This window comes from Mytilus californianus, unplaced genomic scaffold (genome assembly GCF_021869535.1).
Source record: "Mytilus californianus isolate M0D057914Y unplaced genomic scaffold, xbMytCali1.0.p SCAF_2, whole genome shotgun sequence".
Classification (NCBI taxonomy): Eukaryota; Metazoa; Mollusca; class Bivalvia; order Mytilida; family Mytilidae; genus Mytilus; species Mytilus californianus.
Window position 1 is genome coordinate 124,160,394 of NW_026262668.1, and position 144,179 is coordinate 124,304,572.

A 144,179-nucleotide genomic window follows, 5' to 3' on the forward strand; every position below is an offset into this window, starting at 1 on the left:
AGCATACTGGGCATACATTGAAAATATAATCTTTGACATCGACATAAAAGAACCAGACCAGCAATGTTTCAACAAGCAACCCAAGAAGTTACATCCATACAAACCCCTCTGATAAAGCCAACATCCTAAACAAGCAATTTTAATCTGCTTTCAAATCAGAAATAAATACAGAAAAACCAACAAATAATAAAAACATCAACAAAGCTACAGGACCAGATACTATTGCTGGCAAAATACTGAAGGAAAACATCGAAATCAACTCAGATATACTTACTATGATTTTCAGCAAATCTCTAAAAACATGCAAAGTACCATCAGACAGGAATTATGCTAACGTTGCACCAGTATTTAAAAGTGGAGACAATCATCATCCTGGTAATTATAGATCAATATCACTTACCTGCATCTCATATAAGTTACTAGAACATATACTAGCTAGTAACATGATGAAACACCTTGAAATAAATTAAATACTATATGAATTGCAACACGGATTCAGAGTTAAAAGATCGTGCGAATCACAAGTAAAATCTCCTGTACACCAACTAGCTTTAGAATAATGATAAAAACATACAAACTGATCTAGTAATCATGGATTTTGCCAAAGCATTTGATAAAGTGCCACACACACGCTTACTTTACAAATTGAAACACTCAGGCAACTCAATGGATTAAATCATTCCTCTCCAACAGAACTCAAACAGTCCTTCTAGAAAATACAACATCTGAAATAATTCCAGTAACATCAGGCGTTCCTCAGGGCACTATACTAGGACAAATACTCTTTCTTATTTATAAAAACGACTTACCTGACTACCTACAAAACACAGCCAAATAAGACTCTTGCAGACGACATCATATTTACAAGCCTATAACCTGCCAAAACAATTGTATTAAGCTTCAAGAAGATATCGAAGCAGCTATAAATGATGGGAGGGAGACTGGCTCATGTCATTCCATCCGGATAAATGTAACATCCTTAGAGACTCAACAAAGAAAAAACAAATCCATTTTATTACAATATGCATGGTCATATCCTAGAACAAGTCCAATCACAAAATATCTAGGCATTACACTTTCTTACAAACATATACAACAATCAGCAGCAAAAGCAAATCAATCCTTATCATATATCAGACGAAGTCTAAAATTTAACTCAAAATGAGTAAAGAAAAGAGATTATCAAACTATACGGTAAGACCAAAATTAGATTATTGCTGCACAATATATATGAAAATGGTGGGGTAACAGAACCCAAGCGGCACCCCTATCAATTAAGTATTGAAGTCCCCCCCCCCTCCCAGGCACTCACTCATGAAGTCCTCCTTAAAACATTCTCTTACCTAAACTAAATGTGCCAATTGTTTTGATCTGAATTTGAAATAAAATATATATAAAAATTTTTAAAATATGTTAATACAAATTGTAAATTTCATAAATAAAAGAAAAATTGTAATTAAGTTTATAGCAACCTCACACAGGCATAAACAATATTATGGTTTTCCGTATCTAAAGAAGAAGGAGGCTTTGAATACGATGCCAAGCTAACAATAATTGTAATTTGAAATAAAGCTGCTACACATATTTTTTTTTATAAAAAAATTGAACAAATTTAGATTTTACACAACAGAAAGGCTATTTCTATGTTATTTCAAAGAATTAATTCAAATAATCATCCGTGAGAATATGAAATTTTAGTCGAAAGCTCCTTGAAGAGTAACGTTAACTGGTACCAAGGATTTGTATAGTGAATATATACAAATCCTTGCTGGTAGAACAGTGACAGACAAACTGTACGTAATCCGCATGTCACTATTTATCTTTAAACGTTAGTATCACCAGAGACATATAATACATATTATATGTCTCTGGTATCACTATTATACATGTTTACAAACATTCAACTAACTGTAATACCTGTGAGAATTATAATTATGTAGAAATTAGACTAACAACTGAAATGTTGCCAGTAAAACTTTTCAATTACCATTATACTTGACAATTTTTAAACCGTTTAAGAAATAATAATTTAAATAATGTTGTGTGAAAATAATAATTGGACATTGATGAATCCAGGATCTGAAAGGTTATATTGAACTTTATAACCAAAGTTTCATCTTATTTCTTTGCTTCTAATTTGTATAAAAACACTGAAAGGGCAGTAATTCATGTTAGTAAAACATTCTCTACCGGAAATGGCGGGAAATTATTCTGGGGTGAGAACATTGTTTACAAGAACGAAGACCCTCATGCACATGATGATGATGGTGTCTGTATCGTTTAAATGTGCTTTAATATTTAATGAAATTTTTCATATATATAACCAGAGACGTATATATGTCTCTGATATAACAAGTCTAAAAGGGTACATCACCAAAAAATAATAAAATCATGAACAAATGTTAGATATGATAGAGAAAGATGTTCATGTTTTATGTATGTGTATATAGAAGCGATGGACCAGCCTAAACGTGTACGATGGCTTATGTAAATATCTGTGATAGGTGTCACATACCCCAGAAGAGGTTTTTTATTATCTCTTTCTAAGCTTTAAAAGTTTTACCTTTTAAATCAACTGAAGATTTTTAAACGTATTTATAAGGGATTTTACGCCGATCTGGAGTATTGGTGGTTCTCCTGATATATGAGGGAGTTACAGAATAGGTAACAGGTAACAGGTATCATGATTTTATTATTTTTTGGTGATGTTGTACCCTTTTAGACTTGTTATATATTATTTTTTGTAGTGTACTGTATCATAATTATATGATCCATCGCCTGGTAATATTTATCGTTAGCTATTAGTCAGTCATTTAATATATATATTATATATATACAAGTCTAAATTGAAAACAATATTCAAGCCTATGATTGCGTTGGATAAAAACCGCAATTTTTATACGTGTACATGCAAAACAAATTCCTTGTTAGAGGGGTCTAAATACAGCACAAACAACATTTTCCAAAAGACCAAAAAAGTGAAAAAGTATATTTTAACAAAACGCATTTGACTAACAGGTCGAAAAACAAATGTTCTTAAACCGACTGCCATTGGCGATTGCCAAATAAACGGATCACCAGATGTAACAAAATAGATCTTATCATTAATTTATTACCAAACAGAAAACAATAAACTTGCGGAAAAGATGGTATACCGCAAACATGAGGTGCAAAAATTTGTACACCATATCAATTTAGGATAGACTCTTGAATTTTGAAAGAGTCAAAATAGGATGAATGGATCATATAAAATTGAAGGCAAATATAATACAAGCCCAAACGAAAAAATATAAACAAGTCTAAATATATATATATATATATACGCACATATTACAAGTTAAAAAAGGAATATAAACCTGAGACTTATACAAAGTTGAATATCTCAAAACAATATATTAGACAGTTATGTAAATTAAGAATTTCTAATCACAATTTACACATTGAAAAAGGCAGATATAATAATATGCCTTTGGATCAAAGAATATGTAAACATTGTATTGATAACAAAATTGAAGATGAGTTTCATTTTATATGTGAATGTAACCTCTATCAAGACGAGAGGAAAAAGTTTAATGATGACATTGTTAATATTATACCGTGTTTTTGTAATTTAGATAATTTTGATAAATTGATATTTAATGAACTGTTCGGAGACTGATGTTCTCAACAGATTTCTTTTATATATAGACAAATGTATTTTGATTAGAAATTCATCAGTGGGAATAATTGCATAATATTGAAGTGGTTGTTTTGTCTATTGTTTGTTATAAGTGTCACAATTGTTGTCTCTTTATGTTTTATTTTTGTTTTGTTTTTCTATGTTTTCATGTATTTCAGCGATGATCCTTTTGTACTGGATTTTATACTGAATAAAATTAGTTAGTTAGTTAGTTAGTTAGTTAGTTAGTTAGTTAGTTAGTTAGTTAGTTAGTTAGTTATATATATATAAACAAGTCTAAATTGAAAACAACGTTCAAACCTGTGATTGCGTTGGATAAAAACCGCAATTTTTATACTTGTGCATGCAAAACAAATTTCTTGGTAGAGGGGTCTAAATACAGCACAAACAACATTTTCTAAAAGACCAAACAAGTGAAAAAGTATACTAGTATTTAAACAAAATGCATTTCACTAATAGGTCGAACAACGGATGTTCTTAAACCCTGCTGACTGCCATTGGCGGTTGCCAACTAAACGGATCACAAGATGTAACAAAATGGATCTATATTATTAATTTAATACCAAACAGAAAACAATAAACTTGCGGAAAAGATGGTATATCGCAAACATGAGGTGCAAAAATTTGTACACTATATTAATACAATTAATGTCTCTTCAGTGATGTTAGGAATCGAAACGGTATTTGGAAGGCCATATAATTTACCTTAATTTAGGATAGACTCTTGAATTTTGAAGAGTCGAAATAGGATGAATGGATCATATAAACCCGAAGGCAAATATAATACAAGCCCAAATGAAAAAATATAAATAAGTCTAAATTGAAAACAATGTTCAATATATATTCTCTGTAACTATGTAATTTGTAGTTAATGAGAAATAAATTTCATTCATTCATTCATCTGTTCATTCATGATTTCAGGTTTATAAAGCAACATTGCTATGTAATTTATACATGAAAGACTATAAATCTTTTTGACAATAATTTCTCTTCTCAAACATCAGAAATATTTTTTTTCTCCTCAGTGTTTTCATTGGTTAGAAAACCCAAATCGTGATTAATCATGTAAAATATTAATACATAAACTTAACTGATAACAACATGTTACGTAACAGTTATTACTATGATTACAATTTAAAAAGCCTCCACAAAATTAAGGTAATGAACCAGCTGCCTCATGCATTTTCATAGGAAAATATGAAAGTAAACTATAATTCATTTTCATACAATCTGGGAATAGTATTTTCCCATGCAGTATTTGAATTGAATAAATGATAACATTAAAAAAAAAAAAATTTGTGGAATTTAAAACAAATAATTTTATTATAAAACTTCAACAAATTATGAAGTTGTGATTTCCAAAAAGTTTTTTTTTAAGGTAAATTTAAAATGGGGAAATTAAGTTCTTAAATGAAATATTATACTATCAACGAACTGGACAGAAAACAACTGTCATAAACATTAGACTATATCAACCAACTGGATAGAAAAACAACTGTCATAAACATAAGACAATATCAACCAACTGGATAGAAAACAAATGTCATAAACATTCGGCTATATCAACCAACTGGATAGAAAAACAACTGTCATAAACATTAGACTCTATCAACCAACTGGATAGAAAAACAACTGTCATAAACATTAGACTCTATCAAAACAACTGTCATAAACATTATCTAGACTATATCAACCAACTGGATAGAAAACAACTGTCATAAACATTAGACTCTATCAACCAACTGGATAGAAAACAACTGTCATAAACATTAGACTCTATCAACCAACTTAGAAGAAAACAACTGTCATAAACATTAGACTCTATCAACCAACTTAATAGAAAAACAACTGTCATAAACATTAGACTCTATCAACCAACTGGATAGAAAACAACTGTCATAAACATTAATCTCTATCAACCAACTGGATAGAAAACAACTGTCATAAACATTAGACTCTATCAACCAACTGTCATAAACATTAGACTCTATCAACCAACTTAGAAGAAAACAACTGTCATAAACATTAGACTCTATCAACCAACTTAATAGAAAACAACTGTCATAAACATTAGACTCTATCAACCAACTGGATAGAAAAACAACTGTCAAAAAACATTAGACTGTATCAACTTACTGGATAGAAAACAACTGTCATAAACATTAGGCTATATCAACCATTTGGATAGAAAACAACTGCCATAAACATTAGACTATATCAAACAACTGGATAGAAAAACGACTGTCATAAACATTAGACTATATAAACCAACTGGATAGAAAACAACTGTCATAAACATTAGACTATATCAACCAACTGGATAGAAAACAACTGTCATAAATATTAGACTATATCAACCAACTGGATAGAAAACAACTGTCATTAACATTAGACTCTATCAACCAACTGGATAGAAAACAACTGTCATAAACATAGGATTCTATCAACCAACTGGATAGAAAACAACTGTCATAAACATTAGACTATATCAACCAACTGGATAGAAAACAACTGTCATTAACATTAGACTCTATCAACCAACTGGATAGTAAACAACTGTCATAAACATAAGCCTATATCAACCATCTGGATAGAAAACAACTGTCATAAACATTAGACTATATCAACCAACTGGATAGAAAACAACTGTCATAAACATTAGACTATATCAACCAACTGGATAGAAAAACAACTGTCATAAACATAAGACTACACTCTAAAAATTGTGTTTAGAGCCTAAACACTTTCCTAAACACATTTATGAAACCGATTTTTGACATGTTTTAAATCTAAACATGTTTAATATTTAATGTGCTAACAGCCTAAATGTGTCAAGCTATACAGTGCTTAGACTGTAAACATGTTTAGCTGTAAAGCGTTTAGACTAGAAACATGTTTAGCTAAAAAGTGCTTAGACTGTAAACATGTTTAGCTGTAAAGCGTTTAGACTAGAAACATGTTTAGCTAAAAAGTGCTTAGACTGTAAACATGTTTAGCTGTAAACCGTTTAGACTAGAAACATGTTTAGCTAAAAAGTGCTTAGACTGTAAACATGTTTAGCTGTGAAGTGTTTTATCTGGAAACATGTTTAGCTGTGAAGTGTTTTGTCTGGAAACACGTTTAGCTGTGAAGTGTTTTGAATGTAAACATGTTTAGACCATAAAGGGTCGTGAAGAAACATGTTTCTCATTTTAGTGTGAGAAGCCGTTACTTCATTAGGCCCCAATTAAACTAATATTCCGGAAGACTAGACTGTAAAACGTATGATAGCTCTCAATAAAACAGGTTTTCATACCATCACAAAAAGGAGCCAATGCATCAAACTAAGAAACTGGAATTTCCATATCAAATTGAATGTGACCAATACCTTTTCAATCTCAATGAGTTTTTACTTTAATTCAATTCACGCCATTCGACTACTGCATTTTGTCTTCATTTCAAATATTCGTAAAATAGTCTAGAACTTTTTGAAATGAAATAATCATTATACTAAATCTAGCTTTAAAACACAATTACAACATATAAAACAAATGAATTTATGTTATCATTTATTTCCAGTTAATCATTGAACACAATCAAACATAAACTCATAAATTCATAACAAAGTACATGTTCATAATATTGACCAGTCCTACTTCTATTTGTACCCCATCCCTACAACAAAACAATTTGAAAATGTCCTGTTTTCATTTTACAAGCCAATCAGAGCTTCTCCTTTCTTAGTACCCAACTGCTGGTCACTGGCCTGAAATATAGAAAAAAATGATAAGCAACTAAGCAGAATTAATCAAAAAATATAAGTATACGAACTACAACACCAAAAAGTAAAAGCATGATTAAAGATCCAGATAACAACGTTAAGACCAATGTGGTATACAAGCATACATTTACTGATGAATCAATTGATATTTTTTAATATAAAACTTGTTTTCATGCTTAATATTATTTATTTGATCAAATATATATTGGTATTTTTAAAATCAAATACACTTCTGATTCTTACCTAGCAACATATTTGCTACTGTTCTTTATCTCCTCTTTTAGCATGTCAAGACAGATGATGATTTCCTATGCACTTCTCTCATCTAGAATAAAACAATACATATCAATAAAATTATAAGAATAGCACAACCGCTTCTAACTATTGAAATAAACAAGCATCTTAATATTTATTTTGAGGAAATGTTGATTGTGCATCTCGGAAGTGCTTACGAAAACAATGAACTCGATATGACGCTGGATTTGCGAATGATGCACCTCATTCTTATAAGACTCGGCAGATTCCGCTACCCTTCATGTTCCATTGTAATCTGCAGAGGAGTACCGAACGAAAATTATCCTCACAAACTCCTTTCCAAGAACATATATGAATTAAAAAATAAGTGCAAACTTGCATGATTGTAACTTGCTTAACATTAAACAACTCTTAACATCTTTAAACAAGATAGTTTGGACACTTAATGCTCTTACAAGCACTTGCTTCGTGAGATGATACCCCCTTTTTTCTCCTGCATTGACTATACGGTAGTGTACTTGTAAATAATGCTTATAACTGTCAATAATCATTTAAAATTGGCAGTACAAAATAAAAGACAGTATAATCATAACTCCTTACCTTTCTGAAACAGTCAAGTTACGGTCAGTTATGGTCAGAAGTAAACAGCGTGGCCTTTGACTTCGGGTTCTTTGTTTCTTCTTCCCGCTCAAAAATTAGCACGTGATATGAATGCCGTCTTTGGCCTAAATGTGTTGTAATTCTAAACGTGTTTAGGAAAGTGTCTAAATATTGAAAGTGTTTAGATTTTAAACACGTTTAGCTTCATATACTTGACGAAGTAGCTAAACATGTTTAGCACAGCAACATGTTTAATGCAAAGTGCTGAGAGCCAAAACATGTTTATTGCGAAGTGCTGAGAGCCAAAACATGTTTATTTTGTTATGTTTAGAAATTAAACACTTTCCTAAGCACATAAGTCTTGCAACACGTTTAAATTCTAAGCACAATTTTTACAGTGTATATCAAACAACTGGATAGAAAACAACTGTCATAAACATTAGACTCTATCAACCAACTGGATAGAAAACAACTGTCATAAACATTAGACTATATCAACCAACTGGATAGAAAACCACTGTTATAAACATTAGACTCTATCAACCAACTGGATAGAAAACAACTGTCATAAACATTAGACTATATCAACCAACTGAATAGAAAACAACTGTGATAAACATTAGACTCTATCAACCAACTTAATAGAAAAACAACTGTGATAAACATTAGACTCTATCAACCAGCTGGATAGAAAACAACTGTGATAAACATTAGACTATATCAACCAACTTGATAGAAAACAACTGTGATAAACATTAGACTATATCAACCAACTGGATAGAAAACAAATGTCATAAACATTAGACAATATCAACCAACTGGATAGAAAACAACTGTCATAAACATTAACCTCTATCAACCAACTGGATAGAAAACAACTGTCATTAACATTAGACAATATCAACCAACTGGATAGAAAACAACTGTCATAAACATTAGACAATATCAACCAACTGGTTAAAAACAACTGTCATAAACATTAGACAACATCAACCAACTGGATAGAAAACAACTGTCATAAACATTAGACAATATCAACCAACTGGATAGAAAACAACTGTCATAAACATAAGACTCTATCAACCAACTGGATAGAAAACAACTGTCATAAACATTAGACAATATCAACCAACTGGATAGAAAACAACTGTCATAAACATTAGACAATATCAACCAACTGGATAGAAAAACAACTGTCATAAACTTTAGACAATATCAACCAACTGGATAGAAAACAACTGTCATAAACATAAGACAATATCAACCAACTGGATAGAAAACAACTGTCATAAACATAAGACTCTATCAACCAACTGGATAGAAAACAACTGTCATAAACATAAGACTCTATCAACCAACTGGATAGAAAAAAACTGTCATTAACATTAGACATTATCAACCAACTGGATAGAAAACAACTGTCATAAACATTAGACTCTATCAACCAACTGGATAGAAAACAACTGTCATAAACATTAGACTCTATCAACCAACTGGATAGAAAACAAATGTCATAAACATTAGACATTATCAACCAACTGGATAGAAAACAACTGTCATAAACATTAGACTCTATCAACCAACTGGATAGAAAACAACTGTCATAAACATTAGACTCTATCAACCAACTGGATAGAAAACAACTGTCATAAACATTAGACTCTATCAACCAACTGGATAGAAAACAAATGTCATAAACATTAGACATTATCAACCAACTGGATAGAAAACAACTGTCATAAACAGACAATATCAACCAACTGGATAGATAACAACTGTTATATTCCTGACTTTCAGCAATTTCTAATTTTTTTCCTTTGATCCTACTGCCTAATATTAGATCATGGACAGGACTTTATACTCGACAATATTAGTCAATGACGTCACATATCAGTGCAGTAATGTCTCATGTTCATGTTCATTCGCGTCAGTTTACCAATGAAATGCATGTGACTTCATTCATACAACCAAACAACTATCGCATGTTTTGTACGCCTAAAAGTAGTTTTACTAATCAATTCATTTTAGTTCATGTTCTCAACCAAAAACACATGTTGTTAAAACAAATTGCCGATTTAAAGAATAATTGTTTGCATTTTATTTTTTGATATTGACTTCATCGGCTCGAAATTCACCTCGCCTTTGTTGGCTTGCTTGATATTCTTGCTGATAAATTCAGTATCAAAAACAAAATTGCCATTATTCTATATATCTCAGTCAGAATGGCTTAATAGACTATTTCAGAAATCACTTATTTTACTCTAAAAAATTATAATTTGAAGTCTAGCAGGTAGAACTGCTAAGCAGCAATGAGGCACAATGAAGAGTCGGTCAATGATAAGTAATTTAAATCCCTATTGATTTAAAGAAAATAATTGGTTTATATGAGTTTAGACATTATTAATGGTCTTTTTCTGTCTGACAGAAGATTATAATGCTGGAAATGCTTCCTGACAGAGGGTAGCAGACATCAAGTTACCTTATCATTTCTAAATTTACCAATAATCCCACTGTATATGACATAGGCAGACATCATGTAAACAAAGTGTTTTGGGTGAAGATTATAACTAGATTCCACATGTCACACAACACATAAATTGATAAACTGTCATTATACACTGTTTACAATTGTATAAGGTGCAGAAATCCAAGAATTGAAAATTAACAATGAGGGTTATGTGTCTGCTAATGTATTTACCATGTATTCCATATGCCTGCAAAGTTTTTATTTCACTTCGAAAGTTCCAAGTATTTTTAAACTGACATAAATTTCATTTTAAGATATATGAGGAGGTTATATGAAGCCCTTCGGAGATATATAAGTGGCAAGACCTCCCTTTATTTATCTACACTTATCACGTCTTCAGAGGGGTTCAAAGGAAATCTATGAGAGAAATTATACCTATACATAATTTTAACACAATTTTACACTTACAAATTGTACTTCTGAGAGGTCAAAATTACTAAGGCCCTCGAAGATGCAGACTAACCCTTTATAGGAAAACCGGTATGTATCCCCTGCTTGTGATCAGTGTAAAGATATTGACAAATATGATATATGTCTAGGTATACATATTTAAATGAACAAAGAGCATGGCTTGGGAGAGTTGTTTATTGAATGAATTAAATCTAAAGTTCTTCTTTTTAAATTAACAACATCCAAATTTTCTTTTAATGGTGTAAGAGGGGTTGGACAGGGGGTACCCTTCTCCCACCCCCTAACCCCTATCTCCCACTTCCCACTTTTAGAATCTTATTCTCTCACCCACCTATTTTTTGTATGCCTCTTAGTCATTGGAATATTTAACGTTGTTCTAATTTTTTATTTGTTTCACTAAGGTATGTAGTGAAGTACCTGTAATAGAGTTGACCATTTATGATAAATTTAATCATTTTCTCCTGATTTTGCTGTAGAGTAGACCAGACTTGTCCCTGTTTCAACAGTTTTATTCTAGTTACTTTATTATTCTAGACAAGACACACATAAGATTTAAATTTTATTTGAAACTTAAAACAGCTTTAAAACAGACCTAAATGTTAGCACATAGTGTCAATGCTCCTTTGGAAATATTTTTTAGGAGAAACTAGCTTCTGTATATCTCTGTTTGAAGTCACACAGGTTGACATTGATCACATTTTAATCTTCTGTCATACTGCATGAATGATAAGATAAAATGGCTTCTAGAATTTTTATAATGCCTTGTTTATTCCAGACCAATTTAGAGTTGATGATATAAAAAGAATGTTATTTTGATATGGAATTGATTGTATAATAAGTATTGATACTTTCTTACTAAAAGTATCAGGTTGATCTTCAATGAACATTCCATATACCGGTAATCATGTGATTTAGATCTTTGATGGTTTTTTCTGTTAAACGTTTCATAATTCTTATAAAGACATGGTATTTATAAAATTGAGAATGGAAATGGGGAATATGTCAAAGAGACAACAGCCGAAGGAAATTAGCATGCAAATATTTATAAAGTATCTTAGAGTTATTTCTCTTTTCAACAAATTTTTGAAGAAAAAAAATGTTTTGTCTGAATATAACTAACCTATTTTTTACATGAAAAACTTTTGGAGAAAAAGAAATATAATATTCATTACTGGTATGTTAATCATAAAGTTTAATGATGTTGGGAACTTCATGATTGAAGCTGGGGTGTGGTTGTTTACCTCTGTCAATCCTTCTGTCTTTAACACATTTTTATCACATTTTTCTCAGCAACTCTAAATTATAGTTTCTTGATATTTGTACCAAGCTTCATTTAGGTAAGCCATCACACATGACACATTTTCAGATCTGTCACTTATCTTCAATCTGTTTGCTGCATACATGTATGTTGTTTAACATTGATACCTTTATTTATTTTTTGTTGCATTTTTCAGATCATATTTTCTTGATATTTGATTTCAAGTTTGATATTGATAACCTTAACTGAGTACTAGAATAAGAATAAGAATAAGAATATTTATTATTCCAATCAAGGGCCCTTGATGGGCAGCATAACATGTACACATAAAACAATACATCATGATTAAGCAGATGTTTCCGCTGAGTACTTATATACTTTTTGTCATCTGATTCCACATAGTTTGGTACATGTATTTCCTTTCACTAGAGAGCAGGGATATAAAGTAGTGAGCAGTAGTGAATCAGTAGTTCACGCATTATTTGTGTCTTGACCTTATAAGAATATTGATAATTCAAATCAAACCCATAAACTACAAGGGCATGTTTGGACCTTTATGAAATACACAAGTACAATAGTAAATTTAAAAAACACAGTTGTATAAAATTGAACATTGAAATGAGATTTACCGTGACCCTGTCAAACTGAATGAAGTTTCTGTGACTTACACACAAAGAATGTAGCTACTGTTATAATAATAGTAATTGATATTGTGAATGAATTGCAGGTGTAAAGAAGGTCTGTGAGGTACAAAGGTTATTGTCAAATGGGGTGTTTTGACACACTGCTGGATATAGAGGAAACCATTGTAAAGTAAGTATTTTTAAATGTTCTGATACATTCATATAATAGCATATAAATATGCAGATATTGTATATATAAAAATCAAGGCTTAAATGTTTGTAATTTTTCATTGAAATATGCTGAATCAAAGTAAAGTTTTACTTAATAACTTTCTTAAAATGTATATAAAATTACCATTACCTTATTTTCATAAGCAAATACAGGGTATATGATTACAAAGTATAAATATTCAATGTTATCTTTAGATTAATCAAAAAGATCTAAGTTAATTGGTTAATTAAAGTATTAAATGAACTATCTACTCTAACCTTACATACAGACTCAGGTATAATTTACCTGAGCCAATCTATTTATAATCAGAATCTGCTAATAGATAATTAGTGATACATGAAGCATGTTATAATTCTATCTTAATCTTTGCAAAGATATTTAGTAAATACTTGATACAGAGTCTGTAGCTATCAGAATCTCATCAACTATCTTTCATACATAATCAGTAACTATCTGAATATTTTTAGGGGGGCTTGAAAATATCCAAATTCCAAAATGAATGAGAAAAAATGATTTTATACATCAGGTAAAAGAGATTCTATTTATTTTTCTTCCGGCAATAAGAACAACATGAAATACGTAATGATAAAGTAGAATTAAGGGAGTTGACCTCCAACTAATATATAATATCTTAGGAACCTTTAAGGTAAGGTCAAATCTGTAAAACAAGTTGAGTTTTTAAAGAATGCAAAGAAAAAATTGCTTCAAAATTTAATAAAAATCTGACGGTGTACTGTTACTATAAACTTTAAAAAAAATAACAGGTCATAGATTTTCAATGAGCAGAAGTTGTTGTTTATTCCTCAATTTTGAAAACAATTGTTGTTCCTTTTCCAATAGATATGGTTGATGAGTACTTTTAATGAATAAGTAGGCCTTCCTGTTTAACTAAAGTGATTTTTTAAGCCTCTACCAAGTGGAAACATGTATATATTTATACCCATGGACATCGGTCCATCCTTTAATTGGTTTAAGCCCACACCAAATGATTTGAAATTTGTAAGTGTTATTACAGGCCTTTTAACACTGATCTAGTACAAATTTGACTTGATTTATTGTTTTCCATTCCAGAGTTATGCTCCTCTATGAAGCTGAAAATAGGCAATTTTGTTTTTCCAGACAATTAAGTTAAAAAAGGTCTTCAGTAGACAAGATATAAAGGTATTTACAATTGTTAATGTTATCCATCTAATTCTCTCCTTCCCAGACTTCCATCATAGGCACTCCATTCTTAATTGACTAGGATTGTCAGTTTTCCAACCAAAGTTAGGTGGTTCACTCAAGGCACTCTGACTTCCTCCACCAATAATAACTGATCGCCACAAAATAACACAATAGTGCTGAAAGTGGTGTTAAAGGACACCAATCATTCAATCAATCCGTCATAGGTAAGAAAGCTAAGTATAACAGTGTGAATGTGAAAGGCTTAATGGTTACTCTTAAGTCAGCACTATAAAATTTATTAAGAATATTGATTTCTAATTGTAAACTAAGAGTGAGTAGCAGGTGATTGCCAGTTTTATCCCACGTTAATTCTTACATCTTGTAATGGTAAACATATAGTGACTACACCTAACAGCGATTCCATAAGACAGTAAATGGGAATGTATTGTCATCTGCAGGGACACACAATTAATATTGTAATTTGCCTTCATTACAGTAGGCTTACAATCAATATTTCCCAACAACTTAACAAAATAACATCAGCAATTTGTTAACAACTGTTACCTTATATGATTACATTCAATTTTCTGGTAAAGCTTCTCAAACTAATATATTTCATGCTATATTACCTCTCTGCACATTTCTATTTTTACCCTTGGGATACAAAGAAACAGTGTTAAAAGCTATTTGTGGAGAATTTTTGTGAGCATTTTTTTTAATGGAAATGTACTTTGATAAGGTCCTACCAATAGTGAAGTAAATATATAGACTTTTTAGCTTTCAAATTATTCACTGAAACTTTATAAAATGTTATAAACTAAACATTCTTTCAGGCTAAAATATTGATATTGAATAAAAGAATATGTGAGAAATGAGACAGCAACCCAACCGCACAAATAACCAAAAGACTCCTAGAGGTGAACATACAGTCATCAACAATAGACTTGAGTCTATACAATGTGTCAAAACAAGTTGTTAATAGATTCAACAGATCAAAAATCTGCCATCAATGCCTAATTCATTTAAAAACAAAATTCATATGATAAAACTCAATATAAAAATAAGGAGACAACTATCTACCAGAGTTAAAATGATGATAACGTGAGCAATTTTTGGTCACAATACGGTCTTCAACAATGAGAAAAACCCATACTGTATAATTGGCTATAAAAGGCCCTAACATGAAAAATATGAAACAATTTAAACTCAGGACCAAAATTTATATCAATACATTTTACAAATAACAAATATGACAGACATAAACCAACAACAACCACTGAATTACAGGCTCCTGACTTGGGACAGGCACATAAAGAATGTGGGGGTGGGGTTAAACATGTTGTTTGGAGCTCAACCCTCCCCTAACCTTGAACAGTGGTGTAATAGCACAACATAAGAACAAACTAAGAATCAGTTGCAATTAGCTTAACTCAATAGATTGGTATTATACAATGAAAAACAACTAACATAAAAACAATAGACATAAAGCACTCATATAAGAGTTCTCACATACTGAAAGCTTATTCAAAGTCAATTACAACTTATAAATAAATCATGTTATCCCAGATGAAGTATCAATCAGTAAACATCCAACTGATTTAGTGTAAAGATGTCATAAACAGTCTGAAAAAAGCATGACCTGTACAATGCCAAAATATAAGTTATAAACAGGATTAAGAATCATGAGTACTCGTAGCTGTACATATATAGCAATATCTAAGACAATCACAGTCAAGGTTCCTTACTAGGGACACAAGCATTTACGAAATGTGAAGTTAACTACCGGGTAGGTTTTTTTTTCACATAACCCTCCACCTGTTTTAATCTTAATTGATGAACATAGAGGAACAAAAATAAAACACAATTTAGAAAAAGCACAACTCCATGTGACAAAAAAAAAAACAGTTACAAGTAAAATAAAATTTCAGATACTTGTCTAAAAAACACAATCTTTTTACATAAATTAATACAAAAATGTTAAAATTTAATCAATAATTTAGTATGACATACTCAAAGTAATATTTGTTTCTTAAACATATCCCTTTTTTGTTAAAAATTGGATTTGATGGCAAGCCAACAGAGTTGATTTTATTATCTAATTTTTTGTTGGTAAATTATATTAGGCATATTAAGACAATCTTATACGAACTGCCAATCTTTAAATTGACATTGCTCACTAACAGTTTTCCTACTACCAGCATTTGTTTTTCTCTCAATAAACTACCACAGTAAAAGATAATTACACAGGATAATTATAACTTTTAATAACTAACATCATCTGAAATTTACTGTCCAATAATGGACGTCAATTTCACAGTCAGATAGATTTTTGATCCCTAGAATTAAGACTGACAGTTGAGATGGGTTTGGAGAAACTGTTGGCTATTGATCTATGTTAAGACATAGGAAACTTTAACATTAAGCTTTTCCCTGATTAATAATCAATAAGAGATAAAGGGGTGGTATTGTGATAACAAACTTATGTGGGTATTAATAGGACCACACATGGTGCATTGTATAAGGTGATTCTAGATGTAGATTACTTTTTAACAAATAAGGTAAAATTTATGATTTAAAATACAATATAGAGAATTTGAATTATTGATGCATGTTTGGTTTTGAAAATGATCAAAATATTTTTCACAAAAGATTTAAACTTGTGAATTTATTAAATAACAAGAATTTTGGTAATTTCAGAACAAAGGATACTTTACTGGTGAACTTCTGTTGCAAATTTGGAATAACCAAATAACTGTTACTGAAGAGGTATAGTATGTATTTAAATGTTTAAGCATTTTTAAAGTGTCTTTCAATCATTTTATAGCAAAGGTAATATAATGTGCTGAAAATTACAGTTTTCTGGATTCCTAAATGTAAAATGGGAATTTGGGTACCATAAAATCTTTCATTACTCTTTCTAGAGTGCCTGTAATAAATCAGGAAATATCGGTCATTTTCCATTTCTTTCAACAGTTGAAAAGTCAAGGTTGTATTTAATTTTTTTACTTTCTATTTTTGAAAATACTTTTGATTGTAGTATATTAATTATTTTAACAGTTTTGACAGGAAATTATCAATTCTTTTCATTTTCATATTCAAAGAAATTAATCATTTGAAATATTTTTTATGATGGTAAATGAATTTATATGCTCAGTGTGAATTTGTTAAATAATTTCTTTTAATCAAGGATTTGTATAGTACTATAAAAATCCTTGTTTTAATTAATAATATCTTTATATACTGTAAAAAATTAAATATATTTTGATACACTATTTTTTCCACACAAACCTTATTTAGTTATCTTTTAGGTCATGTCTTATCAGTTTCAAATAAACAATTAAGTATAAGATAAATATGGTAATTAATATGTTATAAAGTTGTTGAACAAGATATATCAAAGGAATGTTATCACACTGTTAACCCAAGAGTTATGAATTAATAGCTAATTATCTTTGTGAGGTTAATCTGCCCCAAGGGAACATGCTAAATTATAGACTGGCCAAGTCAGGAAATACATGTATTTAGTTTTAGGATTAGGAATCTGAGGTCACATGTGTTAAAAGATACAGGTATTCCGTAATTTTGGGAAAGTGTGCAGTTGAGAGCACCACTATACTTCAAAAAGGTAATGAGGTTATTTTTCTGTTTGCAAATATTCCAAATCAAAAATATCATTTTGCATGAGATAAATGAGTTGTCTTATTACATATATATATACAATAGTAAAAGAGTAGCATTGAACTACATGAAAAGGTTATACAAATAACAACATTATATATTACTATATAAGATTCAGGGGGGGAAAAATCTACCTAAATTAACAAAGTCAGGTTTGAAGGATACCTTGTGTATAGGACAGGAATGTGAAAGTTTATCGTGTTCTATATAACCAAAAGGTACATGTATTATTTACAAATGATATATTAAACAAGCCTCATGGTCAGGGTGTCATTGACAATAGTTAGACATATTGGTCAAATTAATCTAATGATGGTGACATATGTAGCATAGATAAGTAAATGATAATACGAAAGAGTTTGAATTATTAGGAGAGTATTAAATCCCCTGGTTGGCCATTTGTATGTTGGAGTTAGTGCAATTGGAATAGATACTTTTTGTGAATTTTAATAAATTCAGTAAGTTGTTTAATGAAGGAAAATACTAAGGTCAGGAGAAAAGCTTGGTTACGTCTAAACACTGCTCAGAACTTCCTGAAGGCACTCAGGGCTCTTTATAGTCATCGTATATGCACAAAGGACAAATGTATATATTCGTTGCAAGCTGTTTATTTGAGTGGTAGATTTTGAAAACAAACTTAAATAGATATTTATTATTTTTTTATAAAATAATAAGGGCACATGTCACTGATTATATGACTCCTCAGCTGTAAATTATCTAATCAACAAAATTAATTGGATTATCCTTATTACTTATGAATATGATGTTATTAGAACAGTGTTTTAATAGAATTGAAAAAAAATAGTAATAAAATAGTAATCTTTATTCTCATAAACCATAAGTTAAAATGGTTCAGAGATATACACATACATATAGCGATGAAAACAAACTTAATCATAATAACATCATACACACAAACATACACACAAGCATACAACAATTATCTGTAAATACCCACATACGCATATATCATTCTGTACAATATATGCAAAATGGGGGGTTATGTTATTGCCTAGAGAACAAATGATTTATCTATTTTGTGTATGAATCTACATAGTTTTTCTAATTTAAACTTATTTATACAACTCATAATTTCTTTGAGGTTTTTCTGTCAATTTCAAATGTTTTACATTCCAGAATGATATGATATTCATCTTCAATACAGTTATTATTACATTTCAAACATATTGTATTTTCCCCTTTTATTCCCGCGTCCTGTTTCTAAAGGTAGTTCATGATTTGTGGTTCTGAACTTAGATAATATAATTCATGAACTATCTTTATATATCTGCCCCATTTAAAGAAAACTTTAAATCTGCACTAGGTCTTCCCCTTGAAAATACCATGACTTTGGTAACATTAACATTTACCTTCAGTCTCCATATATTACAGTACTTTCTTAAATTTCTGTATTTTTTGTAAGTCTTCTTTTGATTCAGACATAAGGACCGTGTTGTCTGCATAGAGGACAAAAAGTTTCAGGTAAATGTTCAACTTATCTTCTAGTAAATCTGAAATCTTGTTTAGACCCTCAAGATTTTCCGTGTCTAAATTATCTTGCAAGTCATTCAAAAGGAGAGCAAACAGAAAAGGGGATAAATTCTCACCTTTCCTTACCCTAATATCACATGAGAAATAGTCTGATAAATTCTCACCTTTCCTTACCCTAATATCACATGAGAAATAGTCTGATAAATTCTCACCTTTCCTTACCCTAATATCACATGAGAAATAGTCTGATAAATTCTCACCTTTCCTTACCCTAATATCACATGAGAAATAGTCTGATAAATTCTCACCTTTCCTTACCCTAATATCACATGAGAAATAGTCTGATAAATTCTCACCTTTCCTTACCCTAATATCACATGAGAAATAGTCTGATAAATTCTCACCTTTCCTTACCCTAATATCACATGAGAAATAGTCTGATTTGTGATTATTATATTTAATACAAGACTTAATATCTATGTACATATTTAGAATGACATGATATATTATTCCTTTAATACCATCTAAAAGTAGTTTATACCAGAGAACCTCTCTCCAAACCTTGTCCAATGCCTTTTCAAAGTCTATAAATCCACAGAACAGTTGATTATTTCTAAATTTAAAAATTTTAAAAATTAGTTTAAAGTAAATAGACTATCAGTTGTCGAGTGCGATTTTCTGAATCCGAATTGATTTTCATTCGACAAGAGTGTTTCTTCAGAGAAATATATACGTCTGATTATTAAAAAAGGTGTGTAATTAAATGAACTTCTTAAAAATCAATTTAATTATGTGATTGACAGTTAGTGAAAGGTCATACAAGTTGCAAATTAGAGGAAACTTATTATTACATCGCGATGACCTTGAGGTCATCCCGATGTATTGCTATCGCCTAGATTGCCATTATGTAAATTAGTTTTGGGTTTGTAACCGATCTATAAACATGATAAATACGCGCACATAAACGAGTGCAAAATAACATTCCTTATCGTTTGATATAAATACATCTCTTCAATGAATACTGATAAAAATATTTTTGTTTACAACATAAATTAATAATATGAAAATGTTTTGTAGTTAGATATATATATATATAAGTAAAAAATCATTGATAATATCAATGCACACGTACCGAAAAATTGTGTTAAAGCATGCGGAAGAATATCTCAAAGAACGTTTTGTGAAAATACCGTCAAGGACCGGTAACTCTGTAATTGATTTTGCGGGAAAATATGAATGCCTACTCGTATCCAATCTTAGAAAAATCGAATATTTACAGAAAAGTGTCCACCATGCACTTGCATTGCATTATTTTTAGAATAGTAGAATAGAATGATATACAAATGGATTCAAATCATATATATATGTAACTGTTATTTTAATATAATATAAACAACAACTCAGTGTATACTGATTTGTATCACTACAATATAATAGTTATTACGGTGAAGTTGAATTTCCTGTCATTTATTCATCATCCACGCACGAACTTGTCTAGAAAAAAATATATCTCTGTACATTAACCTCAGTTTTAGGTAAAGAGATATGTTGTTTTTTTCTGAGACAAGTGCTTTTGACCATCCTCAAGAACTTGTGGTCATCCGATGTTCAGTACTTCAGTACTTTGATTCTCTTAAGTAATATGATTTTAAAGAACCAATTATTAAAAAAAGGTAAGAAAAAACTGTTTGCTAATTTGATGTTGTAAAATGTGACAGCTGAAATCTGAAATTGAAATAACCTTAACACTTTAACATGGCAATTGTTGAAAGTTATAATGTATAGTATTTGTCAAAACAGGTGAAATCTCTTGACACATTGAGTGTGATTTTTGTAATACACTGCCAATAACTTGACTCAAATTTGACTTTTTACCTGTTTATATCTATTCACCTGTGTAATTTAATTGACCTAGTACCCCTGACAGGTAATGTATCCAGCTGGGAGGGTTAACAAGCTTTAAAAGAAATCTTTAATCTCTAATACTGATTTATCTCATTATATAGAGATATGTCATTTGTAGACCAGATAGGATGGTCCTCTTTTCTTTGGTCAGTAAAAGAGGTGATGTATTCCTAATAATATTACAGGTCATTTAATGAGCAAAATACAGATTATGTATGCATAATTGACAAGCCATTGTAGACTTGACAATATTAAACTATGTAAAAATGGATTGAAAAAGGCAGTTTGATTCCTTGAAACATTGATGATATTTTCGGTAAGCAGACATAAAGTCAGGACAGAAAGGTTTTGATAGGACAAAAAGTCACAAATAATTTGTTTATAATTGTTTGAATATACAAGAGAAAGTTCTTGAAATAATTTCTTTTTATCACATATATTCCTTTTGTAAACTGTGAATTTCACAGTTTAGGAAATTGTTCATTAGCCTTGATAAATGAAGATTTATCAAAATTTTTATTATGCAAAGGATATAGTTCTTTGAATGTAGGGAAAAAGTCACAGGAAAAGTCGCAATTATGAGAACAACAAAATAGTAAATTTGTTATGTATATTTTTATGCCCCACCTATGGGCATTATGTTTTTCAGTCTGTGCGTCTGTTCGTCCATCCATTCGTCTGTCCCTCTTCAGGTTAAAGTTTTTGGTTAAGGTAGTTTTTGATGAAGTTGAAGTCCAATCAACTTGAAACTTAGTACACATGTTCCCTATGATATGACCTTTCTAATTTTAATGCCAAATTTATAGAGTTTTGACCCCAATTTCACGGTCCACTGAACATAGAAAATGATAGTGTGAGTGGGGCATCCGTGTACTTTGGACACATTCTTGTTTAATATATATTTTTAATAATGATGCTACTAGGTGAATATCCCAATAATAAGAACTCGCATTCTGATATCTGATACAGATATTAACTGTATGCAGATTTTCTTATATTGCAATGATAAATATCGCATTTTTTTTTATTCTTAAAAAATCGCAATAATTTCTGATTTTATAGTATATGAATTATATGTCCCTGATGTATGGAAAAAAGTCTCGAAGAAAATATATCATGTTTCAGAATAATGCAACATCTTTTAATGAGTAGGAAATTGAAGGAATGCACTTGCAAATCATGTGGTTTTGTATAAATCTGCTGGTTTTTGTAACACTGTCAAGTTTTTATAACAATTTTTTAAAGAAGACTGATAAAATAATCAAACAGCTTCAATTAAATATTTATATATATCCTGTCAATCAGCTTTCTGGACAGATTATTACATTACACCTTTAAAACCTTATTTCAATATTTCAAAACAAAATTTATATCAATTATTTACCAATGAAAGTTCCAAACATCTTTTAAGAAAGTGAAAAGAAATGATATTCTGTTAAACATTAAATTCAAACATTTTACTGTACAATAGTGTCCTATCAGATTTGTGACTCTTCAATAACTGAATTGTGACATTTTGTCCTGTGACTTTCTGTCTACATTCATAATTTCTATGCTTGAGTAGAAAATGTTTTTACTACCTGTTAAACTCAAATTGATCCCGACTTAAACTAGATTCCCCAACCTAAAAATAATACATTTCATAGTCATAGAAAATGATGTGTGCTTCAAGTTTGTGTCCTCAGCTCTGATTTTTATGCCCCCACCGTAGCAGAGGGGGCATTAAGTTTTACCCTTGACCGTCTGTACATCTGTCCATCTGTTCGTATGTACGTCCGTATGTCCCAAAGTTGGTTTCTGTTCTCTAGCTTTAGTTTGCATTAACCAAATGTTATGAAACTTATACAAAATGCTTATTACCACAAAACACAGATCAAGTTTGAATTTTGGTGGCGTCACTTTAACCGTTCTAGTGTTATGCCCCTTTAATAAAGGAAAAATTGCTGAATTTTTTGTTTCCGTTTTCTAACTTTAGTTTGTCTCAACCAAATGATATGAAACTTATACACAATGCTTATTACCACAAAATACAGATCAAGTTTGAATTTTGGTGGTGTCACTTTTACTGTTCTAGAGTTATGCACCTTTACAATGGAAAAATTGCTGGATTTATCGTTTCCGTTCTCTAACTTAAGTTTGCCTCAACCAAATGTTATGAAACTTATTACTTTTACCGTTCTTCAGTTATGTCCCTTTATAACTTTATATGATATGCAAGCGGGGGCATCATCTGTGTCCCATGTACACATTCCCCATTTATTCAATATAAATTAGAGTAAATGTGAGGTATAGGTCAAAGAGACAACAATAAAGAAAAACAAAAAGACACACTGACTGTATGACAGATTGCAAATGATTCAACACACAATTTAATCTTGGTTATTACATTGTATAATTTTTCCCTGCAGCAAAGGAGGGGTATACTGGTTTACCACTGTCCTACTGCCTGTCAGTACCCACAAGACAGAGATTCCTGAAATTTGGTAGATGAAGCTTCATTTGAGTATGCTATACCATATTATTTGTTTTCATATTCATCACTCATAAATTTTAAAAACCTATATATTCTTACACATGTAAATGGCCATGTATGAAATTTTGGTATCATTTGTGTCAGGGGCTCTAAATCAGAGCTTCCTGGAATTTTGTATCAAGCTCGATGTGAACATTTTATACTGTGTGGTACATTTTCACATCCTTTGCTCATCATCTTCCTTTAAAGTAAAGTGGTCAGTTCATATTAATGATCACTTAAGACACTAGGAAGAAAGTGCTTAAATAATTAAGTGGTTTCTCTATCACAGTAAATAGGAAATATATTGTTTCTAGGTATCATATGATCATGTAAATATATCACATATACATGTATGGAGTTTGCTAAGGCTAAGAAAGACCATTGTATTAGTTCCATACCGTAGAAATCAGAACTATGCCATGTGATTTAAGGTCCATGGCAAATAATATGCAAAATGTTTTTATCAATTCACTTATAATTTCACTATATCTGAAAATGAGTTTTCTAAAGAAGGATTATACAGTAAACTGATTTGACAGTAAACAAAAAAAAAATGATGAGGGAAAAAATGTTAATTGGCTAAATTTGAGTTGACATTTTATATATATATGAGATGAGTATACCAAGGATTTGTATAGTAAATACTATACAAATCCTTGAGTATACCATCTTAAAATTTCAAGCATAATAAAAGGAGGTATAAGTCAAATGCATACCCAGATTTGTATTAACCGGTACAAATCCACCACTTTTCTTCATATTGTTAGTGATAATTTTAACTCCTGACAAATACATTTTCATAGCTTCTGCTTTAACATTTTTTCTAGTTTTAAGGCTTTTTTAATGCTGTAAATATATATTTTACTAAAATAAATGACATTTTGCATTGATAAAAGAATAAAGGCAGTCAGCATTTTTCTGCTTCATCAAGTTTGATTTATTTTCAATGAGTTTCCCAAAACACTTGTAATTTGCCTGTGAAACAGTAATACTTGATCCATTCTGGTGAAAGAAATTTTGTTGGCTTCACTGGAGCACTGATTGAGTTATAAAAATGGAAAGAACATTTCTAGTCTGTTTCTTTACATATCATTCAGTGATTATGTTAGACAAGTAAGGAAAATATCCAATTTATTTCAAGGAAGATGCTACAAGAAAAATTGTGGCAATTACGTTACAGGACAAGTAACAAAAATAACAAATTCTTACAAAAAAATTGCTGTAAAAGAAAACTTGTTGTGTTGTAATTTGTAATTTAATGTCTAGTCTACAAAAATTAACCGGATACCGTCTGTTTGAGGTAATAATTCTAGGTTTACATAGTAAATACGTTGGTTTCTATATTTTACTGACGTATATATGTTCAGTAATTGCTTGTTTCCTAGACTTCTTTATTAGGTTTCTTCTACTTTTAAGGGCATATCACTGAACATTATTACTCATAACAAAATGTACTTATCTGTAATGTCAAGAAATCAAAAGTTAACAATCATGGTCAACTTTCTCAAAACAAATTGAAAAGAGTCATTAATAGTTTAAAAATAATTTGTAGTGTCAAATAATGACCTTGTGGGTATAGCTGTCTTGGCAACTAACTTTGTGAAATCTTTATTTCTTCTTTTTTTCGTAGTCATACAGTAACCTGTGGTTATTCATATCCGTGTCCTTTGGTATTTTGTGGATAGTAGTCCCATTGGCAATCTTAATATCTCCTAATTAACCACGCTAAAGGGGGGGGGGGGGGGGTCAAACCAAAGACTTTATATTTGGTATTTGCTGCTACTTCGTTTCACAATGAGGATTTAGGAGTAAAGACTGGTTGCCACTGAATCTGAACAATGTGACCAAGCAAGGTGACATGCCATCACGAGGACTGACTTGTAAACTAGCTCATTAAGAATCTGGCTCATTGTGTTCTAGTACAAGGTTCACATTCATTACAAATTAACCTTGTCCTCAGATGCTTTAAAACTAGGATTTGTCATTAAAAGATGAAAACCTGATAGGTTGCTAAGGTTATATTTTGTTTATTAAGCTAGGTTTGATTCTGTATTTTGATAATTGTCTCTATTCCCTGATCAATGCTTATATTTTTTTACTCTGAAAATATATTTATATTTTAAAAGGGTGTGGCTATAATGACCTTTTTTGGTCATAATTGGAAAACTTATACTAAATAAACAATATATTTCCAAAAAAATTCGGTAATTTGTTTACTGTGATGATTGTTACAAATGTCAGAAAAGAGGAGAGCTAGTCAAATTTAAAAATAGTAGGAAGATTTGAACAAAGGATTAAACATTGATCTGCTTATATCAAGAACAAATAGGAATGGAATTGTATTTTGGTTTTATGACTTAAATTTTGGTAAGCAGTATGTAATTTTTCATGCAAACTACACACTATATTTCTTTTGTGAAAACAGAAAAAAAGACCAGTAAGTGTTTTGTCAAATTTCTTATTTAAATAATAAATAAGCTCTTTCCTAGTTATGTGTAATACGGTATCTATATCAATAAATGTTTTATAAAATTAATATTCATCACAGTATAGGGCATATTTACAAGAAAATACATTTCATTTGGTATGAATAAAAACAGCTATCATGTGAACTAAAAAAGGGTGATCTTTTGTCACTGAAATGAATGAAAACTATATTGATTTTTAATTGATATTGGGTTTCTTGTATTATGAATTCATTATTTTTAAGAACTTTTAGAGACAAAAAAATTCTATCATTGATTATCAGTAAAGGTCAAGCCAGGTCAAGGGGATTAGGCAAATTATCACAAATTGATAAAACTTCAAAAATCACAGCAGGTTAGCATCAATCATTGTGTGTAGAGTACCTTGTAATCAGTTTCTATGGCAACTGCACTCTAAAGATTTTGGAATGATGCATACACACAAAGATTTGTGGGTATTTTTCCACAGTTAGGTAAACAGTTCATTAATCAAGTTAGTTTGGTTTCTTCCAGGGTCAATATTTGTTTGCAGATTTTTCACACAAATATTTATACACCCTTTATAGCAAAGGAAAACTGTTACTGTTACATTATTTTGTCAAAGAGAAGAAAAATAGATTTTTTTTTCACTACAGGAAATATTATTAGTTAATTCTGCCAATCTTCTAACAAAGAAGAGAAAGAGATTGATTGGTTCAAGTGTGAATTTTAACATCTGGATTAATCTTCATTTCTAGGATGATATAAACAGTTAATGGATTAAGATTTTCTTGAACAGAAGAAAATAAATCTAGTTACATGATCGAAAGTAAGTACTTTTATTCTTTATAAACAATTATAGAATCTTATCTGGTTATATACAAGAATTTAAAAAAAAAAAATGCAATTAGATAAAGGAATAATTATTTTTTTCTGTTAATAATAATGATAAACACTAGTTGGTCATTATAACTTGTGTAAATATTCATAAGATTAGAATACACATTTAAGGCATGTCTCTAAGTGACAATATTTAGAATAGTATCGAACTGAGGCAGGGGATATATTTGTACTTTTACTTTTGGTCATCAGCTATTTGGGCAGAAATTACTTACATGCCATATGATAAAGTTATTTAAACATGGAAAGAGAGTAACTATACCTGCCATGACATCAAAATTAGATAATTGAAATAAACACATGTGTTTATATGGGGAAACACAAGACTTATTGGTTGACATTAGTTTTAATGGACTTTAAGATAATTAGATTGTAGTGTCCTTTCTTAAAGTCTGGTTATAATCAACACATGTCAGTGTAATCTATAACAATGACTGTACAAATTTACCCTGTAGTCTAGATTTAACCTCCTTTTGTAGAATTGGTAATTCAGATAGCAGTCAATGGCTTAACAAGTCTATTTTGCTTGACAATAGGTAGAATTTTGTCACATAAAATTGATAAGTGCCAGAATTATCTGTTTAAGAATGATTTAGAGTGTCAAATAATGACACTGTTCATACATTGTAGCCATCTCTGGCAGCTGACTCTCTGAAATCTGTTTCATGGTAATTTCTGTTTATTGTGAATACATGACATATGTAGCTATAATATCTTATATGACTACACACTGGGGATCATTATCTGTTGACTTAATGCTCCATGATAACTTTTATGTTAGTTACAGATGCAGATCAAGGATTTTGAAAAAAAGGAGGGGGCTCCAAACTAGGAAACATTAGGAGAGGAACAAGTAAAAAAGTCCATGCATTAACCAAATATGTAGCTCCATAAAGGGGGTAGGTCCCTTTGACCCCCTCAATCTGTCTTTGGTCATTTAGTCTGTCAATCTGTTAATCCGGCCATTGTTCACAATATAATGCGAGCAACCTTTGTCCTACATATTAAAAAAGGTTCATTTGAGGTGTTTCTAAAGATACTTCAAATTAAGCCTTATATTCACTTATCTATTTTCTTATTTATTTGTGTGCATGTAATTTCCACAAAACAAAAAAATCCTGTGGTATATCTTTTTACAGATTTGCTGTAGCTTTTAACTTGTCAGAGATAAAGAACTAACATATACCGGTAAGCATGACTAGGTCCAAAATCCATTTTAATATATACAATTTTCCCCTTGTTTGCATGCCACGTTTTTATAATGCTTCACCCAGTGTTACCTTTAGTTTTGGTCAAAATGTGAAATGTATTCAAAGATATCTTCCTCCTCATGTGGAAAAAAAAAGCTTACTGTGCAATAATTTAGAGATTTTTTGTATATTTATGTTATGCGGTGCCGTATTGACTAAGGATTCTAGAGATAAACCATCTGGTTGAGTGATATTTTCTGACAAGACAAAGACACTAAGCATGCTAAGTACATAATTTTACCATACCTGCCCATTTTTTTTTCTCAGAAAAACTTCAGTTTTCAACACTTTTTTTGCAATGCCTGATTATATTCAAGCTGCCTTTGTCTGATATTAGGTTGCAGATAAAGTGTTCATTCATGTCATTCTACATCTGACAGAATTACTGACCTATGAATTAGAAAATTTCATGGGAAGTGTAGTTGCTCACTTCTCCTGTGAAGGATATTTATTTTAAAAGATAATAGAATGGTAACAGTCTGAGCCTCAAGGTTTTATCTGGGTTTGCTTTGATATTTCATAGGACAATGTCCTAAATGTATAACAAGTTGACCGCCACTGGAAAATAATGGCATGTGATAGCTGTATGGTCAGTAGAAAATTTAGCCTTTAATTATACTAATTACTTAATACTGCATGGATTCTATAACATTTTAGAGAGAATGGCTCTGTCAGTTAGTACCAATTACTAGTGAAGTTATTCTTTTCCAGAATGGGAAAAACTCGATCACCAATATTTCTTTACCCAAACTTCCCTTTTAGTGAAAATATTTAAAATGAAATGTAAATCGCATGTAATTCAAAGTGTAACCAAATACATAAGTTAAATCAGCCATGAAGAGAATGATTAATAGATCAACATTCTATCAGGAGAGATAAACTTCCTCCACCTTGAAATAAATAATTAGAGCAAAGGGGATCACACATGTAAGATAAGCAAGAAATCTAAATCATTTAGGGGGAACAGAAACTATTGTAACAGGACAGTTGTTTAATATATCAGATTGGAAGTAAACATTCACTGTTTAAATAAAAAAACAAAACAGTCAGTAAATGTGTAAGTCAGTATGAACACAAAAATTATATATATAGATAATGAATTCTTACAGAGAATTATATAACCTGGTAGGTACACTTATGTACTGCAAAATATACATGTCAATTCCAGATTTATCTTACTTAATGTGAAGATGGCAGTTTCTTGGTATGATGGTGCAATTAGATAAAAAATAAGAAGAAAAAAAAAGATAATTGCAAAAATAAAAAAGAAGTTGGGAAAATAATATACAATTAACATTGATGCTGTCCCATTTTTGCGCCTGTCCCAAGTCTGACAGTAACCTCTAGCCTTTGTTAGTCTTGTATATTTTTTAAAAATTGGCTGATTTATATATTTCGGAGTTTAGTGTGACGTCCATTTTCGCTGAACTAGTATACATTATTGTTTAGGGGCCAGCTGAAGCCTGCCTCCGGGTGCAGAATTTTCTCGCTGTATTGAAGACCCATTTGTGGCCTTGGGCTGTTTTCTGCTCTTTGGTTGGGTTGTTGTCTCTTCAACACATTTCCCGTTTCTATTCTCAATTTTACAATTAACAATGCATTGAAGTTGGTTGCAAAAATATAAATGAAGTATAGGCCTATATCATGTGGACATTCAGTACCATATTGTTTGATAATATGTTTGTCATGAGGTGGATGTGTACATATACTCACCACTTTGGTTCACTCTTTTGCCATACAGTTAACTTTGCAATGTTTGCTATGAAGGTTGCTTTATCTTGGTTCACTCCTCAAACAAACAGGTTATTTTTGCCACTCGTGTGAAGTTTTGATTGACTTGGTTCTGTCCTTTGACATACAGGTAAATTTGCCACTCATTGAAGGTTTGGTTAACATGGTTCTGTCCTTTGACATACTGGTAACTTTGTTGTTGTTCTGTCCTTTGCCTTAAAAGTTACTTTGCCACTAATGTTTGCTATGAAGGTTTTGGTATCTTAGTTCACTTTTTTGCCATACACAGGTAAAATTGCCACTCATGTAAACTGTAAAGTTTTGTTTATCTTGGTTTACACCATTGCCATACAGACTATGTTTTCCTCTCATGTGAAGGTTTGGGTGACTTGGTTCTTTTCTTTGACATACAGGTTATTTTTGCCACTCATGTTAAAGTTTGGCTGACTTGGTTCTGTCCTTTTACATACAGGTTGTTTTTACCTCTCATGTGAAGGTTTGGCTGACTTGGTTCTGTCCTTTGACATACACGTTATTTTTGCCACTCATGTGAAGGTTTGGTTGACTTGGTTCGGTCCTTTTACATACAAGTTATTTTTGCCACTCATGTGAAGGTTTGGTTGACTTTTTTCTGTCTTTTGCCTTACAACTTTGCAATGGTTGCTAGGAAGGTTTGAGTATCTTTGTTAATTCCTTTGCCTTACAATTAATTTTGTCACTCTTGTGAAGGTTTACTTGATTCTGTCCTATAGCATACCAATAACTTTGCAATGGTTGAGAGGAAGTTTTGAGTATCATGATTAATTCCTTTGACTTGCAGGTAACTTTGCTATTCTGTTCAGTTGCTATGAATGTTTGGGTGGTTTGGTTTACCCTTTTGCCTTAGAGGTAACTGCCATTCTTAATGTGAAGTTCTGGATACCTTGGCTCCCAACTTTACCATAACGGTAACTTTGCCACTCTTGTTGTGAAGTTCTGGCTACCTTGGCTCCCTCCTTTGCCATACCAGTAACTTTGCCCTCGTTCGTCTGAACGTCCGTCCGTATGTACATATGTCCGGAAATTGGTTTCCGTTCTCTTACTTTAGTTTGCCTCAACCAAATGTTATAAAACTTGTACACAATGTTTATTACTACAAAACACAGATCAAGTTTGAATTTGGGTGGCATCACGTTTACTGTTCTAGAGTTATTCTCCTTTTTAAATGGAAAAATTCTGCGACTCCGTTCTCTAACTTAAGTTTGCCTCAACCAAATGTTATGAAACTTATACACAATGGTTATTACCACAAAACTCAGATCAAGTTCAAATTTTGGTGGAGTCACTTTTACCGTTCTTGAGTTATGTCCTTTTATAACTTTATATGCAAGTGGGGGCATCATCTGTGTCCCATGGACACATTCATTCTCCATTTATTTGTTCTATTAAGAAGTTCAGTTGACAAAACATAGCATTTTAGCCAGTTCATATCCTGGAGTTGGAGAGGCCAGCCAGGTATATGTATATCATGGAGTCGGAAAGGCCAGCCAGGTAAATGTATATCATGGAGCTGGAAAGGACTATTGGCTTCATTTAAGTTGTGTAAACATCAATTACAGATATCTGTAATTAAATGAAACCAGGGGGACAAGACTTTGATGGTTTATATGCCAATTATGTTAGGTTCCTGTCACATTGAAAATGTTTTAATATAGGTCAGTGTAACAAAAATATACATTGATTTGAAGCAGATTTTGTGATTGCCCTGTCTGTAGGGAAGATGAATATTATTTTAGTTACTCAATCAACACCTTTAACCTAACCATCAATAAGTTACCATGGAAACTTATCTGTTTGATCTCTTATGTTAACATTGAAGTAAATAACAGAAACCATCATGTTTTTGATGGAAGCACCTTTACCCATGATAATGTTTACATGACTAAGTTTTCATTTATCATTGCTTATGATAAAGGAATTCATGGAGTACATATGATTCAGTATGATATGAAATAATTTGTTATAGTTAGTATGATGCAAGGGTGGAAAAGATATCACCTGAGGTTCACCGCTCAGGCACGTAGCCAGGATTTCTCATATGGATTATTTGGGGCTATGAAAACTTACATAGTCAAACTTCAATCTGAATCTTGACTTTAATAACAATATTTTAGGTTTTAAGGTGTTTCCATGTGAACCCCCATTCCCCCTGGCTACATGTGTAACAGCTGGTCCAATGGGAATCAAGATATCATGCTTAACTAAGGCAATATGATAGCTTTCAATAATTTAGGAGGAGCCTTTGATTGGGAGGGTCTTTCAGGAATTTGACTTAATTTAGGATAAAGCATGATACATGCAGAATATCAAATTACATTTAATGAAATCATGGTGTAACTGTCCACAACTTTTTGAAGTGAAACTCTCGTTTACTGTTTCTCCTCATCCAGGTTGCATGGTGACTATGAATCTGTGGATAGATATAATGAATATTTAGTTTATAACACGATTTGAATGCCTTTAGATGTAAAAGCTTCATATGTATCATTTTGATTCTTATTTATTTTGTATTATAGATACATATATTTCCATCTTATCTGCTGAATACATTATGACATATGGTGTGTATAGAGTGTAAGCTGAGCAGTAGATTTGAGAATGGATGTTAGGATTACTTTTGATGTCTAGTGGGACTAATTTAGAATGACTTTAAGTGTGTCTGTAAATTAAAGTTTATTACACTTCCTTACTTTGGACACTTAATCTGTTATTTATTTGTAAATTTATCTTTACAGAATCGTTTGAAGATGGCTACACAAGAAGATAGTATTTCATCTTAATTGTGTGAGTTTCAATGATAATTTGTCAGATGTTTGTTCTTTTGATACTAGAGTTATCTCCCATTCTAAAAAAATTAGGATATGTGGTATGAATGCCAATACAACAACTATCCACCAAAGATTATTACAAAAATAAGGAATTGTGGTATAAAAATGCCAATAATACAGCTACCCACAAACTACCAAAGATTTTTACATACATAAGGAAATGTGGTATAAATGGCAATAAGACAACTATCCACAAAAGATTATCATAAAAGTAAGGAGATGTGGTATGAATGCCAATACAACAGCTATCCACCAAAGATTTAAGGAGAAGGATGTAAGCAACTACAGGTCACTACAACATTCAACAGTGAGCTCATACAAGTCCCATAGGATAATGAATTGTCAAACAAATTATCACAAGAGGAAATTAAGACCTTTTAGGGCTTATTTTAAACCAAAAATCAATATCATGACAAAAGTTAACGAACATAAAAAAGAAGATTGAGATGTAATATGAGACCCCTCTCCTCATTCATGTGATTGAGATGTAATATGAGACCCCTCTCTCCTCATTCATGTGATTGAGATGTAATATGCTCTCCTCATTCATGTGATTGAGATGTAATATGAGACCCCTCTCTCCTCATTCATGTGATTGAGATGTAATATGAGACCCCTCTCCTCATTCATGTGATTGAGATGTAATATGAGACCCCTCTGTCCTCATTCATGTGATTGAGATGTAATATGAGACCCCTCTCTCCTCATTCATGTGATTGAGATGTAATATGAGACCCCTCTCTCCTCATTCATGTGATTGAGATGTAATATGAGACCCCTCTCTCCTCATTCATGTGATTGAGATGTAATATGAGACCCCTCTCCTCATTCATGTGATTGAGATGTAATAGGAGACCCCTCTCTCCTCATTCATGTGATTGAGATGTAATATGAGACCCCTCTCTCCTCATTCATGTGATTGAGATGTAATATGAGACCCCTCTCTCATTCATGTGATTGAGATGTAATATGAGACCCCTCTCCCCTCATTCATGTGATTGAGATGTAATATGAGACCCCTCTCTCCTCATTCATGTGATTGAGATGTAATATGAGACCCCTCTCCTCATTCATGTGATTGAGATGTAATATGAGACCCCTCTCTCCTCATTCATGTGATTGAGATGTAGTATGCTCTCCTCATTCATGTGATTGAGATCTAATATGAGACCCCTCTCTCCTCATTCATGTGATTGAGATGTAATATGAGACCCCTCTCCTCATTCATGTGATTTAGATGTAATATGAGACCCCTCTCTCCTCATTCATGTGATTGAGATGTAATATGAGACCCCTCTGTCCTCATTCATGTGATTGAGATGTAATATGAGACCCCTCTCTCCTCATTCATGTGATTGAGATGTAATATGAGACCCCTCTCTCCTCATTCATGTGATTGAGATGTAATATGAGACCCCTCTCTCCTCATTCATGTGATTGAGATGTAATATGAGACCCCTCTCTCCTCATTCATGTGATTGAGATGTAATATGAGACCCCTCTCTCCTCATTCATGTGATTGAGATGTAATATGAGACCCCTCTCCTCATTCATGTCTCCGTGAAGGAAATCTTTACCGTACGTTTTTCAAGTGTTAAGTAAACTTTTTGTTATAGTAGGCTACCATGATATAAATGCACTTTTGTATGATTATTATTTGATAAACATAATTAGTAATATTTTACTGTGACTGGCTACATGCACTTCCTGTTGATTGAATCTTTGAGAAGTTTATTTTTTACATAGACAACTTTCAAACCCAATATAAACATTGTGGCAACTCATATTAGACCTTGATAACATATAACATCACTTACAGAGGATGGTTGTTTAAGATACAATACCAGAAAGTATTTGTTGATGTTATTACCACCTTACCCACAAACATAAGATGTGAGTGAATAGGTCAGGTTTACTCATTGATTAACTCCATGACATTGTGGTTACCCACAAACATAAGATGTGAGTGAATAGGTCAGGTTTACTCATTGATTAACTCCATGACATTGTGGTTACCCACAAACATAAGATGTGAGTGAATAGGTCAGGTTTACTCATTGATTAACTCCATGACATTGTGGTTACCCACAAACATAAGATGTGAGTGAATAGGTCAGGTTTACTCATTGATTAACTCCATGACATTGTGGTTACCCACAAACATAAGATGTGAGTGAATAGGTCAGGTTTACTCATTGATTAACTCCATGACATTGTGGTTACCCACAAACTTAAGATGTGAGTGAATAGGTCCAGTTTACTCATTGATTAACTCAAGAACATTGTGGTTAAACCTATATTGCAGTATTATGAATTTTTGATATAAACATAAACTTGGTTCTTCATGGATCAGGAAATAATAAACTAAAAAACTTGGATATATATTGAAATATTAAGTCCAATAGAATCACTATCTATATTTTGATATGAAACAAATTATGGTGTTTAGAAATTTGACCAAAGTTTAAGTAGAATATAATTGAAAGTAAGACAAGTTATTTTTTTCTTTGATCCTTCTACCTTTTTGTTACAATTAATTAAAGATACATCAACACCACATTATTTGGCCTATGTCCAGTTGATCATGTATATGATAAGGAGATGACATGAGCAGATTACCCCCTGGCATCTGAAATGTACATCTGCCAGTCTTTGTCTTCAATATAAGAATAATATCTGGGGAAACTTTTAATGTGTACTTTATGTAATTTTGAAAGCTTAAGGGATTTCTAACTTGCTTAATTAGTTAGATTTCATCCATTTAAATTTCAGATCAGATTGATCACTGACCACAATACAACTTTTTAGGAAATATACATTATAAACTAGAGGATTAAAAGTACAACTTTTGTTAAATATACTTTGAATTAATGCAGAGTACTTCCAGCATTGACTTTGCATTTATCGTCACCAGTTATAGAAATATCATTTAGCTACAAACCCTATCCATCCACCATTCAGTACTTTCTTTTGGGAACAGTCTGCCTGGTCTGGTGCAATCCATTTTTCAAATTTTTAATGCAGGGAGTTTATCTGTTTATTATCTGGGAATAGTGTAATGCCTATATAATGTCACATATATTATTTTTGGAAGTTTTAAGTCATGCATTTGATCATTTGGGAATAAAATAATTCATGTGTTAATTTAAGGATGCTTTGAATCTGTATAATTTTGAATTAATTCTGTCTGTGATTTGGTCCTTTAAATTTACTGGAATCTGGTATTCTGTAAAAATAAGTGTTATTTTGTTTATTTGTTGAGGAGGCTATTTGCCTTATCTGCTTGACTGCTAACTTGTAAATTGGATTGGCCATTTCGTATTTTTAGTCCCGAAGATAAGCAATTATCAATAAATTGTATGTACATAAACTAGATATGTGTGGGTTGGATAAATGTTTTATGAAATATTCAAACGATTAACACAACATTTTAAATTTGCATTTAATCTGACTTTAAGTTTACATTTTTGGAACTTTTGATTTAAAATATGCTAGGATAATAACCTTGTTTTTTCAGTGTTATTTAAGGATTTGAAGTTTTATAAAAATGCAAAATTTTAGCCTATTTTGTCCCAAGTATTTTAAAATAAATGTAGGAAGTAAATCTTTTAACTATTGATGAGAAATTTGATCAGATGAATTTTGTTTATATAATTAGGGATAAATTGCCTTTTACATGAACAAATAAAACAATCAATAAGTTATAACAACTCCTAGCAGAATGACACCATATAAAGCAATAATTACTTTTTGGTTGGCATTTGGAAGGTGTGCTATGGAGGAAGTTTTACACTGAAAAAAATCATAAATAATACTGGCAAATTTCCTAGAAATCTAAAACAGTGTTCTAATTGCTATCTCCCTTGTTTAAAGTGCCAATCTGATTACTACTGACTTGGGGAAAATATTGAAATTCCATAAAGTCTGTGCTTGGTTGTACATAAAGATAAGTTTGTATCATGGAACTTAGCCAGGTATTGAACTTCATCAAAGTTTAATGTTGTGGGATTGTCCAACTTTTATCATGTAAATATTGTAAATTACTGGCAAAGTTCTAAAAAAGGTTCCAGCTGTTTGAAAAACTATTTCAACATGACAGTCACTACTACCTTTCATATCCAAATTTAACATCAAGCCAAAACCAAAACAAGCTCTGTGATGGTCTGTAGTAGTCTGTTTTGGTGGAAACTGACCTTGAAGTATGAGACTTTGCTGATTGTAGATGTCCAAAAAATGAACTGTAGATGTGTGATCTTTTAATGGACCTTGCATTGAATAATGAGACTTTAGCAATTGTAACAGTCTGAACAATGACCTGTTAATGTGTGGTCTTTTAATGGACCTTGCATTGAATAATGAGACTTTAGCAATTGTAACAGTCTGAACAATGACCTGTAGATGTGTGGTCTTTTAAATACCTTACATTGAATAATGAGACTTTAGCAATTGTAAAAGTCTGAACAATGACCTGTTAATGTGTGGTCTTTTAATGGACCTTACATTGAATAATGAGACTTCAGCAATTGTAACAGTCTGAACAATGACCTGTTAATGTGTGGTCTTTTAATGGACCTTACATTGAATAATGAGACTTTAGCAATTGTAACAGTCTGAACAATGACCTGTAGATGTGTGGTCTTTTAATGGACCTTACATTGAATAATGAGACTTTAGCAATTGAAACAGTCTGAACAATGATCTGTAGATGTGTGATCTTTTAATGGACCTTACATTGAATAATGAGACTTTAGCAATAATGTAAAAGTCTGAACAATGATCTGTAGATGTGTGATCTTTTAATGGACCTTACATTGAAGTATGAGACTGCCTATGGTAAAAGCCTGAACAGGACCCTGTAGATGTGCTATCTTTTGATGGACCTTACCTTAGAGTATAAGACTAAAGAATTTTTTTTAGTTGTTTAATGATTGTCAATGAGACAACTATCCATGAAGACCAAAATATGAGGATGTAAATGACCATAGCTCACTGTAAGGCATTCAAAATAATAAAAATCTGAACAGTATAATTTGTTGGCTGTGAAAGGCACCAACATGAACAAATTGTGAAACAGTTCCAAAGAGAAAACCAACAGCCTGATTTATGGGGAAAAAATTTAATGAAAAACATATACTGCAACATCAAAAGACAACCACTGAATTACAGACTCCTGTCAGGGGACAGGCACTTAAACAATATGTCAGGGCTTACTCTCTCCATAACCTGGGACAATGATGTAACAGCACAGAACAAACTGTGAAATTCACTAAGGCTCAAGTTACAGAATATAGAACTTGATGATTATGTAAGGAAAAATGAATTAGAACCAATAAAAATCTTTCTTGGACACATCTTTCTTAGAATATTTTTATATAGCACTAACTTCAGTTAGAATATTTTTATATAGCACTAACTTCAGCAGAAAAAATTATTTTCAGAAAGAACAAACAATTTGTAAATAACATGTTTTCACTGATGTTTGCAGGTACAATTATTCCATAAGAACACCAATGGTAGTTTTATAGCCAGCTCTAACATCAACAGGATACCAGTACAGGCATTCCAACATGGATCTGAAGTTATCTGATCTATACTTGTTTTCTTTGATGGTAATAATTAGTTGGACAGGAATTTTATCACAAAAGCGTAAGTGAGACAAACTTTCTGTGAATGTTTTACTTTTTAGTTTTTATGAGGTGAGATATATATCCAATTATCAATGCAAACAGACAAACTTAAAAAAAATATGATTGGTTTTGTGCCAAAATATAATTTGTGTTGTAACATATGACTATCTTGGTTCTAAATTAAGATTTGGCATTTACATGATATTATTTTCAGGTGTTTCATTATATAAATGTTAGGATTTTATTTTATTCTAGTATTACAGAAAGATTAGTGAAAAATCAGACATCAATTTTTATACGACCGCAAAAATATTTTGGGGTCATATAATGCTATCACGTCGTCGTCAGCGTTGTTGTCGTCCGAAGACATTTGGTTTTCAGACAATAACTTTAGTTTAAGTGTATGGATCTCTATGAAATTAAACAAAAGGTTCAATACCACAAAAGGAAGGTTGGGATTGTTTTTGGGGGTGATGGTCCCAACCGTTTAGGAAATTAGGGGGCCAAAAAGGTGCCCAAAACAAGCATTTTTCTAGTTTCAGGACAATAACTTGTGTATAAGTATTTTGATTGCTCTGAAATTGTACCACAAGGTTCAATACCACAAGTAGAAGGTTGGGATTCATGGGGTAATTGCCCAAACCATTCAGGAATTAGGGGCTAAAAAGGGTCTAAAACAAATATTTTTCTAGTTTTCAGACAATAACTTGTGTTTATGTGTACTGATGTCTCTTAAATTGTACCTTATTGTACGAAAAGAAAATTTCTTCAAACGTTATATTTTTTTGGGGTCACAATTTATTTTGCTAATTCTTTGTATATAGTCTGAAAACAGATTTACTAAGTATTGTGCAACAGCACAGTGTATTGCACAAAAGCAAGAAATCCTCAATTGAATATAAATTCAAATCATATAACCAATTTCAAGTTCTTTAACTACATTTATTTTGTGTTATATGTAAACTAGGCACAATGTCCACATTGTCTACAAAATTTGTTAACAAAATTCTAAACTGTAAAAAATATATAGTTACTAGCATTGTATACTTATATACATTGTATAAATAGTTCATGTAATAAACTTGAATTCAAATATAGAAAAATATTGTAACCCAACAACATAGTCATGTTAGTGAATTGTTTGAATATTTTTATTTGGGATGCAAAGGCCTTATAGAGGTATACTTTGTTCTAGTTCAATAATTAAAGCCAAATTAAAGCTGTTGTGAAGAAAAAATTAATTGAAGGGACAACTGCTTCATTTTTTGGTACAGCTGATAATTGACTTTTCATTGAGAGGGTCTCTGCCCTCCAGAATGTTGTACCCATTAATGTTTCACATCTGCAAGGTCTGCCTCCTTGTATATGATTGAAATATACAAGCCCTGTTGTTTGTTTATTACTTATGTAAATTATGACTGAGTATGGATCAAGTGTTAATGTTGTAGAAATATCTATCATCCTAAAGACAAGAAACTCAGCATCTGTTCTGAGGTAACTGTAAGGTAGATATTAGAGAGGATAGATAAGGGGGCAATAGGTTTTTATACGACCGCAAAAAAAAAATCTGATTTATATCAAATTTATAGGGGGAAAATTCAAAAGATGTATACTATAAACTCTACTATTTATACTTTAGAGTGACACAAAAAGGTCATGCACTTTCTATTTCTGTGGGTCAAGATATGCTTTAAATGTAAGTTAGAATGTTCCAGAAGAAATTTTATGTACATGTAAAGTGGGAGTTAAAATTAGGTGTGAAGCTAATTGGGTCACTTAAATGTATTTCCATGAAAATTGATATGATCCTACATTGTTTAGCATAAGAAAAATGAAACTTTATATATCAATCAGAAATAAGGTTAGTAAAAAGTATAGGAAAACATAATTCCTCTTTATCCAGAACCTAGCCTAGCTGGAAAGATTTAGAAAGTCTATAAATTTTAAGTAGGTTTTCTGGCAGAAAATCCATTTTTAGCCGGATTTTCAAAGGAAAAATCAGTTATTGATTTGGGGATGTATGGCAGGCGGGCAGCCGCCAAACAGTGTCCGTTCATTAACATGAAAATTGCTTTGACGAAATCTTTTCAAATTTAGATACATTGTTTCCTGTGACAAAATGAAGGTCAAGTTCAATTTTCACGATTTTAGCTTTTCTCGTTGTTGAGTTGTAGACCTTTCAGTAGCGAAAAGTGATATTTATTATATGATTTATTTTATTTTGAGTTATTTCCCTTTGAACAGAAATGGTGTAATTAATAAGTATATGGATAGATAGTCTATCAATGATTGTATCTGTTCAATTGATTTTAGTCAGGAGTTGTCAAAAATTTCTTTATAACTATTTTTTTTAAGTCATGTGTGTTTTGAAGGTAGATGTTACAGTTGTTATGTGGTATTTTATTTTTGTTGGGTGTATTGATGTTTAATTTTTACTTGATCCTGTTTGGGGGTCCAGTTTTGCAAATATCATTTTCATGCAGGAAAATCTGGTTTGCTGTCACTCTGACAGCCTCTTGTTAGTGATTGAAATGGTCCCTGATTTTATGGAAAAAGGCACACTTAGTTGTTTCCATGCAATTATGACTTGAGAACTCTTCAACCAATGCTTTCAAATTTTTTGAATATGTTGTTCCTTATGATAAAATCAAGGAGATTGTATGAGAAGGAGAGTGCACGAAAGAAGATAATTACACATAAAATGATACCGCCTTTTCGGTAAGTGGGTGTTAATTAGTTGAGATCGATTCGGTTGCAGAGGTAGACTTTGTCCTGATAACACATCTGAGTAAGAACGGAAACACCCGAAGTGTTATAAACCGACCAAGATATTACAAAATACGCCTGTGATCAATCATGGAAGTAATATCAAGTCAATATAATACTTCCATGGATAAATCGACTTACATGTACTTACGTGAAGTGGAGGTTTGGCCAGGGTCCCAGGCTATAACAAAATACACACCGGATCACCGGGTTTGTATCATAGATGTTTTGGGGTCGTAAAAACTTTGTCATTTCTTGGTCGTTTTCAACCGTAGTTAGACGATACACTTTAGAATTTTCCGTTAAAATGCTTTTGCACAGTATTAACACCTGTAAATTGAATTGTTACGATAATTACACCTGTATTTTAATAACCCAGTCATAGATTACAATCATGTGACAGTAGCAATTTTCTTAATCACACGGACTGTTCCCGGTAACAGCCTGGTACATTAGAGGGTCATATCAAGTTGGTGATAAACATGTCGGTATCTTTATATTTTCATCATTTTCATCTGATCGAATTGTTATCCTGGGGATTCTTATTTAATTTTATATCAAGTAGAGTGTGCACTCTCCTTCTCATACAACCTCCTTGATAAAATAAAGGTCAAGTTCAATATTGACAGTTTGATGCTTTTATTGTTCATAGGTTATATCCCTTGATTGTGAACAGATATATCATGTTATGGAGGGGTATTTGCTAAAAATACCAGTCAAGGGACAGTGAAATTTCCCAAGCCACTAGGCGAGGAAAATTTGGTCCCAAGACTGGTATTTTTCGCAAATACCCCTCCATAACATGATAGATCTGTTTAATTACACCGAATAGATTTTGATTGAAACTGTCTGTACATGTGAATGGAAATCGTAGTACCGCGGGAATTATACATGTACTTATATGTTAGTGCTGTCTTTTTGTAACGTCATGGTATATTTATGTGTAAACGTCATTGTTATTCGATTATTAAATCGTTCATTTGTATAGACATTTTTTTCCCCTCTTTATATGTATATTTCTGACAGTTTTCGGTTTAACTCAATCAATAGTGCTTAACCATGTTGGCTGGATAAAGTGAGAAAGGTTCCGAATAATTTTGGCGGGAACAGGCTCGCGAGGGTAAAAAAGGAATATCCAAAATGGCAAATACCACGGCAGAGAGGGGAATTTGAGGCAAATTCACCGGCAGTGGTGAAAAAACAGGCAAATTCGTTTGAAATGAGGAAAAAATGTTAGAATATGCGAAAAATACAGTGGCTAACAACCAATCAAAATCAGGCATTCTTTATAAGGTGTAATTAATTGGGAAATAACACTTTATTTTCCTTTCGATAACCATTTAACCAATGGTTTTTAATTTCATTTTTTTTTTTCATTTCATAATAAAGGTCAAGTTGGATATTGATGATTTTCACTTGTGCCAATTAGAGGTTATGGTCCTTGATTGAATGGAAAATGACTTGATGTCATTTTAGATTTTACGTGATAACTTGAGATGCTTGATCAGTCCTTTTCAAATTATATATGTAGTTTCACATGACAAAATGAGGTCATGATGACACTTATAAATGTAAGAATAACCTGGTTTGCTGTTATTTGAACAGCCTATTGTCGAGATCTGATTTATAAACTTATGTGTTTAGTGTGGAAAATACTTCAATAATTAAGTTCCTTTCAATCTAATGGGCAAAACAAATTTCATCAATTTGATTATTGTTCAGAGAAAATAATCCTTTTAACTTCAAAAGTGTAGTTTTCAATTGTTTTTCTGTATTGTATTTCCTGACCATTAATGTTTTTTACCCTTTGGGAATCCTCTTTTGTTTTATGTAGATCTGTTGCCAGACTCTGTTGACTAACAATAAATGATATATACTAGATAGAATCATTCTGAAAGAAAATGTGTGAAGATTCTTTTTTTATAAAATGTTCATCATCCCACAAATCAAGAGTTGAATTGTTGAACACTATAAAAAAAAAAAAAATATTTCTGATGTTATTACCAAACACAATGAGGATATGTAGTACCAAACATGTTGGGTAAAAAAGTAAACAATTGATTTTATATAGCCTGAAATGGTTGTTTACTTCAGATGGTACTGTATATTGACACAGAGTGAGTAAAAATCCTTTCACCCCCTTTCCAAATTAAAACCAGTAACAATACATTCTGATATATTAATCAAACTCTTCATATCTCATTTCATTAAGGTCAGTTTGTCAGCATTCATGCTGAATATTATAAAAAGAGATGATGTTTTTAGTGTTTATCTAGAAAAGTCCAGAAGTGTGTCTGGGTTTCCATATTTCAGTCTTTTTCTGTTCTGTTCTTTCTGTTTATAGATAAGCTTATCTTCTATGAATTTAGGGGCCTAGGTGGAGGAATGGTCTAATTAGTTCATCTACTGTATCACTATAACCTGTCAATACTGAGGTTATGAGTTGGAACCCCACACCTGGCAGTGCGTTGGATTGCCATTTTTCCTGCTGAAGATTTGTTGTTATCTCTAGCAACTCCAGCTTACTTCACCAATAAAAACTGGCTGCCACCATATAGTCAATAGTACAATGAATATATCAATCCTTGAATCTGATAGTTTGTTCTTTGGGTTTAAAGATAACTTGCCCTCCTTGAATCTGGGCTTAAAGATAGCCTACCTTCCTCGAGTCTGATATACCGTATAGCGGGTTATTTTCGCTTTATTTCGCGGATGGAACAAAATCGCCAAAATAAATTCCACAATTTAAAAGTGCACATGCAAAGGTATTGAGAAAAGTTTTGAATCCGCCAAAATAATAATCACCAAAATATTTCATTTACCTTATTCAATGAAAATCGCGAAATTTTACACCCGCGAAAATAACCCGCTATACGGTCTCTGTACTTTGGGCTTTTTTGTGGGGTCTATTTATGCATGCCTTCTTTGAGTCTGATAGTTCTTTTTTTTTGGGGGGGGGGGGGGGGGGGAGGGGGGAGAGTATGCTAGTTTGCCTTTAAGGGTCTGATAATTATGTTCATTGTGTAGTCCTCATTTTTAGCATACATGCATTCCTCACCAAATATTTTTAAAATGTTTTAACCTTTATCAAAATAGTAAAATGAATACCTTAATATTTATTTGAGTTGTAAACCATCATTTCCCAAACCAAGTATAGAGAAAGGTTACAGCTAGAATTCAGCTTTTCTTGGTAGGGAAAACACTTTGTATATGTATACACAATGGTTTAACTCTCAAGATATAAGCATTAATGGGACAGCACACCATGTTTTTTAAATTAAAATTTCATTGTGCAATATTCATTAAAAGCTTAAAAACGCTGTTGTATAAAGGGCCCTGCTGACTGCATCAACACTACTTTACTGATAAATCTTGCATTAAATGTTGCCAGATGTGCATGTAAAAGCCTTGATAAATGTCTTCTGTTAAATTCGTCACAGTTTGATTCTACAACCTATGTGTTTCATGATAAGAACAACTACTATCATACCTTGCATTTCTTAATGCAGATTTCTTCACTACTTTAACATATGCATTTGATTTTATGCAACAGTTGCACACACATGCATACTGTGTTATGAAAACAATTGATAGTAGAATTTTAATGAGATATGCACATTGGAGTGTTTGCCTAAATAATCCCTGTCTGGGACCTCCTAATGTGTTTATATCATAAGATGTTGAAGGTTTATTTATTTGTTTTGTTTCTCTTTGTTTGTTTATTGGTAGAGGTCAGGCAGCAATACAGTTGTTTGTGTTGTCTTGTGACCTAGAAATAACTAATGACAAAACAGAGAAATGTTATTACACAGGAAACATGAATTTGAGTTATTGGGTTGCTGTCTTATTGATGTATACCCCTTAAGATCTCAGTAATCAGATTGGTACTTCAGACAACATAGAATTAATCCAAGAGTCCTCCAAGTTCTTCAGAACCCTAGTCTAACTGATCAATCATGAGAGAGTCACCTTAATAATAATTTAACACATTTTTTGTAAAAGCATAATTTTTATAGTTAAAATCCCTAGTTGGTCAATTCCATATGTAATTGTTTTTGTAGGTAGATTGGATCTGTTGGGGATTGGAGATAGATATTCAATGAACATTCTTCATATAACTTAATTTTCTAAACGACTGAACCTGGAAAACTCATTTATAAAATGTGATTATACAACTTAATTAAATTTTGTATGAAAAAATCCTTTAAATTAAAAAATATTTCTCCAAATATCCATACTAATTTGGAAGCAAATTGAATTCCCATGGAAACCAAATTTATGACATTTTATTTTCTAAATCAAGAACAATGTAATTCTTCATTATGTGTGGCTTTTAATATAATTAAACTATATAATACCTGTTATTAAATGCTTTAATCAGTTTGATATAGGGTGATAATGAACTGTGAAATGCCAGCTTTTTTCTGCAGTTTATAGCAGACTATATATCATCCATGTTTTAGAAAATTGGTAAATAACAAAATTGATTTTTAAAAGCCTGTTCTCAAAAGATAAGTCAAAATTGATAGTATTTATTGGAAAACTTAGGTTGGATATTGCATGTTAGAGAACACTATACAATTTCTATTTACAATCTTTATTATTTTAGATTTGTTTGTTTTCTAAAGTAGGGAACACACAAAGACTAGTTTTTTTTGTAATTTTTAGGGTAAACACACTTTTTGAACTACAACATGTATAGTTTAACCAATTTGAACTGATTGTGTGCTTTTGTATAAATTGTCATAGAAATGAATCAGTTTTTATAAACATTTACAGATGAAAAGCATGAAAATGAAGGTAATTGTATGATCTGTGTGCAGCAGCTTTTATGTGGGCTGTTATATGTCTTATTTTTTAGCTTACTGTTGTCATTTGATAATTTGGTCTTCTTTATTGGGTAAAATGAACACAGGACTTATAGGAATAGATATTAGAACAACAATTGTTGTAACTTGTGTAAAATGGCTAAAAAGAAGGATTTCATTTTGTCAATTGATGATCAAAATGAAACTTTAACAATGATAACTTCTGGAATCTTTAGATAAACAGAAAGCAAACTTGGTACACAATTATCCTTGTCATTTCTACACATGGGGATGTTTGCCATTTCTATACATGGGGATGTTTGTCATTTCTACACATGGGGATGTTTGCCATTTCTACACATGGGGATGTTTGCCATTTCTACACATGGGGATGTTTGTCATTTCTACACATGGGGATGTTTGTCATTTCTACACATGGGGATGTTTGCCATTTCTACACATGGGGATGTTTGTCATTTCTACACATGGGGATGTTTGCCATTTCTACACATGGGGATGTTTGCCATTTCTACACATGGGGATGTTTGCCATTTCTACACATGGGGATGTTTGCCATTTCTATACATGGGGATGTTTGCCATTTCTATACATGGGGATGTTTGCCATTTCTATACATGGGGATGTTTGCCATTTCTACACATGGGGATGTTTGCCATTTCTACACATGGGGATGTTTGCCATTTCTACACATGGGGATGTTTGCCATTTCTACACATGGGGATGTTTGCCATTTCTATACATGGGGATGTTTGCCATTTCTATACATGGGGATGTTTGCCATTTCTACACATGGGGATGTTTGCAATTTCTGCATAAGGAGATGTTTGCCATTTCTATACATGGGGATGTTTGCCATTTCTAAACATGGGGATGTTTGCCATTTCTACACATGGGAATGTTTGCCATTTCTACACATGGGGATGTTTGCCATTTCTACACATGGGGATGTTTGCCATTTCTACACATGGGGATGTTTGCCATTTCTACACATGGGGATGTTTGCCATTTCTATACATGGGGATGTTTGCCATTTCTATACATGGGGATGTTTGCCATTTCTACACATGGGGATGTTTGCAATTTCTGCATAAGGAGATGTTTGCCATTTCTATACATGGGGATGTTTGCCATTTCTAAACATGGGTATGTTTGCCATTTCTACACATGGGAATGTTTGCAATTTCTACACAAGGAGATGTTTGCCATTTCTATACATGGGGATGTTTGCCATTTCTATACATGGGGATGTTTGCCATCTCTACATATGGGGATGTTTGCCATTTCTTCACATTGGGATGTTTGCCATTTCTACACATTGACATGTTTGCCATTTCTACACATGGGAATGTTTGCCATTTCTACACATGGGCATGTTTGTCATTTCTACACATGGGGATGATTGCCATTTCTTCATTTTGGGATGTTTGCCAATGCAGAATTTATTAATTGTAAACGGAGTGGAAAATAATTTGTCATTTATATGACCTCATTTTTGTTGCTGATATACTTTGGATAAGACAGCAAAGAGGAGACTTCTATTCTAACATCATCTGATATACTTTGGATAAGATAGCTAAGAGGAGTCTTCTATTCTAACATCATCTGATATACTTTGGATAAGACAGCTAAGAGGAGACTTCTATTCTAACATCATCTGATATACTTTGGATAAGACAGCTAAGAGGAGACTTCTATTCTAACATCATCTGATAAGCTTTGGATAAGACAGCAAAGAGGAGACTTCTATTCTAACATCATCTGACATACTTTGGATAAGACAGCTAAGAGGAGACTTCTATTCTAACATCATCTGATATGCTTTGGATAAGACAGCAAAGAGGAGACTTCTATTCTAACATCATCTGATATGCTTTGGATAAGACAGCAAAGAGGAGACTTCTATTCTAACATCATCTGATATGCTTTGGATAAGACAGCAAAGAGGAGACTTCTATTCTAACATCATCTGATATACTTTGGATAAGACAGCAAAGAGGAGACTTCTATTCTAACATCATCTGACATACTTTGGATAAGACAGCTAAGAGGAGACTTCTATTCTAACATCATCTGACATACTTTGGATAAGACAGCTAAGAGGAGACTTCTATTCTAACATCATCTGTTATGCTTTGGATAAGACAGCAAAGGGGAGACTTCTATTCTAACATCATATGATATACTTTGGATAAGACAGCTAAGAGGAGACTTCTATTCTAACATCATCTGATATACTTTGGATAAGACAGCTAAGAGGAGACTTCTATTCTAACATCATCTGATAAGCTTTGGATAAGACAGCAAAGAGGGGACTTCTATTCTAACATCATCTGGCATACTTTGGATAAGACAGCTAAGAGGAGACTTCTATTCTAACATCATCTGATATGCTTTGGATAAGACAGCAAAGAGGAGACTTCTATTCTAACATCATCTGATATGCTTTGGATAAGACAGCAAAGAGGAGACTTCTATTCTAACATCATCTGATATACTTTGGATAAGACAGCAAAGAGGAGACTTCTATTCTAACATCATCTGACATACTTTGGATAAGACAGCTAAGAGGAGACTTCTATTCTAACATCATCTGATATGCTTTGGATAAGACAGCAAAGAGGAGACTTCTATTCTAACATCATCTGATATGCTTTGGATAAGACAGCAAAGAGGAGACTTCTATTCTAACATCATCTGATATACTTTGGATAAGACAGCAAAGAGGAGACTTCTATTCTAACATCATCTGATATACTTTGGATAAGACAGCCAAGAGGAGACTTCTATTCTAACATCATCTGATATACTTTTGATAAGACAGCAAAGAGGAGACTTCTATTCTAACATCATCTGATATACTTTGGATAAGACAGCTAAGAGGAGACTTCTAACATCATATGCAGTTTGATATAAATATTAGTGCCATATAAATTTAGATATGTATATAATTAAGATATTTTAAAGATATGATTTCCAATACTTAAAACTCTCAATTGTAATCTTTTTGTGTATCCATGGAAACAGTTAATTTGCCTTAAAATGTTGCAAAATGAGAGTTTAATTTAGTCTTTAGGCATTAAACAAAAAGGTATTTCAATGTCTTTGAAACCTTCTCTAAAAGAATAAACATGTATATACATGCAGGTCAAATGAAAATCATATGCTGTTTATCTCATTTTCTCATTAATTGGAATCATTCTGTCAGGTATTTGTGAAAATTTGGTATGGTTTATTTAATTGTTGAATAAATTTAGCTATTATATATGCAAGATTTGGACATGGGGGCTGCAGTTTGAAATATTGCTATGGCGTGCTTCTTGTTGATTTTACTAAAAAAAAATTATTTGCAGTCAAAAAAGAGTGCATTATATTGCTTTAGTACGTCAGTTAACAATTTTGCAAGTGTACTTAAAAAGGAAATCCAGTTATCATTGCTTTATCAATCCGCTTTTTATACGACCGCAAAAATTAAAAATTTTTTGGTCGTATATTGGTATGACGTTGGCGTCGTCGTCGTCCGGCGTCGTCGTCGTCGTCGTCGTCGTCGTCTGGCGTCGTCCGAAGACACATTGGTTTTCGCACTCTAACTTTAGTTTAAGTGAATGGATCTCCATGAAATTTTACCATAAGGTTCAATACCACGAAAGGAAGGTTGGGATTGATTTTGGGGGTTATGGTACCAACAGTTAAGGAATTAGGGGCCAAAAAGGGGCCAAAAATAAGCATTTTTGTAACTTCCAGACAATAACTTGTGTGTAAGTGTATGGATCTCTCTGACATTGTACCACAAGGTTCCATATCACAAAGGAAAGGCTGTAATTGATTTTGGGGGTAATTGCCTCAAAATTTAAGGAATTAGGGGCCAAAAAAGGGGCAAAAAACAAGCATTTTTCTAGTTTCATGACAATAACTTGTGTGTAAGTGTTTGGATATTTCTGAAATTGTACTACAAGGTTCCATATCACAAAGGGAAAGCTGGAATTGAGTTTGGGGGTAATTCCCCGAAACGTTTAGGAATTGGGGGCCAAAAAGGGGCCAAAAATAAGCATTTTTCTAGTTTCCAGACAATAACTTGTGTTCAAGTGTATGGATCTCTCTGAAATTGTACTGCAAGGTACCATACCACAAAGGGAAGGCTGGGATTGAGTTTGGGGGTGATGAATCATAAGGGGGTTCAAAAAATTTGGGGGGGGGATTTTTTTTTTCTTTTTTTTTCTTTTTTTCCTTTTTTTTTTCTTTTAAAATTTTCCATTTTAAGTTGGTTATTTCTGATTAATATTTAAAAGCAAATAATAATGATATGGTAGGAGATACACACCAAACAGGATGTGTAAATTATTATCTAATAAGTATTGTGCAATAGCAAGAAATTTTCAATTGCACAGTATTGCACAATAGCAAGAAATCTTCAATTGCACAGTATTGCGCAATAGCAAGAAATCTTCAATTGCACAGTATTGTGCAATAGCAAGAAATATCCAATAGCACAATATTGCGCAATAGCAAGAAATTGTCAATTGTACAGTATTGCGCAATAGCAAGAAATATTCAATTGCACAGTATTGTGCAAAAGAAGATACTTCGTATAAATTGCTTATTTCTTGATCAATTTCAATGGGGTTTTATTCTTGAATTCTTGGGGTTCTTTAATATGCTGAATCTAACCGTGTATTAAGTTTTTGGATTTTGGGCCCCGTTTTTAAATTGGTCCACATTGAGGTCCAAAGGGTCCAAAATTTAACTTTGTTTGATTTCATCAAAAATTGAATTATTGGGGTTCTTTGATATGCTGAATCTAACCGTGTATTTAGATTCTTAATTTTTGGTTCCGTTTTCAAATTGGTCTACATTAAGGTCCAAAGGGTCCAAAATTAAACTTAGTTTGATTTTAACAAAAATTGAATTTTTAGGGTTCTTTGATATGCTGAATCTAAACATGTATTTAGATTTTTGATTATGGGCCCAGTTTTCAAGTTGGTCCAAATCGGGGTCCAAAATTAAACTTTGTTTGATTTCAACAAAAATTGAATATATGGGGTTCTTTGATATGCTGAATCTAACCATGTATTTAGATTTTTGATTTTTGGGCCCCGTTATCAACTTTGTCCACATTGAGGTCAAAAGGGTCCAAAATTTAACTTTGTTTGATTTCATCAAAAATTGAATTATTGGGGTTCTTTGATATGCCGAATCTAACCGTGTATTTAGATTCTTAATTTTTGGTTCTGTTTTCAAATTGGTCTACATTAAGGTCCAAAGGGTCCAAAATTAAACTTAGTTTGATTTTAACAAAAATTGAATTTTTAGGGTTCTTTGATATGCTGAATCTAAACATGTATTTAGATTTTTGATTATGGGCCCAGTTTTCAAGTTGGTCCAAATCGGGGTCCAAAATTAAACTTTGTTTGATTTCATCAAAAATTGAATTCTTGGGGTTCTTTGATATGCTGAATCTAACCATGTATTTAGATTTTGGATATTGGACCATAATAGGTGAATGTCCAATTTAAAATTTTTAAGTTCTTAGACCACATTCATTCTGTGTCAGAAACCTATGCTGTGTCAAATATTTAATCACAATCCAAATTCAGAGCTGTATCAAGCTTGAATGTTGTGTCCATACTTGCCCCAACTGTTCAGGGTTCGACCTCTGCGGTCGTATCAAGCTGCGCCCTGCGGAGCATTTTATTACATCTTTCATTTTTATCAGTATATTGATTTGATATTTCTTTTACCTTTGTTTCCTTTTGATGTTTTTACTCTTTGCATTTCTTGATTAAAATAGAAATGTTTAAATAAGGGAAGAATAGATAACTGCAGAGAATACAGATTATTCTATTGAATAATGCTGGATATCGTTGTTAGAAGTCAAAGAAATTTCTGATTACACAATTTCTAAGTAAAAGATATACTCTTGAATTAAAAAAAAAAAAGAAATGAAATATTGATTTTGAATGCTGCTTTATCCGTTAAGATAATTACATGTTTTATAAGATGAATGTATTTAGATGTTTATACAATCTATTACAGATTACAATACCACTCTGACATATAACTTTAAACATACAACAATCGATACATAAACATAAATGGAAAACAACAGTTAAACAAACAACACGTGCTCAGAACAGAATTACACAAAACATTTGATAAAAACAACAGTAAACAAACAACACTTGCTCAGAACAAAACAGAGCAACACAAAACATTTGATAAAAACAACAGTAAACAAGAAACACTTGATCAGACCAGAACAGAACAATAAAAAACATTAAACAAACAACACTTGCTCAGAAAAAAGAATAATGGAAAACATTTAAAAACAACAACAGTAAACAAACAACACTTGTTCAGACCAGAAAAAACAACAAAAACAATTCAAACAAAACAGTAAACAAACAACATTTACTCAGAACAGAACAACACTTGCTCGGAACTGAACAAAACAACAACAGTTAACATTCAGTACTTGGTCAGACCAACAAAAAACAGTTAAAAAACATCAAAGAACAGTAAACAAACAACAGTTGCTTAGAAATGTAATGCTGTATGATCTATATATCTGGTGTCATTTTTTCACAACCTTTAATTTTTATTTTATTTTTTTGGAAAAGTATATTATAACTACATTTTGACAAAACATGAAAAAAATCTGTTTTGTATACCCCTACACTTTTTTAAACAAGACTTTGTCAACCAAATAAGATACAAAAACAACTGTACAAACACACAAACAACACTTGCTCAGACTCCAACAAACAACATGAAAATAGAGGCAAAAAGTAAACAAACTATACTTTCATAGAACATACCAGATACAAAAACAGAAGTTGCTCAGACAAGAGTTGAACAAACAGCATACGACGTGCAGTGTCAACCTTTCAAAGAACACAATAGATACACAAACAGCACTTGCTCAGACCAGAGTTGAACAAACAGCATACAACATGCAGTGTGTAGTGTCAACCTTTCATAGAACACAACATATACACACACAGCACTTTGTCTACCTTTCATAGAACACAATAGATACACACACAGCACTTTGTCAACCTTTCATAGAACACAATAGATACACACACAGCACTTTGTCAACCTTTCATAGAACACAATAGATACACAAACAGCACTTGCTCAGATCAATGGTACACAAATAACATACAATCTGTAGTGTCAACCTTTCATAGAACACAATAGATGCTCAAACAGCACTTTTTCAACCTTTTATAGAACACAATAGATACACACACAGCACTTTGTCAACCTTTCATAGAACACAATAGATATACAAACAGCACTTGCTCAGATCATTGGTACACCATTAACATATAACGTGCAGTGTCAACCTTTCATAGAACACAACAGATACACACACAGCACTTTGTCAACCTTTCATAGAATACAACAGATACACACACAGCACTTTGTCAACCTTTCATCCCATATTAATAGAATTACAAGGGTCATCTTAACAAAAAACAGTGTCCTTATTTGTTTCTACTTGTTTAATTATGATGAACCTTCTATTGACCGTTAGTTATCATCATCCAGTAAAATTTGTTTGTACTTGTTTATATGCCAATGGCAGTCATATACTTTAAGACTAAAATGGTTGTTGGCCCATTCTTCTTTAAAAACACAAACCAAAAATTTGAAATCAGTGCTGAAATTTACACAAAAAAAGAATATTTACAAACATGATTGGTATGATAAATGATTTTATATTTCAGATTCATCACCAAGTTGGAAACCAAAATCCAGACCAGCTCAGCGTGATTCCATTGTAACCAAGAATGAAGGAAATGATGTTAAATTAACTTGTGGTGTGAATGGCAACCCTAAACCATCCATTATATGGTATAAAGATGGAAGAATCTTTGATGATAAGAAAAGATCAAAGGTATTATTTAGAGAAAAACAAAATTTTCAGATGAAACACATGTACATTTTTGTAGTTCAAGTCAAAACATTTAATAAAAAAGCTAATTCTTTTAGTGTGCTCAGCTAAAGCCAAATTAAAAAAATAAGCATGCATAGCAGCAGATGAAAATGAATTGTTAATCTGCACAAAATCTTTCTGCCCCACCCCCTAATTTTCTGTTGAAATTACAAATTTGAATGGGAATTGGAATGGATGTCATGTTTTACATAAATGTACCCTTTGGCTTGTTTTTGGGTCAATGCAAAAAGGCTGGTTGAGATTTTGGTTTACTGTTAAACTTTTTGGGAACTTTTTAGTAAGGTGATAGAAGAAACAAGGTACCAAACTTGCAAAAGCAAAATTTGAAGGTTAATTGAATTTTTAAACTGAATAATGGGGAAGATTTCTAGAACACTCCCATTTTCAGATCTCACCTCGTGAATAATTTAAGAAAAAAGTTCATAAATGGGTAATGCTTAAAGTTTCTAAAAGAGTGAAAGTATTTACATAACTGATACATTCACACTAACACAGCATTTAAAGTACAGAAGTTGTAGGTGTGTTGATTTGGTTTTAATATGTAATCATGTTTTTGGTGTGATACTCTGCTGTTTGGTGAGAACTGCTATCATGAACTGTCAGGAATAATTTATTCAATTAGTGTCATCATATACCATCAACATGAGGCTGTATCAACAGATTATGTTACATTTATATAAAAGCTTTTTTATATAAACATGTATTGAATCAACATATAAATATAAATAAGGTAGGGAAAAAAAACTCAAAAGAAGGTACCTAGTGCGTAAAATAGATAAAGACAAAACATGGATACTAAAGTGCTATATGAGCCAACTTGGTCAACTTGGTATATCAATGTAAAGGATAGACTAAACTGGACCACTGTTATGTTCACTTATTGCTACACTAACAACAGTTACAGCCTAAATCTCGCAGTCAGCTTTACTGCATGATTTGATAATTTCAGCGAGACTAGTGCATCATGTGATGTATTTACTTTGTATTATATATCAAGGAACATAAATGAAAAATAAGCACATTCCTATCTCTACTGAGTTCTCAAGGAAATAAAAGATACCGACTCAGTTGAATGTTCAAAAGATCTTAAAAAAAAAATCAGTGAATATTTGATTAACATAAAAAAATAAATTTTGTATTTATCATTCTAACGCTCAAAATTTTCAGTCAGACAAGTTTAGAATTTTTTTTTTTTACATCTACCTAGAATAAAATATAATGTCATATTTTTTATCTTGTTCATAGACCTGACCATTGTATACTTAATATATATAATTTGTCCAAGAATATACAAATATATATAAAAAAATATATTATACCAGAGACATATAATACAATATTATTGTATTATGTGTCCCTGATTATACTAGCAGAGACATATAATATTTTTATGCCCCTGCCGTAGCAGAGGGGGCATTAAGTTTTACCCTTGTCCGTCTGAACGTACGTACGTACGTACATCCCAAAATTGGTTTCCTTTCTCTAACTTTAGTTTGCCTCAACTAAATGTTATGAAACTTATACACAATGCTTAATACCACAAAACACAGATCAAATTTGAATATTGGTGGTCTCACTTTTACTGTTCTAGAGTTATGCCCCTTTACAAATGGAAAAATTGCTGAATTTTTCATTTCCGTTCTCTAACTTAAGTTTGCTTAAACTAAATTTTATGAAACTTATAAACAATGCTTATTACCACAAAACTCAGATCAAGTACAAATTTGGGTAGCGTCACTTTTACAGTTATTGAGTTATGTCCCTTTATAACGTTATATGCAAGGGGGGGCATCATCTGTGTCCCATGGACACATTCCCCATTATTTTTTATATGTCTCTGATACTAGTAGTATCCTTGTATTATCGGTTTTCATGCTATTAAGAACGCATTGTGACGTCACAATTTCCATTGAAAAAGCAAGCATAGTATGAATTCATATGACGTACAAAAACATATTATCTGACCATATGTCCATGTTTGAACACACCTGTATCATGTCTTAAAATATACATAAAATTTATACCACATAGAGATATGAATAGCTTGCCGTATGGATTTAATTAACAGATACTTATTTATTTTGCAGCATTGCATGCAATATTAATATTTGAGGTCAAGTTGTCAAAAGTTGCTGTCAATATGATTGTCAATTTTGTAGCGAATCGTTGGATTTGTAAGACTCTGCCAATTAATGCCAATGTGACAATGGTTCCAACCCGTTCCTTCGGAGTGGAGATTTAGATGGAATGGCGGACCAGTTTATGGATCGCCCACACTCTATTTTATAATGATTTCATATGTTAAAGATCTATTTCTTTTTATTCCCCCCAAAAAAGAAAGGACCTGCCTTACTGCTCAGCTAGGTTACCTAACTACCTATAGTTAATATTTATTGGAAATAAGAAATAAAACATTTTGGTATAGCAAGAATTCACTCATATGGCAGCATTCATGTTGCCAAGAATTTGTTGTAAATTTAAAAAACAATTCTGTATAACCAGATCTTAAAGGTTTTTATCTCGCCTATGAAGAGAGTTATAGGACAGACATAGGAATTGCAATCTGGAGGTGGTGAAATCTTAAACTATTTGTTAAGGCTTTATATTTCAGAAGGTGGAAGACCTGGATTCTTCATACCTTGCATGTAGGTGCTTAGTTAGGTAGTTTCAGTCTGTTATATGTCCTTTGTCTTTGACCTCTTTTCCATGGTTCAGCGACTGTTTGAAAAATACCTCTTGATTTTTTTGTCATGTGAAATACTCACTTATGAGTAAAAGGATAAACTATATTTGGATCCTTGCAAGGTCTACATGTCTGTCAGACAAGGTTCACCTGACATGGATCAGTGATCAAGGTTAAGTCCTATCTCAGATACCATAAGCATTAGGTCAACTATATTTGGTCTATGGAATGATTGTAAAGTGTACATGTCCAACAGGCAGGTTTCATTTGACCTTGACCTAATTTTCTTGGTTCATTGGTCAATATCTAGTTTTGGTGGTTTGGTCTGTTTCTCAGATACTATAAGCAATAGATCAGCTGTATTTGGTGTATGGTATAGTATAATATGATGTCTACTTGGGAGGTTTCATCTGACCATGACCTTTTTTCATGGTTCATTGGACAATGTTCAGTTTTTGTGGTTTGGTTAGTTTATCAATTACTATAAGCAGTAGGTCAACTATATTTTGTGTATGGAATGATTGTAAGGTGTTCAAGTCTGTCTAGCCTCTGACTGGACCTAACCTTAACCTCATTTACATGGATGTAAGGTTTATGTGATACTTGTAGTAAACCCTTCATATTACAGACTCCCAACATAAGTTCAATCACATTATGTAAAGCAAGTGAGACATCTCAGCATGTTCTTTATGAGAGGTCTTTCCCACTTGACTTAACTCATGCACTAACAGTAGCTGATTGATTGTTGCCTGATTAACACCCATTTGATAACAGATGCAGAATGTTGTCTTTATACAACTAAATGCTAGAATGATCAAACATTTGTTATTTTGCAATTTATGTGTTCAGATATATATTTTTTTATTCCTCTGCTCCAAAGGAGGAGTATACTATTTTACCTAGGTTTTGTCTGCCCTTCTGTCCATTTGTCTGTCCCATTGAATTAAGAGCGTCCTTCAAGATAAATGTGTGCTTCATTGGATTATTTGTACATAATATCATTTCCCAACAGGATCTATGTACATGACATCCACAATGGTGTAACATGTTCTTTGTAGTATTAGGAGTTTCTTGACAGGATATATTTCTTTCTTGTAGACAAAGCTGCACCGGTACTCGCTGATAATGAAAGATGCCCAGGTTGATGATAAGGGAGATTACCAATGTATAGTGACCAATGTCCATGGCAGTCTGAATTTTACATTCTATGTTACAGTAATAAGTAAGTACTTGTACAGTAAATGGTTCCACGTTTGTCATCAAATGTGAATAAGTTATTCAAACATTTACCAACCATTGTTTTGTACTATCACTCTAGAATCTATGATGGTCCCCAAGGGTTAGAAGTCATGGGTCATTGGATTAAACCAAAGACTTTCATCAATTAGTATTTGCTGCTCAATTGCTATTGATGCATAGGCAGGGGTTCAAATTGTTTCTGAAAATAATATTGACCATAACCTCTGTGACTATAAACACATTTAAGTCTTGATGAATTTAAAATATTTTAATTAACATTTGTATGTACTTAGTTTCCTTTTATTGTAAACATTTTGCATACATGCTATCAATGTTTCATGGACCCAGAAATAAGTGAGGAAAAAGTATAGAACTAATAAAAAATCTTAAATAATTTCATTTGATACATTATATAAACTGAACAATTGAGACTGTTTATTTCATTTGAAATTCCCAGTGTAAAGTGATACATGTAAGAGCATTCAATAACACAAGAAAAAAATAACACAAAATTATACTTTTTTGAATTCCATTGACACCTGTCTTTATCAGAATCTGAAAACCTGAAGGTATTAAGTGCTACTGCCATCCTCTTATTTTATTCAGAAACATAAATATGGAAAAAAAAACGTTCAACAGGTGAGAAGTGCTTCTGTAGCCACCCAACTGTAATTATATTGGCTTATTAGCTTTAGTTAAATTGTTTCTATTTTAAGAATTGACATGGCCTTTAGAAGTAGAAGAACCTCAGAATCAGACTGTTAATGAAGGTGAAGATGCTATATTTACTTGCCGACCTTTGAATGATCCTGAGGCCACAATTAAATGGGTGAAAAGGAATCAAACAGGATTACAGACAAGTATTGGTAAAACATCAGATGTAAGTTATCTTATAATATTAGCATAGCAGTATTAATTATAATGGCTAAAGGTAATATACAGTTGTGGATCAAAGATTGGAGGTAAGGAGGGACTCACAAATTCATAGAGCCTTTAGAAGGGTTTAGGGCTCAACATGTCCAGGTCATTGCTAGATTTAGGTGGTATGCACTATGTGCACATCACACCCCATTCCGCCAATCCTAATCCCCGTACATTCATTTTCAAGACAAGGAGTCTTTTGTAATCTTTAGATGGCAAATGACAGCAAATAATCAGTCTAATTCTTAGTGAAACAAGCAATGTTTAACCCCGCCACATTCTTTATGTGCCTGTCCCAAGTCAGGAGCCTGTAGTTCAGTGGTTGTCATTGGTTCATGTCTGTCATATTTGTCCATACAACTATGATACAACAACATGAGACAACTATCCAGCAAAGTTCAAATAAAGTGGATGTAAGCAATTATAGGCAACCATATGACCTTCAACAATGAAAAAAACCCATACTGTATAGTCGGCTATAAAAGGCCCCGATATGAAAAATATGAAACAATTCAATTGAAAAACTAACGGCCTAATTTATAACAAAACAATTCACGAAAAACAAATATGACAGACGTAAACCAATGACAACCACTGAACTACAGGCTCCTGACTTGGGACAGGCACATAAAGAATGTGGCAGAGTTAAACATGTTTAGATATAGTCTAAAAATCATTAGAGAAACAGATTCCACCACTATTACTCGTGTATTACAATATTTCTCCACTCTCAACAGTTAAATTTTAATTATTTAAAAAGCTCAGAAAGCCTTGCACTTTAAATATTAAAAATTAACTGTCTCGAGTGAAGAATTATCGTAACACCCTTGATGCAGTGGTGGAATCTATATTTACATGTTTGGATGTTAGGTTAGCTGTTAAAAAATTGTCCTTGGCTTATTTTCAGAAAAGGGCAATTAATTCATTTAGAAAGGAGCTGTAAAATGTATAGGCTGATTAATTTAATATATTATCAAATAAATATACCCTACTTGTATTTTACATATGGACGATTTGAAAATAAAACTGACACCTTCAATTTCAGATTTTAGAAAATAAAGAGATGTTAGTTCTACGCAGTGTTACAATGAAAGATGCTGGACATTATGTTTGTTTTGTTGGTAATTATTTTGGTTTGAAACAAGTAGATGTATGGTTGACAGTCATACCTACACCCACAACTACTACCACTACTTCTACTACAACGACTACTCCAACGACAACCACTACTACACCGACTACCACTACAACAACTCCTACCACAACCACTCCGTCAACTACAACACCAACTACAACAACTCCAACCACAACCACTACAACAACAACAACAATGAGAATACCCTTCTGGCCAGAACCAACACCAGACTGGGATGATGACTTTGATGATACACAGCGCAAAAAAGATAAGAAGAAAAAGAAAAAGAAAGATAAAAAGAAGAAAAATAAAAAAGATAGAAAGAAGAAGAAAAAGAATAAGAAGAAAAATAGAGAAGATACATCATATATGCAACCTGAAATTTATGGTAATTTGAAAGATAAACAAAAGTAGTAAATTCTTCTTCTCACATCTCTGGAATAAAAACATTATCAACATTTGTGGTAACTTCTCCAAAAGAAGAAGATAGTGATATAAGTAAATGTTTGAATAAAAAGAGATGTGTATAAATATAGACATGTAATCCAATACATGTATCAAAAAATACCAAATCACATCTATAGGTCAACTTTTGGTCTTCAACAATAGACAAGGTTCTGTATAATTTCTCAAGCTCTAAAATATTTGAAATACTTAAGGATGTACTTAGGTGAAATTAAAAAAATCTCAGATTTTAAATTCATACTTTAAGTCAGAAGAGCATTATTTAAGAAACAAAATAAGCTAAAAATATTAATATTGATAGGTTATGGAGCTCCTTTTCGAGATATTTGATTTTTAAAAAATCGCGGGAAAAGGCTGTCTCAGACTTTTACCTTATACTTGCATTGGTATTATTTGGGTCTCAAATCGAAAGAAAAGAAATCTCGAATCTGCATAAATTTTGGTAAATGACCTTTTATGAGCTATTGAAGTCTTATATGAAAAGAAAAATGGGTGTTATGGGGCAAAATATTTTACCCTGTATCTTGGGGAAAAAAACTAACATCTGACAAAAATTCCCAAACCTGACCTAAGTACATCCTTAATTGTGGTAATAGATATTATTACTTCAAGACACAGGCAGGTACACCAATTATAGGATAGGCTAAGTCACCAAGTTAAATGTTCAAAGAATTGAAATAAAAGACAAATTGTAATAACAGTGATTTTTTGTGAAATAAGGAAGTTATGGGTAGTAAAGCAGATAATGCACACATAATTTTAAAAATCAATGCCTCTGCATATGACTTCTGCAGATTATATTTTTGAAAAGTTTTAGCATAGTAGTCCTATGTCATAGTTCTGAATCCAGATGTAGCCCCCTGCTATGTTTCAATGAAAAAAAAGGTATATAGTTTCCATGTCATATGACTTTTCTCTCTTATAAAGTTTCTCATAAATCTGTGGGTTTTTTTGGGGATAGATAAGATATAAAGAAATTGTGATAATAATACAAAGTAAATACAAAATTAAAAAGGAGTTAGAGTTGTCTCCCAATATCAAGTTCAAACTGGTGGGACATTTTTATGAAAAAAACAAGTCAGTGAAGTTTATATTTCTTGTGATCAGGATAGTTAAAAATGTCAATAAATGCCCCCTAAGTCATGGTCCAGTGACTTTGAATTAATAAGCAATTTTAAATGTTAAGTTTTCTGCTTAAGTTAGCTTGATAGGATCTACTTGTGATAGATCAATGATATTTTGCATGAAGCCGCATTACTATCAGTACATATCAGTTTGACAACTATTTTGAGGCCCTGGCCCCTAGGACATGGTCTAGTGACTTTGAGTTTATAAGCAATTTTTAATGTTAAGTTTTCTGCTTAAGTTAGTTTGATATGAACTAATTGCGATAGATCAATGATATTTTCTAGAAAGTTGCATTACTATCAGTACATATCAGTTTGACGACCATTTTGAGTCCCTGCCCCCTAGGTCATGGTCCAGTGACTTTCAATCAAGTAACAATTTTCAATGTTAAGTTTTTATGATTAAGCTATTTTGATAGGAACTACTTACAATAGACAATATTTTCTATAAAGTTACATTGCTGTCTGTACATCTCAGTTTGTCAACCATTTCGAGGTCCTACCCACTAGTTGGTCCAGCGACTTTAAATTAGTTAGCAATGTTGCTGTCCATCAGATTGTCTTTTTCTGAATTTTATGCCAACAGGCGAGACATATCTCTGTGTCAACAGTTTATGTTTAGAATGTTTTATTTTTTTGTCCTATTAGTCCGTTCAATCTTTTGTTTAATCTGCATTTGTTAAAAGTTTTTGTATCAAAAACCAATTTTAAGAAAACCTCTACTGTCAGAATGTAAATGTTCCTCTTACTCAGAACTGCCTTTGTTGCCAGGTCAAACCAAAGACTTTAGAATAAGTATATGCTGCTTCTCCACTAAGCACATGGAATTTAGGATTAAGAGCAAATATAAAAAGAAGATGTGGTATGATTGCCAATGAGACAACTCTCAACTGCTCAGTCATCAGAAGGATGTATCAGGGGTGACATGTCTTCCTACTAATTGTTGCCTTGTGAACTAGCATGTTGAATACATTGTTCAGCATGTCAAATAAGTACAAAGCAGGGTTCATATTCATATCACATTAACATGTTTTCATCCTTAAATGCATGTACTAGCTGCCACTGGACGTTAAACTCCAATCCATCATCATCTTTTGACTCAGTTTGTGTTGGATTCAAAAGTTTTTGTTTTGGGGATAATGGGTCATATTGCAGAACATTGGCTTTGGTTTTCAACAAATGTTTCTTATAGCTTCTTCACCAGTAAGATTATTGTACTGAACAGTCATAAATTACACCAGAAGTAAAGTTGGTCTTCAATATTTGATTTGATTTAAACTTCTAACATCAAGGACAAGGACTTGGTCAATACTTCTAGTATTTAGACACTAGCAAGAGAACTTTACCTCTTTTGCTGTACTATAAAATTTGTATTATTAGTTTATTAACTTATTTAGATTTCACAATTTGATAAATTAATTGATTGGTTTAACTCTTCAAAACACCCCACATTGCCTATGATAGTTACTATCATACACTTTGATTTATACAGTTTGTTCCTATAGTAAACTAATGAAGAACTACAGCATAACTTAAACCAGCTTTGACAAAAATAGTGGCAGGACAATAATTCATTAAAAAATGTTGAAAAAAAAAATAATAACTAAAATAAATTCATCCCAATTTTATATTCTTAAAGGGGCATTAGCTACCAGATAAAAAAAATAAAATAATGAAATAGTGAAATATTAATTCGCGTTAAGCAGCCAGTTTGGTACAATTTTGTCAAAATAAGCTAAGGAACATTGCTGATGAATTATTCACTTGCAAGTGATTAATTTGACCTCATTGAATTCATATTCATGTGACCTTCTATTTCACGCCTGAGCTAGAGATACGCATAAATAAGACATGTTCAGCTTTTAAAAGGAAACTTGTCAACATTGAAAGTGAAACAGGTAAACCTTTTGGTTTACTGTTTAAATCCACAAAAACTCATTCTTATACAGGTAAAAACGATGATTAACATATTTGTTTAACCTATAATATGAAATCAAACAGACCTATTGCACGTGTTCGCTATCTATTTACATTTATATTTATGTTTATAACCGGTTATATGACTGACAGCAGTCTTCAGAGGTCACCACAATGGTTAATTAGATGGCGTCTAGACTAAATTACACACGAAATCCTGATACATATTATCGAGTCCATGCATTGTTAATTATTTTTTTTAGCATTTTTGAGTTGAATACTGTGGATTCATTTATTTTCGTGGGTACCAATTTTCGTGGATTAAGGAAAACTTACATATTCATGGATATTTAATTTTGTGGTTTTGCCGAAGTTTGCATACAAGCCGATGGACAATTTGTCATTCGTTGAACATTTAATTTCGTGGTTCACCTGTATCAACGAAATCCACGAAAATTGGTATCCAACGAATAATAATGAATCCACAGTATATGTTTTAGTATGTTATACATCAAATATAAGAATTTGAGTCAAATTCGTGAATATGAATTTGACAGCTAATGCCCCTTTAAATAAAAAATTGCAATAATGTGCAATAAATGTTTGTAATAAATGGAATTGAGAACAAACTATCAGACATGTATAATGTATATTCATATATATATATTTCTTATTATTTTAGATAAAAACTATGAGGACACGAAAACACAAAACCCAGACAATTGGTTTGGTAGGACAGGCCGTATAGATCCTGATGATCCATATGATCAAGGAATTGCCCCTGAACCCTTTAATCCAACGTCGGAAAATGATCAGATTATACCATATGGAGAAAACAATAAAGATGAAACAATCGATTACAGTGATGTGGATTTTACTGGCAAAACACAGGGTGAAAATACAAGTCAGAAAAAATCTGCTGAAAAGGATATAGATGTTTGGACTATATATATTATTGTAGGCTCAGTGGCAGGAGGGGTGCTGTTAATTGGAGTAGTGGCAATTGTTGTGGCATTATGTTGTAACAGATATGAGGATGATGGTTATAAACACACAAATGTTTGACTATAGGAGAGATTTCCATGGTAACAAACATTTAAAGAGGAATACTTGAGGAAATTTTGCCATGGAAATTGAAGACCTAAGGTTTAATAAACCTAATCATGTAGACATTGAAATACATTATAGCATTGTTGTTGTTGATAGTTAAAAGACACAAATATCAAGATGTACTTTAGATATTAAAAAAAGTGCAATAAATATTTCTATAGTATACTTAAAGACACTTGATGTGCAAGAAGTATACTTTTCTATTCGTTTGTATAAACTTTGAAGACACTAGATGTGCAAGAAGTTTACATTTATAGAAGTATATTTATTTATATAAATGTGTAAACTTTGTAAGACTATCTTCCTAACAAAGGTGCAGACCAATTTGACAATACACACATGACTATTATCAATTACATATATAGTATGTGTAATATAGTGTATTGTTACAAAGTTGTATAGTAACTGGGATTTTTATAGGCTATACAAAGAGGATGAGGACATATTAGAGTGATCCTAATTACATTGTATGATCCAATGTATCGCATAGAAGCAGGTAGATATATAATCCTGGTATATTTATATGCCTGTAGATTCTTGACACTGTAAGGAATCCCGTGTTTATGTGGGTTTAATTGATTGGTTTTATAAGAATACATGTCATATTTGTCTTAGCATTCGATATATAAAACAAGATGGTTACTGCAAGAGTAGAATACATTTGTTATGTAAATAAGAATAATAAACCACAACACCTGATTTAATGGTCACTTAAACTTTACATGTAGGCTGTGTTATTTGCTAGACCATCAAAATTGATCTAAAAATAAGTATATAACTATATGATTTACAGTACATTGTTATCATAGAAACTGACAATTACTAGAAAGCAAATGCATGAATGAAAAAATATGGACAGAATCCCAAAATGATATGGAAAGGTGTTAAACCTTGGTATAATTTCATTTTCAGTACCGGGGGTAATTGTTCATAGTTATCTAAATCAATCTTGCCTATTTGTTCTGAGTTAGGATATTAGTTTGATTATTTCAAACCAAAAGGATAGTGCTTTGTTTATTTTCAGTGAAGATGCACTGAAATATCTGGAATATAAAACACAATTTAATCATTTAGTAAATGAAAATCCATTACGGTCAAAGAATGCAGTGTTCACATTTTGCCCTGAATGATGTATTTTTTGTTTTTTAAAGGGAGATAATTAGACTTTTTTTTAAAGATTTTTTGGTCAGTTATTTGAGTCCATTGAAATTTTTTAAAACCACAATTACATTACATATTTTAATTGAGTTTTTGTTTTATGGAAGGGAAATATTAAAGAATTTTTATTCTCAGAAGTTATTTTAACACCTAACATGACATTATTTTCACTGTTATCATTCAAATCAGGGATTTTATAAAGAATAATAATACTCAACTGTTTATTGACTGTTTGTTGTAATTTTGTTTAATTATTTATGAGTGTTAATGTGTTTTGTGTTTTATATATGGTCATATATGAGCCAACAATATTCAGTATGTATGCTATGATTACTGGTTTCTTCGGTTTATATCAGGATTTTTTTTTAGAGAAAAAAAGATATGTCTTACAATTTTCACTTGTACTTTTTTAAAAACATTTTGAAACAGGATTGATATTTGTATCCACTTACATTATTACCAAAAACCTGAAGTTCACAGAAATATTCTATTGTGATATTAACATTGTTACATAGTGATAACATTGTTACATATTGTTAACATTGTTACATATTGATAACATTGTTACATATTGTTAACATTGTTACATATTGATAACATTGTTACATATTGATAACATTGTTACATATTGTTAACATTGTTACATATTGATAACATTGTATTTATATTTTGACAATCATTTGTTACATCATACATTGTACATTGTCTATCAGCATTCACTACATAACATTTAAGAAATCCTTTCTGTACACATACATACTTTTAAAAAAATATCAGTGAAATGTTTAACTTTTATCAACCAGTGATGGAATCGAACTACAGTAAAATTTTAGAAACGGCTTATCTTGGACATGCAGAGGTTCCTACATGGCTTGATTTAGGCAAAAATTATTTCATCTTTTTCTACAGATTTTAAAAATTATTTTATTGTCTCGATTAGGTTCTGGTTATATACCTAGTGAATGGTATTATTTTTTAAACTTATTTTACATAACAAAAAATACTGTACTTTTGGTACATGATTAGTAGAGAGCTCAGTTGTGCAAACTTTTAGGCAGTTACTGTAATACCAAAGAATTGTTCACTTAATAACACAACGGGTAATTTATTTTGAATAGCTTTGATATTTTATTTTCATCTACTTGTTTAAGATTTATTTGATATTGTAAAGATTGAAACAGTTGTTTTATAGTGTTTATAAGTATTTGCATGATTTGTTATGTATAAGTTATGTCTTGGCTAAATGGATTTGTTCAGCACTCCTGCAACTAAGAAATACTCATGAACTTTGTATATATTTTTGCCTCTGAAAATGTGGCATATATAAGTTTATCATTTACAGCTGACTAAGATTGTCTTCATCTTCATAATCTAATTGAAACTTTGTATCTTGTAATTAGATTAAGGAAATAACAGTATTGTATATAAAGATTTGTGGGCATCAATTGGTAATTTGATGGTTTCAAATTCAGTTTATTGGAGACATGTTAGCTGAGCCATTAAAGGGATATATGCAACCATCAAATAAGAAATTAATGCCTACAAATCTTGAGATACAGTGTTTTAGTTCTAATGCAACTTACAGAAAAAACACTGTTGAATCATACATTTTGAAACTCATTTACAAGATATTTGCCATTGCACAGATAATTTCAGATGGTCAGTCAAGGAATTGATCACTCCAAATAAACTTTAATTTGAAACAGCTGTCATTTACAAATTACCGTATAAAGACAGCAAATTGTTTTTTTTTGCTGTAAAACAAAATGAAAATATTTTGCAAGACATATTGGTTGATCATTGTACAGAATACCTCTTCTTGAAATTTAAATTATTGCTCAACGTTCTTCACACTTTCATTTAAGAGACACTACATTGAAGTTGCTTTTCAATAAATCAAGGCCCATTTTTTTCTGTTGGATATTGTTATCATTGTAACATGAAAAATCTTTTAAAAAAAATAATGTGTTGAGGAACCTCGACAATAATGAATTGTCTGTTAAACCTGGGGCAATGTAGACACAAATACAAACTGATCAAATCAGATATAAAAGATGTTTTCTACAGATAACAAAAATAACATCAGATATAATAGAGGTTTACTACAGATAACAAAAATAACATCAGATATAAAGGGTGTTTACTACAGATAACAAAAATAACATCAGCTATAAAAGATGTTTACTACAGATAACAAAAATAACATCAGATATAAAGGATGTTTACTACAGATAACAAAAATAACATCAGCTATAAAAGATGTTTACTACAGATAACAAAAATAACATCAGCTATAAAAGAGGTTTACTACAGATAACAAAAATAACATCAGATATAAAGGATGTTTACTACAGATAACAAAAATAACATCAGATATAAAGGATGTTTACTACAGATAACAAAAATAACATCAGATATAAAGGATGTTTACTACAGATAACAAAAATAACATCAGATATAAAGGATGTTTACTACAGATAACAAAAATAACATCAGATATAAAGGGTGTTTACTACAGATAACAAAAATAACATCAGATATAATAGAGGTTTACTACAGATAACAAAAATAACATCAGATATAAAAGATGTTTTCTACAGATAACAAAAATAACATCAGATATAAAAGATGTTTTCTACAGATAACAAAAATATCATCAGATATAATAGAGGTTTACTACAGATAACAAAAATAACATCAGATATAAAAGATGTTTTCTACAGATAACAAAAATAACATCAGATATAAAAGATGTTTTCTACAGATAACAAAAATAACATCAGATATAAAAGATGTTTTCTACAGATAACAAAAATATCATCAGATATAAAAGATGTTTACTACAGATAACAAAAATAACATATAAAAGATGTTTACTACAGATAACAAAAATAACATCAGCTATAAAGGATGTTTACTACAGATAACAAAAATAACATCAGCTATAAAGGATGTTTACTACAGATAACAAAAATAACATCAGCTATAAAAGATGTTTACTACAGATAACAAAAATAACATCAGATATAAAGGATGTTTACTACAGATAACAAAAATAGCATCAGATATAAAGGATGTTTACTACAGATATCAAAAATAACCTCAGATATAAAGGGTGTGTACTACAGATGACAAAAATAACAGTGTTTTCTTAAATTTAACATTTCTTGCAATGATAGTGTTTAAAATTTATTAATATAATAGATAAAATGAAGAAAGCATAATGCACTTATTTTGACAAATCATATAAATTTTTTTTATTAATCTTATTCATGGTTGAAAAAGTTTTTTTTTTGTTGTAAGAGAGAATGTGTTGAGACAAGTCGGCATTAAAATGATAAAACAGTTCAGCAACAAGGATTACAAAATATTTTGTTGTTTTTTTTCTTCAGATGATAAAAAGTGATGTACAGATAACTTTGCAAAATTTTTTAAAATACATTTCTAAAGGGTCTGAGGATTTAAAAAAATTGATATACAGGATATTTTTTATCCTTAATTTCACAAAAATTCTATGTAAAAAATGAAAAGCAATTATATATAAGAAACATGGTTTTAATAGCTATTATATTATTGATGGTGCATTTTTTCAGTGTTTCAATAATTGATATATCATTTATTTATGTTTAGTTCACAGTCCTTCATAATGGAGAATAGATTATGATAAATAAATTTCTTAGAAAATGTTTTATTTGTTTTTATACGACTGTTTACGGGAAGTATTATGGTATACCCTTGTCCGTCTGTCTGTCCATCCATCTGTTCGTTGTCAACACTTTGGACAATAACTCAAAAACACTTTCACAAATTTTCATGAAACTTTGGTGAATTGTTGATATCTATCGACATAAGCTCCCTTTTGATTTTCATAAATTTTAGATTTTATGTTTTCCCAGTTATGGGATTTTATTCATAAAATAATGGGTGATTTTCCAGTTCTCTGTCTATAACTCAAAAATGCCTTGAACAATTTTCATGAAACTTTGATGAATTGTTTATATATGTTGACATAAGTCCCCTTTCAATTTTTAAAATTTTCAGATTTTAGGTTTTTATACAACCGCAAAAATTTTTTTGCGTCAGATAATGCTATGATGTTGTCGTCGTCCGAAGACACTTTTGGTTTCCGGACAATAACTTTAGTTTAAGTGAATGGATCTCTATGAATTTTTACCAGAAGATTCAATACCACAAAAGGAAGGTTGGGATTGATTTTGGGGGTGATGGTACCAACAGATTAGGAATTAGGGGCCAAAAACAAGCATTTTTGTAGTTTCCAGACAATAATTTGTGTGCAAGTGTATGGATCTCTCTGAAATTGTACCACAAGGTTCCATGTCACAAAGGGAAGGCTGGGATTGAGTTTGGGGTTAATTGCCCCAAACGTTCAGGAATTAGGGGCAAAAAAGGGGGCAAAAACAAGTATTTTTCTAGTTTCCAGACAATAACTTGTGTTTAAGTGTATGGATCTCTCTAAAATTGTACTACAAGGTTCCATACCATAAAGGGAAGGCTGGGATTGAGTTTGGAGGTAATTACTTTAAAAGGGGGGTGGGGGGTTAAAAAAAGTTGGGGGGATTTTTTTATTCCAATTTTTTTTGGGGGGGGGGGGTTCTTTTTTTTTTCTTCAAAATTTTTGAAATCTTCAATTGCACAGTATTGCGCAATAGCAAGAAATCTTCAATTGCACAGTATTGCGCAATAGCACAGTATTGCACAATAGCACAGTATTGTGCAATATCACAGTATTGCGCAATAGCAAGAAATCTTCAATTGTACAGTATTGCACAATAGCACAGTATTGCGCAATAGCAAGAAATCTTCAATTGCACAGTATTGCGCAATAGCAAAAAATCTTCATTTGCACAGTATTGCGCAACAACACAGCAATAGCAAGAAATCTTCAATTGCACAGTATTGCGCAATAGCACAGTATTGCACAATAGCAAGAAATCTTCAATTGCACAGTATTGCACAATAGCAAGAAATCTTCAATTGCACAGTATTGCGCAATAGCACAGTATTGTACAATAGCACAGTATTGGGCAAAACCAAGAAATCTTCAATTGCACAGTATTGCACAATAGCACAGTATTGCGCAATAGCAAGAAATCTTCAATTGCACAGTATTGCGCAATAGCACAGTATTGTGCAATATCACAGTATTGCGCAATAGCAAGAAATCTTCAATTGTACAGTATTGCACAATAGCACAGTATTGCGCAATAGCAAGAAATCTTCAATTGCACAGTATTGCGGAATAGCAAAAAATCTTCATCTGCACAGTATTGCACAATAGCAAGAAATCTTCAATTGCACAGTTTTGCGCAATAGCAAGAAATCTTCAAATTGAAAACGAATACAAATGTTTTAACCAATTTAGATGGGATTAATTAAGCCTTTAATTTTTGGGGGTTCTAACCTTGTATAATTTTTTGGGATATTGGGCCCCATTTTTAAATTGGTCTACATTGAGGTCAAAAGGGTCCAAAATTAAACTTTGTTTGATTTCATCAAAAACTGAATTATTGCGGCTGTATGATATACTGAATCTTATTGTGCATTTAGATTTTTATTTTGGGCCCTGTTTTCAAATTAGTTCATATTAAGGTTTGAAGGGTTCAAAATTAAACTTTGTTTGATTTCAACTAAAATTAAATTATTGGTGTTTTTTTATATGCTGAATCTAACCATGTTGTTAGATTTTGGATATCAGACCATTCTAGGTAAATTAAATGTCCCATTTCAAATTTTTAAGATCTTTGACCACATTTATTTTGTGTCAGAAACCTATATTATGTCAAAAATTTGATCACAATCCAAATTCAGACAGTATCAAGCTTGAATATTGTGTCCAAACTTGCCCCAACTGTTCAGGGTTCGACCTCTGCGGTCGTATCAGGCTGTGCTCAGCGAAGAATTTTATTGAGAATTGGGACTTTATTCATAAAAAAGGGGTGATTTCCCAGTTTTCAGACAAGAACTTAAAAACACTTTGAGCAGTTTTCATGAAACTTTAGTTGCTTATTTATATAGCTTTTGAAATTAGCTCCCATTTGGTTTTTTTTTAATAAATTTCTGATATGATACTGCCGAGTTATAGAACTTTATTTGTGAAAAATCGTTGAAAACTCCATTTTTCACACTTTTGGGTTTATAGAATTTGTTCATCCAAAAATCGAGGCCACAAACTTAGTTAAACTTGAGGTAGCATTAACAGTGCCAAGTTATAGTATTCATGTTTTGTGTCAATGGGTAGTACTGTGTGTGCATGTTGTTTTTTTTTTTTTGGGGGGGGGGGGGGTCTATTTGAGCAGTGCTCACAGTATTTCTAGTTAATCATATAATAAAATTTAGAATGGAAATGGGGAATGTGTCAAAGAGACAACAACCCGACCAAAGAGCAGAAAACAGCCGAAGGCCACCAATGTGTCTTCAACACAGCGAGAAAATCCCGCACCCGGAGGCGGGCTTCAGCTGGCCCCTAAACAAAAATTCATTTTAAGCATAAAGACAGCTAAAAGGGCGACAGGCATATCAAGCGCTCATGGTGCAGCTCTTTATTATACTTATTGTCTGTCTGTGCAAGTTTTCAATTTTCGTTGAATGGTCTTTTGAAGATATGACCCTGGACAGTGAGGTTTAAGAGATAATACAAAAAAATTGTTAAGATATTTTCAATGTCTAGCATACCCTTTTCATTACAGATGGCCCAAAGAAGCTCCCCTTGTCCAATGGGCCATATGAGCTTTGCAATCATTTTTACACCAAAATTATCAGATGACTCCTTATAGGAGTTTTTGCCCTTAAATTATGTTGCTTTATTTATTTTTCGTATTTTTGTTATTGTCTTGAAAACTATAATACATATATAGGTAGAAACTGAAAAAAAGCAGAAAGGATCAGCAATAACGAAGATGCAAAAAAGGTTCAATATATGACCAATACATTTGTACCTACAGATGACTCCTTACAGGAGATATCAATGCTCTTTTAACAATGAGGAATTTTTTCTAACCTTTGAGTTTTTGCCTATTATGAAATATCTAAAAAAATTAAACATAAGTTAGAAACTGTAAACAGCAATATAATAGAAATGCATGATCTATAAAAATGCTAATACGATCAAAACAATTGGTGAACTCCGTGTAGGGTTTGTTGCTCTTAAATGAAGATTTTTCACTTATTTTCTAGTTTTTATACGACCTCAAAACATTTGTGGCTGTATAATGGTATGGCGATGTCGTTGTCGTGTGAAGTCATTTTGTTTCCAGACAATAACTTGAGTATAAGTGTATGGATCTCTGTAAAATTGATCCACAAGGTTCCATACCACAAAAGGAAGGTTGGGATTGATTTTGGGGGTTATTGCCGTATCCTCTTAGGAATTAGGGGTCAAAAAGGGGTAAAAAACAAGCAGTTTTTTAAACTTTGTTTTAATTGCTTATTTCTGACCAATTTCAATGGGGTTTGAATAATCTTGAAATATTGGATTTCTTTGATATGCTTAATCTTATTGTGTATTTAGAATTATGATTTTGGGCCTTGTTTTCAAGTGGGGCAAAATTAAACTTTGCTTGATTTCAATATTCTGATTCTAATAATGTATTTAGATTTTGGATTGTGGGTCCATTTTTATACGCTCGTTTACGGACGTATTATGGTATACCGCTATCCGTCCGTCCGTCGTCAACATGTCGGGCAATAACTCAAAAACGCTATAACCAATTTGCATGAAACTTTGGTGAATTGTTTATATCTATTGACGTGAGCTCCCTTTCGATTTTTATAAATTTTTGATATAACGTTTCCGAGTTATGGGGTTTTATTCATTAAAAAAGGGTGATTTTCCAGTTTTTGGACAATAACTCAAAAATGCCTTGAGCAGTTTTCATGGAACTTTGGTGAATTGTTTATATCTATTGACGTGAGCTCCCTTTCGATTTTTATAAATTTTGGATATTACGTTTCCGAGTTATGGGGTTTTATTCATTAAAAAAGGGGGATTTTCCAGTTTTTGGACAATAACTCAAAAATGCCTTGAGCAGTTTTCATGGAACTTTGGTGAATTGTTTATATCTATTGACGTGAGCTCCCTTTCGATTTTTATAAATTTTGGATATTACGTTTCCGAGTTATGGGGTTTTATTCATTAAAAAAGGGGGATTTTCCAGTTTTTGGACAATAACTCAAAAATGCTTTGAGCAGTATTCATGGAACTTTGGTGAATTGTTTATATCTATTGACATGAGCTCCCTTTCGATTTTTTTATAAATTTTAGATTTTACGTTTCTGAGTTATTGGGTTTTATTCATTAAAAAAGGGGGATTTTCCAGCTTTCAGACAATAACTCAAAAGTTCTTTTGAGCAGTTTTCATGAAACTTTGGTGACTGGTTTATATCTATTAAAATAACCTCCCTTTATTTTATTTTTTTTTATAAATTTCTGATATGACATTGAGGAGATATAGAACTTTATTCTTGTTAAAGCGACGGGCGTATCATGCGCTCATGGCGCAGCTCTTTATTCAAATTGGTCAACACCAGGGTTCAAAGGGTCCAAAATTAAACTTTTGTTTGATTTTAACAAAAATTAAATGGATCAGCAATTTCTCATTCAAATATATCAATCCACTTCAATAATTATTTAAAAATTTCCCACATATACAATTTCCTCCATAATGACATTTATGTTCAAAAGAAAATAACTCAAACCACAACACACAACCTTAATGTCACCTTTTGATATCACTTTTCAGAACAATTCTAACCACAAATTCACAAATCTATTTAAAAACACCCCATAAAGTTAGAATTACAATCCCATAAACCACAATTACCAATTCATGCCACAATTGTATCCCCATATTATCCTATTTTGCAAAAAAAAATAAAAAAGATCTTCAGTTCTTTTTAATATAATTCTATTATCATATTAACTCAGATATAATTTTATTCTGCATTTCATTTCCACTACATCATTCATTCCTAAAATTGCTAAATTATCAATATTAATTTCTAAATGCTAACAGTTTAATACTGTCAAGAAAAATGAATTTACTCCCCTTTCCCATATCCCAAAGTCACAATATGTTTAAAAACTTCACTCATTACCTGATGACAAATAAACCTCAACTATCATACACATCCATCTGTTGTACCCCACTTGTAGCAATATTCAAACACCAAAAAATTATTTATTAATTTGATAAAAGGTTTCCTACAGCTTAAACTAAATTCCTTCGTGGAGTATTTTAAAAACTTAGCTGATATTGTCCATTAATAGATAAATAATTTAAATGCTTGGTGTACTTGGATATGCTGAATCTTATCGTGTATTTAGATTTTGGATATTGGATCATGAAAGGTAAAAGTCCAAATTCATATTTTTCAATTCTTTGACTACGTTCATTATGTGTCAGAAACCTATGCTGTGTCAAATATTTAATCACAATCCAAATTGTCTCTTGTAATGAATTGCAGCAAATAAATTTGCAATTAAATTTTTCAAAGACCATTTGATTAGATAAGAAAACTTATTTATGAAAAGATTTTATTGTCTGTGAGTAGTATAGAGATTTGAAAAGTAATAATTATCTACCAAATTGAAAAGAAATGAAAACACTTCATTTGTCTAATACGTTCAAAGATTGTTTTACACTTCATTTTTTCATATGCTTTATTACAAAAAAAATAATAAAATATTTTTGTTAGTAAGGGGACTAGTTAAAAGGATCTCAAAATTAATTCTAGAAGTAGAGATGATACGGTATTTAACGGGTTTTGTGTAATTTGGGTCGACCTTGCTTAGTAGGGACCTTCAATTTTTCAAAAGAGACCCTTATTTCAATATTGCGGTGATGACTATAGCTTCATGTACGCCATTAGAATTTTCCAACTGGTAGTATCGTGACTACATTGCTAGGCCTTATATAGATATTAAATATATGAGTATTGGTATCTGACAAAGATGACATGACAATGAGTCAATTATATAAGGGATTCTTAGCTTAGATTTTTTCTTTGAGATTCCTACCATACGCATATTAGGGGAGGGTTGAGTACTAACAAACATGTTAAATCCCGCCACATTATATACGCGCCAGTCCCAAATTCAGGAGCCTGTAATTCAGTAGTTGCGGCTGGTCGCTGTCTATCATATTTGTTTTTCGTTTATTGTTTCGTACTTAAATCTTTGGTTTTCAGTTTGAATTGTTTTACAATTTGCCATGTCGTGGCTTGTTATAGCTTCCTATACGGTATAGGTTTGGCTTATTATTGAAGGACATACTTTGACCTATAATTACTTTAACACATCTACGTCATTTCAGACATTTGGTCCCTGGTTGACCGTTGTCTAATTAGCAATTACACCACATCTAATTTTTAACTTCAACGTTTGCTTTGAGTTATCCTTCTTTTATTGGTGAAGTTACATATATGATGTCCATGAAGAATGCCATCTTTTACAAAAACATTCTGTGGGTTTCAACTATATTATTCGTCTTCAATGGACACTGTAATAAAAGCACACATTTTAACATACCAACATAACCCCTTACCACAAGGCAGACTCTTTTCACCAACTTAAGATAAGTAAAGCCAACTCTGACAAATGTACGCAATGAAGTCAATTAAAACAAAAGGAGAACAGAGGAGTAGACAAAGTTAACTCTTAATTCAATTTTCAAAATAAACACATATGTTTGTATCAACACGCTTTAATTCTAACCGATATATAGCACGTTGGGTAAGCTTGTCCAGCGAAAGAATGTTCTGTGCTGTTGATTTTGTCATGAAAGGTGCTGGTGGGTCCTGATTCTGTGCTGAAAGATTTGTTTACATGGCATTCTATCAGAACGGCAATAAAAGAACCATTCTGTTGCTTATTTTTTGACAATGTAAAAATAAGGAGATCCAATGAGACAACTATCCACCAAAGTTCAAATGAATTGGATGTAAGCAATTATAGGCATCCGTACGGGTTTCAACAATGAGAAAAACCTATACCGTATAGTAAAAACAGGTTTTCCTTTTTTAGACGGCGATGTTCCTTTGGTTCCATCATACGGTGTTTATATATCCCAACTCGTTCGTTATACCCATGTGTGTAGTGATGTCATAGATTTTAACAAACGAAATCAATGCATCACTGGTAAATTATTAAGTCAGGGATTTCGTTACCATAAATTACTTAAAACTTTTACTAAATTCTTTCATAGATACAAAGATTTGATTAGTAAATTAGGCTGTACCTGTAGAAAACTTATTAAAAACGGTATTTCACATCCTAAATTTTACGGTAATATTGTACTAAAAGCTCGGAAATCACTATGTGATCCGTGACAACTCATCGAACCTTTGAACAAACTTATAAGTAAAAACTTATCTTATTAATATTGTAATAAGATCTTTGAATATTGTTTACATTGGCACAAATATCGATTTTGTCATCAACAAATTAAAACATAATTAAATTTGTATTCTTTTCGAATGTTTTTTTGGATGTATAAATACACATCAACGTTCATTTTCTATATAGAGATTGCTTTATCTATATATAACATTATACATATTTATTATAATGTTAAATCCAAACTATCCTACTTCCTATCGATACTTTTATTTTGGCATTGCACAAGTCATATCTTCTTTTTGGCTTTTAACTAGCTTTCAATAACTGCGAGTACTCTCAAATCGTACTTTCGTGTTAATTTGACCTGTTACACAATTTGTAATGCATTTTTGTTATTCAATGTTTACTTATTTTGTGTTATATCTCGTCTCACTATTTTTAATATGTACCTCCTTTGATAAGTATTTAGTATGACGATAAATTTTCACTGCTGTTCTCGTACTCTGAACAACAAATTTATTTATTTTGTAAAAAATATCTCCGTACTCTTAACAACAAAATTATTATATTTAAATTTACCTGTGTACATTTTTTTATTTAACGCCATTTTGTCCAAGGTTACAGTTGTCGTTTTGACATTGTGTCATTGTGTCATAGATCAAATTTATTCGTTCAGTGTATGTTTACTTGTTTTTGTTAATATGTCTTTTTGATTGAGTTAAGCCATTTCAATTGATATTTTATAGTGTTTCTTTCTATGTTGAAATGTTACACTACTATTTCAGGTTAGATGTTTCAGTGGTTGTCGTTTGTTGATGTGGTTCTTAAGTGTTTCTCGTTTCTCGTTTTTTTTTTATATAGATTAGACCGTTGGTTTTCCTGTTTGAATTGTTTTACACTAGTCATTTTGGGGCCCTTTATAGCTTGCTGTTCGGTGTGAGCCAAGGCTCCGTGTTGAAGGCCGTACTTTGACCTATAATTGGTTACTTTTTACATATTGTGACTTCGATGGAGAGTTGTCTCATTGGCACTCATACCACATCTTCTTTTTTCTATATACATACCTCGTGCAGTGTATTACAACAATTATGTATTTCAAAAGTAGAGCAAATTCGCAAAACAAAATTGTCCTGATACTGTGCTGGTGATGAGAAAAAATTCCGTGTTCTGTCACGTAGATATAAAAACCAAACAACACGAAAAAACAAACTAAAAAAAAAACAAGCAAAATACTCATTTATCTAGTTTAGATTAAGTTTAAGGGCTGCTAAGATGACTGCGGACATGTTGACGTGTAAAAGAACAGGAAACATTATAAATGAGGATATATGTACATGGAACAAATGCGTTTTATCTTCCAGTCTGTTATAGGGTATTATTATAGATTAGTATCAATAGTATTAGATTCAAAAAGGCCTTAATATGCCCCTTATTTTTAGAAATAATTTCATATAACGGATTTATTGATCAGTATCACCATGTATAGAAATTTTAGTGTTAAAATAACTGCTAGATAGGAAAAAGGTCTTTTGTTCTAAATCTACGTATCAGCGTTTGTTTACGGCGTCAAATCCACCAAACGCAATGAACACTGGCTAAATTGTTAAAACAGCAGATATGCAATAAAAGATATTTATTTAAAAAAAAAGAATTTTTATTGGTTTTCAAGACTGCAAGCATATTCGAATAGTATTTTTGTCTTAATAAAATAATAACATATTTGACTTCAATATCTAATATGTAGAATCCTGCGCTCTTTGTTTCCGGCTGTAATGTGATTGATATCCTTTCAAAACTTATTAACTTTCACGAAAATCTCTATTTTAACATATTTTGGGTGTAAATGTCAACGCTTTATAAGAAAAGTTCGACAAAAATCTTTACTTTTCCCTTTCTATCTATCTGTACAAAAATTGATACTTAATATTGGGAGACATACATGGCCCTTACAGTACATACGCCATTATTATGAAAATATGTCCTAAAATGAATTTATTATACATATATTACAATATTATACACTTAAATGCTGAAAATAAAATAAAGAATAAAAAAAAAAAAAACACATAAATTATGACATTATCGGCAGCTAGAACATATGCACGCAGTTTCGAATTTAAAAAGCTCCGAAGACTAAACACATATGATGTAGTTTCTTTAATGACAATCTAAATAAATCTACATTACTATGTTTCATTCACTGTCCTGACCTCGTAAACAAAGCATGATCCAAAGATATTCAAATCTTTTCACTTGAAATTCATGACGAAATTTGTTTGAAGATTATTACTTTTTAGTCTTTATTTTAGAGACTTCCGCTTTTGAAGAGAGAATCCTGCAATACTTGGTTCTACCTGGGTGCTACATCTGAAAAACTTCCTCATCTCAGAGTGAACTTCTTTGATCCTCCAGGCAAATATGAACGGGTTTATCAGAAAGTGTATCATGAGCCAGAGAGTGCCAAATGACCAAGCATCTTGTGGAATGTTTGCTTCTAACAGTTCAGCTACTAGAAGTGAGATGAAGGGTAGAAAGAAGACAATCTGGGCGACTATCAAATAGAAATTAGTGAACATCGCCCTTCTTTCCCATGGATTAAGTATGACTGTAGATACTTTCCTCCTTCTTTTGTCTGACACCACAGTATTATCTAAGTTAAGTCCGTCCTCAAACTGAATTGTCTTCCGAGAAGTGTAAGGTTTCCCCTGAATACCTGTTATCCGAAATGACGATCTACTTTGCATAACCTTATTTTTGGCAACATTCCAAAGAGAACTTTTTCGAGTGGCTACAAATGAGGGGTTGTGTATAGGATCTTTGGACGTCGATGGTATATCGGCATCCGACAATGTCTGGTGCTGTCTAGATACGGGAACTGGTACGTCAGGAACGGATTTCTTGGCCTTTTTCTGGGACAGAACTGAAGCCTTGTAGAAAATGTTCCACAAATTACTTGTCGTTTTTCCATAAAGAACTAAATTTGCTACTATCAACGATACATACAAGCAAATGATAGCCCATCCGTTAATGTCAATATTATCATTATGGTAGATAGTACCGACACTACATTCTTTAATTTTCTTGACCGGTGCTGTCGTGATAAAAACACAGATGTATGTCCATACCAGTCCCATCAAGATGACAATGGCTACATACTTTTTCTTTAGACTTAGCCTTGTAGAAACAAAATTAAAATTTTTCACCGTGACATACCTCTCTATTGAAATGAGAAGTAATAATGTCAATGAAAATCCAATGGAAACAAAATAGGCTATTAACTGTAGAGTACAAACAGGATAGTTGATATGGAGTGTATACTGTTTTGGAATATCCTCATCAATTGAGCTGTAGGTAATGCATATAACGGCAATACCATGTATCCCTTCACAAACGCCTAATAACAAAACCAGCAGGCTGTGGATCTTCTTAGAGAATGTCTTTATACCAATGGCTGAGAACAGTAGATTAAATAGAATTATTGTAGTACCAAAGATGTATGCTATAATTTTCTCGATTGCAATTGTCATCTGAAACGAAAGAAACAAAATACTAAATAAACTAGATAATTATGAGATCAGACGTATGGGCAAAATGTTGACCAGTGACCTTTATGTAGCTAAAACGTTACTGTAGCAATGACATGTCAATGATATATAACAATAGGTTTCTCAGACCACAAAAAAAGTCGCACAAACGTAAAATATAGACCATAATCCTAGCCCCAATGTTACTGAAAACTGTTATAGTCTTCAATGTGTCTATTATGATGAAATATTATTGACGAAGTTGCATGGAATAAAAACAGTAAGTTTCTGATAAATGTACCTAGATGAAAAATTAAAACAATTGTCCCTCAAATTTATGCAACATATTGCTGTACAGCATTGTACTATACAAAATGACGTGTTAAAGATACATGAGATAAGTAGCATCCTATAATAATTTCGTGGAAAATAAACCTATTTGAAATGTGACCTTAATTTTGATTTACAGGATTGTACCATACAGGAGGACTACAGGAGGACTGTAGTAACGTATTGTACCCCAGATTTCTCACACATGATCTTGATCAAATAGATGATTGTTTGTCAACTAGTGCTTGAAGCGTCACACATGTTTAATCTCCGTAATTTTTCGAAGCAAATCTGATATCTTAAATGATTTTTTAATTTTTATGTTTTGTTTTTAATTTCTATTTTAAGTAACACTTTAATTTTAGCTCGATTATTGTGAGACTATGGACAATTGCTTAAAGTCATACAGCCCAGGAACATTTAATCTACAATGTGTAAAAATTCGGTTAGGGAACGACCATTTAACTTCAAAGGGGGGGGTTATGGTTTTTTACTAAAAAAATATTCTGATCCCAAATTTGATGAAAAAAATATTCTGGTCAAGCAGATGACAAAAGAAATATTCTGAATCCAGATTTTCCCCATACCTTATAGTGTGTTACTTGAGTTATAGAAAAATGTGCTCGGTTGTATGGACAGACGGGCAATGTTATTATATAAAATTGAGAATGGAAATGGGAAATGTGTCAAAGAGACAACAACCCGACCATAGAGCAGACAACAGCCGAAGGCTACCAATGGGTCTTCAATGCAGCGAGAAACTCCCGCACCCGGAGGCGTCCTTCAGCTGGCCCCTAAACAAATATATATTACATCCGTTTTCGACGAGTGATCAAAACATCATCTTTTTTTAATTTCTGAAATTTCTGATTCCTTATTAAAAGTAAAAACAGATCTTAAGTTGAATTGCGAATATCTATTCCCTGAGAAATTAAACAACCATATCAAAAGAGGAAAAAGAAGTTGATGTCAGACAAAAGGCAATTATTACAGACTGAGTAGGTAGACCACTAATATACCCAAACTTTATGCAGAGAATGTATGCTTAATTAAATAATGTTTCTATTTTTTGTTCTTTTTTAATTTAATCTAAATTCAAATTGCAGTTGATCACATCTCGAGACAATTAGAAATGCTATTGACTAAAGGAATATGCCATCACCCCCTTCAAAGACTAAGAAACACAGAAAAGAAGTGCAAACCAAGGTGTTAAAGATAGTTATCTATCCCAACATAATTTATCACCTTTTGAACGTTCCATTGTCTGTTATTATTACCACCTATAGATGAGTGTTATCTCAAGAAGTACTTTATAATTAAAGGATTAAATTGAGAATATTTTCAATTAAAAAGTAGTTTATTTTAACAGAATCTCAAAGGAAGAACTTTACCATTATTATTTAAGATCCTACCTTGTTTGAATCAGCCTGTGGTGCTGTAACGCAAGCATTCGAATAGAACATCTGCTTTGAACATTTTAAGGATGGATTTAAACAGAGAAATTTAACACTTTGGATTCAAGTGATAATAAAGTGTAAAATGGTACATTTAGACATAATGATGACTTCATTGCAGGGTAAATCTAACTTAAAATGTGTATTTGATTTAGGTGATAATTCTTTCTTCGATTGAATGAATATGTGACCCTAATAGGCTTTAAATAAACTAAACACACAATAATTGTTATAGATTAAAACTGTTATATAAATGCGAGCCCCATTTAAAGTAAATGATCATATTTCGTATTCTCTTGATTTCACGTTAAAAAAATCATTTAGAACACAATTGAGACAAAAAGAGCTGCGATTTATGATGAAAAACAAATACTGGACTACTGGTATTTATTGAACCACATAATATTATATTATATTGTTTTCTGGGACAACGAATTTCACAAAAATCTATGGCGATTATGCTCACGAGGATCAAATAACGGAGGCTCCCAGTAGTGGGATCGATCAAGTGGTTGTAATTTACTGAGCCAGTCAACAGGGGTACCGATCAAGTGGTGGGAACTAATAGAGACATCTGCAGTGGTACCGACCATGAGGTAGTAACTAACTGAGGTTATCTGCAGTGGTTCCGACCATGAGGTAGTAACTAACTGAGGTTATCTGCAGTGGTTCCGACCATGAGGTAGTAACTAACCGAGGTTATCTGCAGTGGTACCGACCATGAGGTAGTAACTAACTGAGGTTATCTGCAGTGGTTCCGACCATGAGGTAGTAACTAACCGAGGTTATCTGCAGTGGTACCGACCATGAGGTAGTAACTAACTGAGGTTATCTGCAGTGGTTCCGACCATGAGGTAGTAACTAACCGAGGTTATCTGCAGTGGTACCTACCATGAGGTAGTAACTAACCGAGGTTATCTGCAGTGGTACCGACCATGAGGTAGTCACTAACCGAGGTTATCTGCAGGGTTACCGACCATGAGGTAGTAACTAACCGAGGTTATCTGCAGTGGTACCGACCATGAGGTAGTAACTAACTGAGGTTATCTGCAGTGGTACCGACCATGAGGTAGTAACTAAATGAGGTTATCTGCAGTGGTACCGACCATGAGGTAGTAACTAACCGAGGTTATCTGCAGTGGTACCGACCATGAGGTAGTAACTAACCGAGGCAATCAGTCGTGGTACCGACTATGAGGTAGTAACTAACCGAGGTTATCTGCAGTGGTACCGACCATGAGGTAGTAAGTAATTGAGGCAATTAACAGTGATATCGACCAATGGTAGTATCTAACGGAGGCAATATGAACGTTCAGCATGATTTCAATGTTCAAAATGATTCTGGAATTACCTTTATAAGGTACCTCGTCCAAAAAATTCAAAAGCATTAAACGTTTGTGATCATTTACCTAAAAATGTCAAAAGATCAACTGGTGTAAAGATGTATCCACCTTACATTTTTGTAGAATACATGACCTGAAAATTTGAAATAAAATGTTTCATTTTTTAACATTTCAATACATTAATATATAATAGTAGGTGGATTGTATTCTTGTCGGCACGCTGTAGAAAATTGAAGACACAATAACCAAGAACAATACAGATCTGATACATACATGATGGGCCAATAGAACTATAAAAAATCGAAGAAAGTCCGACAACACCTTGGTTAAAAGAAAATACAGAAAGAACAAACAACGTCAACAAAACAATGCACAGCCAACTACAGATCGAACAACAGGAACCCTGCCAAAACCGGAGGTCAGTGATATCAGGTGCTCCGGAAGGGTTACCATCTCCTACTTCACAAGTAACACCAGTGATGTTGCTCTCGGTAAAGAAAAAAAAAAATAGTCGCTTTTGATGATGTCACAATCGAGAAAAATAGGGCAGCATTATGGATACGGAATGCATGTTGGGCTTATTCGTGGTCCACTATGACTATATTAATTAACAGTCAAAAAAGAATCACAAAAAACTCCAACATATGGAATGATTGGTTCAATAACTTTTTTGACAGGAACAACCATTCTGAAAGGAAATACAAGCCCGGGAATATTGTTTAACTGTTAGATTATCATGATATATTGTGTCAATGTCTTGATCTCATGACATTTCTGGTGTTTTAACGATTATAATTGTAAAACGTTGTGTCAATGTATTGATCTCATGACATGTCTTGTGTTTTAACGATTCTAATGGTAAAATGTTGTGTCAATGTTTTGAACTCATGACATATCTGGTGTTTTAACGATTATAATTGTAAAATGTTGTGTCAATATAAAAATATGAAGATGTGGTATAATTGCCAATGAGACAACCACAGACCAAATGACATGCAAGTTAACAACTATAGGTCATCGTACGGCCTTTCAACAATCAGCAAAACCCTTACCGCATAGCCAGCTATAAAAGGCCCCGAAATGACAAATGTAAAACAATTCAAACAAGAAAACTAACGACCTGGAGTAGGTTTCACAAAAAAACTTACGACTAAGATTGATCGTAAGTCATAAACAATTACGATCAATCTTAGTCGTAAGTTATTTTTGTGAAGCCGATTCCTGATTTATGTAAAAACAAAGAACGAAATACAAATATGATATACAGCAACAAACGACAACCACTGTATAACAGGCTCCTGACTTGAAATAGGCACATAAAGAATGTTGCGCTGTATTGATCTCATGACATTTCTCGTTTAAAAAAAAAAATTATTATTGTATAAATGTAGCAACGATCCTCTTATGCCCTTGATTGATTAATAAAAAAAATATCTAAATACACTCCTTATGCAGGTTTTATTAGAATGTTGTAACATTAAAATGGACAAATCATATGGGAAATTGAAGTCAATTGTTTTGTCTTAAATTTAGTACTCACTCGACCCTCACGGTTAATTTCTAGATGTTATGTCAACATATAAAGCAGACCTATCTTTATCTGTGGTATCATTCATTTCAGGTTAAATGGAATAGATCGACGTAGCCGCAAAATGTAAATTGAAATATTCAGTAATAGGTCATCATAAGCATCTGTGAAACATGAATTTAAAGGATAATGCATGGTAGTTTATATGTTTTGTTTTCAGAGACCTCTGTCTGCATTCTGCACCTTTTACAAATGTTGAGAAGAAGAGGCTTAAATTTGGCTTGAATGCAAAAATTTTAAAGTATAAAAAAATATCGGAAAAAGGTCGCATTAATCACGAATGCTTTTCCATTTGATAGTGAGCTTTAAGTTCATTGCTGAATCTTTATTAACAGGCTGCTTTTATTGTTTGCAAAAATGACTTCAACCATTGATAGAGTAATATTAAGATTTTAAGTTGCTCATAAAAACAAATACATGCACGATTTTAGTGTTTTCTGTATGATAAAAAAAAAGATAAGAAGATGTGGTATGATTGCAAATGAGACAACATTCCACCAGAGACCAAATGACTTAGTTACATGTGGCAACTATAGGTCACCGTGCGGTCTTCAACAATGAACAAAACTCATACCGCATAGCAATCTTTAAATAGCCCTGACATGACCGAGGACATGACAAATGTGAAACTATCCAAACGGCATGATTTATGTAAATAAAAAAAGCAATAAACGAAAATTTAAAATAAAGATTATATACAGCAACAAATGACAACCACTAAACTTACAGGCTTCTGACTTGGTACAGGTACATATAGATAGAATGGGGCTTAGTGAAACAATGTTTGCGGGGCCAACCCTACACTAAGCTGGGACAGTGGTGTAACAGTGCAACATAAGAGAAAACTATAAAAATCATATAAGACCATTTTATGCAGAATTGGCAATGCTAACAGAACCTTAATTGTCTAGTAGACAAAAACTGGGTGAATCGATGGACTTACACAGTTGTTATTATGAATAAGATCTGACAACATAATTAGCATGCATCAAAATGGTTCATATCAGATTATAACGTCCAAATTAATGTGATGGTATGAGTCACATGACATAATTCTTCCTTGAATAACACTCAGGTGAAAAATGATACCGTGTTCTGTAGCAGAATAAAGAATTACAAGATAGTCTAGTGTTGTCAAACAGATTGAAAGTATTTCATGACAAATGAGACTTTACTTGTTTTTTAATACTTCAGCAATTGTATTCAAGGATATCAAATCAATAGAAAGATATGATATATGTGACTTACAGACATTAACATGACTTACAGATACGATATATATATCTTATTTAATAGTATTGATTTAAACAGTCCGTTAACTCGTCGAGTTGTATGAATTTGACAATATGAATTTAAAGCTGACCTGCTATGGATAGGAGTAAAATTTCTATAAAAGAGTTTCATGCAATGTATATGACAGAAATAAGCGCTAAATATAAAAATAAGGAGATGTGGAATGATTGCCAATGAGACAACTATCCACCAGGAGATGTGGTATGATTGCCAATGAGACAACTATCCACCAAAATTCAAATGAAATGGATGTAATTAAGCAATTATAGGCAACCGTACGGCCTGCAACAATGACAAAAACCCTTACCGTGTCGGCTATAAACGGTACCGACATGAAAAATATGAAACAATTCATTTGAGAAAACTAACTACCTAATTTATAACAAAACACTTTACGAAAAACAAATATGACAGAGACATGAACCAACGACAACCACCGAATAAAGAATTACAAGGTCGTCAATTCACACATATTCACACATAACAAAAATAAAACATGGCCCATGGTGTCATATATCACATAGTCGCTACAGTTGTAACAAAAACAGACTTTACACCATCATGTCATACATGTCACCATACTACACAGTAGCTATAGTTTTAACAAGAACGTGCTTGAGAGATTCATATCATCATTCATGTCGTGTATCACATTGTCGCAAAAGTTGTAACAAGAATAGACTTGACACCATCATGTCATACATGTCACCCAACGGTACACGGTAGCTATAGTTATAACAAGAACATGCTTGAGACACAGTTACAATACACTTTTATATTGATACATAATAGTTAACTCTAATTTATAATGTTATACATGAATATAGTTTTTGTAAAATAATATTGTAAGATAAATATGAAATATATGTCGAATTTGAGCTATTTTCAGACAATTATGACTTGTATGGGTCCGATGATCTGTTTTGAATTAGTCGTATTATTGTAAGAACCTAAAATTACACTCATAGACCTCTCATACTGTCAATCTCATAGACCTCTCATACTGTCAATCTCATAGAGCTCTCATGCTGTCAATCTCATAGAGCTCTCATACTGTCAATCTCATAGACCTCTCATACTGTCAATTTAACTAAAGATTTAAAGACTTTTGTTTTTAAATTGCCTCTATTGAGAAATAAATTCAAGGGGAAATTGGCCCTACCCCTTTGATTTTAAAGTCAAATCTACCTTTTATATATAAATACTCATGTACACGTTGGAATAGGCATAGGAAGACATATCCACCGAAGGGCGTCTGTTATACATTCTATGCACAGCTGATCGGACTGCAGCTTTTATTCAAATCATTACCCAGCGTTCAGACAGTGCCTTGCACCGTTTTTATTCATTGTCCAATTCGATGTCAACCCTCTGTGCCAACAAAACTTACCAAATTGATAAACTGTTAAATATGTTATCGTCCTAAATCAGATTCAAATATTTGAAACTGGACGTAAGAAATAACTGCAAGTTACTTTAATTTTCCACAGGGAGATTGAATTCGGTATGATTTATTTGCCGGTCAACAAATGTTGGGGTCACCGGATTTAACAGTACGTCCGTGATAAGATTTGTCTTGACATGCGCTGACACATGGTATGCTATGAATAAAAAAAATGAAAAAAAATACAGTTAGCTATAATTGAAAAGACTCCCATATTACAAAATGGGATACAATACAAAAAAAAATATTAGCAGCCTGATTGAAGCTTCATTTTCAAGTTTATGAACAAATCTACAACTTTCATCCAAAACAGAAAAGAAAGACTTCAGTCTAAATTATCAGCAAAAAATCTTGTAGATGTTTTATTTGAAAGTTCCCAATGATATTTAAAACAAAAATCATTGTGTTAAATTATTGTGTACGAATTCGCATTATTTGGGTTTCCTCCGGGTAAAATTGAACTTTGTTATTCTTACATATTGGAAAATTTGTCGACGTTATTAAATATTGTTATCAAACAAAGAGAGAGACAGTAGCTGATAAAAATGGTAAACACGGGCATGCAATGGACGTAATAAGAAATTAAATTACATCAGTTTGACATAACTCTGATGATAACTTTATTGTAAATAAAGCTGCACGTGAATAAAAAATTGACGATTTTGATAAATTTGGCCGTATATTTGTTAGACAATGTAAACACACCTGTCTAATGGTACTAAGAAACTGAGCAGTGCTATATACTTTTAAAGATTTCTTTTACAGCTCATCAGAGATTGTATTATATGTCTCTGAGCTCTTACTGTAATTTATTGACTAGTTGATGAAGTCCGGTACAGCAGTCCAACGACACCAACGATTACAGCAAGCCAACGACATCAACCACACAGCAACCCAACGACATAAAATCAAAAAGTCATATAACATACACAAGCAGTTATACAATATGTTCAGTTATAAATCGCCCAAGAATAAACACATCAAGAATGGTAATTGCTATCATAATCAAATACACATAATATTTAGATATAGAAACACACTGACCCTCTTTAAAAGAAGAAATCTATTTTATATAAACTGTTATGAAGATTGTTATAAAAGGTATTCAAATACGGGCGTCTCCTTTTCAAGATTAAAGGAAGTTGTTTATTGATATTTTATTATTCAACGGAATTCTATCAAATATAAGTATCAGACTGCTATAATAATTACGAAAATAAAGTCTAAAATTTCAAAATTACAGCTAAGTTTCTCATTTGATGTGTATGTAGAAGCGGTTTTCATGTGACATCAATGAACAAAACATGATATGACAGAGTGTAAAAGAACACTTAAACTCGTCTTATATAAGCTTTGTTAGATAATCAAAATTAAGAATATTAGAATAAAGCAAATCAAATCAAAGTACTGAAGTACTGAACATCGGATGACTGCAAGTTCTTGTGGATGGTCAAAAGCACTTGTCTCAGAAAAAAATCACATCTCTATACCTGAAACTGAGGTTAATGTACAGAGATATATTTTTTTCTGAGACAAGTTCGTGCGTGGATGATGAATAAATGACAGGAAATTCAACCTCACCGTAATAACTATTATATTATAGTGATACAAATCAGTATACTCTGGTTTGTTGTTATTAATTAATATAACAGTTACATGTATATATAATTTCATCCATTTGTATATCATTCTATTCTACTATTCTAATAATAGTGCAGTGCAAGTGCATGGTGGACACTCTTCTGTAAAAATTCGATTTTTCTAATAGATTGGATTTGAGTAGGCATTCATATTTTCCCTCAAAACCAATCTCCCATGCAGAGTTATCGGTCCTTGCTCTTAGAGAGAGCAAGGACCAATAACTCTGCATGGGAGATTGCCGCAAAAACGTTCTTGAGATATTCTTCCGCATGCGTTAACACAATTTTTCGGTACGTGTGCATAGATATTATCAATGATTTTTTACTTATATATATATTTCTAACGACAAAACATTTTCATATTATTAATTTATGTTCTAAACAAAAATATTTTGATCAGTATTCATTGAAGAAATGAATTTATAACAAGCGATCAGGAATGTTATTTTGCACTCGATAATGTCCGCGAAATTATCTGTTTATAGATCGATTACCAGTCAAACACGAAAGTTACGTAAGTGGAAATCTCGTCGGCAACAGTACATCGGAATGCCCTCACGGTCATCGCGATGTGAAAATCTTATTGTCTGCCATCACCAATATTAAATTGATATACTAAGCAACACTAGTGATTATGTCTAAGGCATACAAAAATCTAATAAAAAGATTTTAAAAAATCGACCTATATGAAACAACTCTGGTAAACTGTGACACACATATTCTATATGGATTCTAATTAATCATTAAACCGCCCTGGATCAGTTACTGTAGCTCTAAGCAGTATCAATAATTCAAGGAAATCATCAAAGGAAGCATGATCATCGTTTGTATTAACCAATTTTAGTTTTTTTTTTAAAGTGCACACGGTCAATTTTATTTATGTAGCAAGAAATCCCAACATTTTAATGTCAGCAAGTTCTTATATATCGTCGTTTGTCTGTCGACTTTTTGAAACTACAAATATATCATGCATATAGATTAATTTACAAGGTAATTTACAGCAAACTGAAAGGTCTGAATTTTTCGCACACCACCGATATTTTTGCCCTTTATAAAAAATGTGTTAAGGAGATTTAAACTACTGACCATAGGTTTTAATACATCGGTAGTTAAAACTCAACTTTCTTCCAAGTAAAACCTGAAAATATTCAACAGCTTCATTCATTAAGCAATAAATTGTGTGATGCAAGCAATTTCATTGTTATAATCTAACTAAGGGACACGTCTATTCATTAGTTGATTCATTGTCATAATCTAACAAAGGGATACGTCTATTCATTAGTTGATTCATTGTTATAATCTGACTAAGTAATACCGCTATTCATTGGTTGATTCATTGTTATAATCTAACTAAGGGATACGTCTATTCATCAGTTGATTTATTGTTCTAATATAACTAAGGGATACGTCTATTCATTATATGATTCATTGTTATAATCTAACTAAGGGATACGTCTATTCATTAGTTGATTTAGTGTAATAATCTAACTAAGGGATACGTCTATTCATTAGTTGATTCATTGTTATAATCTTACTAAGGGATAAGTCAATTCATTAGTTGATTCATTGATATAATCTAATTAAGGGATACGTCTATTCATTAGTTTTTTTATTGTTATTTGCTAACTAAGGGATACGTCTATTCATTAGTTGATTCATTGTTATCATCTAACTAGGGATACGTCTATTCATCAGTTGATTCATTGTTATCATTTAACTAAGGGATACGTCTATTCATCAGTTGATTCATTGTTATAATCTAACTAAGGGAGACGTCTATTCATCAGTTGATTCATTGTTATAATCTAACTAAGAGATACGTCTATTCATTAGTTGATTCATTGTTATAATCTAACTAAGAGATACGTCTATTCATTAGTTGATCCATTGTTATAATCTAACTAAGGGATACGTCTATTCATTATTTGATTCATTTTTATAATCTAACTAAGGGATACGTCTATTCATTAGTTGATTCATTGCTATCATCTAACCAAGGGATACGTCTATTCATTAGTTGATTCATTGTTATAATCTAACTAAGGGATACGGCTATTCACCAGTTGATTCATTGTTATAATCTAACTAAGGGATACGTCTATTCATACATTGATTCATTGTTATTTGCTTAACGACCTGTAGCAAACATTCATGCATATCCAAGCCACTTACAAATCGGACAATAAATAACAAAGAAAGTGGGTCGAACAGGATAGAAAGTTTGAATTGTTGGAATGCAACTGGAAAAATAGTGTATGACAGAGAGGAAACGAGAATTTGACACGGGAAACCATTAAGCAACAAAACAATGATGGAGGCTCAAAATTTGATAACTCCAATAAATCCAAACGCTTCCTCTTTCTGAATTTTGTTGTTGTAGGATACACTAGGTTTCATTCACTATTGCAGAAGCAAACTTTCTGTTTAAATGGGCTGTATGTTTAAATATGTTAATTTTGGTTAGATGTACAATATAGGATAATATATTTTCTCAATGAATCGTTTTGTTTTTAATGCTCTTCAATGATGAGTCTGATGTGAAACGATACGCGCATCTTGTATACACAATTTTAAGCCTTTTATCTTGGATGATTTTTTACCACTGGGTAAGTTCTTAATCACACATATTCTGAAATGTTTTAAAGAATTTAATATAGACTCTCAAAGACTAGTCATTTCTATCCTTATCCAAATACTTTAATGACACAAAACGCTTAGATATTAAAAGAACTACCGACGAGGTTTCTACTTTAGATAAACACATGGTCATTTTTCGAGTTGCAGTATTTAGATATCTCAATTATCTCCATTATATCTCTAGATAACAATTGCACAAGTATAAGCAAAACAATAATTTTACAATACAGTGTCAATGACACTCTCGCATTTATGAAAGCGAACAAAAAATACTGAATCTGCTGGTATGTAACAATGCATTAAGATCCTCTTTCAGAGTTGAGAGATATTCTCATAAAACTCTTATGTAGAACTGTTGAAAAGATAAGCATATATGAATGTATCTTTATTAAGTTTGAAAGAAGTTGTTCATTTATATTATGGTATTTTAATGAATTTTATCAACGAAAACTTTCATATTGTGATATTGTAAAGGGTCATTAGCTATACGAATTAAAAAAATTAAAATATGATTTCTTTTTGTTTCAAACATTTATAAAAGTGGAATATAGAAATACTATTTCCCTATTAGATGTCAGTTAAGTTAAATTTCGTCAAAATAAGATAAAAAAAAAACCATCACTGATGTATTGTTTGCTTAACAGTCAATAATTCAACTCATATGAATCTGTATGTCATAGAGTGAAACTTTGCACATTTATTTCTTATCTCAGATCGGTATTTAATTGCCCACATTAATTTACTATGGTCAAGCGTGTTAAGTATTTGTAGATTTATTGTTTTCATGAACTTTAGCAGACTGTCTGATTGACCGTTAAATTTAATGTATGATGCAGCTGTGTTTTAACTGTAATCATTTCTAATTAGTAGCCGTATAATTTATGGTTCTGTTTGTTTATATTCTGTCCCTATATTTGTGTGATCTTGAGGCGAAAGACGATTTAATGTGTGAGAAAGTCATGAAAGTAGGAAAGGCCTTTTCGATGATAAAAAGTAGGTGAATGTTGAGATGCGGGAGAGTTTAAGATAGTTAGTGTTAGAGAATGGATGTGTCTCTATATTGAACAATGTAATTAAATGAAAGTGTATATATATGAACTTGTACATAATAAATATGTATATATGAAAATTAGTTTTTAAAGCCAGTGCCTTAGAATAGCTCCGTGACATTATGGTGGCCAGCGACGGGATTTATTTTGGATTTTAATTAAACATTTTGGACTTTAACTTTCAACTCTGCAATATGCCACCCAAAGGACGATCAAGAAGAAATAGATCGGAAGATGATGAAATTGAAATACGGACAAACTTAAGTACATTTAAACCATCACCTACTAAAGACATTGTGAAACCAACTATATTTTATGGAAATCTGGACGAAGATATTGACAGTTGGCTGAAAAATTTTGATAGAATTGCAACTGCAAATGAATGGAGCCGTGAAAGAAAATCAAATACGCTTCCTGCATTTTTGAGAGACCGTGCAGCGGAATTCTACGAATCTCTAGAGGACGACAAAAAGGAAGATATAGCAACATTATGTGAATCTCTAAGGAAAAGATTTATGCCCAAGGAATTACAATCATTGTATTACAGTAACCTTTTTCAGGCAAGACAACGTGAAGGACAAAATGTTGAAGATTTCGCATCAGAAATTAATAAACTTGCAACACGTGCATATTCCGATATGAAAAGAGACCAGAAAGACGTTCTAATTAAAGAGCATTTTATTCAAGGACTCAAGCAGGATATTAAACGATTCGTCATGTTATCGAACCCTACAACATTTGAAGAAGCGTTCAGGTCAGCGAAAAGAGAGGAATGCAACAATACTTTGACAAATCGGGACAGACAAACAGTTGCAGCATGCGCAATAAGTACTAACAATTTGGAGGACGACATTAAAGATCTTTCTGAACAAATGAAAGTGTTGGCAACGCAGAGAGGAAGAGGTTGTTTTGGAAATCGTGAGAATAGATTTCAACTATCGAGAAGACAAGGAAGAGGACGAGGATATGGAAGTAGCAGAAACCTATGTGCATCAGACGGTAGGCCATTTGCAATTACTGTATTAAAGTTGGACACGTGGAGAGAAGTTGTGATAAGAAGAATTATAATTATGCGTCGAGAAACTAAAAGCTGCTGCCTTAACAGGAGGGAAGGTAGCAGAAAAAGGAAAGAATCCTCCTAAAGTATGTAGAAACAGAAAAATCAGAAATTCGTCTGTCGCGACGTCTGTTCTGAATGATGTGGAATTTAGTAATGAAAATGGAAATTTTGGAAGTTCGTCTGTCGCGACGTCTGTTCTGAATGATGTGGAAATTAGTACTGAAAATGGAAATTTCGGAAATTCGTCTATCGCGACGTCTGTTCTGAACGATGTGGTTGTTTACGATGTTGTAAAGGAAAATGTTATTTCCAGTGAATTAAATCCGAAGTTTTGTGTCGCCAAAATTAGAGGATTAGTAGATGAGAAAAGTGTCTTATTGTTAGTTGATACGGGATAAACAGTCAGTGCTTTGTTAATAGGAGGCATGTATCTAAAGTAAATAATGTATGTATCACTTCGGAGTCGGGTGATAAAATTTGATATCATTGGAAATTCAAATATAGAATTCAAGATTGGAAATAAGTGTGATTTTGTGTATAATGTTTATGTAGTAGATACTATTTTTTCTAATCAGTTTATTACAGGATTAGATATTCTGTGTGATTTTTCATGCAACGTAGATTTAGGAAATAATTTTATTGTGTTAATGAAAATGTTTTTATAGAAGAAGTTGTTTGTCGTCATGGGACGCCGAGACAGTTACTTTCAGACAACGGGAAAAACTTTCGATCAAACCTTGTGAAAGAAATTTGTAAATTAATGAACACGAAGAAGACATACACAACAGGATCATATGTGATAATTGATAAACTTTCAGATGTGAACTATAAGATTCAAATGTGTGATTCGAAAAAGTCTGAACAAACTGTACACGTTATTCGCATCAAACAGTTTGTTGATCCAGATGATAGGCCTATTATAGACGGAGAGGACATTGTTCCGAACATTAATCCAATTGAAAATAGTGACAATACAATGGTGAAAATTTTAGATACAATGCGATCACGAAATGAGTCTAAGAGATTAGAAAAACATTATTTTGTACAATATGAGAATGGTGAGACCCAGTGGGTAAAAGAGGATGCTATTAAAGATTTTGCCATTATAAATGACTTTCATATTTCAAATGAGAACAATGATTAGACTTTGAATTTGTTTAAATGTGTTATAAAAGAAAATTAAAAGAACGAAATTTATTAAAAAAAAAAAAAATATTGTGTATGTATATATATATCATGTATGAGTAAGCGTGTGTTTGTGTGTCGGGACGTCACAGTTAATTGGGGAGGTTTGTCATAGAGTGAAACTTTGCACATTTATTTCTTATCTCAGATCGGTATTTAATTGCCCACATTAATTTACTATGGTCAAGCGTGTTAAGTATTTGTAGATTTATTGTTTTCATGAACTTTAGCAGACTGTCTGATTGACCGTTAAATTTAATGTATGATGCAGCTGTGTTTTAACTGTAATCATTTCTAATTAGTAGCCGTATAATTTATGGTTCTGTTTGTTTATATTCTGTCCCTATACTTGTGTGATCTTGAGGCGAAAGACGATTTAATGTGTGAGAAAGTCATGAAAGTAGGAAAGGCCTTTTCGATGATAAAAAGTAGGTGAATGTTGAGATGCGGGAGAGTTTAAGATAGTTAGTGTTAGAGAATGGATGTGTCTCTATATTGAACAATGTAATTAAATGAAAGTGTATATATATGAACTTGTACATAATAAATATGTATATATGAAAATTAGTTTTTAAAGCCAGTGCCTTAGAATAGCTCCGTGACATGTATTTATGCAACCTTTATTCTGACCTTTAGTGAAGATGGTTGCAAATGTTCAGCATGTGATGGTCAGCATGTTCAAGAAAAGAATGCCAACAGTGAAAAGCGAACAAGACCAGGAATACCCATTTCGTTGACTGATCCAGCTCACATAAAATCATTCATATACCGATAAAACGATGATTTTTATTTATTTTTAAACTATAAGATGAAATAAAACAGACTTTAAAGAATCAAATTGCACGTGCTAGTTTGTCTATTTATATTTATATGCGTTAAAAAAATGAAAATTGGGTCAAATCGATGAACATGAGTTTAAACAGCTAATAGCACTTTAATATTATCTCTTTTGGAATTATGAACATTAAAATTGTTACCAAACCATTAACAGCAAAAGTTCTTGTTTAAAGTGTCAGTAATAGCGGTTTAAATGAGGCCATAAACAAAACATGTTATTACAGAGTATAAAGGCACAGTTTTAGTTTTAGTCTCCATACCATTGCACAGAAACTGAAGGAGCCACATGGACCACCCAACTGACAATGACTGATCTTAGATGCTGCCGTTTTTGCTATAATAATAGCACCTGTCGTGCTGCATGAAAAACCAAAACGCATTGACATAACTCTGATGATAACTTTATTGTAAATAAAGCTGCACGTGAATAAAAAATTGACGATTTTGATAAATTTGGCCGTATATTTGTTAGACAATGTAAACACACCTGTCTAATGGTACTTAGAAACTGAGCAGTGCTATATACTTTTAAAGATTTCTTTTACAGCTCATCAGAGATTGTATTATATGTCTCTGAGCTCTTACTGTAATTTATTGACTAGTTGATGAAGTCCGGTACAGCAGTCCAACGACACCAACGATTACAGCAAGCCAACGACATCAACCACACAGCAACCCAACGACATAAAATCAAAAAGTCATATAACATACACAAGCAGTTATACAATATGTTCAGTTATAAATCGCCCAAGAATAAACACATCAAGAATGGTAATTGCTATCATAATCAAATACACATAATATTTAGATATAGAAACACACTGACCCTCTTTAAAAGAAGAAATCTATTTTATATAAACTGTTATGAAGATTGTTATAAAAGGTATTCAAAAACGGGCGTCTCCTTTTCAAGATTAAAGGAAGTTGTTTATTGATATTTTATTATTCAACGGAATTCTATCAAATATAAGTATCAGACTGCTATAATAATTACGAAAATAAAGTCTAAAATTTCAAAATTACAGCTAAGTTTCTCATTTGATGTGTATGTAGAAGCGGTTTTCATGTGACATCAATGAACAAAACATGATATGACAGAGTGTAAAAGAACACTTAAACTCGTCTTATATAAGCTTTGTTAGATAATCAAAATTAAGAATATTAGAATAAAGCAAATCAAATCAAAGTACTGAAGTACTGAACATCGGATGACTGCAAGTTCTTGTGGATGGTCAAAAGCACTTGTCTCAGAAAAAAAATCACATCTCTATACCTGAAACTGAGGTTAATGTACAGAGATATATTTTTTTCTGAGACAAGTTCGTGCGTGGATGATGAATAAATGACAGGAAATTCAACCTCACCGTAATAACTATTATATTATAGTGATACAAATCAGTATACTCTGGTTTGTTGTTATTAATTAATATAACAGTTACATGTATATATAATTTCATCCATTTGTATATCATTCTATTCTACTATTCTAATAATAGTGCAGTGCAAGTGCATGGTGGACACTCTTCTGTAAAAATTCGATTTTTCTAATAGATTGGATTTGAGTAGGCATTCATATTTTCCCTCAAAACCAATCTCCCATGCAGAGTTATCGGTCCTTGCTCTTAGAGAGAGCAAGGACCAATAACTCTGCATGGGAGATTGCCGCAAAAACGTTCTTGAGATATTCTTCCGCATGCGTTAACACAATTTTTCGGTACGTGTGCATAGATATTATCAATGATTTTTTACTTATATATATATTTCTAACGACAAAACATTTTCATATTATTAATTTATGTTCTAAACAAAAATATTTTGATCAGTATTCATTGAAGAAATGAATTTATAACAAGCGATCAGGAATGTTATTTTGCACTCGATAATGTCCGCGAAATTATCTGTTTATAGATCGATTACCAGTCAAACACGAAAGTTACGTAAGTGGAAATCTCGTCGGCAACAGTACATCGGAATGCCCTCACGGTCATCGCGATGTGAAAATCTTATTGTCTGCCATCACCAATATTAAATTGATATACTAAGCAACACTAGTGATTATGTCTAAGGCATACAAAAATCTAATAAAAAGATTTTAAAAAATCGACCTATATGAAACAACTCTGGTAAACTGTGACACACATATTCTATATGGATTCTAATTAATCATTAAACCGCCCTGGATCAGTTACTGTAGCTCTAAGCAGTATCAATAATTCAAGGAAATCATCAAAGGAAGCATGATCATCGTTTGTATTAACCAATTTTAGTTTTTTTTTTAAAGTGCACACGGTCAATTTTATTTATGTAGCAAGAAATCCCAACATTTTAATGTCAGCAAGTTCTTATATATCGTCGTTTGTCTGTCGACTTTTTGAAACTACAAATATATCATGCATATAGATTAATTTACAAGGTAATTTACAGCAAACTGAAAGGTCTGAATTTTTCGCACACCACCGATATTTTTGCCCTTTATAAAAAATGTGTTAAGGAGATTTAAACTACTGACCATAGGTTTTAATACATCGGTAGTTAAAACTCAACTTTCTTCCAAGTAAAACCTGAAAATATTCAACAGCTTAATTCATTAAGCAATAAATTGTGTGATGCAAGCAATTTCATTGTTATAATCTAACTAAGGGACACGTCTATTCATTAGTTGATTCATTGTCATAATCTAACAAAGGGATACGTCTATTCATTAGTTGATTCATTGTTATAATCTGACTAAGTAATACCGCTATTCATTGGTTGATTCATTGTTATAATCTAACTAAGGGATACGTCTATTCATCAGTTGATTTATTGTTCTAATATAACTAAGGGATACGTCTATTCATTATATGATTCATTGTTATAATCTAACTAAGGGATACGTCTATTCATTAGTTGATTTAGTGTAATAATCTAACTAAGGGATACGTCTATTCATTAGTTGATTCGTTGTTATAATCTTACTAAGGGATAAGTCAATTCATTAGTTGATTCATTGATATAATCTAATTAAGGGATACGTCTATTCATTAGTTTTTTTATTGTTATTTGCTAACTAAGGGATACGTCTATTCATTAGTTGATTCATTGTTATCATCTAACTAGGGATACGTCTATTCATCAGTTGATTCATTGTTATCATTTAACTAAGGGATACGTCTATTCATCAGTTGATTCATTGTTATAATCTAATTAAGGGAGACGTCTATTCATCAGTTGATTCATTGTTATAATCTAACTAAGAGATACGTCTATTCATTAGTTGATTCATTGTTATAATCTAACTAAGAGATACGTCTATTCATTAGTTGATTCATTGTTATAATCTAACTAAGGGATACGTCTATTCATTATTTGATTCATTTTTATAATCTAACTAAGGGATACGTCTATTCATTAGTTGATTCATTGCTATCATCTAACCAAGGGATACGTCTATTCATTAGTTGATTCATTGTTATAATCTAACTAAGGGATACGGCTATTCACCAGTTGATTCATTGTTATAATCTAACTAAGGGATACGTCTATTCATACATTGATTCATTGTTATTTGCTTAACGACCTGTAGCAAACATTCATGCATATCCAAGCCACTTACAAATCGGACAATAAATAACAAAGAAAGTGGGTCGAACAGGATAGAAAGTTTGAATTGTTGGAATGCAACTGGAAAAATAGTGTATGACAGAGAGGAAACGAGAATTTGACACGGGAAACCATTAAGCAACAAAACAATGATGGAGGCTCAAAATTTGATAACTCCAATAAATCCAAACGCTTCCTCTTTCTGAATTTTGTTGTTGTAGGATACACTAGGTTTCATTCACTATTGCAGAAGCAAACTTTCTGTTTAAATGGGCTGTATGTTTAAATATGTTAATTTTGGTTAGATGTACAATATAGGATAATATATTTTCTCAATGAATCGTTTTGTTTTTAATGCTCTTCAATGATGAGTCTGATGTGAAACGATACGCGCATCTTGTATACACAATTTTAAGCCTTTTATCTTGGATGATTTTTTACCACTGGGTAAGTTCTTAATCACACATATTATGAAATGTTTTAAAGAATTTAATATAGACTCTCAAAGACTAGTCATTTCTATCCTTATCCAAATACTTTAATGACACAAAACGCTTAGATATTAAAAGAACTACCGACGAGGTTTCTACTTTAGATAAACACATGGTCATTTTTCGAGTTGCAGTATTTAGATATCTCAATTATCTCCATTATATCTCTAGATAACAATTGCACAAGTATAAGCAAAACAATAATTTTACAATACAGTGTCAATGACACTCTCGCATTTATGAAAGCGAACAAAAAATACTGAATCTGCTGGTATGTAACAATGCATTAAGATCCTCTTTCAGAGTTGAGAGATATTCTCATAAAACTCTTATGTAGAACTGTTGAAAAGATAAGCATATATGAATGTATCTTTATTAAGTTTGAAAGAAGTTGTTCATTTATATTATGGTATTTTAATGAATTTTATCAACGAAAACTTTCATATTGTGATATTGTAAAGGGTCATTAGCTATACGAATTAAAAAAATTAAAATATGATTTCTTTTTGTTTCAAACATTTATAAAAGTGGAATATAGAAATACTATTTCCCTATTAGATGTCAGTTAAGTTAAATTTCGTCAAAATAAGATAAAAAAAAACCATCACTGATGTATTGTTTGCTTAACAGTCAATAATTCAACTCATATGAATCTGTATTTATGCAACCTTTATTCTGACCTTTAGTGAAGATGGTTGCAAATGTTCAGCATGTGATGGTCAGCATGTTCAAGAAAAGAATGCCAACAGTGAAAAGCGAACAAGACCAGGAATACCCATTTCGTTGACTGATCCAGCTCACATAAAATCATTCATATACCGATAAAACGATGATTTTTATTTATTTTTAAACTATAAGATGAAATAAAACAGACTTTAAAGAATCAAATTGCACGTGCTAGTTTGTCTATTTATATTTATATGCGTTAAAAAAATGAAAATTGGGTCAAATCGATGAACATGAGTTTAAACAGCTAATAGCACTTTAATATTATCTCTTTTGGAATTATGAACATTAAAATTGTTACCAAACCATTAACAGCAAAAGTTCTTGTTTAAAGTGTCAGTAATAGCGGTTTAAATGAGGCCATAAACAAAACATGTTATTACAGAGTATAAAGGCACAGTTTTAGTTTTAGTCTCCATACCATTGCACAGAAACTGAAGGAGCCACATGGACCACCCAACTGACAATGACTGATCTTAGATGCTGCCGTTTTTGCTATAATAATAGCACCTGTCGTGCTGCATGAAAAACCAAAACGCATTGACATAACTCTGATGATAACTTTATTGTAAATAAAGCTGCACGTGAATAAAAAATTGACGATTTTGATAAATTTGGCCGTATATTTGTTAGACAATGTAAACACACCTGTCTAATGGTACTTAGAAACTGAGCAGTGCTATATACTTTTAAAGATTTCTTTTACAGCTCATCAGAGATTGTATTATATGTCTCTGAGCTCTTACTGTAATTTATTGACTAGTTGATGAAGTCCGGTACAGCAGTCCAACGACACCAACGATTACAGCAAGCCAACGACATCAACCACACAGCAACCCAACGACATAAAATCAAAAAGTCATATAACATACACAAGCAGTTATACAATATGTTCAGTTATAAATCGCCCAAGAATAAACACATCAAGAATGGTAATTGCTATCATAATCAAATACACATAATATTTAGATATAGAAACACACTGACCCTCTTTAAAAGAAGAAATCTATTTTATATAAACTGTTATGAAGATTGTTATAAAAGGTATTCAAATACGGGCGTCTCCTTTTCAAGATTAAAGGAAGTTGTTTATTGATATTTTATTATTCAACGGAATTCTATCAAATATAAGTATCAGACTGCTATAATAATTACGAAAATAAAGTCTAAAATTTCAAAATTACAGCTAAGTTTCTCATTTGATGTGTATGTAGAAGCGGTTTTCATGTGACATCAATGAACAAAACATGATATGACAGAGTGTAAAAGAACACTTAAACTCGTCTTATATAAGCTTTGTTAGATAATCAAAATTAAGAATATTAGAATAAAGCAAATCAAATCAAAGTACTGAAGTACTGAACATCGGATGACTGCAAGTTCTTGTGGATGGTCAAAAGCACTTGTCTCAGAAAAAAAATCACATCTCTATACCTGAAACTGAGGTTAATGTACAGAGATATATTTTTTTCTGAGACAAGTTCGTGCGTGGATGATGAATAAATGACAGGAAATTCAACCTCACCGTAATAACTATTATATTATAGTGATACAAATCAGTATACTCTGGTTTGTTGTTATTAATTAATATAACAGTTACATGTATATATAATTTCATCCATTTGTATATCATTCTATTCTACTATTCTAATAATAGTGCAGTGCAAGTGCATGGTGGACACTCTTCTGTAAAAATTCGATTTTTCTAATAGATTGGATTTGAGTAGGCATTCATATTTTCCCTCAAAACCAATCTCCCATGCAGAGTTATCGGTCCTTGCTCTTAGAGAGAGCAAGGACCAATAACTCTGCATGGGAGATTGCCGCAAAAACGTTCTTGAGATATTCTTCCGCATGCGTTAACACAATTTTTCGGTACGTGTGCATAGATATTATCAATGATTTTTTACTTATATATATATTTCTAACGACAAAACATTTTCATATTATTAATTTATGTTCTAAACAAAAATATTTTGATCAGTATTCATTGAAGAAATGAATTTATAACAAGCGATCAGGAATGTTATTTTGCACTCGATAATGTCCGCGAAATTATCTGTTTATAGATCGATTACCAGTCAAACACGAAAGTTACGTAAGTGGAAATCTCGTCGGCAACAGTACATCGGAATGCCCTCACGGTCATCGCGATGTGAAAATCTTATTGTCTGCCATCACCAATATTAAATTGATATACTAAGCAACACTAGTGATTATGTCTAAGGCATACAAAAATCTAATAAAAAGATTTTAAAAAATCGACCTATATGAAACAACTCTGGTAAACTGTGACACACATATTCTATATGGATTCTAATTAATCATTAAACCGCCCTGGATCAGTTACTGTAGCTCTAAGCAGTATCAATAATTCAAGGAAATCATCAAAGGAAGCATGATCATCGTTTGTATTAACCAATTTTAGTTTTTTTTTTAAAGTGCACACGGTCAATTTTATTTATGTAGCAAGAAATCCCAACATTTTAATGTCAGCAAGTTCTTATATATCGTCGTTTGTCTGTCGACTTTTTGAAACTACAAATATATCATGCATATAGATTAATTTACAAGGTAATTTACAGCAAACTGAAAGGTCTGAATTTTTCGCACACCACCGATATTTTTGCCCTTTATAAAAAATGTGTTAAGGAGATTTAAACTACTGACCATAGGTTTTAATACATCGGTAGTTAAAACTCAACTTTCTTCCAAGTAAAACCTGAAAATATTCAACAGCTTAATTCATTAAGCAATAAATTGTGTGATGCAAGCAATTTCATTGTTATAATCTAACTAAGGGACACGTCTATTCATTAGTTGATTCATTGTCATAATCTAACAAAGGGATACGTCTATTCATTAGTTGATTCATTGTTATAATCTGACTAAGTAATACCGCTATTCATTGGTTGATTCATTGTTATAATCTAACTAAGGGATACGTCTATTCATCAGTTGATTTATTGTTCTAATATAACTAAGGGATACGTCTATTCATTATATGATTCATTGTTATAATCTAACTAAGGGATACGTCTATTCATTAGTTGATTTAGTGTAATAATCTAACTAAGGGATACGTCTATTCATTAGTTGATTCGTTGTTATAATCTTACTAAGGGATAAGTCAATTCATTAGTTGATTCATTGATATAATCTAATTAAGGGATACGTCTATTCATTAGTTTTTTTATTGTTATTTGCTAACTAAGGGATACGTCTATTCATTAGTTGATTCATTGTTATCATCTAACTAGGGATACGTCTATTCATCAGTTGATTCATTGTTATCATTTAACTAAGGGATACGTCTATTCATCAGTTGATTCATTGTTATAATCTAATTAAGGGAGACGTCTATTCATCAGTTGATTCATTGTTATAATCTAACTAAGAGATACGTCTATTCATTAGTTGATTCATTGTTATAATCTAACTAAGAGATACGTCTATTCATTAGTTGATTCATTGTTATAATCTAACTAAGGGATACGTCTATTCATTATTTGATTCATTTTTATAATCTAACTAAGGGATACGTCTATTCATTAGTTGATTCATTGCTATCATCTAACCAAGGGATACGTCTATTCATTAGTTGATTCATTGTTATAATCTAACTAAGGGATACGGCTATTCACCAGTTGATTCATTGTTATAATCTAACTAAGGGATACGTCTATTCATACATTGATTCATTGTTATTTGCTTAACGACCTGTAGCAAACATTCATGCATATCCAAGCCACTTACAAATCGGACAATAAATAACAAAGAAAGTGGGTCGAACAGGATAGAAAGTTTGAATTGTTGGAATGCAACTGGAAAAATAGTGTATGACAGAGAGGAAACGAGAATTTGACACGGGAAACCATTAAGCAACAAAACAATGATGGAGGCTCAAAATTTGATAACTCCAATAAATCCAAACGCTTCCTCTTTCTGAATTTTGTTGTTGTAGGATACACTAGGTTTCATTCACTATTGCAGAAGCAAACTTTCTGTTTAAATGGGCTGTATGTTTAAATATGTTAATTTTGGTTAGATGTACAATATAGGATAATATATTTTCTCAATGAATCGTTTTGTTTTTAATGCTCTTCAATGATGAGTCTGATGTGAAACGATACGCGCATCTTGTATACACAATTTTAAGCCTTTTATCTTGGATGATTTTTTACCACTGGGTAAGTTCTTAATCACACATATTATGAAATGTTTTAAAGAATTTAATATAGACTCTCAAAGACTAGTCATTTCTATCCTTATCCAAATACTTTAATGACACAAAACGCTTAGATATTAAAAGAACTACCGACGAGGTTTCTACTTTAGATAAACACATGGTCATTTTTCGAGTTGCAGTATTTAGATATCTCAATTATCTCCATTATATCTCTAGATAACAATTGCACAAGTATAAGCAAAACAATAATTTTACAATACAGTGTCAATGACACTCTCGCATTTATGAAAGCGAACAAAAAATACTGAATCTGCTGGTATGTAACAATGCATTAAGATCCTCTTTCAGAGTTGAGAGATATTCTCATAAAACTCTTATGTAGAACTGTTGAAAAGATAAGCATATATGAATGTATCTTTATTAAGTTTGAAAGAAGTTGTTCATTTATATTATGGTATTTTAATGAATTTTATCAACGAAAACTTTCATATTGTGATATTGTAAAGGGTCATTAGCTATACGAATTAAAAAAATTAAAATATGATTTCTTTTTGTTTCAAACATTTATAAAAGTGGAATATAGAAATACTATTTCCCTATTAGATGTCAGTTAAGTTAAATTTCGTCAAAATAAGATAAAAAAAAACCATCACTGATGTATTGTTTGCTTAACAGTCAATAATTCAACTCATATGAATCTGTATTTATGCAACCTTTATTCTGACCTTTAGTGAAGATGGTTGCAAATGTTCAGCATGTGATGGTCAGCATGTTCAAGAAAAGAATGCCAACAGTGAAAAGCGAACAAGACCAGGAATACCCATTTCGTTGACTGATCCAGCTCACATAAAATCATTCATATACCGATAAAACGATGATTTTTATTTATTTTTAAACTATAAGATGAAATAAAACAGACTTTAAAGAATCAAATTGCACGTGCTAGTTTGTCTATTTATATTTATATGCGTTAAAAAAATGAAAATTGGGTCAAATCGATGAACATGAGTTTAAACAGCTAATAGCACTTTAATATTATCTCTTTTGGAATTATGAACATTAAAATTGTTACCAAACCATTAACAGCAAAAGTTCTTGTTTAAAGTGTCAGTAATAGCGGTTTAAATGAGGCCATAAACAAAACATGTTATTACAGAGTATAAAGGCACAGTTTTAGTTTTAGTCTCCATACCATTGCACAGAAACTGAAGGAGCCACATGGACCACCCAACTGACAATGACTGATCTTAGATGCTGCCGTTTTTGCTATAATAATAGCACCTGTCGTGCTGCATGAAAAACCAAAACGCATTGACATAACTCTGATGATAACTTTATTGTAAATAAAGCTGCACGTGAATAAAAAATTGACGATTTTGATAAATTTGGCCGTATATTTGTTAGACAATGTAAACACACCTGTCTAATGGTACTTAGAAACTGAGCAGTGCTATATACTTTTAAAGATTTCTTTTACAGCTCATCAGAGATTGTATTATATGTCTCTGAGCTCTTACTGTAATTTATTGACTAGTTGATGAAGTCCGGTACAGCAGTCCAACGACACCAACGATTACAGCAAGCCAACGACATCAACCACACAGCAACCCAACGACATAAAATCAAAAAGTCATATAACATACACAAGCAGTTATACAATATGTTCAGTTATAAATCGCCCAAGAATAAACACATCAAGAATGGTAATTGCTATCATAATCAAATACACATAATATTTAGATATAGAAACACACTGACCCTCTTTAAAAGAAGAAATCTATTTTATATAAACTGTTATGAAGATTGTTATAAAAGGTATTCAAATACGGGCGTCTCCTTTTCAAGATTAAAGGAAGTTGTTTATTGATATTTTATTATTCAACGGAATTCTATCAAATATAAGTATCAGACTGCTATAATAATTACGAAAATAAAGTCTAAAATTTCAAAATTACAGCTAAGTTTCTCATTTGATGTGTATGTAGAAGCGGTTTTCATGTGACATCAATGAACAAAACATGATATGACAGAGTGTAAAAGAACACTTAAACTCGTCTTATATAAGCTTTGTTAGATAATCAAAATTAAGAATATTAGAATAAAGCAAATCAAATCAAAGTACTGAAGTACTGAACATCGGATGACTGCAAGTTCTTGTGGATGGTCAAAAGCACTTGTCTCAGAAAAAAAATCACATCTCTATACCTGAAACTGAGGTTAATGTACAGAGATATATTTTTTTCTGAGACAAGTTCGTGCGTGGATGATGAATAAATGACAGGAAATTCAACCTCACCGTAATAACTATTATATTATAGTGATACAAATCAGTATACTCTGGTTTGTTGTTATTAATTAATATAACAGTTACATGTATATATAATTTCATCCATTTGTATATCATTCTATTCTACTATTCTAATAATAGTGCAGTGCAAGTGCATGGTGGACACTCTTCTGTAAAAATTCGATTTTTCTAATAGATTGGATTTGAGTAGGCATTCATATTTTCCCTCAAAACCAATCTCCCATGCAGAGTTATCGGTCCTTGCTCTTAGAGAGAGCAAGGACCAATAACTCTGCATGGGAGATTGCCGCAAAAACGTTCTTGAGATATTCTTCCGCATGCGTTAACACAATTTTTCGGTACGTGTGCATAGATATTATCAATGATTTTTTACTTATATATATATTTCTAACGACAAAACATTTTCATATTATTAATTTATGTTCTAAACAAAAATATTTTGATCAGTATTCATTGAAGAAATGAATTTATAACAAGCGATCAGGAATGTTATTTTGCACTCGATAATGTCCGCGAAATTATCTGTTTATAGATCGATTACCAGTCAAACACGAAAGTTACGTAAGTGGAAATCTCGTCGGCAACAGTACATCGGAATGCCCTCACGGTCATCGCGATGTGAAAATCTTATTGTCTGCCATCACCAATATTAAATTGATATACTAAGCAACACTAGTGATTATGTCTAAGGCATACAAAAATCTAATAAAAAGATTTTAAAAAATCGACCTATATGAAACAACTCTGGTAAACTGTGACACACATATTCTATATGGATTCTAATTAATCATTAAACCGCCCTGGATCAGTTACTGTAGCTCTAAGCAGTATCAATAATTCAAGGAAATCATCAAAGGAAGCATGATCATCGTTTGTATTAACCAATTTTAGTTTTTTTTTTAAAGTGCACACGGTCAATTTTATTTATGTAGCAAGAAATCCCAACATTTTAATGTCAGCAAGTTCTTATATATCGTCGTTTGTCTGTCGACTTTTTGAAACTACAAATATATCATGCATATAGATTAATTTACAAGGTAATTTACAGCAAACTGAAAGGTCTGAATTTTTCGCACACCACCGATATTTTTGCCCTTTATAAAAAATGTGTTAAGGAGATTTAAACTACTGACCATAGGTTTTAATACATCGGTAGTTAAAACTCAACTTTCTTCCAAGTAAAACCTGAAAATATTCAACAGCTTAATTCATTAAGCAATAAATTGTGTGATGCAAGCAATTTCATTGTTATAATCTAACTAAGTGACACGTCTATTCATTAGTTGATTCATTGTCATAATCTAACAAAGGGATACGTCTATTCATTAGTTGATTCATTGTTATAATCTGACTAAGTAATACCGCTATTCATTGGTTGATTCATTGTTATAATCTAACTAAGGGATACGTCTATTCATCAGTTGATTTATTGTTCTAATATAACTAAGGGATACGTCTATTCATTATATGATTCATTGTTATAATCTAACTAAGGGATACGTCTATTCATTAGTTGATTTAGTGTAATAATCTAACTAAGGGATACGTCTATTCATTAGTTGATTCGTTGTTATAATCTTACTAAGGGATAAGTCAATTCATTAGTTGATTCATTGATATAATCTAATTAAGGGATACGTCTATTCATTAGTTTTTTTATTGTTATTTGCTAACTAAGGGATACGTCTATTCATTAGTTGATTCATTGTTATCATCTAACTAGGGATACGTCTATTCATCAGTTGATTCATTGTTATCATTTAACTAAGGGATACGTCTATTCATCAGTTGATTCATTGTTATAATCTAATTAAGGGAGACGTCTATTCATCAGTTGATTCATTGTTATAATCTAACTAAGAGATACGTCTATTCATTAGTTGATTCATTGTTATAATCTAACTAAGAGATACGTCTATTCATTAGTTGATTCATTGTTATAATCTAACTAAGGGATACGTCTATTCATTATTTGATTCATTTTTATAATCTAACTAAGGGATACGTCTATTCATTAGTTGATTCATTGCTATCATCTAACCAAGGGATACGTCTATTCATTAGTTGATTCATTGTTATAATCTAACTAAGGGATACGGCTATTCACCAGTTGATTCATTGTTATAATCTAACTAAGGGATACGTCTATTCATACATTGATTCATTGTTATTTGCTTAACGACCTGTAGCAAACATTCATGCATATCCAAGCCACTTACAAATCGGACAATAAATAACAAAGAAAGTGGGTCGAACAGGATAGAAAGTTTGAATTGTTGGAATGCAACTGGAAAAATAGTGTATGACAGAGAGGAAACGAGAATTTGACACGTGAAACCATTAAGCAACAAAACAATGATGGAGGCTCAAAATTTGATAACTCCAATAAATCCAAACGCTTCCTCTTTCTGAATTTTGTTGTTGTAGGATACACTAGGTTTCATTCACTATTGCAGAAGCAAACTTTCTGTTTAAATGGGCTGTATGTTTAAATATGTTAATTTTGGTTAGATGTACAATATAGGATAATATATTTTCTCAATGAATCGTTTTGTTTTTAATGCTCTTCAATGATGAGTCTGATGTGAAACGATACGCGCATCTTGTATACACAATTTTAAGCCTTTTATCTTGGATGATTTTTTACCACTGGGTAAGTTCTTAATCACACATATTATGAAATGTTTTAAAGAATTTAATATAGACTCTCAAAGACTAGTCATTTCTATCCTTATCCAAATACTTTAATGACACAAAACGCTTAGATATTAAAAGAACTACCGACGAGGTTTCTACTTTAGATAAACACATGGTCATTTTTCGAGTTGCAGTATTTAGATATCTCAATTATCTCCATTATATCTCTAGATAACAATTGCACAAGTATAAGCAAAACAATAATTTTACAATACAGTGTCAATGACACTCTCGCATTTATGAAAGCGAACAAAAAATACTGAATCTGCTGGTATGTAACAATGCATTAAGATCCTCTTTCAGAGTTGAGAGATATTCTCATAAAACTCTTATGTAGAACTGTTGAAAAGATAAGCATATATGAATGTATCTTTATTAAGTTTGAAAGAAGTTGTTCATTTATATTATGGTATTTTAATGAATTTTATCAACGAAAACTTTCATATTGTGATATTGTAAAGGGTCATTAGCTATACGAATTAAAAAAATTAAAATATGATTTCTTTTTGTTTCAAACATTTATAAAAGTGGAATATAGAAATACTATTTCCCTATTAGATGTCAGTTAAGTTAAATTTCGTCAAAATAAGATAAAAAAAAACCATCACTGATGTATTGTTTGCTTAACAGTCAATAATTCAACTCATATGAATCTGTATTTATGCAACCTTTATTCTGACCTTTAGTGAAGATGGTTGCAAATGTTCAGCATGTGATGGTCAGCATGTTCAAGAAAAGAATGCCAACAGTGAAAAGCGAACAAGACCAGGAATACCCATTTCGTTGACTGATCCAGCTCACATAAAATCATTCATATACCGATAAAACGATGATTTTTATTTATTTTTAAACTATAAGATGAAATAAAACAGACTTTAAAGAATCAAATTGCACGTGCTAGTTTGTCTATTTATATTTATATGCGTTAAAAAAATGAAAATTGGGTCAAATCGATGAACATGAGTTTAAACAGCTAATAGCACTTTAATATTATCTCTTTTGGAATTATGAACATTAAAATTGTTACCAAACCATTAACAGCAAAAGTTCTTGTTTAAAGTGTCAGTAATAGCGGTTTAAATGAGGCCATAAACAAAACATGTTATTACAGAGTATAAAGGCACAGTTTTAGTTTTAGTCTCCATACCATTGCACAGAAACTGAAGGAGCCACATGGACCACCCAACTGACAATGACTGATCTTAGATGCTGCCGTTTTTGCTATAATAATAGCACCTGTCGTGCTGCATGAAAAACCAAAACGCATTGATCAGCTGTATTCAGATATCTATACTATTAAATTTGTAGGCCAAATTTTTTTAGCCGGTTTGTCTCCGAGCCGACGATCGTCTGCAGTATTATATAATAATAAATAGTTAATGTATGTAATGTACTTTATAACTTTATATCGTAATTGCTTTAATTAGCGTAGCTTAATTAATTAAACACCAAATAAAGTTCCGTAGCTGGTTCCTTACCGTCTACGTTTTGTAAGCAGGCGGAAATGGTTTTGTATTCAATTTTTCTTGAGGTACCAGTTTTGTATTACAACTCCAGGTCAAAACATGGAGGGAAATAAAATAGTCCATTTTCTGAATTTTTTTCTGTTTCATAAAAAGTTTATGCTGAATTGAACCATCTATGTAGATTTAAAAAAAATCTTGCATCTTTTTGGGGATATCAATCCAGGAAAGTGGAAGGATATCATGTTTACTGGAAGTGGTGCGGCCTTGTAAAAAGAGCAAACAGAAAGTAGAAAAAAGCAGTTTTGACTTCAGGGTTACACAACTTTTTATTCTTAGTGGCATGAACCACTTTTTTTTCGATTAAATCACAATTTCACATTAGTGCATACATGATATGAACATGAAAAAAAATTTCTATGTAGCATTTTTAATTTTTTTATTTTCAAAGATCAGCTGTTTCGCATGTAAGCCTATGGAGCAGTCAATTACAAGACTTCAACCTTGAATTTGTGACAACTCGACCCTCGGCCAACTCGCACAAATCAAACACTCTCACTAATTATAACAACTTGCAAAACTTTATCAAACTCGCACCACTAAAAAAAAAGAAATATAACAAACTCGAAGAAATGTATTTAATCATTGGATTGTTTTCTTCTTCTCTTAGTAAATTCATCCTTTCTCGGAGCACCCGTGTCACACAGAGACAGAACCCGCACCACTCGAAAAAAAATACTACAAACTCGCACCACTGAAGAAATGTTTTAAATCGTCAGAGAGTTCTAGATTGTCTTCTCTTAGTTATTTCCACCGTTCTTGGAGCACCCGTATCACACAGAGACATAACTTGACTCGCACCTTTCGAAAAAAATAATTACTATAGATAAACTAGCACCACTGAGAAATGTTTTAATCATCAGTGTTCTAGGTTGTCTTCTTCTTCTCTAAGTTATTTCCTCCGTTCTAGGAGCACCTGTGTAACACCGAGACAGAAGCTACTAATTGGACATTCAAACTCCTATGGAAGAATAACTGACAAACTATTCAAAACTATCAACGTAATGCATCAGTGCATAAAAACAGTTTGAGAAACACGAAACAAGCTTTGTATCACCATAAACATTTCAAGTAGTTTTCGAGCCAAGGCTCCGTGTTGAAGACCGTACTTTGACCTATAATAGTTTACTTTTATAAATTTTGACTTGGATGGAGAGTTGTCTCATTGGCACTCATACCACATCTTCTTATATCTATTCAAGCCGCGCTCGCGATGTTTTTTTTCTGGTTAATCATAAATGAGGACAATGCGTGCTTGTTGCTAATGATACAAATGGAAGATCCTTCGTGAACTGTAAAACAGTTATTCAATAGGGATATATCGAGTCGTGTTGACGTTCACACTTCAGGAAAATATGAACTTAAATAAACCATTAAAAACCCTTTACGAGTAGCTCCCATGCAAACAACATCAATATATCAAAGAAATCCCGAAAAAGAAGTTTGACATCTCTGGTTTAATGTATTCATGGAAAGATATATAGTCCATATGGTCAGAGACATATAAATAGTATATATGTCTCTGATATGGTCAATTTTATTTATTTAGAATAGATCCCCTAATTGCAAATTTAGATAGTGTTAAATATTGTCGTTGGTCTGTCGACTTCTTGAATAACATTAATTTTACTGCACCAGATTCACATTTGACAATAAATGTTTCTTCAGTCATGCACGAGGCCAAATATTTAAAGATTCAAAACGTATTAAAAAATCATTGAGATGATAAAACCAAAAAGTACCAAAGTAAATCCAAAGCAGGAGCCTTGTATGAGAGAGATATATATTTTGATTTAAAATAATTTCTAAAATTTTGTAACATCATATTGCCATAACACAATGTCCGTATTTCCATGCCAGTAACGACGCACTGGCTACTGGGCTGGTGATAACCTAGGAAAGTCAACCAGCAGAGAAACTGTATATCGTCTTTGTCCTGTTGACTTCTTGAAACTGCATATATGGCATGTATGAAGAATAAGATAACAAGGAACTATACGGTCTCAAATTTTCGAAATCAACCGAAATTTTTGCCTACTACATTAAAAAAAAATGTTATGATATTTTTAGACGACTGACATCAATTTTTGATACATCGGTAGTAAGAATTCAGCATTTCTTCCAAGGTAAACCTAAACCTTTTAAATAGACTAATACATTAAGCTAAAAAAGAGCTTCAATAGCAATTGTATGAAGCTAATAATTTCATTTTTATAATCTAACTAAGGGAAACGTCCATTCATTAGTTGATATATCGCTGTTTACTTAACGACCTGTAGGTTGCACATTGTAAATACAGCTGTTTCACAAACCACGGCTCTTTTGGGGGAGAAATAAAATATTCAGATATTTTGTTTTGTTTACCTACTGGTTCCCAGATATGATCTTTATGCTTCATCTCATAGAGACACAACTTGAGTATGTTACCAGTATAGATACACATGGATAGCGGCCAAATTGAATTCTGAGGAAGACCCAAAGTGAAGGGAGGATTAGTACAGAAGTTTTGTATAAGTTTAAACGCTTTGAAGTTCGAGACATATAAATGTTGAAAATATGCCGCTCAGCCCTATGTTTTGACCTTTGAAAAAAATAGTAGTGCATATAAACTTTCCATTCTGGGATATTATTTTTTACGAAACTTCAGAGTAAAAGTGCCACAGTTTTAGCCGTAAAAGGAGTTCCTATTTGAAATTGCGTTGTATATATTTACAGAAGTGCAACTTGTAGCAACATAGTGAAAGCAAGTAAAGAACACATCGGACAATATATCACAATTTAGTTCTGCTTAGTGGAGCGAACGGGAAAGAAAGACAAATGTAAACACTTGACTCTATTAACCAACGGAACGACTAGAAAAGAACTGTCATATTCTTGCTTTAGTACAGGATGAACAGAGGAGTCGACACGGGAGAACAATTAAACAACAAAACAAGGATGAAGTCCCGGAATGTTATACCTCCAACAAAACCAAACCGTCCCCCTTTCAACACGGTTGTTATTGATGGATGAGGTAGGTCTAATTCACTATTGCAGAAGCAAACCAGTTGTTAAACTGGACTGGATTTAATGTTTGAATATGTTAATTTTAATCAAATTTATATTATAAATAGGATAATAAATTTACTTAGCTAGATTTGATATGATTTGATGGATGTTTTGGTTTTCAATGCTCTTCAACTCCGTATTGATTGGTCTTTCAACTGATTTTTATCGAGAGCCACTGACGAGTCTTTTGAAAACGAAACGCGCATCCCCCGTACAAAATTGTAAGTCTGGTATCTTTTATTTTATTTGCACTTGGTAAGTTCTAATTCGTCCATAATTTTTTGAATGAATTTAACATATATATACTCTCAAAGACCCGCCATTGCTATCATTTTCAAATACCTTAATGAGACAAAACATTTAGATATTAAAAAAAAAAACACTACTGACGAAGTCCGTACTTGGGATAGATACATGACCATGTTGCTGGGTGGTGTTGTAGTTTTAGATATTTAAATCCTCAGCGTTATTTATACAATACTAGATAACAAGGATGACAAAAGGAATAAAAACGAACAATAACAATTAGTTCAGAAAAAACACTTTACTCTATGATATCAGTATAACAGATAACATCAACATAAGTATAACTCTAATTTACATTAAAAAGAAAGTGTTATGATGTTTTTAGACGACTGACCTACGTTTTTGATACACCGGTAATAATAAATTCAGCATCTCTTCCAAGTTAACTCAGGGGCCTCGGTGGCCGAGTGATCTAAGTAGTTACTACTGTAATCACTAGCCAGTCAACACTCAGGTTGTGAGTTCGAACCCCGCTCGTGCGGGTGCACTCGACTCCAATCTTAATTGACTAGGATTGTCAGTTTTCCTATCGAAGGTCGGTGGTTTTCTCCGAACGCTCCGACTTCCTCCACCAATAAAAACTGGCCGCCACGAAATAGCCCAAAAGCGGTGCTTAAAAGTGGCGTTAAAACACCAAAAATCAAATCAAATCAAATCCAAGTTAACTCTAAAAAAAAAAAATAAAAACGGATTAATACATTGATATATAAAAGGGCTAGTTAGTAAATATATGCAGTTAAGAATTTCATTGTTATAATTTAGCCGAGGGAAACGTGCATTCATCAGTTGATTTTTATTTCCTCAAAAACCTGTTGCAAATATTTCATCCATATCCAAGCCACGAACAAATCTTACAATAATTCACATAAGAAGTTCTTTTTAGTAAATTGAATGGGATAGAAAACTTAAAAATTTCATTATGCTTGTGGAAAAATAGTTAACAATAAGGAGGAACCGATAATTCGACACGAGAGAACATTTAAACAATAATGAAGGACAGGAATTTCATACTTCCAACCGTCAATCAAACGGTCGCCCTTTTCGCCACTATATTTACTGATATATGAAGTAGGTCTCATTCAATATTGCCTAGACAAACGCTCTGTTTAACTGGACTAGACTTCATGTTTAAATATGCTAATTTGAATTCAATTTACATTATGTATGTAAAAAGGTTAATAAATATACTTAGCCAGATTTGGCACAACTTGATTGATTGTTTGGTGTTCAATGCTCCGTCCACTTCGTATTGTTCAGCTTGATTAGACCACCGCTGATGAGTCTTATGTAAATGAAACACGCATCTGGCGTACAAACATTTTAAGCAGGTATATTGATGATTTTATTTTACCACTGCGTGTGGACGTTTAGTATTCTAGATTATCACCACACAGTCCAGTAGTCAGCACTCGCGTGGAATGCTTTCATATGTGCGATTTTATTAATCATAAATGTCTTAATCATTCGTAACACTTGGGGGTTTTCGATCTGTTTGGAATGTTTAGTTTTCCTTTAACTTCGTATTCGTTTGTTCTTACAACTGTTTTAATTGGGGCGCACGACAAAAATAATTTAAACGAAACGCGCTACTGGCATACAAAGTTATAAACCAGGAGTCGGTTTCACAAAAAAACTTAGTACGACTAAGATTGATCGTAAGTATACTGAATTGTTCATGACTTACGATCAATCTTAGTCGTAAGTTTTTTTGTGAAACCGACTCCTGGTAACTTTAATTTGTTGAGATTTTAAAATAGCATTGACTGTTCTTTTGTTTATAGCGCCAATCTATAATTAATTTACATCGACGTTTTTTCGGTAATTAAAAATGTAACCATCGGTGTACTTTCATTTTATAATTGTTTTAATATTGTTATTTTTCCAACTATCCCGGTATGTGGATGTTTCTATTCTATTTGTCATAGTCAACTGATGACGCAGTAACTATATTTGTGAATATTGTGCAGTTATTATAATTTTGATAGAGCTATTCTTTAATTCCGAGGCATTTAATTAATAGTCAAAGGAGAAAGCATGATACGGCTAATTTTTTTGGCCCCTTGAATTCGACAATTAAAATTGCTATAAATCTACTAAAACATCCTTCAGATATTTATAAACCATTAGTCTGTCGGACATCAGTATTTATAATTTTGAGATTTGTCTTACATATTGGCATAAGGGCTTTAATCTTCTTGCGTTTAGTGTAAAATAGTCTGATTTTGAGGTCTTGTCATTAATATTTAGATATGAGCAAGAGCTTTACAAAGATGTTAATGTGTGTAAAATATCTTTTTTGGGCGAAGCTCTTACTCGACCAAAAACTATGCTTGATTTTGCCGTTTAAGGTCAAATATGTAAATATCGACATGTTGGTGATGACATAGTGACATCACAAGTGACCTCTCTTCACTAAAGTTTCCAGAATAAAGCAAGTGATTCATTTATAATTGCAGTTTTGACAGTTTGAATACCTTTTTTGGACGAACAAGGAAAAATCTTGAAGAAAATATAAAACCTTTATATGTAAATCATAGATTCCAGCGACTCTTTTCACAAAAAATCTTACGATTAAAATTGATCGTAAGTTATACTGAAATGTGTATGACTTACGAGTATTTTTACTCTTAAGATTTTTTGTGAAAAGAGCCGCAGGATTGAAATTTTGTACACCAGACGCGCGCTTCGTCTGAAAAAGACTCAGCAGTGACGCTCGAATAAAAAAAATCAAAACGCCAAACAAAGTACGATGTTAAAGAGCATTGAGGACCAAAAATTCATAGATATCAGTATCGTATAAAACAAAACAAAAAGTATCTAAAAATGACTTAATAAACATAAGCCTCCTTGTTTGACATTAAAAAAACCCATAAACCTCTTTTATTGAAATAATAAACATTAACCTTCTTGGTTGAAATAATAAACATAACCTCCTTAGTTGACATAACAAAGATTAACCTCCTTGATTGACATAATAAACATTAGCCACATTGGTTGAACTAATAAACATTAACCTCCTTGGTTGACATAATAAACATTCACCTCATTGGTTGACATAATAAACATTATCCTCCTTGGTTGACATAATAAACATTATCCTCCTTGGTTGACATAGTAACCATTAGCCACATTGGTTGACATATTAAACATTAACCTCCTTGGTTGACATAATAAACGTCAACCTCCTTGGTTGACATAATAAACATTAACCTCATTGGTTGACACATTAAACAATTACACCCTTTGTTGACATAATAAACATTAACCTCCTTAGTTGACATGATAAACATTACCCTCCTTGGTTGACATATTAAACATTATAATCGATGGTTGACAAAATAAATAATTACCGGCTAGGTTAACATAATAACCATTAACATCATTGTTTGACATAATAACCACTGACCTCCTTGGTTGAAATGGTAAACAATAGCTGCTTGGTTCACATAAGCCTCTCCGCTAAAATATTTTTTTAGTTTCGACATTAGCAAAAAAAAATAGATATTATACATTCTAACTATTTCATAATCCGTAAAATTAATTGTTCTCATATATTTTGATAGGAGTTATTGATACCCCCAAGACTACTATACGTATTGGACAATATTTTAATGCTTACATTCGTGGCCAATAACGCTCGAGATAAAATTCGAATATAACGGTTCTGTAGTTTCTTTTTCAATTTCAATTTGAACACAACGAAATCAAAATAGTATTTGTACATAGGTTACGATACATGTGGAGTTACGTGGGAGGTAAATAATAACAGCCATAAATATGTACATCTCTGAGTCTGCGCTAAGTATAGATATATCGAGATTTTATCACGCTGTTGTTTAAAAGGCGAAACCAATATTCAATGCTAACATCCGTTGCCAATATTTAATGCTAACATCTGTGGCCAATATGTGATGCTAACATCCGTGGACAGTATTTAATGCTAACATTCGTGGCCAATATTTAATGCTAACATCCGTGGCTGATATTTAATGCATACATCCGTGAACAATATATAACGATAACATTCTTGTCCAATATTTAATGCTAACATCCGTGGCCAATATTTAATGCTTGCATCCGTGGCAAATATTTAATTCTCAAATACGTGGCCAATATTTTAATGCTAACATCCGTGGCCAATATTTTAATGCTAACATCCGTGGCAAATATTTTAATGCTAACATCAGTGGCCAATATTTTAATGCTAACATCCGTGACTAATATTTAATGATAACATCAATGACCAATATTAAATGCTATTATCCGTGGCCAATATTTTAATACTAACATTCGTGGCCAATATTGGATGCAAATCAAGGTCGATGGACACAATACGAAAATAAAAACAAGGTCATCGTCATTCACCCTACGGTTGAACTATACAATCTATTGTTAATTAATTCAATTCTCTGTCGACAAAACCTGTTATTCTTAAAAAATGGACACTTAGGTAGCATATGTTTTTAAATATTTTTCGTAGTTTTATATTGTAAATTTAGGTTACAGAATAAACGTAAGAACAAAGTGTCTTATCGCATTTATGTTGGTTAGTATGTTAGGGTCAAAACCTAAAAAACATTCCAACAATAGCAAAACTTTCCGTTAACGATGGGGTTAAACGAAAAAAATATATTTTCCATTCCTTTAAAACAGAATAGAATTCTACTTGCAGAACCAACCAGAATTCAGTCGACCAAATTAACTCAATGCTAAAACACGTCCGTGAAATTGAACGTAATGACCTGAAATAGTTTCATTCCTATACAGATAATTAGCCACAGGTTTCTTTCTACCTGTGTAGTACCTGTGTTCGAAATTTTTGTTTATACATATCTTATTTGAAAGGAGACATATTTTTCCATTAACTTTTATATTTTTTAAACCTTTTACTTTTAAATAATCATAATAACTAATATACAACAACATAAGTAATCATTACAAACAATATAAAACTACAAAAAGGCAAAAACCGATTACATCCAATGCAAAACTGCAAAATGGTAAATAACGATTAAAACCAATATACAACGGCGAAATGACAAATAACCATAACAAGCAATATACAACAGAACAATGTCAGATAACCATAACAACCATATCGGTAAAATAGCAAATAATTATTACAACTAATACAAAACGGCAAAATAGCAAATAACCATAACAACCCATGCAAAACGACAAAATGGCAAATAACGATTACAGCCTATTAAAACGGCAAAATAGCAAATAACCATAACAACCCATGCAAAACGGCGAAATGGCAAATAATTATTACAAATAATACAAAACGGCAAAATGGCAAATAACCGTTACACCCAATGCAAAACGGCAAATATCGATTACAGCCATTTAAAACAGCAAAATAGCAAATAACCGTTACACCCAATGCAAAACGACAAAATGGCAAATAACGATAACAGCCATTTGAAAACGGCAAAATGACATATAACGATTACAATCAAAATATACAACGAAAAAGTATCAAATAACCATAACAACCAATGTACAACGGTTAAATGATAAAAACCCATTACAACAAATATAAAACGACAGTAAGACATGTAAGAATTTAAGATAATCTCTCACGAAATTTATGGAACTAAATATTAACTAAACGTATCGACAACTAAATACTTAATGAATATTTAACATAAAAATAAGTTTTATGTTCCTTGTTCCAATCATGAAAATGGTTATGTTAAATGAAATACAAATGTAAGAAAGTATGTGGTTATTTCCTTTATAAAACCTTGTACAATTTAAAAAAAGTTTGCAATTAAACTTTTTTCTAAATTGATTTATGAATAAACTGCTTCAAATTAGTGCTTCAGGTCAACTCATAAGCGACGGTTCTACTGACAACCTGTTGCAGGGCAACACATATGTGACTGTTCTAATGACTATCTTGCTTTCATTTGTTTTGATTGGCTCTTAGTAACCATGCTTCCATAATTCATTCCCCTCATTTGGTAAAGGAACATTAACAGATCGATTACTTGGACCCAATTGTTGTATATGACTCTAATGCAAAACAACTGTTGTCCGCTACTATTGGGGAAAAAAAAGTGTCAAAACGTTTTTAAAATTCTTATTGTCAATTTAAATTGGAACTAAATTCACGTTAATAAACGTTTAAAAAATCCACCAAGTACAAAAGCTGTAAGTAAGCATATCAGGTGAATCAGACCGTTGTCTCTTTCTTTTGAATTGTTTCCTATTTTTGAATGTAAGGTCCTTTTATAGCTTACTTTACGGTGATGTATTTGTTTATTGTTTAAGACCGTACGTTGACCTATAGCTGCTTACAACTACGTCATTTGGTCTCTGGTGGATAGTTGTCACATTGGTAATTATACCACATCTTCTTATTTTTGTATATATAAAGTTCAAGGTTGTGAGATTAAAACTATGCTCACGTGATCATTGTGTTTTCTGTCTTGGCTGACACGTGCCATAGATAAATCCTTCCTTTGGTATTATTTATCAATGCGGAACATTGTTCATCTGGTCAATAACACATTATCTGCAAAATATATAATTTCAAGAAATATAGATACTTACAAGATAAATATTGAACTGAATAAGCATTTCTTAAAATAATTCATTTGATACAGTAAAAATTAGAGGCTGCTTAAAGACACAAGATGACACAAACCTGATTTGATAAATATCAACAGTCCCGAGTTTAACAAAAATAGAGACGTTCTGATAAAAACATAAATTCGTAAAAAAAATTAAATTACATGTACATGTATAAATATAATCGAACTTATTTTTATTACAAAAGTTATATTTAATAAATCCATAGAAAACGTTTTGATCAATATTTTTGATATAGGTATAAAAAATCTTTGAATGATATCATTTAGGCTCTGTAATAATAAATTCAACTAGGTAATTCTAGGTTGAAGACCATATGTTGGCTTCTAGATTTCTTGTAATTTTTTGTGAACATTTATGGGTTGCTGTCTAATTTGACACCTCCTTTCATTCATGATTTATTCCTTCATAAAACAAGATACAATGCTGGCAGAATCTCTGTCTTCTCTTGTGAAGAAAAAATGTTTTGCCTGCTCATTCTATGGCGTAATCTACAATAGAATCGATAGAAATTTGAAGTTTTTATTTCAAAAGATTTCATCTCAAATGCTCAGAAGAAATTAATTCTTTACTCGAGGCGATTTATAGCTTATTATATTTTTGAAGACCGTAATTTGACCTCCATGTCACTGTCTTATGTTTATGTATCGGTTTTCCGTCTTATTGACGTATACCAACATTCCTTTTAATTGATACAAAATAACAAATTTGGCTAGTAAAGCTAAATTTTTGACAAATTATGAAAGTGGCCAGAAAAAAATTAACACAATTTATTCAGTCGTTATATTCCGTTGCACTGCAATAATTGCATAAATGATACGCGATATTATTGCATAAATGATACGCGATATTATTACATAAATATTACGCGATTTTATTGCATTAATAATACGCGATTTTATTGCATAAATGCTACGCGATTTTATTGCATAAATGTTTTGCCATTTTTTAGAATAAATAGTTAGTTACTCATATGCAATAATGTAAACGGTAGTAATTTTCCTTTATTTTCATGCCAGTACCGAAGTACTGGCGACTTTGCTGTTAATACCCTCGGGGACTAATAACAGTCCTACAGTAGAGGTATCGACCCAGTGGTAGTAATAATATAAACGGTACTAATTTTACTGCACCAGATGCACATTTCAACAGTTAATGTCTCTTCAGTGATGCTCGAGCCCAAAATATTTGAAAATTAAAAATCTTATACAATCGTTGAAGAGCTGATCAACCAAAATGACCCAAAGTATAGCCAAAACCGGATAATTATCATACCATTAACTATAGATAAGTTTGGTACGTCCAAAGCGCTTTTCTGAATTTATCTTTATCAGAAACGCTCTAAACCAAATTTCGAGAGCGGAAGTATAACAACTTAATACTTGAGGAGCTACATGACCAAAAGGGACAAAAATAACCTAAAAATCTAAGGTCCACTTTGCCTGAAGGAGTTGCAACCTTAGTTTCTTAATTATTTCAAAATCCATCAACGGAAAGTGAAAAATGTGTTACAGATAATGTGAATGGCTTACCACTTACTATACTTTGTTAATGATACACCCGGTGACAATCCAGTATTAACCTCTGTTTGTGTAAATCTCTACTCTTCTAAGTGGGTCGCCTCATACCATTAAAATAACAGAAAGAAAAATACCAACAACAGAAACATCGCTGCCAAAAAGACCTGTACTTTATAATTTGTATCTTCCATTGATTTATTGATAGAGTTTAATATAAGTATGTGACTGATATATATATCTTCTGGTTGTCCAGTCAAACAAATGGCTTGAAAAAGTATTTGTAATTGGTGGCTTGTATTCAATCATACATCGATGCTATCTGTCGCGAGCTACATTCCTGACTAAGCATCAGACTTTCACATATACGCTTAGTCAATAAATATGTCCGTGGAAATTAATAGAGGGCAATATAGATACTTTGTTCACCAAATAACAATTAATATAATCTAACTCTAGCTTTCATGATGATAAAGTACAAAACCGCGTTTTTAATAACAGAATAAAAGGGTTAACTAATAACTGATGATAATTAAAGGAACATTACAACAACGATCAACAGGAAAGAAATGTCAAAGAAGAGAACGACAACTTTTAAAATTTTGAAATCAAAAATAAAATCAGAGTCCCTAATCTAATTTTATATTTGATACATCTGTTCCGATAAGGATCACTCTTTTTATAGATATAAGGTCTTCAACCTCTAAATTGCAGATCTGTATTCCTAGAGTTACTTTCACGTTTGTATTATTCATTTCCGCAGTAGTTCCATCTATTCTGACTGTCAGGATTTTAACATCTAAAAATAAACCTCAATATAATAAAACTGAAATTTCCTTAATTGAATTAATTTGATACAAAATCCAAATGAAACACACATTCTATATGTTGATAAGGCCTAACAAGTAATTACGCGTTGTAAAAGATAACGGACAACCAATTTGGCCCAAGTGCAAGTACAAATTTTATGAGATCGGACGGTAAATAATTTGAACATTGGGTGTTTTTAATCACAATGTGATTTCATATATAATAAGCATTTAATTACTTTGTCCGTAATCAGTATTACAACGGCCTATTTGTGATAAGACAATACTCATTAACGTAGAATTAGTGTACAGAAATATCAAAATATGCATTCATTCAGATAGTATTGTGTTGTATTTGTTGGAATATAACAATTCTTTTGCTATTTTAAAGACTTTTTCCATTTCTGTAAGTATATTTTTGTATTTCCTTGAGACTAAAATTGACCTAATTTTGTTTGACAAAAGACAAAACTTTACATACAGATATTAAATCACTTTCGATGAACCTATATGTTGTTTTGGTGTGGCCAATAATAGTTTATGCAACAAGTTACTGGTTGTGACAATGTGGATTTCAAATGTTCAAATTATCATATACATGTCTTAATGTTTATAACTACTTAACTTTGTCGAGCTAAATATTCACAAGATTAGCCTTCTATAGAGTGCATCGCACTGTCATACATTTACGTCAGCTTTTGTTTTTGTGTTTTGTGATTTTCTAGAGAAAAAGACACACCTTTCTTTTTTTCAAGGAATTTTTATTCCATTTTCGAATAGTTTTAATTGGGTTTCATTATTATTAGTAATATGTTACAAAGTTCAACCAAACAGAGAATAGGTATGATCCGTTCTCATTTGGGATTGTGAAAGGAATATATATTGTAGACCAAAAAGGTTCTCGATTTTCTGATCTCCTTGATTTAACTAACACGCGCTACTATTAATTCTGAAATAGTTTACGTTCTCTAATGAACTAAAAGTTTCAGGTCAATTGATACCCTAGACTAAATTTAATATTTAAGAATTACATATTGATCATCATCCAGTAAACGCAATAGTGAACATTTGTTTACTTCTACTTTATTTGGTCTCTGGTAGAGAGTTGTCTCATTGGCAATCATAACACATCTTCTTATTTTCATATTTATCGAGCTATTTATATTAATATCATACAAAGGAAATAATGCGAATAAAACGAGTAAAACCAATCGTGTAATGAAGTTTAAGCGAAGGTATGTGTTTTAATGAATCCATTTTGACTATCAATATTCACAATTTTATTGACCAATCATGGACTCTCAAGGGGAATATACTCAAAATATAACAATTTCACAATGATTATAGCATAACAAATTATAAAAGATACGTTAGTAGAGCACAAATAATTGTTCATAGAGGCAAACAATATATTGTATAATATGTATCATGGAACATTACAAAGTTAATAAAGCATATAGTCATTGCATATCCAACAATGTGTGATTCTATAGCAATTTATTCGTCTATCTTATATTACGTTATGATTTCAAGATGGCTAGCATATTGTTTGAAACTAATAGCTAAGCACTGTGATGCGAAGCAAATACATTTAATGTGTTAACACATTATACCGATAGATTTCTGTAGCTCTACGCATTTAGAAAAAGAGATAGTTTAAATGTCCTTTTGTGTACAGGGATAGCCTTATTGTATTTTTTGTGTGTATATAGTCATATTGTCCTTGTAGTAAGGATGGTTTAAGCTGACAATTACCAATAAATATGCTGTGAACACGGAATCCGACTCAAGGAAAATAGAGTTGTACAATGAATTCGTAGTTTATAAAAAAAATAATCAGGTATACGCATAATTAAATCTAATTTTCCTAAAGTACTTTAGTTCATGATAATTAAAAGGGGTTCTATTTAGAAGTTATATTTTTGGTAATATATATTAATGAAAATACATTTATAATAATACATTAGTTTATAGTGTTGTCAAATCAAGTTTAGGAAATAACAAATGTACTGAACCTCGAGATATATTTCAAACAGGATGTCTATATACTCTCGCCAAAGTTCGAGGAAAAACATTTTAACATGTAGACACCGAGATTACTAATGGAGTACTAGTTGTCAAATTCATGAGAGAAACAGGCACTCTACAAATTAATAAGGTTTTCTAGTTGTTGTAAGAACTAATGTACGTCAACAGAACATGACATACCTCAACATATGTTTTTATATTTACTGTCCTTAATCAGTCCGGACGTAACTGAGTATTTATACGTCCCACATAGCCACATGGACACCCTAAGCAAGCATTAATGTAAGAACTATAATTGTACGTCCACAGAGCATGGTATACTATCACATTTGTATTGTATTTACTTTCCTCAATCAGTCCCATTTTAATATCTGGAAGTCCTTCAAAATTTCCAAAATCGTTAGACGTGTTTGTTACACAAACATATAAACTTTAAAGACATCTGTTATTTTGGAAGACTGTAATCTGACCTAAAGATTTGTTTTGGTTATTTCTGTTGCTTTCTCACTAATGTTACTGCACATCTCCTATATTCATGTTGGTTTATTTATATTGCTACATTTAAAATGGTTTTGAAAACAAAATGATTATTTACAAGTGTACATTTCGCCATTTGAGACATAATCATTTGATGTATTTGCAAACTGGACGTTAAATAATCTTATAATGCTAATACCTGTTTTTCTATCGAAAGAAATGCATCAGACGAAGATGCATCTTCTCCTCTGAAACTACTGAGCCAAATACCTTCAAACTTTAACTGAATGTTCTTTAAGGTATCTTGTTTATAAATTGTATACAAAGTTTTGATCCATCAACAAACATGGCTGCCATGGCTAAAAATAGAACATAGGGGTCAAATGCAGCTTTTGGCTTATATCTCAAAAACTAAAGCATTTAAAACAAATCTGACATGGGGGTTAACATGTTCAATAGGTCAAGATCTATCAGCCCTGAAATTTTCAGACGAACCGAACAACCTATTTTTGGATTGCTGCCACTAAATTGGTAATTTAAAGGAAATTTTGCAGTTTTTGGTTATTATCTTGTATATTATTGAAGATAAAGATAAACTGTAACACCAAAAATGTTTAGCAAAGTAAGATCAACAAAAAAGTTAATATGACCAAAATTGTCAATTGACCCCTTAAGGAGTTATTGCCCTTTAAAGACAATTTTACACAATTTGTTCATCATGTTTGCTAACATTTAAAAATATTCTCCTCTGAAACTAATGGGCCTAATACTTCAAAACTTAAACTGAATGTTCCTTAGAGTAATTGGTTTATAAATTGTATCCGAAGTTTTGATCCATTAACAAACATGGCCGCCATGGCTAAAAATAGAACATAGGGGTCAAATTCAGTTTTTGGTTTTTATCTCAAAAACTATAGAGTTAGAGCAAAAGTGACTGAGTTAAAGTGATGAAAAAGTCAAAATCTATCTGCTATGAAATTTTCAGACCAATTGGACCACCCATTGTAGGGTTACTGTCTGAAATAGTTTATTTTTATGAAATTTTACTGTTTTTGGTTATTATCTTTAATATTACAATAGATAGAGAGAAAGTAGAAATGGCAAAAATGTTCAGCTAAGTAGGATCTACAAATAAGTCAAATGATCAAAATAGTCAATTGACTCCTTAAGGAGTTACTGCCCTTGAAACGTTTAATTTTTTTGCATTTTTTCGTGCAAGTCTATTACCTTTTTCAAAAATCTTCTCTGAAACTAATGGGCCAAATACTTTCAAACTTTAAGTGAATGTTCCTTAGGGTGTCTAGTTTGTAAATTGTATCCGAAGTTTTGATCCATCAACAAACATGGCTGCCATGGCTAAAAGTAGAACATAGGGGACAAAAGCAGGCTTATATCTCAAAAACTACAGCATTTAGAAAGTGAAAGGGAGTTAAAGTGATAAATGGGTCATGATCCATCTGTTATGAAATTTTTAGACAAGTTCGACAACCCATTGTTGGGTAACTGTTAAATACTGTATCTGTTAGGGTATCTAGTTTATAGATTGTATTCGGAGATTTGATCCATTCAAAACATGGCGGCAGTTTCTAAAAATAAAACATAGGGGTCAAATGAAGTTTTTGGTTTTCATCTCAAAAACGAAAGCAGTAAGAGCAAAACTGACATAGGTGAAAGTGTTAAACAGGTTTAGATCTACCTGTCAAGTAATCTTCAGACCAATAGGACAACTTACTGTTGGGTTACTGTCCAGAAATAGTTAATTTTTAGGAAATTTTACAGTTTTGGGTTATGTATTATCTTTAATATTATAGAAAGAGAGAAAGTGTAAATGACAAAATTGTTCAGCAAAGTAAGATCTGCAAATAAGTCAAATGCCTGAAACTGAAATTACAGGTGAGCGATATCAGGCTCTCATGAGCCTCTTGTTTTAAAATGCTCCTAGTGTTAAATATTGAAATGCAGGGACGATAAAATTTCCGATGTACTTTAATTTGAAGTTATGATGTTTTCGTGCAATGAATTCTGCCATTATTAGTATATATATATGTAGGCCTCTAAAGTGCGATGGTACGCTAAAGTGCGATTGTCACGCTAAAGCGCGATGGTCTACGCTAAATTACGATGGTGTCTCACGCTAAAGTGCGATGGTTGTTTGTTTGCTAAAGTACGATTGCATATCACGCTAAAATGCAATGGACCAATAGGGTAAGGTTCGAGGGATTAAAACGTTAAAATACATGGATTTTTAAAAAAATAGTCAGTAATTAATTTAATCTTTTTGCAATAGGTAGTATGCATACATATGTGATAGGCTTTATAATTTACCGGTAGGCTTAAGTGATTGTTTCTAAATTTAGTAAACCGACCACGTAATAATTGCTAAAAAGGTAATTTAGGTGTCACAAAATACTGTATTTCCTGTTAAATGAATTTTTAACAACTCGGACGTAACAAATATTTGGATAATTGGTGTAGCTTGCCGCTCACACAGTCTATCTATAAAATATAACCCCCTTCCTTTTTAGCTCACCGGGGCCCGAAGGGACCCATGTGAGCTTATGTCATCACTTGGCGTCCGTCGTCGTCCGTCGTCTGTCGTCGTCGTCTGTTGTCGTCTGTCGTCGTCGTCTGTTGTCGTCTGTCGTCGTAAACTATTTAAAAAATCTTCTCCTCTGAAACTACTGGGCCAAATACCTTCAAACTTTAACTGAATGTTCCTTAGGGTATCTAGTTTATAGATTGTATCCGAAATTTTGATTCATTGACAAACATGGCCGCCATGGCTAAAAATAGAACATAGGGGTCAAATGCAGTTTTCGGCTTATATCTCAAAAACTAAAGCTTTTAGAGCAAATCTGACATGGGGTAAAATTGTTCAATTGGTCAAGATCTATCAGCTCTGAAATTTTCAGACGAATCGAACAACCCATTGTTGGGTTGCTGCCACCGAATTGGTAGTTTTAACAAAATTTTGCAGTTTTTTGTTATTATCTTGAATATTATTATAGATATATATAAACTGTAAGCAGCAATAATGTTCAACAAAGTAAGATCTACAAAAAAGTTAATATGACCATAATTTTCAATTGACCCCTTAAGGAGTTATTGCCCTTTAAAGACAATTTTACACAATTTGTTCATCGTTTGCTAACATTTAAAAATCTTCTCCTCTGAAACTACTGGGCCAATTACCTTCAAACTTTATCTAAATGTTCCTTAGGTTATCTTGTTTATAAATTGTATCCGAAGTTTGTATCCAGCGACAAAAATAAGGCCGCCATGGCTAAAAATAGAACATAAGGGTCAAATGCTGTTTTTGGCTTATATCTCAAAAACTAAATCTTTTAGAGCAAATGTTACATGGGGTAAAATTGTTTAATTGGTCAAGATCAATCGGCCCTGAAATTTTCAGACGAATCGAACAACCCATTGTTTTTTTGCTGCCACCGAATTGGTAGTTTTAACAAAATTTTGCAGTTTTTTGTTATTATTTTGAATATTATTATAGATATATATATAAACTGTAAGCAGCAATAATGTTCAGCAAAGTAAGATCTACCAAAAAGTTAATATGACCATTATTGTCAATTGACCCTTTAAGGATTTATTGCCCTTTAAAGACAATTTTACACAAATACAAAATGCGTTCATTGTTGGAATAAGTAGCATTTATTTGTACAAGGATTGAAGCTTTTATATAAATGCGGGAAAAATGCGATATTCGCCGAGCTTTCTCCTTTTTCGTAACGAGTACAAATACATGTTATATTTTCCTACACTGTACAAACTATGTTTTAGCCGACAATTTATAATTTACGCTTAAAAACATTTACCTTTATATTACCGACGTTACTTTCCAATAAAATTGACAAAATTTTAACCGGAACTGCAAAGTAAACTGCAACGTTAACAATGATTTAAATGTATCCGTTCGCTTCCAATAGAAGCAGGATACAGGATACCTATGCGTATACTATTTTGTATCTATATAGTAAAATGGTCGACTGCAGGCCACAAGTCCTTCTTCCAGCACCCCAAAAAAAACCCACATTTGCTTCAGCCAACAAAGCAATGTTAAGTTTGAAACAAAGTCATGGACATTTGGTTTAAAATTTTTTATTCAAATATTCTTAATTTATCTTCCGGCATGTACATTTTTGGTTTGTATAAACGAATGTTAACGTCATAATCCAACTACGTTTGTTACGTCTATACTTTCGCGGACCATCGAACTTGAGCGTATGGAGGCATCGCACTTTAGCGCAGACCATCGCACTTTAGCGTGACCATCGTACTTTAGCGTCCCCATCGCACTTTAGAGTCCTACATATATATAAATGTCTAATGTAAAGCAGATAAAAAATAATTTGAAGCAGATAAACAAAAATCATTTTTTCTGCGACTGGCAGCAAAGTTGAAGAAGCACGAGAGACGTATTTATATACTTTATAAATATCAATATATAGTGTACTGTCATGTAACATAATGTCAATCTACGTAAAGAAATCTACCACTTATCCTTTGCATTGAGTCTTTAAGGGTAAATTCAGTAAAAAATCTCCCATTGACTTTAATGCAAACCTTTGTCTTGAATTGAATTATACCTGGTTTACCTTTAGAAATCAAAAGCTTTCGTATATCATTCACTGAAGTACAAATGTAGCCCCATCTTTCGCACAAATAAAAACATAGGCTCATGCGGCATTTACGGGCTTTTCACATGGCCTTGTTTACGAACACTGTAGATTCGCACTAAATTCCTATGCTGACCCCATTACTTTTCAACCCTGTAGTACAAATATTAGGGCAATCAGAATTTAATTAAAAAATTTTTTAACCCTAGTTTTGATCCAACTATCAAAAAATATTTATTACAAACATTATCTACCAATCTGAAAAGCACATGACTTCAGTGTTATACAGAAAGCTCTCCCCCAAATTGGTGGTCCTTGATGACGTATATTTTATTTACTGAATTTACCCCTTTTATGTTGATCATTATTTGTAGTTGGTTGTAGATACCGTGCATTTGAACAATAACCGTACACCTATGTTTCTCTGTTTGATAAGAATCGATATCAAGTAAGGGCTTATATTATATCAAGTAAGGGCTTATATTATATCCAATAATTGAAAATAACACTTTATGAATTCCTTGCGTCCGCAGTGCTTTTCTTGGTTTATTTTCATGATGCCAAAATTTTTACAATAGACTTGCATAAAAAGATTATCATATTTTACCAACATTACCATTTTTCTCAAGGAATACCCAAGGATGCAACGATAACTATATTAACTAACTCAGGAACCCTGAGGTGCAACAAGAGCAATAATATACACAATGCATTATCATATATAATACTGAGCAAACAGAACAAAAGAAATGATTAAAGCATAAGTATTGAAATAGGTGAAGAGCAATAAAACCAAACGGGACAAGACAAGGTTTCAACCAGACAAGGTATTACCAGACAAGGTATTATCAGACAAGGTATTACCAGACAAGGTATTATCAGACAAGGTATTATCAGACAAGGTATTATTAGACAAGGTATTATCAGACAAGGTATTATCAGACGAGGTATTATCAGACAAGGTATTATTAGACAAGGTATTATCAGACGAGGTATTATCAGACAAGGTATTATCAGATCAAGGTATAACCAGACAAAGTAATATCAAACAAGGTATTGTTAGACAAGGTATTATCAGACGAGGTATTATGAGACAAGGTATTATCAGACGAGGTATTATCAGACAAGGTATTATAAGACGAGGTATTATCAGACGAGGTATTATCAGACGAGGTATTATCAGACGAGGTATTATCAGACAAGGTATTATTAGACGAGGTATTGTCAGATGAGGAATTATCAGACGAGGTAATATAAGACACGGTATTTTGAGACAAGATATTATAAGACAAGGTATTACCAGACTAGGTATTATCACATAAGTAATTACCAGACAAGGCATTATCAGACAAGGGTATTACCAGACAAGGTATTTCCAGACAAGGTATTATCAGACAAGGTATTATCAGACAAGTAATTACCAGACAAGGTATTATAAGACAAGGTATTATGAGATAAGGTATTACCAGACAAGATATTACCAGACAAGCAACTATGAGACAAGGCATTAGCAGACAAAGTATCATCAGACGAAGTATTAGCAGACAAGATATTATCAGACAAGGCATTAGCAGACAAGGTATTATCAGACAAGGTATATGCAGACAAGCTTTTATCAGACAAGGAATTATCAGACAAGGTGTAACCAGACAAGTTATTATCAGACAAGGTATTATCACACAAGGTATTATTAAACAAGGTATTATCAGACAAGTAATTACCAGACAATGAATTATCAGACAAGGTATAACCAGACAAGGTATTAGCAGACAAGGTTTCTTCAGACAAGGTATTATCAGACAAGGAATTATTAGACAAGGTATAACCAGACAAGGTTTTATCAGACAAGGTATTCAGACAAGGTATTATCAGACAAGATATTACCAGACATGGTATTGTCAGACGAGGTATTATCAGACAAGGTATAATTAGACAAGGCATTAGCAGACAAGGTATTATCAGACAAGTAATTACCAGACATGGAATTGCCAGACAAGGTGTAACCAGACAAGGTTTTATCAGACATGGTATTATTAGACTAGGTATTATCAGACAAGGTATTATCAGAAAAGTAATTACCAGACAAAGAATTATCAGACAAGGTATAACCAGACAAGTTCTTATCAGACAAGGTATTATCAGACAAGGTGTTATCAGACAGGGTTTTATTAGACAAGGTATTATCAGACAAGGTATTATCAGACAAATAATTACCAGACAATGAATTATCAAACAAGGTATAACCAGAAAAGGAATTATCAGACAAGGTATTATCAGACAAGGTATTATTTGACGGGGTATTATCAGACAAGTAATTACCAGACGAGGAATTATCGGACAAGGTATAACCAGACAAGGTATTATCAGACAAGGTATTATGAGACAAGGTATTATGAGACAATGTATTACCAGACAAGATATTATCAGACAAGGAATTATGAGACAAGGCATTACGAGACAAGGTATTGTCAGACAAGGTATTATCAGACATAGTATTATGAGACAAGGCATTTGCAGAAAAGGTGTTATCAGACAAGCTATTAGCAGACAAGCTATTAGCAGACAAGCTATTATCAAACAAGTAATTACCAGACAAGGAATTTTCAGACAAGGTATAACCAGACAAGTTATTATCAGACAAGGTATTATCAGACAAGGTATTGTTATACAAGGTATTACCAGACAAGTAATTACCAAACAAGTAATTATCAGACAAGGTATAACCAGACAAGGTATTATCAGAGAAGGTATTTTCAGACAAGGTATTATAAGACAAGGTATTGTTATACAAGGTATTACCAGACAAGTAATTACCAAAAAAGTAATTATCAGACAAGGTATAACCAGGCAAGGTATTATCAGAGAAGGTATTATCAGACAAGGTATTATTAGACTAGGTATTATCAGACAAGTAATTACCAGACAAGATATTACCAGACAATGTATTATCAGACAAGGTATTACCAGACAAGGTATTATCAGACGAGGTATTATTAAACAATGTGTTATCAGACGAGGTATTATCAGACGAGGTTTTATCAGACAAGGTATTAATAGACGAGGTATTATCAGACAAGATATTATCAGACGAGGTATTTTCAGACAAGGTATTATCAGACGAGGTACTGTCAGACGAGGAATTATCAGACGAGGTATTATAAGAAACGGTATTTTGAGACAAGGTATTATGAGACAGGGGTATTACCAGACAAGGTATTATTTGACAAGGTATTACAGGAATTATCAGACAAGTTATATCCAGATAAGGTATTATCAGACAAGGTATTATCAGACAAGGTATTATTGGACAAGGTATTATCAGACAAGGTATTATCAGACAAGTAATTACCAGACAAATAATTATCAAACTAGGTATAACCAGACAATGCATTATCAGACAAGGTATTATTAGACAAGATTTTATCAGACAAGGTATTATCAGACAAGTAAGTACCAGACGAGGAATTATCGGACAAGGTATAACCAGACAAGGTATTACCAGACAAGGTATTATCAGACAAGGTATTATCAGACAAGGTATTATCAGACAAGGTATAACCAGACAAGGTATTATCAAACAAGGTATTATCAAAAAAGGTATTACCAGACAAGGTATTATCAGACAGGTATTATCAGACAAGGTATTATCAGACGAGGTATTATCAGACAAGGAATCGGCAGACAATGTATCATTATACGAGCTATTATCAGGCAAGGTATTATCAGACAAGGTGTTATCAGACAAGGTATTATCAGACAAGGCATTATCAGACGAGGTATTATCAGACGAGGAATCATTAGACGAGAAATCGTCAGACGAAGTATTACCAGACGAAGTATTATCAGACAAGGAATTATGAAATAGTTTTAATCGTAAATTATGGAAAAATCAAGATTTTCTTTGAGAATCTGTAGTCCAAAAACACATTATAATAATTATATCAGCAATATTCATTCGAAACAGGTAAACATTTACATTTATTGTTTTTGTGCCTAAGACTTTTATGTATTACATTAAGGTAACAGTCTCACAAATTATGGTATCTAGGTGGCTTCGAAATAATTTTACATTTCATTTTATTTTCAAATGCTTGGGTTGCAGCTAAATAACGTATATTATGAATACACATGCTACATCGATCTTTGAAGACCCGAATGTTTCTTAGTACCTGTCCTACCTCCATGACAAATATGTTGTTGTCCCCGCAGATAAAGCCACAAACAACATAGTTTTCGTATGTAAATCAAATTACATTAGTTGCTTGAGAAAGGAATTAGGTATTGACAATTCACTTGGAACTCATCATATACCCCACTACACTTACCAAGGAGGAAATCCTGGACAATCATAGGTCTGTTCAATGTTTCTTTGGAATTTCAAATAAAGATGAAGAACTGGATCTTCATTCACGGTATTGGATACCTAAATTATATAAGTGTCCTTACAAACAACGTTATATTGCTGGGTCTTCCAAGTCCTCCGAGAAACTTCTCTCTAAATTATTAACATCAATTTTTATCAGCAATCAAAGCCGAGCTGCAAATTTATTGTGAAACTACTTACTCTAGGGGCTGCGTGAATCAGATTGGGATACTTAAAGATTCGAAAGGCATGTTAGAGTACATACAATCTAAGTCTCTTTTCTCTTGCAATAGTATTAAAACATTTGACTTTTCTACCCTTTACACAAGTATTCCCCATTTCAAACTAAAAGACCAATTGAAAGAATTGGTCCTACTGTGCTTCATTAAAAAAGAATGGCCAACAAATAGATATAAGTATCTTGTCTTAGGGAAGGATAAATCGTACTTAGTAAAAAAAAACTCTGATTCAAACAAAAAATTCTCTGAAACTAACATTATAAAGATGCTTGATTTCTTGGTGCCCCTAATCTAATTAAAATTAAATCCTTTAATCATTCCAAACTAAAAGGCAAATTGAAAGAATTGGCCCTCTTGTGTTTCATAAATAAGAATGGCCAACGTAGATACAAGTATCTTGTCTTAGGGAAGGGTAAATCGTACTTTGTTAAAAATCACTCTGATTCAAACAAAAAGTTCGCTGAAACTTACATCATCAAGATGATATATTTCTTGATTGACAACATATTTGTTACGTTTGGAGGACGTGTTTTTTTAACAAACTATCAGTATTCCCATATGAACCAACCGTGCTCCTTTTCTTGTCGACTTGTTCCTTTATTTATATGAGGCATACTTCACACAGGAGATTCTAAGAAAGAATGAAAAGAAGCTAGCATTATCCTTTAACTTCACGTTCCGCTATATGTCCCTCACTAAATGATTCTAAATTTGGTGACAATGTTGAACGCATCTATCCCATCGAACTTGAAATAAAATTTCAACAGAGACAGTAAAGCCTGTCTCGTATCTTGACTTAAATCTAGACATTGACAATGAAGGTCAGTTGAAAACTTTACAACAACAGAGATGATTTCAGTTTCCCAATTGTGAACTTTCCATTTCTATGTAGGAACATTCCAGCAGCACCTGCATATGGAGTATACTTCTCCCAATCGATACGATATTCCAGAGCTTGCATTTCCTATCATGGTTTCTTTGATAGAGGGTTGCTGCTTACAAGGAAGCTATTGAGCCAAGAGCTCCACATGGTGGAGTTGAAATCACCCCTTCGCAAACTTTACGGACGCCATCACGACTTGGTTGACCGTTATGGAATATCTGTTTCACAGATGGCGACGAATATGTTTCAATTGTCTTTACCACAATACCGTCCTCTTTTCCTCTAATGTGACATACCGAATTAAACTTATCACTGGATATGTATTTACATACATGTATACAATACGACGTGTTCCACATGTGGAGAACTATATAATCATATGGTTTCATTGAGTATATTGATTATATATTGGCAAAAAATGACCTAAGCAGTCACTAAGATATAATGCAGCAGTATGGATATAATTTTGTATATAACAAATTCAGTCTACATTCTTACCGAACTAAGTATCGTTGAGAAAGAAGGTAATGTTGTTAAAATATGACAATCTTTTTAGGCCAGTATATGGCCCAGTTCTTATTTTGCAAAAATATGGGAGAAATTGCCTTTTGAAATAAATATGCTAATTTTGTCAGGTGGAAAGACATCGTAGTTATCTTGCAAATAACATTTCTGCACTATAGAAGTGAATGTTGTTGTTTTTTTTAAATTATTTAAAAGCAAGTGACAATCACATTTTGCATTCAGTGGGGAATCTTATATTCACAAATCTTTGAAATGAAATAGGATATATATATATTATTAACATTTTGATATGTATGTTGTTAACATTTTGATATATATGTTATTAACATTTGTTAAAAAAATGCCAGTTTATTACATGTAATTTGAAATTGATTTCACGTGGGGGTGATAGTGCTTTCATATCACTACACAATTTCTGCTGAAGTTTGTTTTAAAAGTTTTCCAGTACTGTTCATGACATATTCAAGTTTAAATGCCCGATTGTAGTTAGAAAACTCTTGTCATTGTCATTGGTTTTTTTTTAATTTTCCTTGTCCATTTAGAAATGCTGATACATGCAACAGGTCCGTAGTAGTTGAACATGTTGTCTATTAATTGGACGATTAAGAGCTTACAAGGGATAATTAAGATCATACGATTACACTGTCTATAGATAAAATAATATAGCAGACCTTCAATGCTGGTAATGCAAACTATTGTTTTTCTTTCCAATGTCTTGTTTTTGGTCTATAAAACCGACATTATTCAGTTAAGATTTACTTTTATGGTGCGTTTTATTGTTATAATTGTTATATCTCTAATCGAAGTAATGAAAGAAGGGGTTAAGTATACATTTGTGCAATGATAAATAACAATTAAAACGAAGGAACAAAGTCCAGGGAATAATACACAGAACTTAAGGATATGAACACAGATGATGTATCATTTTGTTGATAGTTTTTAGATTCTTATTATTTGATTTTTGTTCATCTCTGCGATATGAAATAATCTTTGTTCCTATATCGGACAAAATCAAATCATTCGTATATGTAAAATACAATTTTATTCTGTCGATAAGAAAAGCAAAAAGTCCTACATAAGTTTTAAAACTCCACTTCCCAAACATTTTAACCTGGCGATTCGCGTTTTTATTTATTTTTTGTTCTTTGAACTTCAACAAGAGCACTGACAGCAAAACGTGTTGAGAGCCATATATATATATAAAAACACAATTGGACTCTAATGGTGACAATCTTGTAATTGTCAGCTTCATAGGTTTACATGCAAAACAGCTTCAAGTTCAAAGTACGGAAGCTTTATTTATATACTAATTTTAGCATACAGAAAACATAAGCTCTATTGATCTTTTAAATCTTCTAATTACAAACAAAGCAAGTAAAAACTCAAGGTGAAAACAAAGCAAGCATTCCAATCACACAAGAACATCATAATCAAAGCACGAAACATATATATACAACATAAATGCCATGAGACAAAGTAATTATGTCATTATATGCACAAATATTAGAACTACAGTAAGCAAGCATTATTAAAAGTACAGTAATCAATCATTATTAAAAGCACATAACGCAGTTTAAAACCATTAAGCAGTTAAAGCACATTAATCAGAAAAAGCACTATATATTAAATTATAAGCTATCTGCAGGCTTTACGATGGCATGAACTACCATTCTATGTAATAATAAGTTTAGAAAATTGATTAAAATAGTTTTTTTTCTCTAAAACCCTGGAGTAGTTCATTCCAAATTAGCAGCTGCATAGCGAAAGGAATTGATGCCATAGCTTGGTGTTCTTACAATGAGCTGTTCATCTGTAATTTTGTTTTTATCTAAACGAATATTTGTAATTTGTAACATTTATCAAATTATGTAAGTATGGTGAACTCTTCTTGTTTCCAATTTTAATAGTTTCTACAGCTATTGGTCGTAATCTTCGGACTTCAAGGGATGGACATTTTTGACACATACACAGATCTTCATATGAGCTACCATGTTGCTTCAAAAACAAATCTGTAAATTAAAAACAAAATAGTAGATAGAAAAATGTGTAGGTAATAATGTGTGACTGCAATTTCATTGCAAAAAAGTGCCACAAGCCACGAAGATTAAAAATTTATGAAACCTTTACAGTCAAAGCTACTATTTTGTACTTGTTGTTTTCACCATGATATCCTCTACTTTCCTGTTTTTTTTCATCTAAAAAATGCAACAAGTTATACATCAAAACGAAAACATTGGATGCGCGAAAAATGGAGTATTTTATTTCCCTTCATGTTTTGAAACTGTATTTTTAATACAAGACTAGTGTAGTACATAACCAGAGTATTTAAACAATATAGGGACCGCTTTGCCTGAGGAGTTACTACATTGATGTCTGCCAATATGATCATTTCAGGTCCTAAAATCTTGAAATTCAAAGAAATAAAAACTAATTGAAATATCATTTGGAACATAAGAACATGTGATCTCAGACTAACGTTCATTGAACATTGGTGGAAAGCAATAAATAACTTGGTAGATGATGAATGAAATTCAGATATCAATCATATAAACACGTTAATTAAAACCACCACAACAACAGCAGTTATACAATGTAAACTATTATTAAACGTACAGCATATTAAGATTTAATCAGTGAAAATCCAGTAATGTAGAAAATCTAGTTAGTTTTCAAGATTATGGAGACTGTTTTGATTCTTGATGCTTTATTTTTTTAACATTTCAGTAGAAGATAAGTGAACCAATTTTGGTACAGGAATAAATAAATTCTATAAAAAACAGAGATGTCTATATCCCTGCATGATAGATTTAAAACATGAGAAAATCGGTGTGATTGAAAAGAGATGTAGATTATACACCAATGAGACAGTAAGCCAACAATACAAACAACCTAAAGACAGAAGGGGCCTTGATGGTCGAATGGTTTGTATATAAACTAGCATGTCAACGATGAGGTTGTGAGTCCGAACCCCGCACGTGGCAGGTGTGTTCTACTCCAATCTTCATTGACTAGGATTGTCAGTTTTCCTGCCAAAGTTCGGTTGTTCTCTCCGGGCATTCAACCTCCTGCAGTAAAAACTGGCACCACGAAACAGCCAATAATGCTGACAGTGGCATTAAACACCAAATAATCAATCAACTAATCAATCTGTTCTTCAACAAAAGTCAAGATTTAAAATCAAAAAGTGTTATGTCCATTAACCAAACTTTGACAATTATTGGTAAACGAGTATGTGAGAGCAAGATAACAGTGTTTTATGAAACAACTTGTTTCTATGGATATTATATCAACTAAACTACCAATGTGTTTATTGTCAGTTTATTATGTTCTCATTTGTCACTCAAGATAAAGTTACCTTCATTGGATCTGCGCTATTTATTATCATTCTGTTACTGTAGCGATTTGTCAGTCCCACGTATTTCTGATCATTTCCCCGAAGTATGCACAAGTTGAGGATTGTAAACTCCTACACGTTTATGACCCCTCTCCCGATTGAAACACTTGGATTTAGTTAGGTTGATGCTTCTTGATTGATGACTATGTGTGCTATTCATTAGTTCAGCTTAATTAATTGATGTAAACTTATTTGGATTTTTGTTTTACATGAGCCCCTGTTGTCTGTTTTTATTGTTTTTCTATGCCTTTGGTGTTTTCTACGTTTCATTCATTTTTTATTCCTTTTTAAGTAGGATATTCGGAATGTCAATGATAGTGTCTCTGGTGCCTTCTTTCTTTTATAATCTTTTTTAAATTTTCTGTACGTGTTAAACCGATAATGATTTTCTGTACGTGTTAAACAGATAACGATTTTCTGTACGTGTTAAACCGATAACGATTTTCTGTACGTGTTAAACCGATAATGTACGTGTTAAACCGATAACGATTTTCTGTACGTGTTAAACAGATAACGATTTTCTGTACGTGTTAAACAGATAACGATTTTCTGTACGTGTTAAACCGATAACGATTTTCTGTACGTGTTAAACCAATAACGATTTTCTGTACGTGTTAAACAGATAACGATTTTCTGTACGTGTTAAACAGATAACGATTTTCTGTACGTGTTAAACCGATAACGATTTTCTGTACGTGTTAAACAGATAATGATTTTCTGTACGTGTTAAACAGATAATGATTTTCTGTACGTGTTAAACAGATAATGATTTTCGCTATTCAAGATTTGCAATAACGTCTTTCTACTTAAACGATAGTGTAATATGCATATTATTCAATAAAAAGGAAATTGAACGTTCCCATAATATTTGAAGAATCGATGAACATTAAAAAAGTACTTATGATAAAAAAACCTACAAGGAATTCAAAGATATATATTATACGTACTGATAGAATATTATTTGTATAAAATAAGAAGTGAATACGCATATCTCAGAAATGTTTTGGGAAAACTAAAAAATATGTTAAATATGCATTTCTAACTTTTTCTTTTGCCATGAAAATCACATACTATATAGTATTACGGTGACCTATAGTTGTTTATACCCTCTTCTTTTGGCATCTGGCGGATATCTAGATCATACAACATCTTTAATTCATATAAAGTTTTAAAAATATGTTGCATAATATATTTTAATATCATTGATAATGAAAATGGAGCTTTTGGCTATTTTTAGAAAAGAAAGAGGAGAGATTTATAGTTCCATTCGTTACTTTTGCTGGTCCATTCACATTCAAATAAATATACAATGACATTCATAACCTTTGATAGTATGGAATAGGAAGTCTTAACTACGTCGATTATAACTGACATTTTAAATCTATAATTTTAACGTGTTTCTATAAAATACAAATTTTATTTGCTAGATTTTTTGAATATATTACATCAATTAATTTTTGTCATCTTTAATCTTTGACAGTTGATTTGTATCTTGAACATTTACGTGTTATATAATTTGTTTTTGTATTTCAGATTACAACTTTCATATTGATTCTGATTTGTGAATATGTTTACAACAGAACTGCATGTAATTTGCATACTGCTTTGTATACGTTGTAAAATGCAATATTGTTCAAAGGGAATATATTATTTTTTCCTTCATAATGTTTAAAAATATATTTAATTGACAAATCTAGCAATTCATTTCACAATTTGCACCGACTTCGTGGGAGAAAATACATGCCAAATTTCTATTTATCACATACCACAAACTGAATATAATTGTACATTTTTATTGCATATGCTCTACAATATCGATTAACACTTTTAATTTAATAAAAGGACATTTCAGGTTCGTACTAATATGGTGGATAATCAGTCTCTTTATCTCGTTATCACTGCGTTACCTTGATATCAGTAAATTATCTTTGACTGTGATTGTCCGAAAATAGTTTTCACCTCACAATTATTCAAATAGGTAACTGTTTTGAAATTAGCATTGCAGAAAGTTACGACAGACGTAATTTCCCCCCGAATGATCAGATTTATGTTTAATATCCTCACGTTAGATTCATTATATATTTTAACACATAGCAAACCTGAAATTTGAAAAATTTAAATTTCACCATCCCCTTTTGTGAAGGATATTCGAACATTTTACCATCCCCGTTTGTAAAGGATATTCGAAGCACTTTTACCATCCCCTTTTGTACAGGATATTCGCAAATTTTACCACCATCTTCTGTACAGGATATTCGAATATTTTACCTAACACTTTTGTACAGGATATTCGCACATTTTACCATCCTATTTTGTACAGGATATTCGAACATTTAGCCATCTCCTTCTTGTAAAGGATATTCGAACAGTTTACCATCCCCCTTTGTTAAGGATATTGAAACACTTTACCATCTCTTTTTGTAGAGGATATTCGAACATTTTATCATCCTATTTTTAAAGGATATTCGAACATTGAACTATCCTTTTTTTGTACAGGATATTCAAAAATTTAACAATCCTCTTTTGTACAGAATTTTCATACATTTAACCATCCCATTTTTGTACAGGATATTCGAACATTTACCATCCCATTTTTATAAATGATTCGAACATTTGACCATCCTCTTTTATACAGGATATTCGAACATTTTACCGTCCCCTTTTGTACAGGATATGCGAACTTTTTATCATACCCTTTTGTAAAGGATATTCGAACATTACCATCCCCTTTTATAAAGTATATATGAACATTTTACCATCTACTTTTTTTAAAGGATATTTGAACAATTTACCATCCCCTTTTGTACAGGACATTCGAAAATTTTACCATCCCCTTTTGTAAAGGATATTCAAACATATTACCATCCCCTTTT

At 32.0% G+C, this 144,179-nt stretch overlaps 1 protein-coding gene and 1 long non-coding RNA gene across 18 annotated transcripts; one reads left to right on the plus strand and one right to left on the minus strand.

Annotated features, from left to right (window-relative positions):
- Window positions 1-7,091: 7,091 nt before the first annotated feature.
- Window positions 7,092-8,691, minus strand: LOC127730900 (uncharacterized). Its single transcript, XR_007995362.1, has 3 exons — window positions 8,295-8,691; window positions 7,683-7,764; window positions 7,092-7,424 (listed from the first exon to the last, which is right to left on the minus strand). It is a non-coding gene; the product is annotated as an uncharacterized LOC127730900 (long non-coding RNA).
- A 4,515-nt stretch (window positions 8,692-13,206) lies between these two features.
- Window positions 13,207-69,914, plus strand: LOC127730896 (fibroblast growth factor receptor 3-like). 17 transcript variants are annotated; one of them, XM_052239504.1, is made up of 13 exons: window positions 13,207-13,303; window positions 14,417-14,506; window positions 17,207-17,275; window positions 27,301-27,371; window positions 28,582-28,630; window positions 33,198-33,246; window positions 38,776-38,936; window positions 46,463-46,483; window positions 54,243-54,412; window positions 58,254-58,377; window positions 59,111-59,274; window positions 60,361-60,838; window positions 64,642-67,959. In XM_052239504.1, the coding sequence occupies exons 7-13, from the start codon at window positions 38,858-38,860 to the stop codon at window positions 65,022-65,024; spliced, it is 1,419 nt and encodes a 472-aa protein (XP_052095464.1). In that variant the 5' UTR covers window positions 13,207-13,303; window positions 14,417-14,506; window positions 17,207-17,275; window positions 27,301-27,371; window positions 28,582-28,630; window positions 33,198-33,246; window positions 38,776-38,857; the 3' UTR covers window positions 65,025-67,959. The 17 variants fall into 17 exon arrangements, 5 of the variants coding, with proteins under 5 accessions (XP_052095464.1, XP_052095460.1, XP_052095463.1 ...); XM_052239500.1 differs by lacking the exon at window positions 28,582-28,630; XR_007995359.1 differs by lacking the exons at window positions 13,207-13,303; window positions 14,417-14,506; window positions 17,207-17,275; window positions 28,582-28,630 and adding exons at window positions 68,325-68,363; window positions 69,097-69,914 and having other exon boundaries at window positions 27,020-27,371; window positions 64,642-68,283.
- The last annotated feature ends 74,265 nt before the right edge of the window (window positions 69,915-144,179 follow it).

Excerpts from the sequence above, each read along its gene's own strand:
- LOC127730896 (XM_052239504.1), top strand. The coding sequence starts at position 38,858 with ATGGATCTGAAGTTATCTGATCTATACTTGTTTTCTTTGATGGTAATA. Across the intron at positions 54,413-58,253 it reads ATGATAAGAAAAGATCAAAG|ACAAAGCTGCACCGGTACTC; the intron begins GTATTATTTAGA and ends TCTTTCTTGTAG. Across the intron at positions 60,839-64,641 it reads TATGCAACCTGAAATTTATG|ATAAAAACTATGAGGACACG; the intron begins GTAATTTGAAAG and ends TTATTATTTTAG.